This window comes from Eumetopias jubatus, unplaced genomic scaffold, assembly GCF_037043125.1.
Source record: "Eumetopias jubatus isolate StellerSeaLion01/CBP00866 unplaced genomic scaffold, mEumJub1_p1.0 scaffold_4, whole genome shotgun sequence".
Lineage (NCBI taxonomy): Eukaryota > Metazoa > Chordata > Mammalia > Carnivora > Otariidae > Eumetopias > Eumetopias jubatus.
Genome location: NW_028274810.1, coordinates 83,285,897 through 83,426,410, shown reverse-complemented (window position 1 = coordinate 83,426,410; position 140,514 = coordinate 83,285,897). Strand labels below are relative to the sequence as shown.

General features: G+C 51.0%; 4 protein-coding genes, 1 long non-coding RNA gene and 2 pseudogenes across 7 annotated transcripts in view; 5 read left to right on the top strand and 2 right to left on the bottom strand.

Annotated features, from left to right (window-relative positions):
- Positions 1-2,200, top strand: part of SERINC2 (serine incorporator 2) — an 18,667-nt gene extending 16,467 nt beyond the window's left edge. Inside the window, exons 9-11 of one of the 2 annotated variants that reach the window (XR_003610910.2) lie at positions 461-676; positions 783-982; positions 1,610-1,698. Coding sequence is in view for 1 of the 2 variants with exons in the window: in XM_028113917.1 (XP_027969718.1) it covers positions 461-676; positions 1,610-1,745 (352 nt within the window). In the remaining variant the exon portion in view is untranslated. Of the gene's footprint in view, positions 1-460; positions 677-782; positions 983-1,609 lie in introns of both variants that reach the window. The other variant, XM_028113917.1, reaches the window with a different exon arrangement.
- A 37,799-nt stretch (positions 2,201-39,999) lies between these two features.
- LOC114217070 (antizyme inhibitor 2-like) lies at positions 40,000-47,532 on the top strand (annotated as a pseudogene).
- A 21,871-nt stretch (positions 47,533-69,403) lies between these two features.
- Positions 69,404-78,098, top strand: TINAGL1 (tubulointerstitial nephritis antigen like 1). Its single transcript, XM_028113955.2, has 11 exons — positions 69,404-69,707; positions 70,694-70,757; positions 74,369-74,461; positions 74,660-74,774; positions 75,845-75,968; positions 76,055-76,205; positions 76,334-76,523; positions 76,634-76,679; positions 76,933-77,056; positions 77,825-77,870; positions 77,958-78,098. Exons 1-11 carry the CDS (start codon positions 69,404-69,406, stop codon positions 78,096-78,098), a joined length of 1,398 nt encoding a protein of 465 aa, XP_027969756.1.
- Positions 78,099-97,489: 19,391 nt separating this feature from the next.
- Positions 97,490-97,806, top strand: LOC114217202 (large ribosomal subunit protein eL27 pseudogene; annotated as a pseudogene).
- Positions 97,807-102,608: 4,802 nt separating this feature from the next.
- LOC114217178 (uncharacterized) lies at positions 102,609-105,791 on the bottom strand. The gene is made up of 3 exons (XR_003610917.2): positions 105,462-105,791; positions 104,578-105,070; positions 102,609-103,671 (listed from the first exon to the last, which is right to left on the bottom strand). It is a non-coding gene; the product is annotated as an uncharacterized LOC114217178 (long non-coding RNA).
- Positions 105,792-107,280: 1,489 nt separating this feature from the next.
- Positions 107,281-115,226, top strand: HCRTR1 (hypocretin receptor 1). Its single transcript, XM_028113986.2, has 7 exons — positions 107,281-107,500; positions 107,734-107,912; positions 109,089-109,332; positions 109,778-109,893; positions 111,369-111,595; positions 112,711-112,832; positions 114,548-115,226. The coding sequence occupies exons 1-7, from the start codon at positions 107,296-107,298 to the stop codon at positions 114,736-114,738; spliced, it is 1,284 nt and encodes a 427-aa protein (XP_027969787.1). The 5' UTR covers positions 107,281-107,295; the 3' UTR covers positions 114,739-115,226.
- Positions 107,695-134,992, bottom strand: PEF1 (penta-EF-hand domain containing 1). Of its 2 annotated transcripts, XR_015768008.1 has the most exons (9): positions 134,933-134,992; positions 125,335-125,650; positions 121,060-121,215; positions 120,422-120,565; positions 113,538-114,055; positions 111,663-111,733; positions 109,828-109,923; positions 109,036-109,684; positions 107,695-108,552 (listed from the first exon to the last, which is right to left on the bottom strand). XR_015768008.1 is itself a non-coding variant. In XM_028113864.1 (5 exons), exons 1-5 carry the CDS (start codon positions 134,954-134,956, stop codon positions 118,326-118,328), a joined length of 870 nt encoding a protein of 289 aa, XP_027969665.1. In that variant the 5' UTR covers positions 134,957-134,992; the 3' UTR covers positions 117,527-118,325. The 2 variants fall into 2 exon arrangements, 1 of the variants encoding a protein (XP_027969665.1); XM_028113864.1 differs by lacking the exons at positions 107,695-108,552; positions 109,036-109,684; positions 109,828-109,923; positions 111,663-111,733; positions 113,538-114,055 and adding an exon at positions 117,527-118,555.
- Positions 134,993-140,514: the final 5,522 nt, after the last annotated feature.

Genomic DNA, 140,514 nt, shown 5'->3' with positions numbered 1-140,514 from the left:
GAAAACAAACTCAATGGCAAGTGAGTATTCTTAATTATTAATATTATCAATGAATGCCGTCCCTGGTATGGTCCTTTGCGGTACTAGGTACTCAGTACATATTTATGGGATTGGCAGATGGACAACCTGAATAACAGCGCCTGTTTCTCTAGTTTATACTCTGTGCCAGGCACAGTGCTGGGGGCTTTACAGTATTAGTCCTCCTGGCAACTCCACAAGGGAGGTCCTGTAACCCCCAATTTTACAGAGGCTCAGAGAGGTTCAGTGTCTTGCCTAAGGCCACACAGGAGGTGGGGGTGGAGTTCGGAGTCAAAGCAGTGAGAGGGTGGGCCCAGAGCCTAACCACCAGGTCACCAGGCCCTGAGGTTCTGGAACCATGGTGCCCATCGTTATGACCAAAGGCATGGCTCGTGAGGCCCTCTGGAGCTTCCTGCCTGCCTCCGCCCTCCCTCCCCTACAGTCTGCGCTCCTCGGACCACCGGCAGGTGAACAGCCTGATGCAGACGGAGGAGTGTCCGTCCGCGCTGGAGGTCACGCAGCAGCGGCAGGTGGTGGAATGCAAGGGCCGGGCCTTTGACAACGAGCAGGACGGTGTCACCTACAGCTACTCTTTCTTCCACTTCTGCCTGGTGCTCGCATCCCTGCACATAATGATGACGCTTACCAACTGGTACAGGTGCGTGCAGCCTGGCCGGGCGTGGACCGAATCCGCTGTGCTGGGGTGTGGAGGCCGCCCATCTCCTTGCCCCTCCACCCCAGGTTTCTCCTGATGCCTGTTTCAGGCGTGACCATAGAGGAGCCTGTCCAGGACCCTCCATAGAGCCTGCGCATCCATGCCCCAGCTTCCGGGCCAGTGCCTTAGTCTGCCCTGTGGCTTGTACCTTCACTAAGTGCCTGAGAAGTGGGGGTCATAGGAGGTGATGCTGGGCCTTTGCAGGGCAGATGGGCCTTACAGATCAGGAGTGGTGATTTGCGTTACAAGGTCAGAGCTGGGATTCATGGCTGGAGGGTTAGGATTTGGGGTATGGGGTTAGAATCAGTCAGAGTCAAGAATAGGAGTCATGCGGTCAACGGTTGGGACTGGGGCCATATAAAGTCACAGATTTGGTTCTTTTGGTTAAAATTGGGGTTAGCAGGCCATCAAGCCAGGATTGAAGTTGCCAGGTCAAGGAACTAAGAACAGAGTAACAAGGTCAGGGGTCAGGACTGGTGTTAGAGGGTCAAGGGTCAGAATTAAGGTCAAAGATATCAGCTCAGTCCTAAGGTCAGGGGTCAGGGATGGAGTTACAAGATTGAGGGTCAGAGTCAAGGTTGAGGATCAAGACTAAGGTCGGGAGCTCCAGGGTCCCAAAGGCAGGGACCAGGAGTCAGGTTATAGTATTAGTCTAGGACTGGGGTCAGTGTTGAAATTGAGGTCAGGGTCAGGTCTGTGGTATTAGTCAAAAGCTACATCTAGGGTCAAAGACAGAGCCAAGGCCAAGGGTCAAAAATATCAGAGAGATGGGCGGCTAGAGTTACAGACTGAGAGCCAGAGTCGAAGTCAGGGGTCGCAACCGGGTGGTGAGGGCAGGACCAGACCTGAGGTCACTGGGGTGACGGTGTGTTCCAGACCCGGCGAGACCCAGAAGATGATCAGCACGTGGACCGCCGTGTGGGTGAAGATCTGTGCCAGCTGGGCGGGGCTGCTCCTTTACCTGTGGACCCTGGTGGCCCCGCTCCTCCTGCCAAACCGCGACTTCAGCTGAGGCAGCCCCTTGCAACCTGCCCACCTGGTGCTCGGGGCTCAGTGAGTCAGCCCGCTGAGCCCCTACCCCTACCCGCCTCCAGGACTTGCCCCTGAGCTGGGCCCCCTGTTCTTAGTGCCTTCAGGGAGGGGGAGCCTCAGGCCCAAGCCTGAGCCCTTCCTTCCTGCTGCCTCCAGACCACAGAGCTGCCTCTTCCTTACCCTTGGCCCCCATCCCCTGCACTCACCCTCTTGGGAAAGAAGGGCCCCTTATTCTTAGGCTCCCCGGGAGAAGGACCTGAAGGAGAGAAGCACTCAGAGCCACTCAGAGAGTGGGAGCACTCCCCAGGATGGAGTGCCCAGCACTGAGGCCCGGGTAGTGCCGACCACGTTCCCCAGGGCACGCCACCTCCTTCCTGGACTCCGTGCCTTACTGAGTCTCCACGACTTTGCTCAATAAACCAGCCAGTGTATGTACCTGCCCATGTTCTGTGCCCCCCACCCTGGGTGCGGCCCCCATGCGGTCTGGGGCCAGTGTGGGGGCGGAAACAAGGTCAGGGCAGAGGAGGCCAGACGAGGGACCTGGGCTCTGTTCTGGTAGGGCATGGAGAGCCTTGGAGCAGAGGCAGGGGAGGCTCCAGGGGAAGGAAGGGCTTTGGATAAAGGGAGTCTGGGGGCCAGGAAAGGCACTGAAGCGGTGTCCACACGAGGGACGGTGAGGCCCGAGTCAGGGTGGAGAGGAGAGTTTGTGCGGGGTGGCTGAGGGGGCCATCTCCTCCTTCCTGCCATAGCCATAGTCCTTGTCACATGCGGAGAAGAATCTGACCCATCCCCAGACTCAGGGCATGGTGGGGAAGAGCACGCGCTTGAGTCAGCCGAGCGGGCCTGGATCTGGTGAATCTTGGAAGCCGTGGGGCTTGGGTGGGGCTCCAGGCAAGTCCTTCCCCTCTGGGCCCTGGCTGCTCATCCATCAGCCGGGAGGATGCCCCCACCCCCCAAGCTGTTGTGAGGCATGGACAATGGGCTCTTGGCTGTGGTCCTTACAGGATGGTTGCCCAAAGGCCATGCACCACCTCCATTTGTGGGTGTGACAAATAGATAGGACGTGACTGGATTTGCTGGGTGCTGGGGGTGCAGTGGCCAGGGACACGGGCTACTTCCAGGGAGCTCGTGGGTCACAAGGGTTGTGGGGGTGCCCAGGCTGCACTGAGGGGGTGCCTGCCACAGGATGGACATCAGGACGAACATCCTGCAGGATGAATGGGAGCCATCCAGCTCAAGAGGAATGAAAATGCTCAAGGCAGAGGGGACAGCATGCGAACAAGAGAGAGAGTGGGGCGTTCCTGGACAGTGAGGAGTGCGGGGTTGCTGGGGTGCAGAGCGTGCGGGTCAGGAGTCGCTGCGATCTGGGAGAGGTGGGCTGGACCCCAATCACAGGCCATTGCAAAGAGACCAGATGTTATCCTCAGTGTAGAGGGGAGCCATGGAGGGTTTTGGAGCCAGGTGGAAGCAGTGAAGGTATGAGGTAATCATGGGGAAGTTCTGGAAGGCTTCAAGCAGAAGAGTGACAAGGTCAGGGTGTTATTTTAGAAGTATTTCCCTGGATGAAATGGAGGGTTGGTAGCTGGGACAGGTGCCGGGCCCGGGAATGAAGGGAGGGGGCGGGGTGTGGACTGGGGCAGGGGCAGAGAACGGCGTCTCTCAACCCTGGGACAGATCCCGGGGAAGCTCTTGGCCCTGGGTGACTTTCAGCCCAAGGAAACCCTCTCCACGGAGCAGCCCGAACTCCCCCAGCCACTGCCCCCCAAGATTTCATTTCTTTCCTCCTTTCACCTTTGGGAGAAAAAGCCCACTCCATGCTCCTGATAACCTTTTTTTAAATGAATTTGTAGAAGTGGACCATTTTGTCCTGCTTTTGTATCACGTTGTTCTACAGCTTTCAGATTATTCAGTCAACAAACACGCACTGAGCATGAGTTCTGGGCCAGGGTCTGGGCAGAGGAGGCAGAGGCCAGGCCGAAGAGTCTGAATGCCTGGCGAAGGAGTTTCAGGTCCCAACTTGGAGGTCACCACCTCTGAGAAGCCACCAAGGTTTCTCCCAGACAGGGCGAAGGGCCTCCCCGATGTTATTTCCCCAGTCCCCGTTCTGGCCTCCAGTAAGGCCATGGCCACACTCCCCCGGTGGGCCGTGTGGTGGAGGTGGGGGCGGATGTCAGCGCTGACGGCTGCCCACCCAGGGGTCTGGCTGCTGGATGCCCCTCGGCTCCTGCTGCCCAGCACCATGGCTTCCACATGTCCCCCCTCCCTTCCCCCTTCCCTCCCTTTCTCTCCTGCCCTCCATCCTCCACCCTCCAACCACCTCCCCGCCTCCTTTCTGAGCTCCCATCTCTTTTTCTTCATACCCTCTCCTCTGTTGCCTCTCTCCCCTCTCGCTCTCTTTTGTCACCTCCTGTCCTTCGTGGGTCTGTGGGACAGGCCCATAGGATGCCGCCCTTTTCGTGGGCCAGGCCCTGACAGGCAGGGCTGTGCCTGGGAAGGGCGCAACTCTGGACCCGGCTGTAGAAGGGCTCTGTGGGCAGATCGAGTGTGAAGCCCACAGATCGGTGTGGAGACTGGAAAGCTCTCGGGCTCAGCTCCGGTCCGGTCTGCCCCCCTCCCTCACCACGTGACCTTAGGCGACCCAGTCCTGTCTCTGAGCCTCCATGGCAGCTTCTGTAAAATGGCAACAGGGGCGGTTTTGTAAACCATAAAGCCTGGTGCTTGGCGGGCCGGACGGTATGGTTAACCAGCAGATATTCCCAATCCCCTTCTCCCTTTCTGGCCACCATCACGAAGGTGGGAAAAGTCAACAGGTCCCTTTGCAGCTTCCCTGAGAGCAGTGGGTACCTCACAACATCCGGGGCGGGGGGGAAGTCGAAGGAGCAATTCCAGGAAAGTTGCTGCTTTTCTTCTACAAGGGGCTGCTCATTCTCCCCTTTTCCTACCTTAACACGAATGAGATGCCTGGGGCTACAGCAGCTATTTTGGGACAGCGAGGCAACAAGCCCGCGGATGAGAAACCGACTAGGTGAGGACATAGTACAGAGAACTGAAAGAGCTCTGGGTCCTTGATGCACCCTGCTGTGCCGGTCCCCGCGCTTCTGTTACGTGAGGAAAACAAATGCCAATGTGTTTCAGCGCCTGGTAGTTGGGTATTAAGTTCCTTGCAGCTGAATGTATTTCTCATATGACATGTGAGACGATCATTAATTTCAGTGATAATAAAAATAATAAACAAGAGAAATTCATCTCTGTGACTCAGGACTATTGGGTGGCAAGAGTGTAGCACACATACTAAGTATCTATATATATTTATAAATAAATGTATACTATACGTATTTATATAACGTACATATATGTACATATAACATACATACTATATGTAGCAGGAGAAACTGACAAGATAGTTTTTTGAGATAGTAATTTTTCTCTCCTCTAGGAAACACACAGAAGAAAGTTCTAGATGTCCCTGCCTTGGGGGAGGTTTGAGGAAGTGTGGGAAGCAGGAGAGGGAGGTTACTTGCAAAATTACACTTCCCCTGCTAGCTTTGGTAACCAAAAGCCCAGTCTGTTGAGAAGCTTCTGGGCAGTGGGGGAGGGGCAGTGATGGGGCAGCTGAGGTGCCTCCTGGAGGGAGAGGAGAGAGGAAGAGCCCCTGCAGGAATGTTAGGAGAGATGGGGCTGTTTCTCCGAGACCCTAAAGAAGTTCTCTGTGATGGAAGAGGAGGCAGAAGGCTGTGGATTCCCTGAGCAAGGGTGGGCACCCCAGTTCCTGCTGAGCTGGGGGAGCTGGGCAGAGCCTAGGGCAGCTGCTCACACCTGGGGAGGGAGGTATTTGGGGGAATGGAAGTCCACTCTCCACCTGGCAACAGGTTTCTCCCACTCTGCCCACTGTCTCACGGCTATAAGTGGCCCCAGGACTTTTGCACTATCTGGGATCGGACCCCGAGTGTGCTGGGAGGACAGTGAAGAAGGGCTGAGGTTGAATTTCCCACCAGCCTGGCGGGATGGGGCTTTGGATAGAAAGAAAGATGATATAAAACAAATGAACAGGGGCGCCTGGGTGGCTCAGTCATTGAGGGTCTGCCTTCGGCTCAGGTCATGATCCTGGGGTCCTGGGATCGAGCCCCACATGGGGTTCCCTGCTCAGCGGGAAGACTGCTTTTCTTTCTCCCACTCCCCCTGCTGTGTTCGCTCTCTGTGTTTCTCTCTGTCAAATAAATAAATAAAATCTTTTTAAAAAATGAACAGAAGCTGTTTCTTGCACACATGTGAACTGAGCTTTGTACCCACTTCAAGATCATTTTAGCTACAAGGTATGTTGGTGGCAAACAGTATAAGAGTGTGAAAAGCATTCATCTGCCTCACTTTTTCAAGCAGCAGTGGAGAATCCTACTGAATGAATATTATCAGTTACTTCACTAATCCTCAGCTGATGGGCATTTACATTGTTTTGAGTGGATTTCTCTTTTCCGTTCTGTTTTATTTTGTCTTTGCTGCCGTCGGCCATTGTGTTTGTTCCAGCAGCTTTGCTGGGTTGCAGGAAGAACATGGACTCCAGAGCCAAGACCCTTTAGGTTCTTACCTTGGCTTTGCCCCTAGCTGCCGTGGCCTCTCTGGGTCTCAGTTTCCCCATCTGCAGAACGGGGGTTATAGTAGCCCCCACTCCGTGGGATGTTGCCACGGTCAGAGAAGGCATGTCTCTAAAGGGCCTGGCACCATTCTGGGCCCAGAGTGGGAGCCACAGGGACAATGGCTCCTTCGTTTCTCTGGCTGTCAGTCCTCAGGAAATGAGACAAAAGGCTAGGCCAACAGATGAGGTCACCTTAGCCTTCCTCTATCTCCAGGGACACCAGCCCTATGCCCTGCTCGAGGTGGGTGTGAAGATGGTGGCAGGAGGTGGAGAGGAAAACCGTAACAGGAGCCAAAGTGTGTTGAGCGGTTGGTTCTTGTGTATCCAGCCTGGAGCAAGGAGCTTTGATCCCTAAGCAAGCCCGTTAGTGCACAGAGCAAGAAATCTGTTAGGGAGGAGGAAGATGGGGGCCCTGACACCCCAGTCTCCCCTACCCCCCAGTCTAAATCAGCCTCCCCATCTTCCTTAGTGCACTCTGTTTCTCTGCACAGCCTTCGTTACCGGGTGTGATTCTGTGTCCTTTTGTGTGATTTTCACTGTCTTGTCTAACTCTTCCTAAGGTCGACGAGGGTGAGAACCTCACCCTCTTTGCTTATAGTATCCCAGGTGCCTAGAACAGGGCCCAATAAACAGAGAGTGCTCAATAAGAGCCACGTTAGTTGACTGACTGACCATCGCAAGGAATATTAGTTGATTCTGGAACAGCCATGGGAAAGCCCAGGGGCTGGAGGGTTTGTAGCCGAGTGGGAGGGAGAGATGCCCTGGGCTGCGTCAAGAGGCCTGACTTCTCTTACTGAGATGTGCAGGGACAGAAGAAAACTCCAAGGCATGGCTTTGAATCTGAGACCTACGGAAGGGGTGAAGCCTCCCAATGGCAGGGCATGGCAGAGGCTCTGCAGTAAGAGGGAGCCGAAGAGCTGCAGCCTCATGGTGAGGGGCGTAGGCAGAGGTGGAAAGGCCCAGGCTATGGTGTTCAGAGCTTGCAGACTGGAGACTTGCAAGTGCAGCTGATTTGGCCCTTGCTGCCTTTAAAACCAGCACCGTCGCAAGGATTGTGGTGTCTTGCTATGGCTCACAGCCTCCCTCAACCCATCCCTGCGGCGCCACCTCAGCAGCAGGGCACCTGCTCATGTGAGTGCCCTCGAACACCTCTGTTTGCAGCCCTGATACAGGGCCAGGGGACTGTGGCGGGGGCACTGGCGAGGCCTAGACCTGCTCTCCCTCTTCAATGCCTCAGGAGCGATGGGCTTTGGCCTCAGCCATTCTGGGTTCTGTTTTCCCCGAGGTCCCAGGCTGGCGAGGGTGGAAGGGCCCTCGGGAGGAGCAGGATCCTGAGTCTGGAGTCTGGCAGGCCTGGTTCCCGTTCTGGCCCCTGCACTGCCTCACCTCTCTGAGCCTTGGCTTCCTTGTCTGTACATGAGAGTCCCCACCCTGCAGGGTCCAGGGTGGTCTTGTTTCACGTCAGCTGGGAGCCATGCTGGACAACCTGCTCGCCATTCGACGCACCAAGGGGCAAGAGCTCAGCCAACTGGACGGAGTCCACAAGACCACCCCACTTCCAACACCCATTGCAAGTTCAGGGGTTTCCAAAACCTCCCTTAGCTTTGACTATTCACTAGGACTCATACAACTCCCTGAAAGCTATTATAGTCATGGTTACGGTTTATTATAGGAAAAGGGAAAGATGAAAATTAGCTGAAGGAAGATACTGTGAAAAGTAATCAAGGGAAACCTCACTAAAGTGGAGTCGGGAGGCCAGAAGGGGGAGCTCTCATGGGGTACCAGTCAATGTCCATCACAGGAAGAACCGTCAGTTTCAGACCCCAACAGAAGAATCAACAGGAAAGAATCATCAATTACAGACCCCAAAAGGAAAAGCTGTACATTTACTTTCCTACAAGAAATCGACTACCCCAGCAACTCAGCCAATGAGAAACCATCATGACCCTGAGTTCGTGCTTTTCTCCAGAGGACTTTTGTTCAAAACCATCTCTCCTGAGGCACCTGGGGGGCGCAGTTGGTTAAGCCTCTGACTATTGATTTTGGCTCAGGTCTCGGTCTCAGGTCGTGGTCTCAGGGTCATGAGACCGAGCGCTGCATTGGGCTTTGTGCTCAGCACGAAATCTGCTTAAGATTCTCTCTCCTTCTCCCTCTGCTGTCCCCCCTTTCTCTAAAAAACAAAAACAAACAAAATAAAACAAAAAAACCCCATCTCTCCTAACTTCCTCCTTGTCCATACAATAACTGTTCCTCTCTTTTGTTCGTTGGCCTAACCTATGGTCTGTGCCACAGCCTGCGTGTCCCGAATTGTAATTCCCTGAGACTCCCAATTAAGCCCATTTTTGCTGGGCGAATAACTATTTTATTTTTAAGGTCAACAACATGCAGTGCAGAATCTGAGGAAGCATCAGATGAGGAGCTTCCCTTGTCCTCTCCCCTTGAAATCAGGATACATTAATTTCCCAGCATCCACGAGCCACAATTTGCTTGGAACACTGCCAACGAACGAGGACAGCTCACCTGCACTTTGGCATTCAGAGTTTTGATTGGCTTCCATTATGCAGGCATGATTGATTGATTGATGATGGGTTGATTCCAGTCTCCAGGTCAGCTGATAATGTGTGACCCAAAGCCCCCCACCCTAAATCACGTGGTTGGTCTTTCTGGGGTGGGCCAGCCCCCACCCTAAATTGCACTGTTACTATCTGGCTAATCCAAAATGCCCCGGGAAGCAAAGATTCCTGGCCAGGAGCTGAGGGCAAAGCTCAGATCCTTTTTTGGCAAGGTTAAGGTCTATTTTTTTCAGCTTTTTTGAGATATAATTGACACATAACATTGTAGAAGTTTGAGGTGTACAATGTGTTGATTTGACACATTTATAAATTGCAGAATGATTACCACCATAGTACTAGCTACCATGTCCATCCCATCACATAGTTATCATTTCTTTTTTGTGGTGAGAATTTTTTATTTTTAAAATTTTTTTAAAGATTTTATTTATTTATTTGCCAGAGAGAGAGAGAGCAGAAGCAGGGGCAACAGCAGGCGGAGGGAGAAGCAGACTCCCTGCTGAGCAAGGAGCCCCGATGCGGGACTTGATCCCAGGACCCTGGGATCATGACCTGAGCCGAAGGCAGACACTTAACCGACTGAGCCCCCAGACGTCCTGTAGTGAGAACTTTTAAAACCTTAGCAGCATTCAAGTATATGATACAGTATTATTAGCTGTAATCACCAAGCTGTACATTAGATCCCCAAACTTGTTAATCTTTTGTACTAGAAGTTGTACCCTTTGACCAGTATCCCACTGGTCAAAGGGTACAACTCCCAATCCCTAATATCATTAAATTCTTTATTACTTACAAGGTCAGCCTGGAAAATGACATGACTTTTGGAACTTCGAAGATCCCAGAGGAGTCACCTTGCCTTTGCCCGCACTTACAGCCTGAGCAATCTAGGGCTGGTGGGTTGCAGACTTCCGAGGAAACCCAGCTAAGACTTAATGAGGATTTCCTACAGGCCAACACTGTCTCAAACTTTTCAATGCACTACATCATCTAACCCTCTTCCTTTCACCACGAGGAGGAAATATTCATGGCCTCATTTCGTATATGAGAAAACCAAGGCCGGGAGGGGTTTATAACTCACCCAAGGCACACAGCTAGTAAGGGGAGAGCCTAGATTTGGACACAGGTCTGAGTGACACCCAAATCCACCCTCCCTGCTGTCCTGCCTCCTATATTCTAAAACTATGCGTTTGGAGTCAAATGTATTAGATTCAAATTCTGGGCCCAGACACTTACAGGCTGTGTGACCTTGGCCAGGTCAAGGATTCTGAGTCTCAATTTCCTTACTGACAACATAGCTAATGGATGTCCCTTCGGTGTCCTCTCCCTCCTGCTGGTCTTCTGACCCCGTGAGATATTTACCCGATTTCCCCACGAGACCAGGAACTGCTGGAGGGGAGAAATTGCAACCTACCTATTCATTCACCTCATGCCCCCACCTGCAACACTGTTGGTTTGCTGTTACTGAAACACATCAGAGCGTGCCGTCAAAAGGCCAGCTACAATGTCAAGTTCCGCAAGTCCTGCTAAGCAGCCAGGGTGGGGCACCAGGCATCCTCAGGACTGGGTGCCCAGTGTGGAAGGAACCCGCAGGTAAAACCCTCCCTGGGAACCTAGTCACACCTCAAGTGGAAAACATGGACCTTACGCCCCGGGGGACCTGGCAGAGTTTAGCCAATGTTATGACTTGCAGTGTGACCTTGGGCAAAGGACATAACTCCTTTGGTTTTGCTTTTTTCCATTAGGAAAATATGCCAGGAGGACTAGACCATTGGACAGTTACAGCCTGTTTTCCTACCTTGGCTGAATGGCCCTCAGGAGCTCTGGTCCAGGTCCTCCCAAAGGGAACGCCTGTCATGGTCTTTTTGATTAGTACTTCCTTCTTTCTGGTCTCCTGGTCTCGATGGCCTGTTACTCCCCTAACAGCCCCCCATCACACAGATGCATGCATGCACAGGTGTGCATCCATGACCCATAAGCACAAACGCACATACAAACAGGTGCATAGTACATGTACATGCACTGTGTGTCTCGGGCACGTGTGCACACGCGTGCAGAAGGCACACACATGCATGCACACAGTGGACTGCTACTCAGTACCCATTCACCCCGCCTCTCTGGCCCTGCCCTGCGGTAGGAGCTAGAAAGCTGCAAACACATTTCCCAGAGCCCCTTTCAGTTAGAGCTTCGGTTCTGGGTGACTTAGTTTCAGCCAGTTGGAGACATACGACCTTTGGAAGGTGGAAATGAGTTTCTGCAGATAAGCATTGTCCGTGGGTGTTTGTTTAAAGGTGGAAATGAGTTTCTGCAGATAAGCATTGTCCGTGGGTGTTTGTTTTTTTCCATGGCCTTTTCCAGTATATGGGTCCAGGCGGGTGAGAGGTGGGACCAGGCAGCTGATCAATTAGTTGATGGTGGCAGGAGCAGGTGGTTCTGCGGTGGCAACAGCAGGGACTCCCTGATCCTGGTGGCTTTCGCAAGAGTGGTGAGGGTCCCTTGGCAGCTCGCTTCCATAGCGTGATTATGGGAGGGGCTCCTGAAAGCCCAATGTTAACTTTGTTTCTTTCAGGTCTGCTGACTATTTATAACATGTAACACTCTGTAATAAATGTCTTTCTATTTCTTTTTCTTTTACTTTTTTATTTATTTGACAGAGAGAGACACAGCCAGAGAGGGAACACAAGCAGGGGGAATGGGAGAGGGAGAAGCAGGCTTCCCGCCAAGCAGGGAGCCTGATGCGGGGCTCGATCCCAGGACCCTGGGATCATGACCTGAGCCGAAGGCAGACGCTCAACGACTGAGCCACCCAGATGCCCCCAAATGTCTTTCTATTTCAACTAGCTAGAGTACTATCTGTCCTCTGCACCTAAATCCTTTAGGTCGTGGCTCCAATGTCCTGAATCCCGAGCTAGACCGAGTCCTCCATATGTGCTTCCCATTCTCCAATTGCACCTGAGTTTTGACACTGACCAATGTTGTGTGGTGCCTGTGGGATGGCTCCTTTGTACAAACACACCCCGAATGCCCCTGATAATAGCACTATCTTAGGAATGTACAGATCTCATCTTCCCTCTATATTCTCATCAAACAAAATATGTAGAAAAACGTGTTGTTCAGCATACAAGACCGGGGGTTCCGGGAAGTGAACAACCTGAGGTGTCTCCTTAGTAATGAAGGATGTCTGGACGGCAGGCCCGATCTCCTTGGAAGGTTGGCTGTACGGGGAAGGGAAGGGCTACAGATGTTTGCTAGGCTGGTTGCTACGCTCTGAAGACTTGCTGCTTGCACATGAGAGTGGGTGCTTTGTCCAGTCTGCCGCTCCGGGGCTCCCTGTAGGTAAGTGCCCCCAGTAAAGCTATGGCTCAATCACTGCGTCCGGGCAGGGTCGTTTCTTCAGTCTTGCTGGGGCCTCACCTGCCCACAGCTTAGAGTCTTCCAGGGTGTAGCTACACAAATGTCCCTCCTCTCAGAGCCTGGACTATGTTCACATCCTCCCAGCAAACATTTAGTGGGCACATGTAGGCTCTGTTCTTGGTGCTGGAAATAACAGCCATTCACAAGATAGCCCAAAGCAGGGGCTTTGTAAATATTAAGGAAACACACACTAACACAGCAACAACAACAAAAACCCAGAAACACACACACACACCGAACAGGTCAACAAATTAATAAATAAGGTAATTGCAGATCACGAGAAGCATGATGAACCGAAGAGTTGGAACAATTTCATCTGAGCCAGGGTGGCTAGGGAAAGCCTCTTCGAGAGGGGATGACATCTGAGCTGAGACTAAGAAGGAGCCAGCCATGGGAGAGTCTCGGGAAGAGAATTCCAGGCAAGTGCAGAGGCCGCGAGGCAGAAGGAGCTTGGAGTGTTTGAGGAGCTGTGGACAGGACAGGGTGGCTGGGGCGGAATAAGGGGGAGAGGGCAGACACAGGCTGGGTCATACCTCGGAGGCCATGCTAAGAGTAAGATTTTATTCTAACTATAAGAGGCCATCAGAGGCCCTTAAGGAGGGACAGGATGTGACCGATTTATATTTTAAGAGACCAGTATGGTGCCAGGTGTAGGGGGGGATCAGACTGGAGGCAGAGTGGCCATCTGGGAGGTGACTAGTCCACCAGGAAGGAGTCTACTGGTAGCAGTGGAGATGGCGTGATGTGAGCAGAGCTGGGGAATGTCTTGGAGGCCAAACCAATAGAAATTGCTGGTGGGTTAGACACGAGGGTGTGAATGAAAGGGAAGAATCACGGATGACTCCTGGTTTGTGGCCTGAGCAACTGGGCGGATATCATTATCACAATGCAGAAGACGGGTTGGTTTCAGAGAGGTGATCAAATTTTCTGTTGAGATGCCTGTTAGAACATCCGAGGGGAGCTACTGAGCAAGAGCTCTGCAGCCAGACTAGTTGGGTCTAATAACTAATAACTGGGCAAGTTACTTTTATCTACTTTCAACGAACGCCTTAGTTTTACCATCTGTAAAATGAAAATAATAATTGGTAATGATTTCATAGGATGAATGAGGATAAGATGAGTTCATTTATGTACAGTGCATAGAACAGGGCTTGGTCCAAGTGAGTACTATATGCTTGATGATGATGATGGGTCAGGGCTGAAGGTGCTGACTCAGAAAGACACATGTACAGTTTCCAGATTGGATGAATTCTTCCTGGGAGAGAATACTGAAAGGCATGTGGGCATGTGTGTTGTCGAATTCACCACTGTGTCCTCAGTGCCTCACACAGTCTGTATACAGTAGCTGCTCAGTGAATGTGTGTTGAGTGGATGAATTTCCCTCAGCAGAAAACTCCCCTCTTGTGGCCAGATTGACCGTGTCTGACTGTGTTGGTCTCCCACATGGAGCTTCCATCTCCCCCGGACACAGCATGTAGACTCTGGAGGGGCTTTGGCCCACTCCTGCTGTGTTTGAAGGGCTCCACCCACAGCACATAGTAGGTCCTCAGTAAATATGAACAGGAGTGGAAAGAATGGAAGAATACCTACTCGTGTGCCTAACTCAGGGACGGTCACCAAGCAGGCCTGGCCTTGGAACCTGTGAATGATCTCGACCGCGGGCTCCTGGCCCCCAGTCGGCCCCCTTCTGGGTTCTCACTGTGTGTGGGGGTGGGGGTGGGGGCTGGAAGTTCTAGCTTACAGATAGAGCTCAGGGTGTCCTGAAGAAATGTGTTCACATGATATCTGGAAGGTGGAAGAGGGACAGAAGCCACTCTTCCTCCTTTGGCAGCAGTGAGAGATGTGTGGGCCTCTGCAGATGGGAGTTTTTGCAGTGAGTGGGTGACACCGTCCCACCGCCAGTCACCTGTCTTGGGACCTGCAGGGCAGTGTCAATGGCAACAGGGCCCATACTGTCCTGTGGTTTCTTGCTTCCAGGTGGCAGCAACATGCTCCGACTCTTCACACCTAGCTATAGGATGACCCTTGATTCTAGAAGCTGGTGCATCTCCTGATTTACTTCTCACTCCCTCTTTGCAAATACCAAATTCTCTGTGTTAAATTCCTCCCTGTTTGAAATTCCTGGAGTGGCCTTCGTTTTCTTGATGGGATGCTGGTTGGTAGAGCAGCCTTCAGAGAGTGACAAGGTTGTGTTGCAGAAACAGCGGGACTCTGGAGCCAGGCCAGCTTGAATTTTCAGGCAGCCTGTCTGGCTTTATTTTATTTTATTTTATTTTTTATTTTTTTAAAGGACTTTATTTATTTATTTGTCAGAGAGAGAGCACAAGCAAGGGGAGGGGCAGAGGGAGAAGCACACGCCCCACCGAGCAGGGAGCCAGATGTGGGGCTCAATCCCAGGACCCTGGAATCATGACCTGAGCCGAAGGCAGACGCTCAACCAGACTGAGCCACCCAGGCGCCCCCAGGCTTGTCCACTTTCTCAGCTGTGTAAGCTTGGGCAAGTCACCCCACTGTTCTTTGCCTCCATTTTTCCATGTAAAATGGGTATAGAACTAAGTCTTAAATAATAATAATAATAATAATAATAATAACTCCTAATGAGTGTATAATATGGAATAAACACTTCTCTAAATGCTTCAAATATATTAACTCCTTGACTATTCCATAACAATTCCATGGTCAGATTTTAGATATTGAAAACAAATTCTTAAAACTGAGGTAAAATTCACATAATGTGAAATTCACAATTTTAAGGTGTATAATTCAGTGGCATGTAATACATTCACAGTATTGCACAGCCATCACCTCTCTCTAGTTCCAGAACATTCTCCTTACCCCAAAGGAAGTCCCCTACCCATCATGCAGTCACTCCCTATTCCTCCCACCTCCTCAGTCCACGGCCAGCACTAATCTGCTCTTTCTGCGTCTATGGATTTACCTGTTCCGGACATTTCATGTAAACGAGATCATACAATATGTGACCTTTTGTGTCTGGCTTCTTTCACTTAGCCTCACATTTTTGGGGTTCATCCGTATCATAGCAGGCATCAGGACTTCACTCCGTTTTATGGATAATATTCCATTGTATGGACACACCACATTCCATTTAACCAGTTAACCAGTTGATGAATATTTGGGTTGTTTGCCCTTCAAAATTATTATGAATAATGCTGCCATGAACGTTCATGTACGAGGGTTTGTTTGAACACCTGCTTTCATTTCTCTCGGGGACACGCGTGCCTAGGGTCGGGTGCAACACTTGTGTGTTTGTGACCGTGTGGCTGTCCCACACCGATCGATAGGAGGCTGTATCATGCCCCTGGCTGCCCCGAGAGAGGCGAGGCAGGGTACCAGCACCCACTGCTCCCTGCCTCTCCTCTTCATGATCAGCCGGAGTATGTACTGTGTAGATCTCGGACATCGTAACTAGTGCCTGGAGCCAGACCAGCCTGAGCCTTGACCTTATCTTATTGGATACTTAGATTTTCACTTCGGATCACCTATCAGTCTGAGTAGGCTGCCTCTACCCAGCTAGGTGTCTTTTAAACATTTAGTAACCAAGGCAGGATGATTGATCCACCCCCCAGTAGGACATGAATCCTGAGGTGCAACAGGTGAAGAAGGTGACTTTGAGCGCATTTTTGAGCAGAGACTCCGTTTCCTCACCTATAAAACAGCAGTGATACCATCTTCATTTTTTCATCAGCCCTGTATTGTGCACCTGTCCTATGCCAGGCCTTGTTCTAGGCTGAGAACACGATGGTCAGAGCAGACCTGCCTGCCCTCATGAGGCTGACAGGCCGGGGAGGGAGATGGACATACTCCCAGTAGCCACACCACCACATGTGAAGATGCAAATGTGTCCACGATGGAAAGGTAGCCAGTGCTGTGAGCTTCAACCACAGGAAGATCCAGCCTGCCTGGATGGGAATGGAAGGCATCTCTGAGGAAGTGATCCTTGAGCTGAGGTCTGAAGCAGGAGTGTAGGGGTATCTCGTGATCTTCATTGACATTTTCCTGATGACCAGTGATGTCAGGTACTCCTTTATATGTTTATGGGACAATTGAACACTTGTGTGTGTGCGTGTGTGTGTGTGTCTATGTGTGTGTATGAAGTGCTTGTTTAACTCTATTTTTCCCCAGCTTTATGGAGGTATAATTTACAAATAAAAATACAATATATTTAAAGCCTACATTTGGTAACGTAACGGTTGATATGCACATAATGCATACATTTGCCAAGGTGACGATTGAATACACATAGACACGTAAAATGATTCCCACATTAAGTTAATGAACACATGCATCACCTCACATAGTTTCATTGTTTCTTTCTTTGATGGAAACGTGTAAGATCTACTCACTTAGCAAATTTCATATTACTAACCACAGTCACCATGCCACGCATTAGTGCACATTAGATCCTCAGAACTTATGCATCCTATAGCTGAAAGTTCATACTCTCTGACCAGCCTCTCCCTCGTTTCCCCATCCCCCAGGCCCTGGCAGCCATCGGTCCACTCTGTTTTTAGGGGTTTGACTTTCTTTTTTAGATTCCATGGGTAAGTAACACCCTACCAGACAGTGTCTCCCTTTGGCTTGTTCCACTTAGCATGACGCTTTCCAGCTTCATCCGTGTTCACAAATGCCAGGATTTCCTTCTTTTTTCTTTTTTAAAAAGATTTATTTATTATTTGAGAGAGAGAGAGAGAGGGCAGGATAAGCCAATGGTTCTTAACCTCTTCTGTGCTACAAGCCTCTGACAGTCTAGTGACACCTAAGGACCCTGTCTCAGAATGTTTTTAAATGCACAAAAATAAAATATGTAAGATTGCAAGGTAACCAATTATATTAAAATACAGTTATCAAAATAATAAATAACCTTATGATAGAATAATATGTCTTTTTTCATTAACATATAACATAATAAGATATTTTTAATATGGGCAAGTCAAAGTTTTAATTTTCTCTTAAAATGATACATCAAAGTGAGGGCAGATGTTGCCCCATTTTCCTAAGATCGTTGAAGGGTGAGGTGATGTTGGGCCCACCTCCCTTCGCTTAGTTATCAACAAATTATGTAGGTAGGGGGTCGTGGAAAGCAGGTCTATCTGGGTCACCACTGCGAGCACATGGGACATCGCTGTTAGGTGACAGAGTTGCCTGACATTGACCAGCAGTGCTGCGGGAGGTCAGATGAGACGATCTTGATCAAATGTGTTCAGCAGCAAGTTTAATAATTACCTTGACTTAGAAGTAATGACGAACACAGACGATATTTTGACATGTCTGCAACAACTGTAATGCGATATGAATAACCGATCGTCATCGGTGACCAAGACATGGGTGCAGTTCTTGTGACTGTGGTTTGCTACCTAAATGCCTTGTCGAGAAAATGATACTTTTAGTGGGAGGCTGGTGCAAAGAAAGATGCAGTTGCTTCCCTGTCTGAGTTCACAGACCCCTGGAATTCTGTCTGTGGCCCCCAGATCAAGGATGTAAGTTGTGTATTTCCTCCTCCCACAGAGGTAAGATCAATGTTATCCACATTCGAATGACTGGAAAATCTCTATGCTAGGGGGCAGGTGCTGGGGAGGCCACAAAGGAGGGTCCACTGCACCCCGCTTCTGTGGATCTTTCATGGACCTGGCAGGATCAGTCATAAATACTTCCCTGGTTTTAGCCCTGAAAGTCTCATGCCCCAGAATCCCCCCCAGACCTGGGCAAACCAGTTCAGCTAGTCATTCTGTTCAGCCAGACTTCTCTGTAATCTCTGGGCTTGTGTAAATTCAAAAATTTGGCTTCATCCACCTGAACTTCCACGTAGCCCTGCGGGCCATATCAGATGGCAGAGTGGGTTAGCATCCTGAAAACTGTCATCATGCTCAGGTTCAGTCCCTTTGGGTTTTATTCTCTGCTGTCTCAGGGACTTGCAATGTCATCTTCTCTTACCACGTGGGACTTGCAGCAGGTCATAAGAGAATAAGAAGGTCCTTTCTTCCTTTTAGAGTATAAAACCAGGGGCAGCTCTGGGCTGTCAGAGAGCAGGTGCAGATGCTTCCTTGCACACATCAGCATTAGCAGAGGACCTTTCCGTGCTGTGGCAAATCTGAGTCAAAAACCTCGGTTTCCTTATCTGAGAAATGGGATGATTGGAGAAGATCGGATGTTCTTAACCTGCAAAATTTTTTTGATGAGAGAAGGAAAAAAAAAAAAAGAACTTCCATTGGATTCTCAAAATGGTCTGTGATCAGGAAAGGTTCAGATCCCCTGGATTTGATGGTTTCTAAAAGCCCTCCTGGACATTTCCGTCATTACCATCAGTACCACTAAGGTGACCAGCTGTCCTGACTTGCCCAGCACTGAGGGATTTCCTGGGTTGCAGGATTTTCAGTACTAATGCCAGGGCAGTTCTGGGCAAACTGGGGGATGGTTGGTCACCCTAAGCGCCATCACTATCACTACCACCATCATTACCGTCATCATCAGCCCCCCACCCCCAATGTCACAATCACCGCCGTTACCACCACCCTGTCCTTGTCACCACCGAGACAGTCATACTCATCTATAATTTACTGGACTCCTACTGTGTACTAAATGCCTTACATGCATTATCTCATAACTTCATTATGATGCAATAAGGTCAGGACTCATTCTCAAGAACTCAGGCTTAGGAATGTGACAGTCCCGGGTTCAAATCCCACTTCTGTCACTTACCATTTGCAAACCATGGCCAGTCATTTGCCCTCTTGAGGCTTCTTCTTTTTCCAATCCTAACACCTTCTCCTCACTCCCTGTTGTACATCTCTGTTTCTAGCACTGGATTTCAGGACGCTTGAGAGAAAGCATTCACTTTGTTTATTTTCTTCTGTCCTCACACCTCACTCAAGAGCCTGATATATTATACTGGGGCACCTGGGTAGGTAGCTCAGTTGGTTAAGCATCTGCCTTCGGCTCGGGTCATGATCCCAGGGTCCTGGGATCGAGTCCCACATCAGGGTCCCTGCTCAGCATGGAGCCTGCTTCTCCCTCTGCCTTTACCTCTCCCCCCTGCTCGTGCTCTCTCTTTCTCTCTCTCAAATAAATAAATAAAATCTTTAAAAAAAGAGACTGCTATATATAGAAGCATCTATAAATAACAGTATAGTTGACCCTTGAACAACACAGTTTTGAACTGTGTGGATCCACTTACATGTGGATTTTTTCCAATAAATACATTACAGGACTGTAAATGTATTTTCCTTATGATTTGATAATAACATTGTCTTTTCTCTAGCTTACTTTATTGTAAGAATACAGTATATGATACACATAACATACAAATAAGTGTTAACTGATTTTCTTCTGTTATTGGTAAAGCTTCTGGTCAACAGCAGGCTACTAGTAGTTAAGTTTTGGAGGCGTCAAGAGTTATACATGGATTTTTAACTGTGTGGGGTGTCAGTACTCCTAACTGTGTTGCTTAAGGGTCAACTGTAATTGTTAGAATAATTGTTATATAATAGAATAGACTAGAGCACTTACTTTGTGCTATGCTTTTTCTAAGCACTTTGCATGTATCAAGTCATTTCACGTTTCATTTATTACATTATATATAAATAAAAAAGAACAAAGAGAAAGGGTGGACAACAAAATGCCAAATAGTATTCTGTATTTTATTGTACAGAAATGATATCTCAATAAAGTTAATATGAGAAACAAAAATAAAGATAGTAGAAACAAATGCATATTTGTCAGTCATCACAGTAGATGCAAATGGATAAAATTTACCAGTTTCTCAAAGAAGATTAAAAATGGAAGAAAATTGGGGCGCCTGGGTGACTCAGTCAGTTAAGTGTCTGACTCTTGATTTTGGCTCAGGTCAGGATCTCAGTGTCCTGAGATCGAGCCCTACGTGGGCCTCTGCACCGAGCTTGGAGTCTGCTTGAGCTTCTCTCTCCCTCTCCCTCTGCCCCTTTTCTTTTCTTTCTTTCTTTTTTTTTTTAGATTATTTATTTATTTATTTATTTATTTGTTTGACAGAGAGAGACACAGCGAGAGCAGGAACACAAGCAGGGGGAGTGGGAGAGGGAGAAGCAGGCTTCCCGCTGAGCAGGGAGCCCGATGTGGGACCCGATTCCAGGACCCCGGGATCATGACCTGAGCCGAAGGCAGAGGCTTAATGACTGAGCCACCCAGGCACCCCCCTCTGCCCCTTTTCCATCCCTGCTCATGTGCTCTCTCGCTCTCTCTCTCAAAAAAAGAAAAGATACATCTATATACCATTTTCAAGGATCACACCTAAAACACAATGATGCAAAAGAGGAAAGTAAATTGATGGAAAAAGATGCAATGGGCAGGGGCGCCTGGGTGGCTCAGTCATTAAGCGTCTGCCTTCGGCTCAGGTCATGATCCCAGGGTCCTGGGATCGAGCCCCACATCGGGCTCCTGGCTCAGCGGGGAGCCTGCTTCTCCCTCTCCCTCTGCCTCTCTCCCTGCTCATGCTCTCTCTCTCTTTCTCTGTATCTCTGTGTCTCAAATGAAATCTTTAAAAATAAAATCTTTAAAAAAAAAAGACGCAATCGGCAGATGTTAACCTAGAGAAAGCTGGTGTCTCAGTATTAATGCAAACAAAGTAGATTTATGGACAAAAGTCTTTATTAGGGGCCTAAGAGAGTCATCATTTAATGATTTCAAAAAATTTACTTGGAAATTATAATGAACCTAAACCCTTACAGATCCAACAATGTAGCCTTAAATTATATCAAGCAAAGATCGACAAGACATACAAGGAGAAATCTACAAATGTACAATTAGAATGCTATTTTTAGATACGTCTTGTACAGTAAATGGTATATCAAACAGACAATAAAAAAGTAAGAATACAAAAACTTGAATGGCATACACAACAACTGATGTAGATAGAGAGAGGTAGGGAAGTAGATTCCTTAAAAATTAGTCATGAAGGCAAATGGCATTTTATGTTGACAAAATGTGGAGAGCCAGAAGTCACACATCTGCGGGAGGCATACATCCTGGGGCCATCGCTTTGGGGAGAAATGAGGCAACACTGGGTTAGCTTAATGACGAACACGTCTATGATCCAGCAATTCTGTCGACAGAGGATTACCCTAGAGAATCCTCACTCACAGGCACGGGTGACATGTCCAAGGATGGCTTTCGAAGCTCTGTTCATAATAGTAAAAAGTTTGAAAAACGTAGCACACAGTTTAGGTTGGGTAAATAACCTGAGGTTTACTAAGATAAAGGACCACTCTATAGTATCAGAAATAGTTTCAGAAGAGCTGCGTGAACCAATAATGATACCCTAAGAACACACTAAAGATCGAAAAACATCAACTTGAAAAATGATACGGTGTGATACCATTTATGTTAAACATTTTTTTTTAATGCACAAAAATAACACTCTGTATTGTCTGTGGGATACATGCATAAATAGAAGTCCAAAAACATGCATGGTAATGATACCCACCAATTTAAAGATTTCCCTGTGGGGAAGAAGGGAGAAGGGGAGGGGTCCTGACCACACCTAGCTGCACCCTTAAATCAGGACTGGGTGCTGAGCATGTGGAGGGGCCCCTCCTCATTTCTGTTGGGTAGGAGTCAGACTCAAAGAGGACCCTTGTTCTGCTATCTGTCAGGCGTGAATTTGGGCTTGTATCTTGTACAAGTCCCAGGACCTCTTGGGACCTTGGTTTTCCCATCTGTGAAATAAACTAAAGGTGCGTGCCATAGAGAACAGAAGGCTCAGGCAGACTCAATCTTCACCTTCATGTTGTCAGAAGCTTGCACGGACAGGCGGGGGTTAGACTGAGCTGTATTGTGTTGCTTCAAAGAACAGAGCTGGAAGCAAGAAGTGGGCATTTGAACTAAACTGCTATTGGTCAAAGCTATCACTAAAGAACTGAAAGGGAATGAGCTCTCTGTCTTTGGGAGTGTGCAAGCAGAGGCAGCCTGATGGACACGTGGAAAGGACTTTGGAGAGGGAGTTCCTGTCCTGGGAGAAGTAGCTGATGTCCCAGGGACCCTCTACTGTCCTTGCTGACTCTGAAAGTCTGTGGGGAAGCTCCTGTGATTCTAAGTGTCTTTGATTGTAAGCACCTACCTAACTGCCGGTCACTTTTCTTTACCCTTATTCTGAAGATAAGGAAACTGAGAACACAAGTAACTGTCCCAGAGAAGCCCTTACATGTGACCTGAGATTCCCCTGTCACTGTCACCGTCAAGTGACAGTTTTCCCTCTGGGAGGGAAGCAGATGGAATTAGAAGATTGTGAGCCACTCCTGTGACCTACCCCACACAAGGGCTGCTGAACCCCTTCTGGGAAGATTCATGATGACGAAGGGCGTTATGTAGTCGTAAACGCCCGCTGTTGACAATATCTTCTTGCTGGATAATTACATGGTGTGTAGAGGACCTTCATCCATTCCCTTTGGTTAAGTCATCGGCTTGCTAAGTACTCTGTCAATTTCCACGCCTTTCAAGAAACTTGAACATCGGGGTCCCAGTTCAGGGAAGAGCAATCTGCCCTGTCACCGAAGGCCCTGAACTTCACCCATGAGGTGAAACAGTGAAAGGTGGGTGACCGTGTCCCCAAGCTCCCTAGTCTCCTGGTTGCTCCAACAGGGGTTTGGCTGTGGGCTTCTATTGTCAAGTGGGCTATACCAGCTCTGGGGAGCTGTGGGCTTCTATTGTCAAGTGGGCTATACCAGCTCTGGGGAGCTTTTGTGTGAGTAAAGACTGCCTCTTTCAGACAAGGAACAAGACAATGTGGGTCACAGTTCCCATTGTAATTAACAGGGTCTAAAGGGCTCCTAATATCTCACGATTTCTGGTTCATTGGAATCAAAAACAAAGTACGGTCTAGTATCAAGGTCGACTCTAAAACATTGGGAATTTCATTTGCTGGATCTGGGATCCCAATAGATCTTGCATCATGGGGGAGGGGTCCACCAAGCTCAGATTCCTTTTTTTTTTTTAAGATTTTATTTATTTTGAGAGAGAGAACATGCATGCACACACACGTGTAAGCTGGAGGATAGGCAGAAGGAGAGGGAGAGAGACTCTCCAGGAGACTCCATGCTCAGCGAGGAGCCAGACGTGCGGCCCAATCTCACCACTGTGAGATCATGACCTGAGCCGAAATCAAGAGTTGGGTGCTTAACCGACTGAGACACCCAGGTGGCCCCAAGCTCAGATCCTTGATGGCATTCTGGGCTTGATCAGTGGGGAATGGCGGTCCTTCTGCCCCTTTGGGTTGCCAGTAGTTGAAGCAGGTGATGGGGAGTAAGAGCCTAGGAGTCAGTCCGAGGCAGCGGGATAGAGGCAGCAAGTCTCCAGTTTATGAGAGGCAGCAAGTCTCCAGTCTCAATAAGCCTGGCAGCCCCAAATGGACCAGGGTTCTGTTCTTTAAAAAAAAAAAAAAAAAAAAAAAAGGTTGTGGTAAAATACGTATAACACGGAATCGACTATTTTAACCCCTTTTCAGTGGTATTAAGTACCTTCACATTGTCGCATAACTATCACCACTGTCCATCTTGGCAACTTTCCTGTCATCCCAAATTGAAACTCCGTACCCATTAATCAACAACTCCTCATTCTCCAGCCCTTCCACCCTGCTCCCTGCCCACCCCCAGTAACCACCTTTCTACTTTCGGTCTCTATGAATTTGGCTACTGTAGGCATTTCATATAAGTGGAATCATACAATATTTGTGTTTTTGTGTCTGGTTGATTTTACTGAACACAGTGTCTTCAGGGTTCATCATAGTATAGTATGTCTTGGTGCTTTGTTCCTTTTTATGGCTGAATACTATCCCACCATATGGATATGCCATATTTTGTTTATCCTGCTGAGATAAACTGATGATAAACATTTGGGTCATTTCTACTTTGGGCTGTTGTGAATATTACTGCTAAAAACATGGGGGTACAAATATCTGTGCAGGTCCCCGCTTTCCATTTTTTGGGGGGGAATATATATCCAGGAATTGCTGGATCATGTTTATTTGTTTATTTATTTTAGAAACTGCCATAATGCTTTCTACACTGGCTGTATCATTTCACATTCCCGCCAGCACACACGGAATTCCAGTTTGTCCTTGCCAACATTTGTTACTTTCTATTGCTTGGGTAGTAGCCGATCTAATGGGTGCAAAGTGGGACCTCACTGAGTAGGCTGGGTATTAAAACTGCTAACAGGTACTTCCCCTGAAAGTGCAGCAAACCCGGCTGGGACCAGAGGGCAGCTGTCAGGGGCACCCGGATGGGGAGTAAGGAGACTGGTGCAGCGAACCCCCTCTGGTTGCCGGATTGTGGGATCGACCGAGTCTCTTGGGGGACTCATGGGGCCGGGGCGATAGCTATTTCACAACCAGCAGAGGAGGGTTGGAAAACAGCCACATGCTGGTGAACATCTGCCTTGCCTGACAGTTTGCTGCAGGTGCTCCGGCCTGTATGTGTACAAGTATGTGTCCACATGCACACTCCTCAGCAGGGGGGCCCAGCCTCTGGAGTCCAGCACACTCCCTCCTTCCCAGTGGGGGATGCACAGGGCACCTTGGTCCAGTTCATTGATCTGACAAATATTTATAAAGCACGTACTGTGGGCCCAGAATTGTGTGGGCACTGAGGATGCAGCAGTGAACACATCAGAGTCTCCTCTTTTGAGAAGCTCACGTTCCATGGCTCGGTCACCTAGGGAAGGGGAGACCCCTCAAAGGCATCCTCAAGCACAGGTAACCGCAGGGCTTTTGCTTTGCCGAATGCAAGTGTGGGGAGGAGCTGAACTGTTGAGCACAGGAGAGAGACTTGTGGGGGACCCCTGAGAAGATGGGGAACAAGGGCTCCTGGTGTCTCAAATAGTCTCCACGTACCAGATACGCAGAGTGTAGTAACGAAAGGGAAGATATGGACCAAAACCTGCTTCAGAAGTTTTGTCTAAAACTTTCTTTCATTTAAAAATTTTTTATGGGCTAAAAACATGGCCCTACTGTTCTTTATCTCCATCCCACTATTTGAATCCATTTTTACAATTTTCCTTTTAATAATGACATTAGTCATCCCTTTGTCATCGATCACTTTTGTGGCGAAGATACACCACTGCTTACTAGCTCTCAACCTGGGATAGTCTAACTAACTTACTTGAGTCCTCATTTCCCTTTTGTAAAATAAAGATAAAACTAACTTTCCCCCATAGGGGCGTTAGGATTAAGATGAATGTCTCACTTAGGATCAGCTTTTTCTTAGGCCACCCTGTTCTTGCTAGCTCTCATCCTGGGGTCTAGGTGTCTCTGAGACCCCACCCCACATCCTGAACCTTTTCATAGAGTGTGGTAGGGTGTCCCTTCAGGCCAGCCCACCTCTTCTAGGCCAGAGTGGGTGCTGGCCGCTGGGGGACGTTGAGGCGGGTGTGGGCCCAGTCCTCAAGGATTGTCGAGATCACTAGAAAGATAAGGCCAGGTCCAGCAGGCTGCAGTGCACAGTGTAGAGCGTGGAATATTCTTCAGGGGCAAGTCAGGTGGAGCCACGGGCCACTGGGAGAATCAGAGGGCTTCTTGGAGGGAGAGCAATGGAACTTGAAAACAGAGCAGAGTGGGGGAGGGGAAAGCAGGCAGAAAGGGTGGTTCAGGTTGTAGAAAGAGCAGGGGTGAGGACAGAGAGGAATGGGAATAAGCATCTGCTCAGAGAAAGAGTAAGTGGTCAGGAACAGAGATGAGGAACAGAAGGAGCAGAGTCTGGGGACTCAGGGAGAACAACTTATCTGAGTTTACCTGGCACTTTCCTGCCATGAGTATTTCCTCCCTCACGTCATAAAGAGGGCCCCCTAATCAGTACAGCTTTAGAGCCCACAAAACCTCTCAGGGTTCCAGGGGACTCAGGAGGAAAATAAGGTCATTGTGGGCCTGCAGGTGAGCCGGTGAGGGCCTGGGGGCTTCCTGGGGGGTCAGGGCACTCGCCACAGCCAGGACCCACCAGCCACCATTAGCCTCTGACCCCGAAGGCCCCCACACTGAGGGCCCCCTCATCCTCCTAATGGTCTGTTGGCTCCGAACAAGCCATTTTCCCTGGAGCCTTGGTTTCCACTTCAAAGTAAAGCCCGAATGAAGGTATGAATGAGAAGGGGGGCCACCTCAGCTCCCTACAGCGTTCCACTCCTGGTTCTGTCTCTCCTGGGCTCTCGTTTTCCAGGAAAGCCCCTTTCAGTCAGTTAGTGTGAAGGTGGCTTTCTTGTAACCAGAGAACTAAGAACAAATGAAAGAAATGCAGAATCTTTTGGCAGATTGTTGCTGCCACAGAGTGTGCGGAATGGAGCCCTCGGGAGATCGGCGGCTGGGTGCTCAGGCATTGGTCATGCACGCCCACTGGTCAAGCGGGGGCTCTTAGGAAACCAGGAGGGGACTTGGAAGAAAGTTGAAATCCTGAAAGCATTTGCAAGCTTGGACTGACTTATTCCATTCTGATTTGGTTTGGAAACCAGTTTGACCTGGTTTTATCTGCTTGGACCCAACTGGCTATAGACTCAGCAGGCAGAGGCAGGTTTAGGCAGGTTTGGACCAATTTTCACTGTTTGAGCAGACTTAGGCTGGTTTGAGCTGGCCACTCACCCATCACATCAGCCAAAAATGCTTAAGTAAGAACCCCTTGGGGAGGGATGTTCAGGGTGAGAAGTGCAAGGGAGACTATGCCCATTTTTGGTGGCATCTGGTGGAACTGGGGATTGATATGATTTGGCAATATTTATTAGAATTCAAACCACATAGAGGCACCTGGGTGGCTCAGTGGGTTAAGCATCTGCCCTTGGCTCAGGTCATGATCCCAAGATCCTAAGATCAAGCCCCGCGTCTGTCCCGCTCCCTGCTCAGCACAGAGTCTGCTTCTCCCTCTCCCTCTGCCCCTCTCACCCGCTCATGCTCTATCTCAAGTAAATAAATAAAATATTTGTTTAAAAAAAAGAATTAGGGGCACCTGGGTGACTCAGTGGGTTAAGCATCTGCCTTTGGCTCAGGTCATGATCTCGGGGTCCTGGGATCAAGCCCCGCATCCGGCTCCCTGCTCAGCGGGAAGCCTGCTTCTCCCTCTCCCACTCCCCCTGCTTGTGTTCCCTCTCTCGCTGTCTCTCTCTCTCTGTCAAATAAATAAAATCTTAAAAAAAAAAGAAGAAGAAGAATTAAAACGTAGCAACCTCACTCCTGGGATCTGTATCACAGAAATAAGAACACTAACATGGAAGCATTTAAGGATGAAGATCTTCTGTTAGCAACATTGTTCATAATAACAACACTAGAAACAAGATGCATGCCCATCTAGAGAAAGAGTGGAAAGTTAAATAAGTTGTAGTGCCTCCTTACCACAGATTATTATGCAGGCATTACAAACAATAAATCAGAGACAGATCTGTTTATTTGGAGGGATTTTCACATTGCATTGTAAGAATTGCAAGACACAGAGAAATGTGTATTTTTAATACAATCTTATTTTTATTGAACAAAAGGCCAAGAATTAGACATTTTTCTTATGGAAGGATTTTTCTTATGAACGTTGGTTAAAGGAAGTTACATGGGGTGGTTGGGAGAGGGGGATGGGAAGAGGCGAGAGGAAAGATGGCGGGGACAACAATGAAAGGGTTTATTTAAAAAGGTGTTCATGATAATACAGAGTCCATACGGTTATGCCAGTGATTTTTAAACTCTATAAATAAGGTTTCCAAACATACAGAAAAGTAGAGGGTATAATAAACCTTCACAAACCCATCATCCATTTCAACAACCGTAACAGTTTGCCAAACTTTGTTCTATCTGTCCCTTCTCCCCACATACACTTTGCTTTCTTTTTTGCCAAAGCGTGTGAAAGTACACTAAAGATGTTATTTCCCCTTAAGTACTTTCAAGTGTATTTCAACGGACGATACTTTCTTACGTAACTGCCATAATATCCTCATACCCAACGTGATTGAAAATTGCTTGATATAATGTAACACCTAACACATATTAAAATGTCCTTGTCTAAGAAAATATCTTTTTTTTAAAGATTTTATTTATTTGACAGAGAGAGACACAGTGAGAGAGGGAACACAAACAGGGGGAGTGGGAGAGGGAGAAGCAGGCCTCCCACTGAGCAAAGATCCCCATTCGGGGCTCAATCCCAGGACCCTGGGATCATGACCTGAGCTGAAGGCAGACACTCAACCCACTGAGCCACCCAGGTGCCCCTCCCTCCTGTTGTCTTAGGGCAGAGTACAGCTTGCTTTTTTATTGCTCATCCTCCTGGAAGCTAGAAGCTAGAATTGATGAATACTTCCCAGGTGGGACCTCACACCGGGGCGGGGGTGGGGGGCACATGATGTCTGCCCCTCTCGCTATAAATGATGTGTGTCAGGTTCAGGCAGTGGCCACCTTACCCCTTTACTGAAAAGTTTTCTGCTAACCTTCCATTTAGTGGTTTAACCATTCATGGGAAACTCGTGCCCGAATCAGTTATGTCACTGGCGGTTGAAAAAAAAATGATGAATTTCTACTTCTATTTCCTTCTGCATTTAGTAGCTGGACTTCTTCTGTAGGGAAGACCTTTTCTTCGTTCATTTTGGTTCTTTCGTGATCATATGATGCAGTTCGGCATGGCAGACACTTCATGGCTTCTCTTTTTGATTATCAATTTTCAGAGAAATGAGTTGATGGTTTCACTTCCTCGGTGGCGGCCAATCAATGTCTCCTCTTTTGGGCTCTCCTCCTGTCCTCTCTTGCACCTGTTGGCTGGATGCAGAAGAGCCAGTGGAGGGCTCTGGTGACCTAGCAGATGGCAAGGCCCTGTGAAGGGAAGTTGTCTGGGGCCCTGAGCACCTGCATGGAGCAGATGCCTCCCTGTGAATCAGGAAAAACGGGGCTGTGTGCAAACAATAACATTGTGACAAGCCACTGAGATCGAGTGGTTTGTTATAGGTCAAACCTGTGGTGATGCATGCGGCTGTTCTGACAATTTAGTTTCTAAGAGCTCTTTCTTGTCCTCTGTTTCTTTTCCATAGCATCATGGTCTTGCTTTAATGCTTCCAAAATCTCTTATTCGTCTGATGTCATTTAACTTCTTATGGCCCATTCTTTGTGTTTTTTTTTTCTGTTTCTTCTGAGTTCCTTTTTGTCACTTGTTGGGTTTGCTCTCAATTTCAACTAAAACTCTAATTTAACATTTATTTGGAGGAGTGACTCAGCATTGCATGGAGGAATTTAGAAGAAAGGCTCCTGTTGACGGCCCTCGGCTTCTCCTTTCCTGTCCTGAACAATTTGGCTCTGACCCACGCTTGCATGCCCTAATTAAATACAAAGTGAAAGCCCAGGAATTACCCAGATTCAATCCCCCAGGAAGGCAACCTACCACCAGCCATTCTCATTGAGGCATGCCTCTTGGAGAACTCCTACCCTGAGCAGTTTATCAAATAGTGTTTCCAACATTCTCTCTCTCTTTGTTTTAATAAAAAAAAATTTTTTAAAGTAATCTCTACACCTAACATGGGGCTTGAACTCACAACCCTGAGACCAAGAGTTGCATGCTCTGCTGACTGAGCCAGCCAGGCGCCCCCAACATTTTCTTTACTTTCCCAGATTTTAGCCCCTCTTGTGATTTGCTATCTCAGAAGGTGAAAGACGAGAAGCATCATCCAGGCAAAGAGGGGAAGAAAACCTGACTTGGAAAGAGAGCGGGAAGAATGTGTACGAAGATAGTGAAATGAGAGGGAGCATGGGAAATACGCCTAGTGGGAAGAAGACTGGAGAGGAGATAATGAGAGAACCCGGACACACATTGAGGCAAGAAAGACGGTGACTGGACAAGATGAAGCAGGACCTCGTCAGCCACGTGGAGAATCCCAAATCGCTGGGCAGATTTTCAAAGGGGATGGACCATGATCGTATCTCCTCTTAGAAGAGGGCTCTCTGATTGCAGTGCAGAGCGGTTTGGAGGGCAGCCCCGAGGACAAACTACTGACCTAGATGACAAACACAGAGAGAAGTGCAAATATGGCAAGTATGGCCCTGCCTCAGGACAGATCGAGCTCCAACTTATTCTGCGCTCCCCCTGGGGCTGCCAGAGACCTGTATTACCGTGTCCAGGGAGGCCACGGAGGAAATAGGCATCTGCTCTCTTTTTTCCAGAAGGCAACCGGAGGTCTTTTCGCTTTCCAAGGGAAGGCAGCTGTTGAGTTGCAAGCTCCAGACCCCTGCTTTGGCATCTCTGCAGGAGAAGACCTATTCAAGCCAGAAAAGAGACCTGGAAAATATCAGCCAGAGCCCTCATTGCCCCATCTATGAAAACTGAAGGTGCTGGAGCACCTTAGGGGCTCTTTGTGTGCAAAACATTGTCTTGACACTTCCTTCCGAAAGGTCATTAGCTTTCATTAGCTGCGTTCGTTAGAGAACATAGCGCTGAGCGACATTTATGATTTTTTTTTAAACTTCCAGTTTTCAAGAATTTCAAACTCAAAGGAGCCTCAACAGGTCAAAGCTGGAGTCCTGCCGTGGAGCATCTTTCCAGACCTCACAGCTCTGACATCAGCACATCCCCATCACGAGGGAAAATGGGTGAGGCATTTATGATGTGCCAGCAACTGTGCCCAGGGTTCTGTGTGTTCACACCTCATTCGACCTTCACAATAGCCCAGGGAAACAGCGGCCACATGGCCCGCGTATTCAAACCCAGGTCCCTGTGCTTTACACCAGTGACCTAGGAACGCAGGCCCTGGGGTCAGGCCCGGGTCCAAATCTGTACTGTATCAGCACAATGTGTCTTGAGCAAGCCTTTTATGCTCTTTTAATTTCAATTTCCTCATCCACAAAGCGGGGACTTCCTTCTTCCCCATTGTCTGTGTTCTTCAAAGTACCTCTTTGTTAATACTGAATTAGGTAGGAACCTGCCCCAGAAACCCAGGACACAGGTTTTGCTTGGGGTGGGGCTGGGCAGGCAGGCTCTTCTCCCCTGGGGTGCCCTCAGGCAGGAGTGAGTGTGGGATGATCCCTCTGGAATGGCTTTCTCTCCAGCCTCCCTGCAGGGTCACCCCGTGGAACCGAGTCACACCCCAAGGGAACTCACAGTCCTGTTGGGTGTGCTGTTAAAGAAGCAGTGCGGGGGTGGGGGGCGCCGGGTGGCTCAGCGTCTGCCTTCGGCTCAGGTCATGATCCCAGGGTCCTGGAATCGAGCCCCACATCGGGCTCCCTGATCGGCGGGAAGCCTGCTTCTCCCTCTCCCACTCCCCACTGCTTGTGTTCCCTCTTTTGCTGTCTCACTGTCAAATAAATAAATAAAATCTTAAAAAAAAAAAAAAGAAGCAGTGGGGGGCAGTGTAGACTTTGGCTCTTGTTTTATAATCTTGGACAAATTTATAGCAGGGATCTTTAGACAGAAACAGCCTTATCAGTCCAGGAGAAGAGGGTTTGTTATGCTGACAAGGGAGGCGTGGTATATTCTGTGGGTTTGAGGTAGTCTGAGATATCTAAATCTTCCCATAGGTCTTTATTACAATTCTTAGGAGGCACTCTTTCCAAATCAATTCTTTGACTTTCAGGTAAGAGACCATGGTTATAAAATTTTTATCTTAAGTGTACAGCTGAATAAACGAATATATATATATATATATATACGTACTATGCATATATACACACAGAATACATACAAAAATATATATGCCTGTGTGCATGTAGGAAGATATGTACATATAAAAAAATGAACATACAGGTTTGTCTCGCTATCTGAAAGTAGGGAGCAGAGCGTTCCTATGAAAACTTTTGTAAGCTGAAATGGTGTAAATCAAAGAAGCAATTACTGTTCGTTTATATGGAAAACTTCTTGAGCATTCCCAGATCCAAAAAAATAACCTTTCTGAGGCTTTCCTGATACCTTAGGACACATCTTGCTGACAGATGCACGCACTGAATTGAGATCAAGCCCAGATGCTTCCAGACACAGCTCAGCTACAGAGGCGTGATGCTGAGATGCTGAGGGTAGCTCGGGGAAGGAGCTTGGCGGGGCTGCTCCAGGTGAGGTCTGCCTCTGTAACTAATGTCCGCTGCAAAACAAACACTGACAAAAAAAAAAATGCCTTCTTTCTCATAAAAGCAAAATCCCCTTCGGATTTATTTTGGTTAGCGAAAACAGCTACTAAGGCAGGTCTCCCACAAAAGCGAAGTGGTAGAAGGCAAACTCTCAAAAAGCAGGGGATATCTGTGTGGGGGTGGGGTGGGGTGGGGTGTGTGTGTGTGTGGGTGTGTGTGTGTGTGTGTGTGTTCTGTATTCCTATGGCCCAGAACAAGATCTAAGATAGAACATTTCCAGCACCCCAGAAGGCTCCCTCACACCCCCTCTCAGGTAATAGTCTCCTGCCCAGAAGTAATGATTCTCCTGACTATCAGCATTGATTAATTTTGCTTGTTTTTGAACTTCACATAAATGGACTCATAAAGTATGCATGTAGTATTATTTTGGGTCTGGCTTCTTTTGCTCAACATTACATCTGTGAGATTCAGTCACATTTCTATATTTAGCATTCATTTGCTCTTTTTCATTGCTGTGTAGTGTTCCACAGCATAGACATGAATTTGTTTATTATTTCTATGGTTGATGGACTTTTGGAATGTTCCCAGTTTGGGCCTATGGTAAAGAAACTTCTATGAATATTTTGTATTTTATTTTTATTTTTTTAAAGACTTCATTTATTTATTTGACAGAGAGATAGATAAGGAGAGAGGGAACACAAGCAGGGGGAGTGGGAGAGGGAGAAGCAGGCTTCCCGCTGAGCAGGGAGCCCGACACGGGGCTTGATCCCAGGACCCCGGGATCATGACCTGAACCGAAGGCAGACGCTTGACGACTGAGCCACCCAAGCGCCCTGTACATTTTTTAAAGTAAGCTCTGTGCCCAACATGGGGCTTGAACTCATGACCCCAAGATCAAGAGCCACATGCTCCACTGACTTAGCCAACCAAGCACGCCTTTGGTGGACATATTTCTGTTGGGTATTTCTTATTTCTGTGGGACACATGCTCAGAAGCGGAATTGCTGAGTCATAGGGTAGGTGTATGTTTAACTTTAGTAAATACTGCCAAATAGTTTTTCCAAGTGATTTTACCAGTTACACCCCCATCAGAAAGAATGGGAATTCCAGCTTTTCGACATCTTCAGAAACACTTGGCATTGCCAGCCTCTTTAATTTTAGCCACACTAGGGAGGAGGAGTAGAATCTCATGTGGTTTCAATTTTCATTTCTTTGGTAACTACTGGTGTTGAGCACTTTTCATATGCTTGTTGGTCATTCGGACACCTTTCACGTGTGTATGCGTGTGTGCATGCACGGGCGTGTGTGGGGTAAGGCTGTACATTTGACCCGCATTGTAATATAGCAACTTGTATGCTCAAACTTTTATTTTAAATATTGACTCCTTCATCTCTTTGGCTGCAAGAGATGAGAGATTCCTTATAGTTTAGTCATAGAAAGTTCTGACTCTCTGGCCATGTCTTGTGCCAACAAATTATGACTCTGAGCTTGCCATTTTATTTCTCTAAACTCTCTAGGACCGTTATTAGAAGTTACTCCACCCCTAATACTCGTGTTCCTCATGCCCTTTGTGCCATTCCATATTGGGGAACATTGGGTCCCTTACTTTCAAGGAACTTCATTCCAGTTGACAACAGGTAATAACTTAATTAACGACTGTCTCACCACTACACACCATGGCTACTGGAGTCACTTTTACAATATTAGTTAGTTCTTGTTGCCTTCAGATCGGCCTGATAGAGCCTGGGTCATACTCACATCCTGGCTGCAAGGGAGTCTGGGAAAGTCCATTTCTTGCTTTCACGTGACACAGGGGTTCGAAGATGCTGGGCATCCACCAGACATAACAAACATCCACTATAGGGCCCACATTTTAGTTTTTAAGACAAAAAGTTTTAGAATCCCTGGTTTAGATGATCTCTAAGGCCCTTATAATGCCAACATTATCATTATCATTAACTAGTTCAGTGAGTTCTTAACCAGCGTCATGAAGGCACTAGGCTGTGGGCTTTATATGCATTATCTCATTACTCTCCATGAGCCTATTAAGTAGACTCTATTACTATGCTGCCTCTCTGTGCCTTGGTTTCATTGCCTATAAAATGGGGATAATAACCATAACCACATCCATAAGGTTTTGTGAGTATTTGGTGGCTGCCCAGCAAGGGGCTTAGTCATGAGTAAGCACTTGATAAATAATGACATGATCTTCACCACCACCATTATCTCCATTTGGTACATTAAATTCTATGTGTGTAGTCATTGAGTTATGCTCCCTTTTATTTATTTATTTATTTATTTATTTATTTATTTATTTATTTATTTAGTGGTGGTGGGGAGCAGAGGGAGAAAGACAAGCAGACTCCACTGCTGAGTGCAGAGCCTGACCCGAGGCTTGATCTCACAACCCTGACATCATGACCTGAGGCAAAGCCAAGAGTCAGATGCTTAACTGACTGAGCCCCTCAGGCGCCCCTATGCTGCTTTGAATTCCTAGGAACAGAGGCTATGAGGTCAACAGAACTGGGTTCAAATTTCTGCTCTCTGTATGTTGGTCACTGTATGACCTTGGGTGAGTCTCTTCATCTCCTTGAGTCTCCTTAAACAGAATGGGAATACTAAGTCTTCCTCTGTGCTCTCTGGTCGTCTATATACCTATTGTTCTCACAACACCGGGGATTACTTGAGGAAAGAGAGCCTGTTTTACCCATCTTTCTGCTCTTCCAGGGACTATCATAATTGTCAGCTACTGGTGATTCATTCCAACCATTCTAACCTCAGAAGGACCCAGGATGCAAGCCCTACTGGGAGCAGGGGGTGGTGTTGGTGAGCTGTCCTTGGGGCTGGATGCTGTGTTTGTCATGATGTTTCTTTGATAAATCCTGCACTGATCCCTAGGCTAGGAGGCAAGACACAGAACTCAGAGCCCCAGTGAAGGCCCTGTGCTAACCCTGGGGATCCACATTCTGCTGTCTGTCAGAGGAGCTTGGGGTAGATATGTGCTGGGCCACTCACTCACCGTGTGTCCTCTAACTCACCGTGTTACATGTGGTGAATCTCTCTGGGCCTTTGTTTCTGCATTGGAAAAACCACAGTGTTCAACAAATGGAAGTCAGATGGAATGTTTGACCCAGGAAAGGACAGACTCAAGGACATATTAACACAAACTTCATGTCTGAAGTGGTTCTGTGGGGCCTGAAAGGTAGGACACAGGGCCTATAAGTGGCAGCCAAGAGGGACGGTTTAACTCTAAAGAAAGACCTTGACATCAGTCTGAGCTGACCAAGAATAGAGGTGGCTGTCTCGGGAAGGGGGATGAGCTCCCTGTCCCAGGGGATATGCAAGCAAGCCAATGGGACGTCCATCCCATTTCAGTTGAAAAGGGGATTTTTGCACTGGTTAACAGGGAGGTTGAACAACACATTCTTTCAGGTCTGAGATGCCTTTGTTGAAAGATTCTGGCAATCTAAGAGTCAGTGCCTTTAAGAATCTACCTTGTATGTACTTATTACCATACCCCTTCTGTGGGTGGGAATCCCAAGGCTTAGAGAAGATACATAACTTCCTAGGCTTCTGGATATGATTAAAACGCAGACCTGCAGGTGTCCAAGATCTGTGTTCTATCTGCTTTACTCGGGCTGGACTGAGACACATAGGCCCCCTCTGTAGGTAAGTGATATTTTGGTGTCTCTTTAAATGAATATTCTTTTATTTTTTTACTTATTTTTTTAAAAAGATTTATTTATTTATTTGAGAGGGAGAGAGAGGATGAGCAGGAAGGGCAGATGGAGAGGGAGAGAGAATCTTCAACAGATGCCAAGCTGAGCAGAGGGCCTGATGTGAGGCTCGATCCAAGGACCCTGAGATCATGACCTGAGCCAAAACCAAGAGCTGGGTGCTTAACCCACTGAGCCACCCAGGTGCCCCTAAATGAATATTCTTTTAAAAAACCTATTTTGAGATATAATTCACATACTATACATTTCACCCATTTAAAGTGTACAATTTGACTGTTTTTAGTATCTTCCCTGAGTGGTGCAACCATCACCACAATCAAAGGTATGAATGTTTTTGTCACTCATAAAGAAATCCTATACTCACTGAGTCATTCCCCATTTCATCTGGTGTCCTGTCTAAGAAACCTTGCCTAACCCAAGGTCATGAATATACTCTCACCTTGTCTCCTGAGAGTTTTATAGTTTTTGCTTTTATATTTATTAGATCTTTCATCCGTGTTGAGTTAACTTTTACATATGGTGTGAGGTATGGGTTCGCTTCATTCTTTTACGTGTGGCTGTCCAGTTGTTTCTGCTAAATATTCCTCAAATATTTGTTCAACATCCACTTAGAGCGGATTTTTATGGAGGGAGGGTAAGTGTGGGCCTTTTGGTGACAGCATCCCACCTCTCCTGTCCTAAGCAGTTCAGTTCCGCCCAGACTTGCAGCCTTTCTTCAGCAAAGCAAAAGCCCATGGTTTGGCAGACCCAGCCTCTTCTGAAGCCAGGCTGATCACAAGAAGTGACTACATGATTGTAACCTCACTCCAAATGATCTACCAAAGTGTGATTTCCAGTCTCATACTGAGGTTTGGTAAGACTCAGTTTTCTTCTCCGGCTTTCTTTCTCTCCTCTCATTTTCTGGTGTTGTGGTACCTCAGCAGCTGAGCTGGCTGGTCCACCCTTGAATCTGATCCTGACCAAAGGATTCCTGGAAGCAACAGGAAGCATGATTTCAACATCCTCCAGGGTGATAGAAGTGTGTTTCTGCCAAAGGGAGCACCTGTGCCCCGGAGAGCAAGTCGCTGCAGCTTTGGAGAGAGGGTCAGGGACAACCTGGGTGGTGTCTGTAGCTGGAGAGACAAGGAGACAGACAAGGAGCCTCCTTCAGGGTTGTGTACGTGGTAGGGAAAGGGAGGCTGCCAAAGGAACGGAATGGAATGACTTTCCCTCTCCAAGCGTCTAGCTGGGTCTAGGTCGGGTCTGGATTGGGTGATCGTCTTATTAGAGGGGCTCTTTGGGCTCTGGATGCCACACTCTGCCCCTCCATTTTCACGCCCGTAATAGCAGGCTAATACTTCACATGTATCAGCTTTGGAGCCCAGGGAAATTCCTATCTCTCTCCTTCCGTCGGCTGCACTTCTTTCTATCCCTCCAGGGGCCAGACTTGTTCCCCTCTCTGAGCCTTTGCACTAGGTGCCCCCTGTGCCTGGAATGTTCTTCTCTGGTACTTGGCCTGGCTGGCATCTACTCATCCTCGAGGGTTCAGTTAAATGTCTCTACCCCTCAGAAGCCTCTGACCCCCTGCGTTCACCCTGGGCCTCCTGGCCTCCAGACCCTTTCTCTGTCCCTCCCCCTCTCAGTTTTGTCTCCTAGGGGACTGGCTTCCAGCAGAGGTCAGCCACTGGGGGCCCTGGCAGGAGACTGGGAGGCCATGGGAAGATCCAGGGTATGTTTCCCCCCTCCCCTCTGTCCCAGGTAGCTTCCTAGGTAGCAGCTTCCTGTCTGCAGTTCCAGCTTCCACACAGTGACCCCAGGCCCTGGGTTGGAGGGCACCCCTTCTTCCTTCGGAGACAACTTCCTGCCAGGATCCGTTTGCGTCACTCTCCCCTGTCTGGCCCTCAGCTCCTTCTTCACCTGTGGAAACCATTCTCTGCGTTCAATTGTCTTGTAAATAGCTGAAGTGGTCTTTCTTTTCCTGGTTAGACCCTAACCGATATCTCTCCCAAGCGAAATTGTACCCCCCGAATTCTTGTTGAATTCAAGGGACACAGAGACTTTCTCCTCAAGCTGCCCCGCAGATGGAAGGACCGAGGGGTCCTTCTTCCCAGTTCTTTCTGGTTCTGATGGGCCTCTCATGGTCCCCCCATCAGCAGGAGTCTGAGCAGCACCTGTGGGGCCTGTTATTTTGAGCCGGCCTTGGTAGGTGAGTTACCCTGGCTGGTGGGACATAGGGGGGTATTCCTCGTTGGGCTCCCCTGTTTCATGGCAGTCTGGGAAGGTCAGCTCTCTCTGTATGGTTTTGCCTGGAGCCAACAAGCTGGGGTCAGGCAGGTGGCCCCGTAGCTCCTCGCGGCAGGGCAAGCTTTTCCTGCCCCAGGCTGACATCGGGCAGGTGACTACCGGAGCTTCTCGTCCATCTTAATCCAGGTACAGAGCTTGTCCTGGGGGTAAGGTTGCATTCCCTCAGGGATTGCCTGCCTGGGGTAGATTCCTATTGTCCCATGTCCCACAAGTATGTAGCTGGGGAGAAGCCGCCTCATGAGCTGTTATGAATCACCCACATAAAATATGTCACATAATTTATTTAGGGCTTAGTACTCTTGGCTGTTGCTGGGTTGTCCTCAGGATTCCTAGAATGTGCTGGCCCTTTGCTGAACTCTTTGCAGGTGTCCTCTCATTTCATCCTCATGCTCACGCTGTGACGCAGAGGTGGCTGTCACCCCCGTCTTGCAGATGATGAACCTGAGGTTCTAGAGGGGAGGCCACCTGCCCAGTCATAGAGCGTGTAAGAAGCTGAGCTGGAAGTTGGTTCTACCCCGAATCAGTCTGGGGCGGGAGTGGCCGGGGGTCTCTATAAAAGCCTTGGACTTTACCACCTTGTTTGGAATCACAGATCTCCCCCAACACCCACCATTTTACAGATGGAATTCACGAGGCCTCTAGAGGTTATGGGATTAGCTCCCCGACCTCCTCAAATCCAGGCTCTTCCTGTTGTCCCTTCCTAGATTCTTAAGCCCCCAGAGCCTGGGAGAGATGGGGTAAGGGTTGGGGCACTGGCTCCTGCTGGGAGGTGGGCAAGGGGGGAGGCCTCAAGCAACAAGAATGTGGGGCAGGGTGGGCAGAGAAGTTGGGCAGTAGTGGGCTCCCCGCTGGCCTTCCTTCTGGGAACAGGGAGGGGAGGCTCTGGGTCACAGCACGAAGGTGGGGTGTAAGCTGGAGGCAAGAGCTGACATCCCAGAGGTGGGGCAGCTCCAAGGTGGTGGCTTCAGCCTGGGAGGGTCAGCAGGGGACCTGGTGAGACCACAGAAGGCTACATAGAGAGGGAGGGTGGGGACAGGGTAGGGCAAAGGATGTGCCTGGACACCAAGTGATGCAGGTGGCCTCACCTTTCCATTCAGAGAAACTTCCAGTGAGACATTTAAATGTGTGGTGGAGAGCAGAGACGCAGCACTGGGAGAGACCAGCTCACGGTCTGAGGCAGTTGGAACTGGCTCCTGATTGAAGTCGGAGGTCCTGGTTTGCTCCCACTTCCCCTCCAGGTCTACTGAGTCATCTGAAAATCTTTGGGTCCCACGGTTTCCCATCTGTGAAGGGGGAATGGTGGATGACAGGGTTTGCAGAGTCCCTCTACTCTGATCCTCGCTGACCTCACCCTGCAGGCTGCCGTGTGGGTGACTTTAGGAGGGCTTGTTCTCCAGACCTGGGAGGCTGAGGTTGGGAGGGAGAGCCCCTGAGCTCCGCGCTGAACTCCGATCTTCCTGCAGGGATTTACCCGAAGTCTAGGACACCAGAGATCCCAGTCCCCTGCACTGTGCCTGAAGAAGCAGGTCGTGATGGATACCAGGTGAGTCCGGGTGTGGAGTGGGGACCATGGGTGCCGTCCTAACTGCTGAAACAGACAGACAGACTCTGGCTGCAGGCTTCCCTCACTTTGGTCTCAGGGGTGTGTGGCCAACAGTGGGTCCCGTGGCTGCTCTAGGGAGCTCAAGTGCAAGTCCTAGCCCGGCCACTGACCACTTGGTGACCTTGGGCAAGTCTCCTCCCTTCTCTGAGCCTCCTGTCCCTGTGTGTAAAATGGGGATGTTGGACTAGATCATGTCCTAGTCCCTGCCTCTAAGTCTCATAATCTGAAGATCTTGACCTCCTTGATTATCCTTTCCGTGTGTCTACTTTCTCACTTGTGAATGGGGACACGTGTGTGAAGGAGCCTAGAAAAGGATGCCAACCCTCTATTCCATATGCACAGTGTGTGCATCTTGCTTGGTCTCCCACCATGTCTCTGAAGCAGGCTGGACCAGGCCAGTGGCCCATCCTAGAGATGGGAAAACTCACTAGGGCTCCATGGAGCTCTCTGGGTGAATGGGAGAGCTGAGGGCTGGCAGGCCCCCAGAGAACTCTTGCCCCTGGGACTTGCAGGGAGCTGGGAGAAGGGAGGAGGCCAGATCCTTAGAGCAAAACCTTTCCAGGACACTGGAACCGTGCCTGCTGGAGGGATCTGTTGGAGTGTCGGGGATGAGCAACCCCCTTGGGAACCTGAAGGGGAATCAGGGCACCCTTGGAAGCATGTGCCCAGAGGAGCTCATCGCGCTGGGGCCTGGGGAATCTGCCTGGCACGTGGTCCTGAAGAAGATCAAGGAGCTCTGAATCAGTACGGAGGGAGAGGGAGGGAGGTTGGGGGTGGAAGGGAGTAGGGAGCAGAGAGGGTGAGTCTCAGTCCCTACTTTGGTGGACAAGAAATAAGACTTTCTGTTTTGTGGTTCTATAGCTCCGTTTACTAGGTCTTATTCCAAGGCTCAGTTCTGCGGGGGGTCATGGAATAGTTTCTCTGTCCCCTTCTCATACCTCCCATCACCCCATGGAATTGTAACTGCCCGGTGCCAGGCTGTGTGGTGGAGGGTTGGAGCCGCCTTGCCCCCACTTTGATCTACAAAGATCATTGTTGCCCTTACGTCTTCCTGTTTAAAGAGTTAGAAGATCTGGGGTCAGATCCTGTCTTTGCCATGTACTCGCTGTATGACCTTGAGCCAGTGACTTCCTATTTCTGAGCCCTTGTTGTCCCATCTATAAAATGGCACTAGCACTAGTACTGACTGCACAAGGTCATTGTGAAGACCAAGTGACGCACCCACCACCCAGCCTCCCCTCCCTCTTTCCCGGCCCTGGCAGGACCACCAAGACCCCTTCAGGGTCGCCAACTGGGCGTGCTGGCCCTCCGCCATCAGGCCTTCTGCCGCACCCTGCCGCAGGTCTCACCCCTCTGTGCCATGAAGTGCAACAACAGCACCTGGGGACTGCGCGTCCTGGCCACCCTGGGCGCCGGCTTCGACCGTGCCAGCCAGGTGAGCCTGTGCCCGCTGCCGGGGGCCTCATTTGAGGGCTTGACACTTCCTGGGGACAGGAGGTCAGCCGCCGGGGATCTCGGAGTGGGGCCTACGGCACCTAGGACAGTGGCCGAGACAGGAAATACTCACTTGATTTTGAAGGAAGAAATGAATGAACTATGGGGGGTTGACCTGCCGCTGGGCCACATGGCTGGGGCAGGCAATGGGAGCCAGTGAATGGAAGGGCACAGGCTTTGAGCCACAGGCCCCGTTCCTGTCCCCGCACAGTCATTTCACACACTGCAGGTTCTTCCTCTTATAAAATGGGGCCAACTGTGCTTTCCTGAGAGTCGTCTAGAAGCCTAAGTGGCACAGACATGCCCGGCGCAGTGCGAGGTGCAGAGGAGGGATTCAGCCAAGGGCAGCCCTTTGTGCTCATGCCCCGGGTTTCTGGCCCCAGAGGGCCAGGGTGGGGAGCCAGCCCCTGACGCAGTCGCCCCCATGCCAGGTGGAGCTGGAGCAGGTGCTGGGCCTGGGCGTCGCCCCCTTGTGCATCATGTATGCCAACCCCTGCAAGCCTGTCTCCCACATCCAGTACGCTGTCCTCCACGGGGTGCGGCTCCTGACCTTGGACAGTGAGGAGGAGCTGAGCAAGGTGGCCCAGCACCACCCCGAGGCCAGGTGAGACCAGCAGGGTGGGGCAGGCAGGTGCAAACAGATGGGCCGAGGGACAGCAAGCCTGGGGCCTCTGCCAGTAGAGTTGGGCCTCTGCAACCAGATGAAGGTGGTCCCATGGGGTGACCTGGGAGAGGTTCAAGTAGCAGAGTACAAGCCTTTGGGTCAGTGGGCCCAGTGCCTTCCCTGGTGCACATTGGTGCCAAAGAAATACTGTGAATATCTGCATAGACACTGGGCAGAACCTGGCATTAGGAGGCCTAGGGTCAGGCGACCTCACGGACAAAGCACTCACATTGGAGTCAGGTAGACCGGGGTTCGTGTTTCAGATTTGTGAGCACATGCTGTGTGGTCTTGGGAAAATTATTTAACATTGCTGATCCTGTAACCTGGAGGCCTACAAAAGGTGTATGTATAATTTTATCACTTTCCTGCTTTTTGTTGCCTGGGCAGAAGTCTCTAAGTGGTGAGTGTTTTCGTTTCTTGGGACTCAGCGGCTGGAGGAACTAGGCAGGGACAGGTGGGAAGGTGGAGAAACATTGGGGAGAGGGGCGGGTAAAGCATCCAGGCCTCGGGGCTCACGTGTCTAAAAACCCCTGGCATCTTTTGCACCCTCTCCCAGGCTGGTCCTCTGGCTGTGGACCCAGGACAGCGAGAGCATGTTCCCCCTGAGCGCCAAGTTCGGGGCCACCCTGGAGGTGTGTGAACATCTGCTCAAGTCGGCCAGGGCCCTGGGGTTGGCAGCGGTTGGAGCCAGGTGAGAGTGCTGGTTTTCCCTGCCTGGGAAGCACGGGTCCTGGCGTTTACCGCCAGTCTCCAGTCTTTGCCCTCTGGTCAGCCGTGGCCCCTCTGGGCCTCAAGATACTCCATTTGTCCTCAGCAAAGAAGCTGGCTGTTATCTGGGACTAGGGCAGGGCAAGCAAGCAAGGCACCCACCTTGGGTGAAAAATGTAAGGGGATGCCAAAAAACTTAGTACTCTAGACAAGTAACATCTTAATACAATATTTTAAAAACTCAAGATTAATGCAAAAAATCCATGATGAGGAAAATATTAAAATTTTAAATTAAGACAGGATTGGAATGCCTGACTTTTCCTTTTGCCCCAAAGTCCAATCACTGTTACCAATTTTGCCTTTATTTAAAATTTCTGTGTTTCATTCGTTGGGGATGTTTTTGCGTCAATTTTGCTTCTTAAAAATATTGCATTAAATGCTATTTATCTTGATGGCTCAGTATTCTGGCACCCCCTTAAATTTTGCATCTGAGCCAAGGGCCTCCCTCGCCTCCCACTGCCTGGCCCCGATTGGTTCCTCAGCCCTCCTACTTGCGGGAGTGTGTGTGTGGGGGGTGTCCTGGGGCTTGGGGTTCTGATCACACGCCCCCTAAGGAGGGGAAGGGGAACACTGCAACGGAGGCACTGGGAGGCGGCAGCCCAGAGAAGTGACTGCCGTACGACCGTGAGCACCCCAACTCAAGGCCAGTCACGGGCGATGTGTGCATCTCTGCAGACACCCACACGTATATCCAGGGGTGCATGTTTGTGTGGGCCGCCGTAGTCACGTGTGTCCTCGTATGTGTATCCGTACTGGTCTCCACATTTTACCCGTGTTGGCATTTCGGAATGTCCCCCTTCTTACTGACCCTTACGTTCCCATGTGTGTTTCTCTACGTGTCACGTGACCTGCGTCCAGCTTCCACATGGGCTTGAACTGCCAGATGGTGCACGCCTTCACCCAGGCCCTGGCTGACTGCCGGTGCATGTTCGAGATGGGCCTCCTGGACATCGGAGGGGGCTTCCCGGGAGAGGAGGGCTGCGAACCTAAATTTGAGGAGGTCGGAGAGGAGGACCAGAAAGAGCCTGGGCTGGGTTCGGGGGGCAGTGCGCACGTGCTTGCATGTAGGGGGAGCTCTTGTAACTAAGTCAGGTGCATGCATGTAGCTGGGAGGTGTCTTTGTCTTTGTCTGACTCAGTGCACATGGCCTGTGGGCACATGCGAGCATGTGTGAACGTCTGGCTCCATGTCTGTGTTTAGACATGTTACTTGCTGTCCCTGAGCTGCAGTCAAGTAGAAGTTCCCTGTGCCCCCCATCCAGGGACCATCCCATCTTTGCTGACCATGTATTGGTTTCAGTGGTTGGGAATTCAGACATCTCAGGGTGCTACAGCTTGTACACCTGCTTGTGTCCTTGGGCAAGTGACTTCCCCTCTCTGGGCCACAGTTTGTTTCCTCCCTAGTAAAGTAGGGATGATAACACCTCCCCACAGTGCTATTATGGGAACAAAGGGGGATGGTGCAGGTAAAGCCCCGACATAGGGACTGGTCATATGGGTCTGTCCCTGCAGAGAGCGAGGGTGATCAATGCTGCCCTGGCCCAGGACTACCCCGTGGGGAGCGGTGTAGAGATCATCGCGGAGCCCGGACGCTTCTACACGGCATCTGTCTACATGGCAGCTGTCAACCTCCATTGCCAAGAAGGCTGTGCTGGAATCTGGTGGGTGGGCCAGCACTGGGGGAGCGGGGGAGGGCACTGTGCAGACGTCCCCGGGCCCTGGAGAAGAGGATGGATGGAGGGTCTGGGCTCCTCCCCGCAGTGCCTAATTAGTGAGAGGCAAGCTGTGAATCGGGGAAAAAGAATGAACCTGTTAGTATCACTATTGTGTTGTTCTCAAGTTCACTGGGAGGTAGAGAGAGCCAAGACAAAGTCCTTACCCTTCCTCAGCCGCCCATGAATTTAGATCACATTTATGGAGGCAAAGTCACAGAATACAGCTCATGAGGCTACAGACACCGCTGTGCTCCTGACGTGCATTTGAAATCCTTCCGGAAAGTGCTTTCTAACAGGTGCAGATTCTTATAATGAAAAATACACTGAGTCAATACAAATTCTTACAAAAAATACAGGAAGGCAACATTGTCGTTGCTGTGGCCTGAAGGTTAAGGGTGACATCTAGAGGGTAACAGGAAACCTTTTGGCAATTGAGGTCGACCATCATGGGAGAGTTACTAGATTGTTATTTTTGCAGCAGGAGTGGGGTGGGGTGGCTGTTCTCACACAGTGAACTAACCAGAAACTCGGTTTCGTGATGAGATAGAGAGTACGAATAGGGTCTCGCCACTCTATTCTGTGGCTTCGTAATAACTGACATAAAAATATTTATAAATCCCGGTAATCTCCTCCCTTATCCTTGTGACACGTGCTGGCCCACACAACTTTTAATCCCAAAGGTGCTTGTGTCAACTAATTTCATTTCCCCACAAAGTGTGTGGTTAAAGAATATTGGGAAATGCGGCACAGGATTTTAGCCATCCGTTTCTCGGAATTCCGAGTTATAAGTATTTGGGGCTTATTATTTTTATTTCCACGATAATAAGAGCCGCTGATAATTAAGTATTCTGTGTGAAATACCTATTTTGTCTCATTTCTCTCAACAATCCTAGGAGGTAGTTTTGGGTCATTCCCATGTTACAGGTGGGAATACTGAGGCTCAGGGAGAGGAAGGAATTTGTCCACACAGCATGGCGAGTTAGGGGTGTAGTGGGGCCCCCCATCTGCCTGGCTGAAACGCTGGTCACTCGCTGAGGTCTCGTTCTTGAGGATGTCATGGCGAAGTGGCTTAGGACACCTGGGGCCGGGGTCCCTGGAGACAGGATCGGTAATGGCAGCTGGCGGGGAGGGGAGGAGGTGGGGTGACTGACACCAAGGAGAAGACAGTGAGGAGAAGACCCAGAGGGGGGATAAACAATATTCCAAAAGATGTGAGTATCTCAGTGGTAGCTGGAATGCCTGTGGATAACCCTGAGTTTAGATTCAAGAAAGCAATATTCTGCAGACTAAGTGGTTGTGAAGAAACCGGCTTGGTAGTAGGACGTGGGCACTGTCCCAAAGGGAGAAGTTTTTACTCACATTTCCCTAGAAACAGGGGACCTGGAGTGCCTCGTGGGGCCCAGGGAGAAGCACGCAGGTGGGGCAGGGGCAGAAGGATCGAGCAAAAGGCCAGGGTGAGAGACTCCAGTGTAGTTTTCGAGGGCAGGAAGGGGTGAGCTAGGTCAGCCGGCTGGGCAGAGGGAACAGCGGGAACCCAGATGACAGGCCCCAACCTGGTATGGGGTCGGGAAGACTCCTGGAGCAGAGAGCAGGAGTTCTCCGGCACTGGGCCACGGATCGGGGCCCCTCCCACACTTGCGCTTGGAGGGTGGGTGCTAAGACTGGCCACGCGCACCTCGGGGCTGCCCTCTCCCCGCTCCCAGGAGGCCACCGGAAGCTGGTATGCTAGCTCAGTGAGGGCCACTGCGGCATCTTCCGCATCTTCCTCAGGGAGGCTGTCCCCGGGATGCCCATTGTGGTGAAGGTAAGGGGGCCCCGTGTGGCTCAGGTACTCCTAGTCTCTGCGGCCACTGCCTACAGCCCCCAGTCCCGAGAGGCGGGGATCGCCGTGGCAGGTGGGGAGGTGAAGGAGCTCTGACTGTCGATGGCTTTGAAGATTGCCACACCACATGCGTGTTCAGGGACGCGCACATGGGTGCCTTGTGTACCTGCATGTGCACTTCTGTGTGTGGGGGCCGGCTGATGTACAGGTAGGTGGGTGTGCAGGTACGTGAGTCTGTAGGTGTGCGTGCACATCTATTCGGCCCTGTGTGTTTCCATGTGCATCTCTGCACACACGCGTTGTGTTTCCAGCATTCTTGAATGCTGGCGGTGCGGGAGACTTAGGAAGGAGAGATTCTCAAACTTGGCTCCACGTTAGATCACCTGGGGAGCATTAAGAGTCCCTAACACCCAGGCGATGCCCCAGACCGCTGAAATCGGAATCCCAAGTGGGTTGAAAGCCTGGCCTCAGGCCTTTGTGAAAACTCCCCAGGTGATCCCGATGGGCCGCCAAGGGTGAGGCCAGTATGTTGAGTGACAGTTGAATAAAATATTCCCATTGTGTAGGGGACACGGAGATCCTATCTGTGTCCACACTTGTGAATGGGCGGGGCGGGGCTATGTCACTAGACTGTCAACCCCATGAGGGCAGGGTTGAGAACAGTGCCTGGCGCATACAGACCGCTCGCTCCTTGGTCACCGTGGGTGGCTGATAAGTGTCCGTGTGGGAGCCTTTCCTGATGGGGCCCTGCGGGTGTGCCCTGCCGGCCCCGGGGAGTGGGCTGGGGGGACCCGCTGGGGCTCTTCCTTCTCTGAGACCCTGCTCTTTGCTCCCTGCAGGAGTTCGGCTCAGAGCCGTCCCTCCTCCCCTGTACCTGCTACGGTCCCACATGTGATGCCTTTGACAAGCTCTTCCTAGGGGAGTTGCGGGTGCCCGAGCTGGATGTGGGCGACTGGCTTGTCTTTCCCTCCATGGGCGCTTACACCTCCACCATGAGCTCCACCTTCAGTGGCTTCCTGCCCGCCTCCATCTGCTAGGTCATGGAGCCTGGGCTCAGGTGTCCACAGGGGGAGACAGGGGGCAGGGCATGGAGGGGATCGCAGCAGGATCTGAGTTTGGCAAGGAGAATGTGGCTAAGCTCTGCAGCCCCAGGCCCAAGAAATACCCTAATCCCCCCACCGGCCCCAGCAAAGCCCGAAGTGTCTGACCGACCTTTGACACTGGCCTCTGCCTTTGGTGCTGACCTTGCCATAGCTGCTCCCCGGGTAAGCCCAAGGTAGTCCCCCTGGGGGGCTCTGACAGCTCTGAGGTGTGCACACCTTTGAGGGCATAATCAGGCAACCCTGTGGCCCCGGCTGACCCTCAGCCCCTTGGCCAGGCCCCCACTCTGCTGTGTTTGCCACTGCTCCCCAGTTTCCTTCTCAGATGTCCCTTCCCTACCAGCTTCAGGGTCTCTCACAGGCTCGGCCCCAGGGTCCCCTCTCTGCCCAGCCTAGGGCTCTGTCCCCAAGGTGGGGAGGAGGCTCTAGAACTTTCCTTTAGTGGCACATCCTTTCCACAGGAGCCTGCTGGGGACAGCACCTTAGGTTGGGAGGCGACCGTGGAAGTGCTCCAAACACCTTGGTATGCCATGTGGGGAAACGCAGGGTGGGGGTGTGGGGGAGGCAGAGGTTTGAGTGCTTCTGAGTGTGATGAGGCAACTTCCAAGGTTCAAAACGTTTTCTCCCAAAGTGGGCCTGACTGAAGTCTAGGTTAGCTCCTCAGGCAGCTGCCCCCATGTTCCCTGCTCCTTACCCTCCAGACCCTGGTCGGGGAGGGCTGATAGCCTTGTGCCCAGACAGCAAGTGCCCCCTGAAGGCTATGTCCTAGACATGAGGTGGACTGCACGGACCAGTACCTTCCTTTCGTTCAGTTAGTGACCCCTGTGCTGATGTAGGAAGGTCTGCGTGAGCTACAGCGCCCACTCTTGTGGTGAGAATACTGGCTCAGACAGGCCAGGAGTGACTCCAGGCTCCCCCACACGCCCACAGGGGTGTCCGTGCCTCACTTTCCCCTCGGGTATTAGTATCGCCCTCACTGGGTTGTTGAGAGGAGTAAGTCCAATAATGCAAATCCTCAAGCAAGGTCAATTCACGTCCAGGGCCCTGCCTCCGGCTGCCCCTGGTCCCAGGCCTGGCCCACTCAGAGACCCCCCCCCACTGCCCCCAAGTTCTGGGGGTCCTCAGGGAGCAGGCGTAGCCTCTGGCCACACAGCTAATGGGCCAGCCCTGGGGGTGCGCCGACCTGGCCTCAGTCCTAGGAGCTTCCAGGCTGGGAGGTTGGAAGGACAAGGTGTGAAAACAGCCAAGTCCAAAATAGGATGGACACTCCTGTGTGTCCTCTGGGCACGCTAAAACTTTAAAAATAGTATTTGGGGAGCTCTGAGCTCGAAAAGAAAACAGTCCTACAGGGAAGGAAGTTGGCAGAGGCGAGGGCAGGGACCTGTCAGGATGACCACCCACATTCCTTCGGCTGGTGAGGGTCCAGAGGCCGAAGCCGCCCACCTCCTGTGTCCTTGTTAAGCTTCTCCATTCACTGACCCCCAGCCTCTGCGATGGTCCTCCCCGTCCGCCAGAGTCAGCCCTACCCATCTTGCTGCTGCCTCCTCAGCTCAGCTAACAGCGGAGGACTCTCCCAGCACCCCAGGACTAAGGAGAATTGTCCCCCAGATACGTGAGAAGGGTTGGGCTCTGGGGGCCACCCCAGAGGTCTCAGACAGCCTGCAGCCTGTTCCCAATTCACCTCTTCCCAGGGCCTGAAAATTGGGGGTGGAAACATCTACCCCAACCGCCCCACGCCCCAAAGTATCTGGAAGCACAAACATAAGTGGGCTTTAGGGAAGATATAAAGAGATGCTGGTGTGTTTTGTGTTCTGTGTTTTGCCCTCTGATGCTATAACTGTGGTTGTCCATCCATTCATCTATCCATACCTGCTGATCCATCCCTCCACCCATCCACCTCTCTATCCATTCACTCAGCAGAAATCTGAGGGCCGAGCGTGTGCCTGGCACTGTTCTAGGCCCAGGTAACACACAATGAAAATCCAGGCTTGTGGAGCTTACCTTCCAGTTGGCAAAAGAGACGGCTTAAACAAGCACATACATATATAACAAAGTACACGCTATGAGGAAAAATAAAGCAGAGCCAGAGGATAGTGAATAAAGGAAGATATGCTATTTTAGGCAGAAGGACCAAGGTCAGCTAGTCCGGGGGTGGGGGGAGCATAGGAGCAGAGAGTGAGAGGCCGTGTGGCCGCTAGATCAGAGTTCCAGGCATTGCAAACCGCAAGTCCGATGCCAGGGATGGAGACTGTTAAAAAAAAAAAAAGGCAAGGGGCTGCATGAAGGTGAGCAGAGTGAGTGAGGGGAGGAGGAGGCAGGGGTAGGGCTGGGGGGCCTCATGGTAAGGCAGGGCTTTGGGTAAGGCAGGGCTTTGACTTTGTTGTGAGCTGGAGGGGAGGCCGTGGAGGGTTTGAGCAGATCCCTGCGGCAGGAATGCAGAGAGAATCTGAGGGGGCTGCTGCCAGTTTGGGAAAATGATGGGCGGTCAGGGTGTTGGTGGTGAGGAGTGGCCAGTCCAGGACAGGGTGGACAGGTTGAGTCAAGAGGATCTGCTGAGGGACCAACTGGGGTACCTGGGGCGAGGAGAGGAGTCAAGGATGACCCCAGGGCATTCGGCCGGAGCGGCTGAAACATGAATGGGGACGCTGGGGAGGAGAAGCAGGGTAGGAGGGGTGAAAATCGAGAGCTCAGCTTTGACAAGTCAGGCTGGAGCAGTCTATCCAACCTCCAAATGGAGTCTCACACACACAAGCCCTGGGTTCAGGGCCAGGGCTCAGTACGGGGGATACGAACATGGGCAGTGTCGGCACCCCGAGGACTTGACATCCCTGGGGCCTCCCAGGCCAACCAGGAAGTGAGCATAGCCAGAGAAAACACAAGGCACAGAAACAAGAGAAGCATTTCTTTCTTTCTTTTTTTTTTTTTTTAAGATTTTATTTATTTATTTGACAGAGGGAGACAGAGCGAGAGAGGGAACACAAGCAGGGGGAGTGGGAGAGGGAGAAGCAGGCTTCCTACAGAGCAGGGAGCCCGATGCAGGGCTCGATCCCAGGACCCTGGGATCATGACCTGAGCCGAAGGCAGACGCTTAACGACTGAGCCACCCAGGCGCCCCGAGAAGCATTTCTAAGAGGAAATGCCCAACCGTCAAATACCGCTCAGAGGTGGGTGCGGTGGGGGTCAAAGGTGGGATCGGGAAGAGACGGTCACTGGTGATCTTAACCAGAGGCTTGGTGCAGGGAAGGAGGAGGTTGGTGAAAGTGGGGTCCAGAGAGTGTGGGTGTGGGCTGCCCCCCCTCCAGGAAGTTGTGCCAGAACCGGCAGCAGCGAGAAATGGGGGGTGGCTGGAAGAAGAGCAGGCCAGATCAGGAGGTTTATTTTAAGATGAGAGCTATTACAGTTTGTAGACTCCCGGGGAAGCTCGTTATTGGGGAAGATAATTAAGATGCAGAAGAGAGGAGACAGTTCCAAGAGCCGAGTGGGAGCTTGGACAGCACATCCCAGGGTGGGAGGCCGGGCACACCATGGGCACCGCAGGATCTTGGGAGAAAGTGGAGTTCTCTTCTTTTTTTTTTTTTATTCTTTTAAAGATTTTATTTATTTGTTTGACAGAGAGAGACACAGCGAAAGAGGGAACACAAGCAGGAGGAGTGGGAGGGGGAGAAGCCGGCTTCCTGCGGAGCAGGGAGCCCGATGCGGGGCTCGATCCCAGGACCCTGGGATCACGACCTGAGCCGAAGGCAGATGCTTAACGACTGTGCGACTCAGGTGCCCTGGGGTTCTCTTCCGACTGGTTCTCTTTTCTCAGTGAAAAAAGAAATAAGGTCAGGGCTGTGAGGGAGGGGGCAGAAGGGGGCCTTGGTGTTTTGAGGAGAGGGGCAGAGAGGAGGAAGTCCCAAAAGAGGGAGAGTGAATGGGCCAGTGAAATGGGATTCGATTGCCAGCACAGGGGACCACCCAAGGTTTGTGGCGGCCAGTCTAGAGTGAGGCGGGCCATCCGATGTGTCGGTCTTCAGCCATGTTCAGCTGCATGGGTGCAGGTGCGCCGTGGACATAGACGGGCTGGAGAATGAGGTTCTCATGGGAGTCTCTGCAGGTCCAGGCTCCAGCTGGCTACCCCAAAGCCCCTGCAGTCCTCAAAGCCCTTTCGTGACTCCACATACTGTCCTTCCACAGCCATATCAGCTGGAGACTCAGAACAACCGGGTGAGCTCACAATGACGCCCACTTTAGAGAAGTGAAGGAACCTGGGGCACCAGGGGGAAGGGGGAGAACTGGTATTTGAATTCACACGCCTGATCGGTGTTCTCCCTTCAGGGCAGCAGGGGCGTGCACGATTTAAGAAAGTCTTGCATCCCAGAGGGTGAAAATAAACAAGGTTGGCAGTTGGGGGATTAAACCTCAGGTGTTCCGTGCCTTGGGAGGCCCAGGTGTTGTCACGTTCAACTGTAGTGACTTGCTGCCACCCACTGGCCACTGGCGGTGTTGCACCCAGACCTACCGCGCAGGATTTGCTTAGCCGACCAGGGATTTACTGTCTGGGTCCAACAACGCCTTGTTCAAAGGATCAGGTAGGAGTTCTCACCCCGCCCCGCCCCGCCCCCCGCTTCCCCCCCTTCCCTGCCCCCCTGCTTTGACAAATGAGAAAACGGAAATCAAGAGAGGTGACTTTAAAATTCCATCTGCACTTGCGGACTCTATTCTGCTCAGGTGTTCATTCATTAAGTATTCATGGAAGACAGCGTTTTAGGCCCTGGGATTCAGCAGGACGTAAGGCAGGAGACAGCATTGCTCTGGTAGAGCAGCCGTTTTGGGGGGGGCAGTGCAGACACTAAAGAAGTAAACAAACCAAATGAGAAATGGTGATGGGTGCTGTGAACAAATTAAAAGAGAGAGTGGCTGGAGAGGATTTTCAGGAGATGACATTTGAGGAGAGACCTGATGGCTGAGAAGGTCAGTAAAGATCCTGCAGGAAGAGGGAACAGCACTGCAAAAGCCCTGAGGCTCTGCAAGATTTGGGCAGTTTCCAGATCCAGTGGAGCCCTGTGTCGCCCAGCCCATGAGAAGTGCAGCCGTCAGAGCTGAACGTTGTCAGGAGGGTCATGCCATTGACCTGCTCTCAGTGAGTCCACAGCCTCTCTCAGCCCCCCACCTTACTCATACAGCTGACCACTCCGTTCTTGGAGCTCCTCCTCTCTTGGCTTGTGTGACACCAACCTCCAGTGGCAGGAAAAGCTAGGATTATTCTCCTGTGACAATTAAGGCTTAACTTTCCACATCTAGAGGCTTCTGATTTGAAGGAACTCACTGGCCTGTCTAAAACTAGAGCAGGAAATACTGGCATGCGGAGTCAAAGGTCAAAATTGACATTTCCGGGACCTGGGATAGGAGCATGCAGGAGAGAGTTGGTGGAGGTGTATTCAGCCTTGTTTGTAGCTGCTGCCGAATTCTAAGTGTGTGTTTGTGACCCTGTCTGCAGCTAATGGTGAGCCACTCTTGTAAATGTATTAAATGGTTAAGTTTTTAGACTTGTTTAAAATGAATATTTACGGGCGCCTGGGTGGCTCAGTTGGTTAAGCGACTGCCTTCGGCTCAGGTCATGATCCCGGAGTCCTGGGATCGAATCCCACATCAGGCTCCCGGCTCAGCGGGGAGCCTGCTTCTCCCTCTGACCTTCTCCCCTCTCATGCTGTTTCTCTCTCTCTCTCTCTCAAATAAATAAATAAAATCTTTAAAATAAAATAAAATAAAATGAATATTTACAAGTTTGTATAGATAATATGAGCATGCATTCTTCAGATCCTATCAGTGGTGTTCCAAGAAATAATAAATTTTTGGAAGCAAAATAAGCAATTTCAATATGTTACTTAAACACTAACCCAATCATGTTCGCTGGCATTCTCCAGGGTTTGAATATTTGCCATCGGCTGCAGTTCTTTGTCAAGCAAAATATTCCATCATTAAAAGAAAGGAAAGTTGTATGAAGCAACGTGTACCCTAATGCCCAACTTGAAGCTGTGTTTGGACACACACTGAATTCAACCAGCATCAATGCAAAATGAAATAAGTGTCTCTACTTCTGAAATATTTATCATAAAAACAAAGCTCAAGGGCAACATGTGTTTTAAATTTTCATTTTAAGAGGCACTTTTAAAGAGTAAACATTCATGATATCATTCCATTTTAAAAATTATTTCTATTTGGCATTTGCTTTGAGTTAACGTTCCCCTTTTTGATGTGTTTATTGTCAAGTGTCTATATGAGGTAGAGATCGTTTTTACATGTTATTGAAATATAGCATCTTGTCATATTATATTGGCTCATTATAATAATAAACACATAGTTTAAACTGCTTTAAACACATCATTTTTAAACAACAAAACTCTGAAATGTTTGATATAGCTCTCTTACAGAAAAATGTTCACCGATTATTATTATGGTCAATCATTATTTTTCAAAACACATAAAGTGTTAGGAAAAATTGACATAATGTATGATTTAAGGAATTTCTGAAATTTTCCTGGGATTCTGATATCTCATACCCAAATCCCAAAGATTCATATCTGTTGGGAATTTGGAAAGGCTTTTCAATGTTCTAACATCTCTCGTCTCTGCACACCATCCCATCCCAAGGCCACTGCTCCAATGGCCCGACCTGTGTCGTCTCTCTGCCCTTATGAGTCAGCCCCCAGGCTCCTCTAACTCACCCTCCACGGTTCTTGGAAGGGTCTTTCCAAAGTGAAAAAGGCCTGTCCTTTCTCTGTAAAATCCTTCCCTGGCTCCCCAACACCGTCACCAGTGTTTCTTAAAATGCATCCGGGGATGACTATATAAAAACATCTGGGAGTTTCTTAAATGTGGCGGTTTGGGGAGCCTCGTTCAGGCACAATGAATCAGAATTTCTGGGAGATGAAGCCTAGGGATCTCTGCACATTTAACACATCAAGTTCAACTCTATTTACAGCCTTCTACCTGTTGTGTTATTGTATATTTCACTTCTACATATGTTATTAACCCGATAGGACATTTCTATTATTGTTTTATAGACAATTATTTTATTTCATTTTATTTTATTTTTTAAAGATTTTCTTTATTTGACAGAGAGAGAGACACAGTGAGAGAGGGAACACAAGCAGGGGAGTAGTAGAGGGAGAAGCAGGCTTCCCGCTGAGCAGAGAGCCCGATGTGTGGCTCGATCCCAGGACCCTGAGATCATGACCTGAGCCGAAGGCAGACGCTTAACGACTGAGCCACCCAGGAGCCCCTATAGACAATTATTTTAGATTTACCCACCTCTTTGTTTTTTTCCAATGCCCTTTATTACTCCTGAAGATCTGTGCTTTCATCTGAGATCATTGTACCCCAGTCTGAAGAATTTCCTTTAATATTTCTTGTAGTAGAGGTCTGCCAGCAATGCATTTTCCCAGCCTTTTCTGTGTACAAAAATACCTTTGTTTCATCTTAATTCTTAAAGAATTTCCCCCTACCCCGGCATAGAATTCTAGATTAGCAGGGTTTTTGTTTTTGTTTTTGTTTTTGTTTTTCTCCTGAGCTTTAAGAATGTCATGACATTATCTTCTGGAGTCATAGTTTCTGTTGAAATGTGCACCTCAATCTTATTGTTGTGTCTTCTTTTACCTAGCTTTTAAGATTTACTCTTTGCCTCCATTTTCAGCTGTAGACAATGATACGTCTAGGTGTGGTTTTCTTTGTCTTTATCCTACTCGGGTTTCACTAGGCTTCTTGAATTTGTGGATTGATATCTTTCAACATTTTTGGAAAATGATAAATTATATCAGTTCAAATATTGCTTCTGCCCCAGTTCTCTTTTCTCCCCTTCTAAGATTTCAGTTATGCAAATGTTAGACCTTTTGACTATGTCCTGCATATCTGCCTTTTCCCCCTGTGTTTCAGCATAGGTATTTTCTGTTGAACTGTCTTCAAGTTTGCTAATCCCATCCTTTATCTTGCTGTACTCTGTCTTCTGTTAAGCATATCCAATAAGTTCTTAATTTCAGGTGTTGTATTTCTCAGTTTTAGAATATTTGATTATTTTAAAAAATATCTTCCACTTCTTTATTGACAATCTCTATTTTTTATTTTTATTATTTATTTATTTACTTGACAGAGAGAGACACAGCAAGAGAGGGAACACAAGCAGGGGGAGTGGGAGAGGGAGAAGCAGGCTTCCCGCCGAGCAGGGAGCCCGATGCGGGGCTCGATCCCAGGACCCTGGGATCATGACCTGAGCCGAAGGCAGACGCTTAACGACTGAGCCACCCAGGCACCCCGACAATCTCTATTTTTTATCCACTTTGTCAATCTTTCCTTTTATGTTCTTTAACATAAAGTTCTTGTCTACTAACTCCAGTATGGGGGTCATGTGGTTCTGACACTATTGTCTATTTTTTCTCTTCATCGCCAGTCTTGTTTTCCTGCCTGTTTGTATGTCTAGTAATCTCCAATACATTGACATTGTTCAAACTGTAAATTATCCCAATATGATGAATGTGTAGTGAAATCTTATTGTGGTCTTAATTTGCATTTCTCTGATTGCCAGTGAGGTTGAGCACTTTTTCATATGTTTATTGGTCATTTGGTTTTCCTCTTTTGTAAAGTGCCTGTTTCAGTATTTTCACCATCATTTAATTAGGTTGTATTTTTCTTATTGATTTGTAGGTGTATATTAGTTGTTCCTGATGACTTGATTCATTTATCATTATACAGCTGTCCTCTCTACTCCCGACAGTTCATGTCTTAAATCCACTTTGTCTGATATTAATATATATGTGCATTTCATTAGTAGACCTCACCCAGAAGAGACTTCTTCCCTTACCTAATTTGGAAATTACACTATTTTTATTGTCTTGCTGGTTATCTTAGAAGTTATAAGCTTCACACTTCACCTATTCAAGGCTAGAGTTAATCAACACATTTACTCCAAGACAATACAAAAACCTTTAAAAATTTTAATTACATTTACCCACCTCCTGACTTATTTATCATTTTTGTCATGTATCTTAATTCTTTTTTTTTTTAAGATTTTATTTATTTGAGAGAGAGCATGTGCACAAGCGGGGTGAGGACAGAGGGAGAGAGAGAGGCAGACTCTTGCTGGGCAGGGAACCTGATGCTGGGCTCAATCCCAGGACTCATGACCTGAGTCGAGGGTGGACGCTTAACCGATTGAGCCACCCAGGCACCCCTCATGTATTTTAATTCTATAATGATTTCTGTTTTAAACACCACAAGACATTATCATTGTTTTATACAGTCATGGTTCGTTTAGATCTGCCTATTTGCAATTTCATTACTCTTCATTCTTTCTTGCATTTTTAATCTCTTCTCTGGGCTTTTTTTTCTACATAAGCCTGCTGGTGGCATAATTTCTCAGTTTCTCTTTGTCTGAAAAGGTCTTGATTTCATCGTCATTCATAAAATGGGTTTTCCCTGGGTATGGAATCCTAGGCTGTCTGCTGTTTTCTTCTAATATATTGAAGATGATCCTTCTACTGTCTTCTCTCTTCCACTGTTGATCTTGAGAAGTCAGCTCTCAGTCTCCCTTGGTCCTTTGAAGATAATCTATCTTTTTTTTCTCCTGGCAGCTTATTAGATTTTATCTTTATCTTTGGCATTCTGCTGTTTCACCATAATATGTTAGGTGTAAACATGTTTTTGAATTAATAGGTTTTTTATTTTATTTTTATTTTTTAAAAGATTTTATTTATTCATGAGAGACAGAGAGAGGGAGAGAGAGAGAGGCAGAGGGAGAAGCAGGCTCCCCAAGGAGCAGGGAGCCTGATGCGGGACTCGATCCCATGACCCCAGGATCATGACCTGAGTCGAAGGCACACGCTTAACCATCTGAGCCACCCAGGCGCCCCTGAATTAATAGATTTTTTTAAAGAGCAGTTTCAGGTTCATAGCAAAATTAAATGAAAGATACAGAGAATTCCCCACATGTCCCTTCCTTCTGCCACCATACACAGCCTCCTCCACCATTAACATCATGTAGTGCTTTTGTAACAATGAATCAACACTGACACATCATTACCGACCAAAGTCCATAGTTTACATTAGGGTTCACTCTGTATTATCCATTCTTTAGGTTTGGACAAATATATGATGACATGTATACAACATTATAATACCCTACAAAATCATTTCACTGCCCAAAAATTCCCCGTGCTCCACCTCAATCTCTTCCCTGCCCCCCAGCCCCCTAGCAGCCACTGATCGTTTTTGTGGTTTTGCCTTTGCAGAATATCTTAGAGTTGGACTCATGCACTATATGGCCTTTCTAGGTGTAAATTTTTTTTAAAAAAAATTTATCTTGCTTGGGATTTGCTGGGCTTTTTGAATCTTACACCAAGTCTGGTGCTCTCTACTCCCCGACAGCATACTTATTGAGACTTGGTTTCCCCGTACATAATGAAGAAGTCAGGCCACATGGCCTCTGAGGGCCTGTTGGACTCAGACATTCTCAGACTAGGATTTCATGGGTTTTCAAACCTCTGAGATGCCACTCAGCTTCCTCCCCACCTCCAGTTCCCAGATTCCCTCTGCCTCCACCTGACACCTGAGGCTAGTCATGGAGAATTCCCAGATCTGCCACAAGGGGGCAGTGGTATGCAAAGATTGCCCAGGTTCTGAGCTGAGGGCAAAGCCAAGGGCTTCTTGGAGGTCTTTGCTTCTCGCTGTTGGAGTAAAGGGAAAATGATTAAGCCTGGGATTCAAAGACCCGTGTCCCTTCTCCTTCATTTCATTTATCAAACTCTGGTTGATGCACGGAGATAAGTCATACCCTGTCCTTACCCTTGAGGACCTCATGGTTCACTAAATCCTTCTCTCTGGCCTACACTTCAGGTGGATTTTCCCATCTCCCTGTCTTTGCTCCTGCTGTGCCCCTCCCCCATCACCACCATTACATTTCCCCTCCTTAAGGCTCGAGTCAGAGGCCAACTCCTCCCTGGAGCATCCCAAATACCCCCATCAGAATCCCCCTCCTCCTCCCCTGTGCCCTTTGCCTCGTTCTGTAACTGGATTCTGTTCTGGCCACATGCTTGTCTCACTCTCCAGACTGGAAGCTCTCCAGGCAGGGCTGGGTCCCCCTTAACTCTGGGTCCCCTGTGCCAACCCGAGGACACAATGAGTGCTGGAAGAAGGGAAGTCGGAGGCTCTGGTGGCTGGGATTTCTGGCAGAGCTGACTGAGCCCAGCACTTAGAGGGTTCCACCAAGGCAGCTCCTTTCTCCACCCCAATCCGCAAACCCTTTGGCGTCCAGCTTTGTACTGGCTGCTGAGGAAATGACGAGAGAGAATCTGCCAGTTCCAAGAACCAATGGATCAAAAAATGAAACCACAAGAGCATCAGGAGAAAACATAGGAGGGTTTCTGATTGACTTTACAGTTAGAAAGACATTTCTAGGACTCAAAACTAGAAGCTATACTGAAAAAGAACTATCAATGGCTTTTAAGCTTTTGAAGAAATCCTCAGCCTTATTCATAAGAAGATAACTACAAATTTAGAATACATGTAGGTTCCATTTTTCACCTATCATATTGGCAGAAAGCCAAAAGTTGAATAACATCCTTTAGGTGACACTGGAAAAGAAGGTAAGCTCATCATCACTGGAGGTGGGGGGGAGCTCTCTCAGCACAATCCCTGTGGGGGACAAAAAGGCAATATCTATAAAAATTACAAATACATCTGTGTTAGGCAGAATTCTAAGGTGACTCTCATCGGCTTTCACCTCTGTGTGATCTCTTGCAACATGGGCGGAAGCTGTGAATATGAGAAAATGTGAACTCGAGAATTATGTTTCATTATATGGCAAAGAGATTTTTGCAGATGTAAGTAAGGTCCTCTATCTGTTGATCTTAAGGTAGAGATTACACTGAGTGGGCTGGACCTGATCAGGGGAGCCCTTTAAAGGCAGAGAATTTTCCCTGGCTGGTCTCAGAAGGAGAAGTCAGAGACTTGAAGCCTGAGAAGAATTCATCATGCTATTTGGGGGAAGCCACATGGCAAAGAACATAGGTGTCATCTAAGAGCTGAGGGAGGACCCCAGCTGATGGCCCCCAGAAACCCAGAGATCTTAGTTCTACAACCACCAGGAACCAAACTCTGCAAATGAGAGCAACGAGCTTGGAAACAGGTTTTCCCCCAGAGCCTCCAGACAAAAACTAAGGCTTGCCAACCCCTTGATTTTACCCTGAGCAGAGCACCTCACCACACTGGGCTGGACTTCTGACCAACAGACTGTGAGCTGATAAACAGGTGTTGTTTTAAGCTGCTGAGTTTGTGGTAATTTGCTAGGAAGCCATAGAAAACTAATACAATACCCACAGGCCAGCAATCCATTTTGGGAAATGTATTCTGCACCTATACAGGCATACATATGAAACAAAGTACCTATGTGATTATTACAGCATTGTTGTTATACCAAAAAAACAAACAAACAAAAACAAAAAACCCTAGAAACAACTCAAATGTCCATCAATAGGGAATTGGTGAAATGAATTGTTTCAGTCCCTACAGTAGCATCATGTGCAGTGTTATGAAAGAACGAGGGGACTATTTGCTAATAGAATTCTCCAAGATGTGTGACAAGTAAAAAAAAAAAAAAAAAAAAAAAATCCAGCACAGTGTATGTAGTTTGTTGCCTTTTTTGTAAAAAGGGCATTATAAACATATACTCATTTTTAGACTTGCAGAAAGAAACTCTGAAAGGTACGAGGTGCTAATGAAAAGTGGGGACCTACAGAGAGTGGGAGCGAGGAGTCAGAATAAGGCAAATGAGGCCCATGGGTCACGGTGCGACTTTTTACTCCATGCTTTTTAAATATATTTTTGAACCTTGAACATGCGTTAATGAATGAAAAAAATAAAAACTAATTGTTTTCAGATAAATCAATGTTGGGGCACCTGGGTGGCTCTAGCGTCTGACTCTTGGTTTCTGCTCAGGTCATGATCTCAGGGTCATGAGATCAAGCCCCATGTTGGGCTCTGCACTCAGTGGGGAGTCTGCTGAGATTTTCTCTCCCTCTCCTTCTGACCCTCCCCCCTCTAAAATAATAAATAAATCTTTTTTAAAAATCTAAAATGAGGGGCACCTGGATGGCTCAGTCGGTTAAGCATCTGCCTCCGGCTCAGGTCATGATCCTGGGCTCCTGGGATCGAGCTGAGCCACACGTCAGGCTCCTTGCTCAGCAGGGAGTCTGCTTCTCCCTCTTCCTGGGCCCCTCTCGCCCTCTCACGCTCTCTCTATCGCTCTCTCTCGAATAAATCAATAAAATCTTTAAAAATCTAAAATGAATCAATGGGGCACGGTCCCCCCAGCTTCTCTCTGGGCCTCATCCGGCTCCCTCGACTTGCCCCCACAAGTTGATTCAGGGGAATGTCCTCCATGGGACTCCTGACCTCTGGCATTTCCTCCTCATTCTCCCTTGTGCCTCAGGACAACTAGAGGCAAGAATTCATATAGCTGTGTCTGAGCAAGTCATCTCTCTGGAACTCAGTTTTCCCGTCTGTGAAATGGGGATGATAGCTCAGCGCCTTGGTGTGCGGTTCAGTGAGATCATTCAAATCCAGTGACCCACCAGCCCTTAGAGGGTGCCCAGCCCATGGCAAGTATTCATGGCATCCGCGCTGGCTGGAATGTAGGAAGGACCCCTCCCTGCAGAGGTAGTTTATCAAGCATACACTAGATGGAGAAGAAATGATAGCGCCCTTCACTTCCCACACGCTTGCTCTGTGACTGTGGCTGGATTCCTCCCCTTTGCTATGAGATGCCTCAGGATCCTGGAGCAAGAGATCTCGTTTCTTTCTTTCTTTCTTTTTTTTAAGATTTTATTTATTTATTTGACAGAGAGACAGCGAGACAGGGAACACAAGCAGGGGGAGTGGGAGAGTGAGAAGCAGGCTTCCCGCTGAGCAGGGAGCCCGATGCGGGGCTCGATCCCAGGACCCTGGGATCATGACCTGAGCCGAAGGCAGACGCTTAACGACTGAGCCACCCAGGCGCCCCAAGAGATCTCGTTTCTGCAGTTGCAAATGAGAGGCATGGACTTGAGGATGTTGCTGCCCTCCCTGCCCAGGGACAGAGGGGGGTCTTGGGTTCTGGCAACCTTCCAGATCCCCAGGGGCTTCTGCTGCACCTCTTGTCCCTGGGTTCCAGGAGATTCCCCAGGATCCTGGAACAAGATATCCGTCTCTTGTCTAATTAGTGTGAGATAGTTTCCTGATAGTTGAGCCCTGACCTGACGTAAGAAAGGTGTTCATTTTAGGAGATGTTGACTGCGTTCCTGGCTGGAGAGCCTGTCGTGGTCCGTCTCAGGTGTGGACTCACTTCCATGGCCCTCTGCCCGTATGTCATTTGCTCCTGGGAGGTGCATGGGGCCGTTTGTTCCTGTCCAGGCTGATGCACACGGAGAGCAGAGACCCGCTGTGTGAACAAGTGTGTGTGTGCGGGGTCCAGACCTGGTCTAGCCCCGTGAGACTGGTGTAATCTGGTGTTAGTACAGGTCTGCCCAAGATGTTTGAGCGGGTTTACGGTAGTGTCACCTAGTTTTAACTGATTTGACTCACTTTATGTCAGTTTAAGTGCATTTGTGTCTCCTTGGCTATTCTGAACTCCTTTACCGTTTAATAATAACAGACCCTGATCTTGCACCGGTGACATGTCAGCATTGTGGATTCCAAGTGCTTTACATACAGTAAGTCACACAATCCTCATACCGGCCCCACAGGTAGAGACTGTGTCCTCATTTTACACATGGAGAAACTGAGGCACAGACAGCTTAAGACACTGACCCCAGGTTTCATGGTTATGGAGGGGCAGAGGCAGGGTTTGAACCTCTTCCTTCTGGCTCCTGAATGAGCTCTGAACCTCGGTGTCAGGCTCTAGCACTACAGATGAGGATTTGAACCACTTCAAGAGGAGTCGATTTGATCTGAGCCAGTTGTTGTTGCTGCTATAAGCTGCTTTGTTCTGGCTCGATCTGCATCCAGTCCTGAATCTGGCACATTCCAGTGGACGCACAGATCTCAGGCCCCGTAGCTCCTTGAAATGGAAGACCACCATATTCGTTTTCTAGGGCTACTGTAACAAACTGCTACAGCTTTGAAAACAAGAGAAACTTATTTTCTGACAGTTCTGGAGATGTGGACAGGCACATTCTCCCTCTGTAGGCTGTTGGGAGAAGCTGCTTCTGGCCTCCTCCTGCTTGTGGTGGCCCCAGGTGTTCCTTGGTCAGATCGCTCCGATCTCTGCATCTGTGGTCACATGGCCTCCCTCCTCTTCTGTGTCCCCTGTGTGTCTCCCATAGGGACACTGGCCAGTGGATTTAGGGTCCACCCCATTATCAAGGGTGATCTCATTTCAAGATAATTACAACTGCAAGGACTCTTTTTCCAAATAAAGTAACATTCATCAGTCCCAGGGCAAGACATGGACATATCTTTCTCGGGGACTCATCCAACCCATCATGACCACTAAGGTCACATCGCAGTATTTCCCCTTAGGGACCCAGCTCTTAAAAATGACTCTTCCCACTGGATTGGAATTCACCCATCTGTAGGGGTTTTATCACTTTCTGCTCGGAGATGGAAAGGCCAAGTGTAAAATGTGCAGGCAGCCATGGGAGAGCCTCTTGTACTTTTCAAGACCCTTTTATTAACATTCCTAGGTGAGAAGATCGAGACTTCCCGGAAACATCAAGTGAAGTGTGGACATGTTTCTGTAAACAGGCATTCCAAGCTTGGACCAGCCTTCTGAGATGTTTGCTGGTGGTCTCACCAAGCTTCCTATGCCCGGGTGAGCCTTCTTCACTGAAAGTGATGCTGAACTGAAGGAGGATAGATGAGGGGGAGCTGTTAACCCCAAATCTCCCAGTACTCCTGGCTCGGGTTTGCAGGAAGCTGACAATTTAGATGTCGGTGAAGATGGCACAGTGGGTCATTACTCAGCGCACAGACTTTGCAAGGAAGCAGCATCCAGGGGCCTTTTATACCCAACTGGCCCCAACACCAGTGATGCAGAAATATTACACAAAAGGGAAAGCTGTGTTTCTCTGTTCGGCATTTTCCCACTTGCACTGACCACTGAAGCCCACAAACACTACCAGGTATGGGAGTCAACTTAGCCCTTGCACAAATTTGGCCTGGGCAGAGGCGTGTGTCCAGGCATTCAGGGCTTGGGCTTGAGGTTCTGTTCGGCCCCCAACAGCTCTGTGGGGGAGCCAGAAAGTCTTTCTGAGTCTTGACTTCCCCATCTGTAAATTGAGATAACTGGATTACCTGGGGGAAAGGCTTATGCTTGGCACCTGCCACATCTGACAGAGAACAGACTGGCGGGCCAGGGTCATCACAAGTTCATGGGCAGTAATTCTGAATGGTCGCTCTGCACGGCTGGAAATCCTACTGTTTCTCCTGGGGCCTTGGTTGTGAAAATGACTTCATGCCTAACCCTTGGTCCTGCATCCGGTCCTCTGTGCCAGTCTCGCTTTGGCAATGACTTGCTCCCACTCCACTGGAAAAATGGAAACCATCAGAGGAGCCTCCCTGGTCTTTGTATGGCGAAATCTACAAACCCATCTCCCCTTCTCTTCGGCCTCTAGGGTCATTGTCTGTCCCCGCGCCTCTCAAAGCAGCTTGTCTTTTGTGCTCTGGGTCCCCCTCCCTTACTTTATCAGGGACTTTGCTCCGGGGTAATCCCTTTGCTCTGTATCACCAGGTCCTGCCCTCCTAGCGGTCAGTATCCTCAGCACAGACTCAGTTTTGTAGCCTCCATAGTTGGACGAAACCTCCGCATGACCCTCGCATGCCCTTCCAACACTCCCGTTCTCCACTTCCTTTTGCACTAAAACTTTCTGAAAAGTTGCCTATGATCGTTCTCTCCAATTCACTGGCTCCCATTTGCTGTCCCACCCATTCCAGTCGAGCTTCCAGCCTCCCTCTTCCACCAAGACTGCTCTCAGCAAGGTCGCCCCAAGTCCCTGTTGCCAAATCTAGTGGATGTTTCTCTGTGCTCAGCTCATTCGACCATTGGGTGGAATTGCACCCAGGTCAACTCTCCTGTCTTGAAAGACTCTCTCTTATTGGCTGCCTGACCTCTCCTACCTGGCTTTCCTCTTCCCTCCCTGGCCACACCTGCTCAGTCTACTGTACCATTCCTCCCTCTCTGTCCAGCTTCTAATATGGGGGCGTCCCTGGCTCAGTCCCTTCCCTCTTATCCAGTTGGAGCTGGAAACAATATAAGTCACAAGGTAGCCTAGAGGTCCAAATGTCCCTGAGGCTGCCCAAACTCGGGGGAGGGGAACAGTCTCCGACTCTCAACGACTCTCAACATAGGAGCAGAGCATTTGTGGCCATCTTCAACGCCCCGGGCTAGAAACCCAGAGGTCCTGCTCGATTCCTCCTGTCTCCCACCCCTCCCATCTGCTGCTCCTTCAGTAAGTCCTGTCATCACCACCATCGCCCCCACCCCCGTCAGAACAGGTCTCAAATAGGTCCACTTCTCTTGTCTCCATGGCCACCAGCCTCGTTCAAGCCCCAGCGCCTCTCGCCTGGTCCCACCGTTGCCTCCTGCCTGGTCCCTCTGAACCACTTCCCTGACTCGCCGTCCTCTGTTCTCACTGGAGGGGCCCGAGTGGGCTTTGCTCGTGTGCATCACATTATTTCACTCCCACAGTGACATCTCTCTGGTGGTCAGAAGACAATGCAAGCTCTTCGCTCCAGCCTGGGGGCCCTCCCCGCCTCGGCTCACCCCCCCGCCACCGCCCTCCTCCGTCGCTGCCAGGCAGCCCCTCTGGGCTTCCTTCTGTGTCTCGAATAGACCCACCTGTGCCAGGCTTCAGGACTCTTGGCTTGCACTCTTCGGCTTCCTGGGACACCCCCCCCCCCGAAGCTCCTTCCTGTCCTTCAGGTCTCAGCTCACCTGTCGTCTCGTCCCCAAGGCCCTGGGGGCCACCACATGACTCCAGGGTCCTATGCCGTGTGTATATGTAGAAAGCGCTTCACTAGGAGATACTTGTTTGCTTGTTTATGTGTCCATCTTCATCCGTCAGATTGAAGACTTCGCCGCAGAAGGGCCTGTGTCTGTTCGGCTCCACCCTGAGCTTCCCACGCTGGCCCCAGAGTAAATGACCAGCACTAGTAAATGACCAAGAAACGCTCACTGAGTGAAGGAGAAAATCCGACGGGAAGGCATGGCATGGTGTGGTACCACACATTTCCACACGGCCCGGAACTTTCTCTGCCAGAGCTCCAGCATGCTGTGGCAGCACACCCTTCTGCCTGTCACACAGCCCCAGGGGCAGGGCTTTCCGTCACACAGTCCAAGGGGCCCCGGGAAGGCCAACGTGTCACGACATGGCCCGACATGCACAGCGCGAGGCTTCGCTTGGATCGCCCGGGTGTCACGACTCTCAGCTCTGGACACGTCAGGCTGACCCCAGCTGGCCACAAGGGACCCCCAGCCTTGACCGGAGTGTCATTTGGGACCCAAACAACTGAGCCCCAGGCCCCAAGTGGTGGGCCCTTGGCCGCAGACCTGGGTTCAGCGGAGAATAATGGGCCTTTGTCTTCCCAGAAGGCCCTGCTCAGCCTCCGGAGGAGAATGGCCCATTCTGAGCACCCGGAGCAGCTGTGTGGTGGTGGCAACGGTGAGGGGGATGGGTAAGCCCCGGACTGGGGAGAGGCGAGGAGGCCTGGGCCTCTGCTCTGCTGTGTGACCTTAGGCATGTCACTGTCCCTTTTCACTTGCACCTCCCTTTGTAGAAAGAGAAGAGCATGAAAGGGCCTCTAAGGAGCATCCCGGTACCAAGGCCCAGAGAGGAACAGTGTCTGCCCAAGGCCACAAGTGAGGGAGGACAGAATTGCCACCAAGCCCAGGTCACCTGCCTCCCAGAAGGCAGAAGGGCTCGGTGGGTCCTGTGTGACTCCTCACCTGTTGCTCTGCCCCCAGGCCCTTGCAGCAGAATAAGGCAGAGAATAAGGCACCAGGAAGGAGGGGGGCCATGGAAAAGGAAAGTGGGGCTATAGCACCCACCCAGCCCTGCCCTTTTCCTCTCCTCTTTGGCCAAGGCACCCAGTGAGTCATGAGATTCCACTGGGGTGGGCTTAGTGCCAAAATCAGTGATGACAAGGGACACCCGCCCCCGCCTCCCAGCCATGCTCTTGGCTCTGCAATCTTCCCCTGCTCTGTGTTCCTGCCTCCTGCGCACAGGCAGGCAAGAACGGGCGGAGAGCCCAAACCCCCAAACAGACACAAACAGACACCTACACACACGCAGACCGTTAGTGAGACAGACCCCGAGTAGATAGGCGGGCAGAGACAATGACAGTCACACAACTATTACGTGCGGACACACAAGTCACCAAGCACCCGCATACTGGCAAAGAACAAGCTGCCAACAAGTACCCAGATGCACGCACGACCCAGAGGCGACATGCAGACGGACACACAGGCACAGGGCACACACATAACAGAGAGACAAGCAGATGCAAGCAGACACACCCCACAAACACGATTCAGATACGCGCGCGCGCACGCACACACACACACACACACACACACACAACAAAGGCTCACACGGGTGGCCCACAGGGAGTGATCTGGGGCAAAGGACAAGCCAGATGTCCAGGGCCACACCCCAGCCCCCTGCCCCAGACCCCAACTGAAACTGACCCATGAAAGTGGGCGCTCTGAGTATGGGCTCTTCCGAGGGCAGCCTCCATCTCCCACCCTGAGGATGTGACATCGACCAATACCGAGGGGCCTGCCTTGCAGCCGGATGAATGGAGGTTAGACACAACCAGGGACTTCCCAGCTAGGAGTGTGTCGAGGCCTGTAGGGGGTGACTAAGGGTGGCTAAAGGGAAAGGAGCCAAGTGGTGGCAGGTAGGGAGCCTGCATTCTGGTTGGTGACGGGCAAAAAGTCTGTTCCCCTGAGCCGCAGGTTCCCACTAGTCTTGGTCCTCCCAGGTCCCTGCAGGGAGCAGATGGGCCAGCTCCTGGGGTGTCCCTACTAGTGCTGAGCCCCCCCAACCACCCCATGCCCTGCAGCAGGGTGACTCCCTGCCCAGGGTCCCTGGCAGGGGGTAACCCAGTCACAGATGCCCGTTGTCCTGGTCCCCTCCCCACCCCCAGGAGCTGGCCAGCTGAGGACATCCCTAGGCTGGGGGAGGGGTGTGGAGTGGTCAGAGAAAGGGCAAAGGGAATTCCCCATGCCTGACGCTTCCCCTCAGTGGGCGGATATGAGGTGCAGGCCTGGGGGTGGGGGAGTCTGTCCAGGTGTCATCTTTCATCCTCCCTGCCCTCAGAGTCCCAGAGCCACGACCAACCTGCCAGAAAAGGGGATTGCGCAACGGAAGAGGTAAAAGGTGAAGGCGGGACCGGGTGGGACAGAAGAGCCATTGTTTGGGGCCCAGGCCAGTCCGGGGAAAGGAAGGGTTTATGCCCCGGGCAGGAAGGGGGGCTCTGCGGGGGGCACCAGCTGCCAGGGCTCTTGCCCTTGGGCCCTGGAGGGGGACAGGTGCCAAGCAGGACGCCCTCGGGGTGGATAAAGGGGGCAGTGCTTGGCAGTGCTTGGCAAGGTGCCTGGGCAGGGCAGACCCAAAGAAGAGTTACGGGGCGGGGAGGTGGCCCCCACACCACACCCACCCCACCCCCTCGAAGGATGAGCCGCCAAGGCAGGGTCCTCCACTATCCTCCAGATTCCAGTCATTCCTGGGAACGGAGGCGGCTTGGGGCGGTCCCAAGCCTGGGGGGGTGGGTACTGTGACGGGGGATGGGGGTGGGCATGACTGTTTTTATTGCTGAGGGGTTGGAGAGGTTCTTAGAGATTTTTGCTGCCCACACCCTCCCCATCGGCTCCCAAACTTAACTCCAAAACTCGGAGCTCCGCCTCCCCCAATCTCCCCTTCTCCGCTGGAGCCCCTCAGCCCTGCGGTGAAGCCCACTGGGAAGTCCTCACCGGTGTCTGACCACAATCCTTTCAGCTTCGGTTGGAGTTCCGCCCCCTAAGGGAACGGCTGTCCGCAGAGACCCGGCGAGGACAACCCGTGCTCACTGTGCCTCTCACAGGTCCCAGCTCCTGAGTGACGGGGCCACTCCAGGTGTGAGCCAGCGGGCCCCTCCTCCCGCAGCCCGGCAGCCGGGGCGGCGCTGTGGGCAGGGCGGTGCAAAAGGCGGTCCCGCCCCGCACTCCTCGCTTGACTTTTGAGTGTCCCGTGGTCGCAGGAGCCGGGAGGCGGAGGCGCGCGCGCGGGCAGCCTGGGCACAGCCCGTCACCAGGTAGGGACGCTCCCCCGCGCAGAGGGGAGGGTGCGTATTCAGAAGGAAGGAACAGAGAGGAGGGGGCAGGCGGAGGGAGCAGGGAGGCCTGGCAGAGAGGGAAAGTGGAGGGGGAGCGGAGGGACACAGAGGAACACAGCGGGGGAGGGGGGACACCCGTGTCAGGAATGGAGGTTGAAAGAGGGGCAGAGGGACCCAGATAGAAGAGAAGACCTCAGTCCGAGTGTTGAGGGGTGTGGAGCCGGGGCACCAAGAACACCACAATCCCCACCTCCTGTCCTCGAAGGTCCCCAAGCTGGTCAGGGAGGGGCTCGGTTTCTCGCTCAATCCGCTTCCTGCCCCGGGAGGCAGGAATCAAGGTCTTGGACCCTGCTGAACCCTCACTGAACCCCCTTGGACTTGCAACCCCAGAGAGCTGGGAGATCAGTCCCCCCGGGGTGCCAGGGAGTGTCTGCTGCCTCTGACCACCTCTGACCCCTGACATCTGCGCTCCCTGGGCCCAGGAGGCGCCATGTGGCCCTGTCCACTGGGGCTGCTGCTGCTGCTGGCTGGCGAGTCGGCCCTGGGTGCCCGGCGGGGTCGTGGGCGCCGCGAGCTAGCGCCGGGCCTGCACCTGCGGGGCATCCGGGATGCGGGCGGCCGGTACTGCCAGGAGCAGGACCTGTGCTGCCGCGGCCGGGCCGACGACTGCGCCCTGCCCTACCTGGGTGCTACCTGTTACTGTGACCTCTTCTGCAACCGCACCGTCTCCGACTGCTGCCCTGACTTCTGGGACTTCTGCCTCGGCGTGCCACCCCCCTTCCCCCCCATCCAAGGTGGGCACCAGACGGCCAGGAGGGTGGGTCGCTTTGTCAGCCTCAGACCCAGCGGGGCTCAGGAGCAAGGCTGATGCACTGACATTTCCAGGGGAGGCTTTGTAGAATCTGGGAGAGACCCCGCCCCACGGTCTGTGCCTCTGGGAAGTCCCGCTCTGGTCTAACCTGAATCTTTCCAGCAAGACTGAAAAAGAGAAGATCCTTGATCAGTGGGATTCCCAGCTGGCCCAGGAGAAAGGCAGCCTCCTGCCCTTTCTCCCAGTCCTGTCTCCATGCCAGACCAGGAAGGCGCTGGCCCCTCCCGCTGACTCACCCCAGGCTGATACAGCCCTCAGGGGTTGGTCAGGCTCATCTCAGCCATTCCTCTGCCTTTGCTCACGATTCTCTTCTTACCGGAGGTGGCGCGTCACACCTGGGAGGTGGGGGCGAATCCATTTCTGCTTTCAGCCCGTGTCACCATCCTTTCCCTTTCCCCTGCCCTTGTCCCTGTCCCACACAGGAATCATTTGAATCCCTTCCCCCAGTTCTGTGGGCCTGTGGGTGAGAGACCGAAGGCCTTGGTTGTCATCCCAAAGTGCTGTGTTATCTTAGGGGAGTCACTTGCCTTCTCTGGGCCTCGGCTTCCCCATGCCCCTCCCACTCCCCCATCTCCAAGTTTCAAGTCATTTAAATAGCAAAGGCTCCAAGGAATGTTGTGGCTGGCATCCAAGTGAAACAAGAGGGATCCAAGCTGGGGTCACTGAAGAACTTCCCAGGTAGCAATTGGTATGTGACCCTGCAGGAGAGGTCTTAAGTAGTTATAGTTTGACTTCAGTTTCAGTGAGGGTTCGGCCGTGCTTGTGTGCACGTGTGCGTGTGCGTGTGCGTGTGCGTGTGTGTGTGTGTGTTTGGAGGATTCGGGACACCTGACTTCTGAGGACCTGGCCCTCTCAGCCCATCGTCTCTGGTCCTGGTTCCACTTCTCTTCTCTTCTTCCCTGCCCCCAGGATGTATGCATGGGAGTCGCATCTATCCGGTCTTGGGAACCTACTGGGACAACTGTAACCGTTGGTGAGTGTTTGCAGCTTGGAGGGGGGCTTACCTTGTGGACCCTGTGGACCACAGACTTGGTTCCAGTTCTATCCTTGTCACTTACTTGCTGAGCCTGTTTCCTTGTCTGTAACACGGGGATTTTTACCCTGCCCGTGTCAGCTAATGAAACAACACTTTAACAACATTCCCCAGGAGCGGTCAGCCACGGATGCCTGGTCCCACGTGTGGCCCCTGAGCTGGGAGAGGTTCCCTGTCCCTCCTGGCTCTGGCTGGGCTACTGCCCCTCCCAACCTTTCTCGGAGTCACAGGAGAATCGGAGAAGGGGGCGCCAGGAAGGAAAGCTCTGACTGCAGCATCCGCTGCCCTGGATGGGATGAGGGTCCGGGATGGCTGAGCTGGAGGCCAGCCAACCTGCAGCAGGGCCTTCCCTGGAATGTGGCCCCTTTCCCTCCCCTCCCCATCATTCCAGTGGGAGGATGAAGGGTCAGGGCGTGGGGGGGGCCTCCCTACTCTAGTCTGGGTCCTGAGATGGGAAGCAGAGAGGGGTTGGGTAGGAAGCCTTGAACGCCTGATCGAAATAATGGGGACCCTGTGGTTTTGAGGAGGCGGCCCTGCACCCACTCCACCCCATGGCCTCTTTGTCTGGGACTGAGAGGCCCCAGGGAGGAGGAAACTTTTTGGAATGTATTACACATAAGCTGTTTCCATTGCCTCACCCGTGTGAGGGGTGCTGGGTCACAGTGAGAGCGGGGACTCGTGAGGTTCGGCGTGCATCTGGCTGAGAGAATGCGTGTGTGTATGTGTGTGTGTGTGGTGTGAGTGTGTGTGAATCATGTGTGTGTGTTCAGAAAGACTGAGCTTGCCTACATGATCCTGCTGATCCTGATTAGGATGCCTCTGGGCATTGATGGGTTAACCTCTTTCCCACTCCTATCCCTGGGGCCTGGCCACCCTGGGCCCCTCTGGAATGTTGGAACCTGCTGCCACCAGCCCAGTCTAGACCTGCTTGGGCAGCCCTAGGGGCAAAGGGGGAGGTGGCAGGAAGGAGTGACCAGCCCACTGCCCACACTGGGTGGCCCGGTTCCCTGTGCTTGACACCTGAGTGAGGGTGTGGGGCAATGCCTGTGGGCCGTCCAGGATGTGTGAGACCTCGAGGAATGCTTCGAGAGAGTCAGAGAAGGAAGGGGAACATGAGGAGAGCCTCCCCTCCCACGCAATCTCCTCCAGCCCTTCTCCAGCCCTCCCTGAAAGTGCCCCCGCCCACTCCTGGGACTGAAGAGCCCAGCGTACTGGGTTTGTTCCCCTTGAGGCTCCTTAAAAGGCAACAAGGGAAGAAGGCAGTTTAGCATCTTCTCAGAGCAGAGTTATAAGCTTGTAAAAGCATCGTAGAATTCACAGAATTCCCTGTTTGTCGACACCTATTTGTTAAAGACCTACTATGTGCCAGGCACTGTGCTGGACCAGGTGGACTCAGCCAGATGGGGCAGACGGTTCTTGTCCTTGCAGTGGAGCTTCTGGTTTAATGACGAAGGAGCCCCCACGCAAATAAACATCTTACAACCTGTGAGAGATGTGATGGAAAGGGAATAATGGGGGATCCTGGTTTAGAGTGCAGTGGGGGCAAGGGAAGGCCACTCAGGAAGGGAGATGGTTATGCTGATACCAGGGAGGTGGCCAGACAAGAAGGGAGGGGGAGAAGCAGCTCGTGGGGAGGCTGGGAGGTGGGACAGATCTCATGGCAGCTGGAGCTGTGACCTGGGGACAGAAGCCCTGAGGAGGGGCAGACCCACAGGTCCGTGGGTCTCGTAAGCCGTGCTGGAGCCATGCAGAGGCAGACAATCTGATAGATGTCGTTGAGAGATCTCTCTGGGGATGGACTGCGGGGTATGCGGTGGGGTGTAGAGAGGCAGGGAGCATGGTAGGAAGCCATTGCCGTGGTCCAGGTGACAGGTGATAAGGGACTGGAGGAGGGTGATGGCTGTGGAGGGGCGAGAGGCAAGTGAATCCAGAACGTTTCATGGTGTGTCGTCCCAGGATCTGCTGATGGCGGGCGCGGGAATGGGGGTACGCCACATACCTGTTGTTTCTGGTTTGAACCCCCAGGGTGGATAAGGCGCTGTGTCCTGAGTTGTGGATGTTCGGGGAGGAGCAGCTTTGGCGGGGGGGGCGGGGGGGCGGGGGGGCAGTCTAGGCCATTTTAAGTTTGCAATACACCCAGTGGATAGGAGTCTGAAATTCAAGAGACGGGGAGTCCGGGGGTTCCTGGAATGGGAACACTAAGAGCAGACAACGATTCTCAACACCCAAGATGGGCCAGGCCCTGTGCTAATGGCTTTACAAAAGCCTGCCATTAAATCCCTGGAAGGGGGCGATGATTCGTGTCCTCATTTTACAGACAAGAACCTGGAGGGAGAGAGAGAGTTTGAATAGCTTACCTGACTCTCCTGCGAGGGTCAGAGCCCAGGAATTGAATTTCAGGATTTGTGCTCTTAGTCACTTCACGACACTGCCTCAGTCACTCATGCATCCAATGGATATTTCGTGGGTGCCTACTATGTGCTGGGTTTAGTTTTCTAGGCACTGAAGATACCAAGCAAACCCTGCCCACCGGGACCTTAGTGTCTATGAGGAAGCAGATATAAAGAGAGCAAATAGCTAAACATATAGTGTGTCAGGTAACAACGACATGCTAAGGAGAAAAGAAAACAGGAAAGCAGGAGAGGAAGGTGGCCAGGGCAGGCCCCTCCGAGAAGGTGACTTTTGAGTGAAGACTTGAACGAAGTGAGGGTGAGCCTCGGGGATGTGGGGAGAAGAGCAGCTCAAAGGTCCTGGGGCAGGAGCACAGCTGTTGTGAACAGTCAAGGGGAGCAGTCTGGCTGGGGCCTCAGGAGCCAGGACTTGGGGGAGGGGGTCACCAAGGGGACAGGAGAACAGATCGTGCAGGGACAATCTTGTTAGCAGGGCAGGGACTTTGGCTCTGAGTCTATGATGGGAAGCCAAGGGAGGGTTTTGGGCAAGGGGATGGCATGATATGACTTGGGTTGAACAGGGTCATCCAGCAGCTGTATTAAAAATATACTGAAGTGGGGGTGCAGGGCAGAAGCGGGGAGAACAATGGGGAAGCTGCCGCAGAATCCAGGGGAAAGGTGACTGGCCCATGATGCCTGCAGGACAAATGAGACGTGGTTTGGATTCTGAATGTGTTTTTAAGGCAAAGCCAACAGGATTTGCCCATGAAGCCAATCAGCACGTGAGGGAAGGAGTCAAGGGTGACTCCCAGGCTCTTGGCCTGAGCTTCAGGAAGGATGGGCATTTTCCACGGACTGTAGGGAGAGCAGGCGTGGGAGTGGGGGATCAGAAATTCGGTCCGGGATGTGCTGTTAGACACCCCAGTGGTGATACTGTATAGCGGCAAGATTCTTGGATCTGGAGAGATCTGGGCAGCAGATATAAACTTGAGAACTGTGAACTTGCAGTTGACATTGAGAGCCACCAGGCTGAACAGGACCATCAGGGGTTCGCCCATAATCGCTGGCACAGAATCGCAGGCCTGCGGTGACTTCTGAGGCCCCCTCCCTTCAGAGGATGCCCAGCCCCCCTCACCTCTTCCTTCCGTCCTGCTCTTCTAGCACCTGCCAGGAGCAGGGGCAGTGGGAGTGTGACCAGGAGCCATGCCTGGTGGACCAAGATATGATCAACGCCATCAACCAGGGCAACTACGGGTGAGAGGCCCTGGAAATGTCCCCGCTGGGCACAGACACACACACCTTCCCCCGAGATGCCTGTGCCGCCAGGCACACCCTCACTCAGACCTCATTCACGTGGGCACTTAGCCAGTATGCCTCTCTCCCGCCCATATGCACGTACCTCCAGGAGCCCCGGGCATGGAAGGGCTGTGACTTTCATCCCTTCTCTTTCAGATGGCGGGCTGGGAACCACAGTGCCTTCTGGGGCATGACCCTGGATGAAGGCATTCGATACCGCCTGGGTACCATCCGCCCTTCTTCCTCTGTCACCAATATGAATGAGATTCACGTAAGTCCATCCTTGCCCACAATCCTGCCATCTCCCCATCGCTTGGGACCCCAGGAACCCTGGCACGCAGGACCCTGCTCCTCCAAGGGCCTGAGCCTACCCCCCTCCAATACGCTGTGTGTTCCTGGACAAATCACTCTCCTTCTCTGGGTCTTAGGTTCCTGCCCATAACAAGATGTGCTGCGCAGGAAGAATTGATGCTCAGATTTTGAGTTTTGTGGTCCCAGCACGAGCCCCTTGGTGGCCTCCCCAGCCTGGGAAAAATGCTATTCCTTCCAGTACAGCTGGGTCAGGCCCCAAAGGGCCAGGAGGTCACCTTGGTATTTTGGGAAGGGAAGGACAGATAGTGCTCTGGCTAGTGAGCCAGAATTCTCGGAAACCGGCTCAGTGGAACCCTGAGGGAGGAGGGGGCTTCTCCTCTATGGGGAGAAAGGGAAACCAGACCTGGAACAGTCAGAGGGTGAGGAAGGGGAACCTCAGAGGGTCAGGGCGGGGGCACAGGCTGCAGGGTCTGTCCCTCAGTGCTGGGCAGGGAGGAGGCAGTCGGCCCGAGCAGCCCTCCCTGCAGAGGGACTTGGGCTCAAGGCTAGGATGACCAGACCCTGCCCCTGCCCTCACTCCCCTGGGCCTCTGCTATTTTCTGCCTCCTCTATTTGCCTTGGCCGCCTGCCCGGTCACAGGACCTTACTCCTTCTTCCCTCCCCTGCCCTTTAGGGCCTGAAGCCCAAGGTCCTGGTAGGAAGGAGGAAGCGTCAGATCAGAAGGCGCAGAGGAAGCATGAGGCAGGGGTTAAGAATGGAAAGTGGGTGACCCTGGCCTGGCCACTTCCCTGCAGGCTTCATCTGTACAACGGGACTAGTCACCCCCAGCTGACACAGGGGAGGCACTAAATGGTGCTTGGTCTTCCACCGAGTCAGTGTGGAGATTGCTGGAATCCCTCAGCAGCAGGAATACTCAAGAACAAACTGCAGAAGGCCCTGGACTCTTGGTGGCCCTTCAAAGGCAATGGGCCCCTGAGGGGTCGGCCAGGCCAGAGGCAGGAGACAGACGGAGTGACTCTTGCTTTGCAGACAGTGCTGCGCCCGGGGGAAGTGCTGCCCACAGCCTTCGAGGCCTCTGAGAAGTGGCCCAACCTGATCCATGAGCCTCTGGACCAGGGCAACTGTGCAGGCTCCTGGGCCTTCTCCACAGCAGGTATGGCCAAGGGCGGAGGCTGACGCAGCGGGAAAGGACAGCCAAGGCCTGAGCCCCCTGACGGCCCTTCTGCCTCCCCCCACCAGCCGTGGCGTCCGATCGCGTCTCAATCCATTCTCTGGGGCATCTGACTCCTGTCCTGTCACCCCAGAACCTGCTGTCTTGTGATACCCACAACCAGAGGGGCTGCCGCGGGGGGCGTCTCGACGGTGCCTGGTGGTTCCTGCGACGTCGAGGGTGAGCAGCAGAGGGTGTGGGCAGGGGAGGGGATGTGAAGCCGGGGCCTCAGGAAGGCAACCCGCAGGAAGGGCCTGGGCCGTGCTCATCAGGCTCATTGCCCTTGCTCCCTCCTGCTTCTCCTCCAGGGTCGTGTCTGACCACTGCTACCCGTTCGTGGGCCGTGAGCAGGACGAGGCTGGCCCGGCACCCCGCTGTATGATGCATAGCCGGGCCATGGGTCGGGGCAAGCGCCAGGCCACCGCCCGGTGCCCCAGTAGCCAGGCCCATGCCAATGACATCTACCAGGTCACTCCAGCCTACCGCCTCGGCTCCAATGTAAGTTTGTGCTTGGTTGAGGGGGCAGAGGCAGGGGAGCTGGGAGATTGGCCAGAGACTAGAGACTCACCCCTGATGGATACTCTCCTCCCCCCCTCCCAACCCTCCAGGAGAAGGAGATCATGAAGGAGCTGATGGAGAATGGCCCTGTCCAAGGTAAATGCCCCTCATCCTGCCCCCTGGTTCCAGAAGCTTGTGTCTGCTTGAGACTGGACACAGCACAGCAGCACAAGTGGTCTGTGGAGCACCGAGCAGCAAATCCACCGGGGCTGGGAGTCAGGGGGACCCGGTCCGCTCCCCGTGGGCAGCACCCTGTGGGGGCACTTAGAGTCTTGGTATGGGTCTGGGCGCGCATCTCCAGGCCTGTGCTGATGGGCTGAGCCGGCCCTACTCTGACCTCGGCCCACAGCTCTCATGGAGGTGCACGAGGACTTCTTCCTGTACCAGGGTGGCATCTACAGCCACACACCAGTGAGCCTTGGGAGGCCAGAGCGGTACCGCCGGCATGGGACCCACTCGGTCAAGATCACAGGGTGAGGGGCTGGGGCGGGGCAGAGGGGATGGGGGAGCAAGGCTCGCACTAGGGGCTCCGAGCCAGCCTGGAATCCCTACTATCTCTCTGCGAAGCCCCATTTCGCAGAGGAGGAAATCAAGACATAAAAGGAGGAGGGGCTTGCCCGTGTCACACATAGAGGTGGGGGCCTTTTAAGGTTTTCTAGGAACTGTTCCTTCCTTACACACGGGGATAAAATAACTCCCTTGAAAGACATGGATCCCAGGGGTGGCTCAGCCTCTCCCCATCTCAGCACCTACCCCAACTCTGCCTGACCCACGGACTCCCACCCCCAGTCTTCGGTTCCCCACCGGATATACCCAGAGATGTTCCAGTCACTGATTTCAGTGGTCCATTCCATGAAATGTCCTTTGCAGTGGGAGTGTGGGGCCTCCAAAGTACCCATGTTCTTGGAGTCTCTTCCTTGTGGTTCCTGGCACCCACCCCTCCCTGGCTCCCCAAGTGAGGAGGGAGGGCAGGCAGATGTGTTAGATCCCAGAGAACTGGTCCCCAGGATGTGGGGCCCTGCAGGGAGGCCCAAGTTCTCCCCCTTTCTGTTCACCCCCTTCAGTTATCCCTTTGGCACCCTCCCCCACATGGGTGTGAGTACACAGACTTCCAGAGGTGGAGACTGAGGGCGGTAGAGAGAGGGATCTGGTAGGGGAAGGCCCTTGGGGTTCCAGCCCCTGAAAGCGGGTGGAATCAGCTCCCTTCTCCCTCCATGGCTCTGCCCTCCCACCCCCGCCAGGTGGGGAGAGGAGACACTGCCGGATGGAAGGACGCTCAAATACTGGGTGAGTCCCTGCCGGGTGCCCTGCGGCCGCTGCCTCCTCCCCCTCCCCCACGCACGGCCCCCCCTCACCGCCCCTCCTCATTCCCAGACGGCGGCCAACTCCTGGGGTCCAGCCTGGGGCGAGAGGGGCCACTTTCGCATCCTGCGCGGCGCCAACGAGTGCGACATCGAGAGCTTCGTGCTGGGCGTCTGGGGCCGCGTGGGCATGGAGGACATGGGGCACCGCTGAGGCCCTGGCACCGAGCCGGGCCGGCCGGCGGAAGAGCCCCTGGGGGCGCCCGCCCCGCCCCTCCCGACGCAGCTCCGGGCCGCAGGCGGGCGCCTGGGGTCTAATCCCCGCGCGGGTTCCGCTGACGCAGGGCCCGGCCTGGGAGCCGCGGGCAGGCGAGGCTGGCGGAGCCCCCAGACCTCCCAGCGGGGATTGGGCAGGGCCTGGCCCGGGAGGAGCGGGCCTGAAGATCCCAGGCCCAGGCACCCCCCTCAAGACCACTAAAGCCAGGACACCCCCAAGTCTCCAGCCCCACCACCCTATCCCACCCCACCCCTGTACTTTTATTCTCCAAAGATATTTATTTTTCTTTTCACTGTTTTAAAAATAAAAAGAGTACTGATCACTGTGGTACCCTGGAACTTTGGGGAGTGGAAAGCCAGGCCGGAGATGGTGTGGCAGGTGGCTAGACAACAGAAAGGACTGCCCAAGGCCTTGCTGGTTGGCCGGGGTGGGTGGACTAGAAATCTTAGCCTCCATTCAGCCCTAATGGCCAGTGGCTCTGGGCGCTGACCCACTTGGAGGTGGGGCATGGGTGGCCTGTCCTCTGGCCCCCAGAGAGACATGGGCCCGTGGGAACCACCTTTCAGACGCTGAGTCAGCGCTGCCTGGTGGGGGAAGCCATACCCACCGATCAGCAGAACTGGCGCCGGTGCCCAGCAGGCAAGGGGGGCACAGCCCCACAGAGGCTGGAGCCTCTGTCTCTGCAGATCAGCCTCTCCAAACCACCCAGGCGAAGGCTGCCTCCCCACCCCCACCCCCCACCCTGAGCCGGCCTCTCTGAGCCCTCTCCCTACCCCACCTCCCTGGGCTCCCAGTGCCAACCCAGTCCTGGGCCCACCTTTCAAGGCCATCAGGACCCACTGCCCCAGCCTCCTCACCAGAGCTTCTTTCCCCAGTGGGCAGGCAAACCCGGTGTCCTCACCGCCCCCACATGTCCTGCAGACTGACAGGCATTTGCACATGCTGTTCTCCAGTCTAGATGCCCTTCCGTTCCATCTGCCACTTGTCCCACTATTTCGAAGCCAACTCCAGGGTTCTTTCATTCAGATAGTAGCCGAGGGGGCTGTTGAGGTGCCAGGGGTTTTGCAAGGGACCCATGCTTTCCCAAACCACGCCCCCGCCCCCCTGCATGGCCTCAGCACCTCCTCCCTGGACTCATCTGGCCCTGCCCTTTCACCCAGTATTTCCCTTATCTGAGAGCCTGCCTTCCTCCTCTCGGCTGGAAGTTCCTTGAGGGCAGGGACTGGGTCTGGTCCATCAGGGGTCTTGTCCATCCCGGTACCCACACCTGGTATAAGGTGGCATTACCGTTTGTGGAACGGGTGAGTGAATATGCCCTGTTCTTCCCCCTCCACTCGCCTCCCAAGACCCCCAGCCCAGCCCTCTGGGCGCTGATGTCCCCAGCCCCAGGGGACCGGAAGGCAGGGGGAGCCCGCGGGGTGGGGGGCAGCTGGAGGTCCTCCGCCAGGGCAGCAGCCCCTCAGGGCCAGCCGCCTCCCGGCATCACCTGAAAAGAATGCGGGGCTCCGGATAAGCGGCCGCCTTTGTCTTATTTCCTGTTTGCCAGGACGTCCCTGGCCGGCTCCCCTGGCCGGTCCGCCCGTCCCCAAAGAGCCAAGGCCGCACCCCCCCCCGCCCCGGGACGAGGGCGCGCGGGGAGTCCCGAGCAGGGGCGGTGGGGGCGCCCGTCCACCTCTCCCCCTGCGCCGCTTCCGCCGCGCGGGGGACGCGCCCGGCTGCTCCCACCCCGCTGGAAAAACCCCCGTCCAGCCTGGAATTTTCTACAAGGACCTTTGGCGGAAGCAATGCGGGGTGGGGAAGGGAGGGGACCAGGGGCGCGGTCGCGCCCCGAGGAGGCTCAGGCTCTGCCAACCTTGCTGGGAGGAGCGACCGGCGCAGGGTGGTCGGCCCAGCCTTTTCTCAGTTCTGCCCGAGGCCCACCGAGGAGCCCCAGGCCCGCCTGGCCACCCTGGAGCAGGGGAGGGTGCGGGGGAGGGCTGGGCCAGTGCCTCAGTACTCTCCATCAGCCACCCCGGCAGCTCTGCTGTTGGGAATGGGAAAGGGAAGCAAACTTTTAGGGCCCCCAACCCACACCTGCCCTTGGATGGTTCATGAAGAAATCCTGGCATCCTGGTCCCTTGCTCTGTGTCCTGAGAGTAGTCCCTTCCTCTCTCTGGGCCAAGGGCTTGGGTCTTTGGACAGACCTGGGTTTGAACCCCTGCTCTGTCGGTTACACTGGCCATGCGTCATCTTGCCATCCCAGAGCCTCTGTTTTTTCTCTTTAGTAGGGATGATAGTACTCATATCCTGGTGGTGTTAGGAGGATTACAGGAGGCAAAGGGTGCCAAGCACAGAGCACAATGCTTGGAACCTATTAAGGGCTCAATAAATGGCAACAGCTATAATCATTTTAAGGGCGTTGGACTTGATAATGCAAAGGCTTTTCGTAATGAGCTCAATAAATATTGAGTGCTTAACCACAGCCTTCTGCTAGCACATTGTTCTGAGTGCTTTACATATATGATCTCATTTAATCCTACAAACAGACAAACTCCTATTTCCTTATTTTGCAGATAAGGAACAGAAGCATAGCGGAGTCTGAATGTTGGTTGCTGCAGGATTCAAACCCAGGCGGTCTGAATCCTCACACTAATCCGTCTTGTATTAGTAGTGTGGGTGATTGGTAGTGATAGTCAGTGTCCCTTCCCAAGTCCTTTCCGTAGTTGGAAAACTCATTCGTCCTTTAAAATTCAGCTGAAATATTCCTCCTCTGAAAAGGCTCTCGTGGCCCCCATCTTCTGGCCCACCAGGGACTCCAACATATATCCTTGGCAGAGACAGAGTACCTGTTGACAACCTTTGTTCCCACAAAGGGATGAGGCAGGAAGGCCTTTTTTCTCTTAGCCCCATCCTTTCCTATCCACTAAATGTTCTGCCTGGGCATTCATTCTGGTCTCCTGTGGGGTTCTGTGGGGTCCCAGGGCACCTGACTTTCGTCTCCCTGGAGCTGCTGAGTTACATCGCTTCTCGAGCACTGATGCCTCACATCTTCCTGGTATCTTGCCAAAGCCCTGTCCTTGCCTGGTGCCCATTAAGGGAAAGGAATTCATGCTTACTGAGCCTGCAGTGGGCCAGGCCTTGGGCTGGGCGCTTCACAGCTTTAGGTCATCTGATGTTAGGCACACCGCTGTGAGAAAGTATATCTTTGGAAACCAATGCCAACCGAGGTGACTCTCCAAATCTAAGGGAGAGGCGAACTTCTAGATTGTGAGCAGAGCTAGTGGGCCCAAGCACTGCCAGAACCAGGGACCTGAATACTGCTAGGACAACTGATTGTCTCTCTCCTCAGCCTTTCTCTCTACAAACTAACTGCCATGAGGAAGGACATGGGGCCAGTGACAACTCCTGAACCTTTCGGCCCAGAGGCATTTTCTCAGTTCTGAGTCATAAAAAAAAAAAAAAAAAAAAAAAAAACAAACCAGAACAGACCAGGGAAGGCTTCTGATTGGCCTGGCTGGAGGAGGGTGTCCACCTGTGGGCCAATCACCTGTAGTTGGGGGACGGGATCATAGGAGCAAGGGACTGTCCTTGCTGAAACAGTATTTGGAGGAGGAGGAGATCCCCAAAAAAGGAGAGGGCTGCTGTACCAGGGGAAGGGAGCAAAGCCGAGCAGATGGCAGAATAATGTCCACCACAGCTAGGGACTACTGTTACTGCCATTTGATTGACAAGGAAGTTGAAGCTCAGGGAGGGGGGGTGACTGGTCAGGTCATGCAGTGGAGAAGTTGTTGAGCTGGATACAGACCACACTGCCTTCCAATGAATTTGTAGATCAAGCTAGAGAGATACCTTTGTAAGTCAAAGAGGGATTCCTACCCCCCGACACACACCCAGCTTCTCACTGCTGAGCCCTAGGAAATAACTTCTAGAATTCTACCCACTTCATGAAAATTCTGTGACACTAACCTGGGAGGCAGTCTCTTCCCAAAGTGAAGCAAGGCTGAGTCCTAGCAGCCCCTGGAGAGCGGAGTCCTGCTTCCTGTTCCAAGGGGCTCAGCGTGGCTCACATCTCACAGCAATGAGATGGTCAACAGAATATGTCACTTTATAGATCAGAGAGATGGGTGCCAAGTGAGCCATACTGGACATATGCGCTATAGGTAAGGACTGTTATTACCCCCATTTACGGGGAGGAAACCAAGGCTGGGGGAGAGGGTCAGAGGGAAAGTGAAGTGGCTCCCCCAAGGACACATTGCTAGGAAGTGGTAGAGAACTTCCGTCGTCAGACCCCCAAAGCCTGGGTTTTCCCTACGCTCTGTCCTTGTGCGCACGCAGCCCCTCTCCATCTCGTACCCAAGCAGCTCTGTGGCCTCCAGCTCCGGACACATGAAGTTTGGGGCTCACAGAAGCTACTGGTCAGGGGGCACTTGGAGGGAGGAGGAGTGAAGCGGCTCATGAACACTCAGGTCAGCTTGGCCTGGGGCTGCAGGGAGGTGTCAGGGTCTGCAGAGTGGGAGCCAAATCACTGCTCATCCTGGAAAGCCAAGTTCAAAAGCCTCCTCCTCTGAGAAGCCTTCCTGACTCTGTATCGTCATCGTCGGTGCTCTGAGCTCCCACCCCCACCCTACTTTCTCCAGCACAGTACCCCTTCCTGACTGTAGGCTTCTCTGTGCTCTCGGTATCACCCAACCACTACTGGGCACGGAAGAGACACAGGAGCTGTTGGTCAGGAGAGAGGAGGAATCAGTGAATGAATGGATGGGCCCTGGCAGGACCAGGGGGCCTGGTCGCCCTTGGCAGCAGGGCCCCCTAGTGGCCGAATCCACAGGTTGCCCTGCCACAGCCCAGAGAGAGAGTGAAGAGAAGGCAGCCAAGCGGAGTCACAGAACTGAGCAGCTGTTGTGTGTTGTGTATTTTACATACATTCCCTCCTAACTGCCCTGTGAGGACTGGAGACTGGCCCAAGGGGACAGAGAAGGAAGGGGCAGAACTGGGAATGGATCTCAGTCTTGTTGGCCTTCTGCACCTCTCCCCCAGATGTTGTGCCCCTGCCTGGCCAGGAGAGGCCTTGGCTCTGAGGTTTCCCTCACCTGTGGCACCATCCTCCCCTCCTGCCTCCACTCAGGCTGTCCTCTCTCCCCTCAGCAACACACATGCCCTTGGAAAGCCTCTAACTCAGAGCCAGACACACTCAGGCTCAAATTCCAGCTCCCCTGGACTCCCTGAAGTTCACTTTCCACTCTGAACCTCAGGTTGCCAGTCTGTAAAATGGGAACAGTGATCTGTGCTATCCCTGTGAGCCCTACACTGAGGCTTCCCCTAGGAATGAGGAAATGAGGGAAACAAGCTGGGCCCACTGAGGGTCAGACAGAAGAAATTGGTATGTTATGAATCAGAGCAGAGATGTCCAAAGTCACTTTAAAGGGCCAGGCTGACACGGTCCTGCCGCAGCTGACGGGCATTAGGTGAGAGTATTGATCCATCTAATGTAGTAAAGCATCCTCAGACAAAAGTGAGTCCCCATGACCCCAAGATACTGAGTGCGTCCAGGAAGAGGCAGCTCTGGCCATTGGACCGGTAGCCACGGTGAGCATGTGTTGAAATGGTCAAGGTGGGTGTTACCGATGGGCTTTGAGTGGTTCCTTTCCCCACGGCAGGACGATGCTCTGGACACCTGCATGTGGTGGCTCTCTTAACCTGGGGCCATTAACCCAGGGTCTCAGCCTCAGTCGTCTTTGAGAGTAGGCAGATCTAAGAGTGAGCCAAGAGGGGGAGAATAGGGAGAGGTGGGGCCTGTGGCCAGCACGTGTCAGGGAGTGCACACCTGCCTAAAGGTATTCCCAATCGATGACTTAAAAACACGATGCCAGCCTGCATCACTCAGGGCCCCAACAGGCAACAGATGGCATGCTCTAATTAGGGAAATCGGTGCAGAGCTTATTTCCAAAGGGACTAATGACAAAGCAGGGTGTAGGAGAGTCACAGGAGAGAGGGGAAGATCCTAGGGGAGCAGCAGCAGAGTTTTTAGCCCTAGACCTGCAGGGTCAGAGGTGACCAGGACTCAGATGGAAAGAGCTTCCAGAGCAGAGGTGCTCTCAGGGAGAGCTGGGGAATAAATACCTCAACCCCCTGCGCTCTTCCCTCTGTCTCACCCCCTGCTGGGGCCCCCATTTACCAAAACCCCACAGGACCCCCTGCCGTGGACTTTTAAATGAACAAAAATACACTTCTCTCTTGTTTAAAGCACCGTTTTCAGAGTCTTTGTAAGATCAGCCCAACCCTAACCATACGATCATAAAAGAAAACTTCTGCCAAGAAGATATAATAATCATGAATTTATGTGTCTCATGAACTTATATTTATTTTGGTGAAACCATATAGAGCAAATCTGGCAAAATTGTCAGGAGAAAGTCATGAGTCTATAAACAAAGTGGGAAGTGTTAATTAAACTTTCGTAAAACCAATGGCTCAAGTAGCAAAACATTAGTAAGGATAGGGAAGTTTGAACAATATAATTAAGGAGCTTCCTCTACTAGGTAAACATAAACTTCACAGCCCCCCACACAGAATACTCATTGTTTTCAGGCTCAAATGGAACATTTAAAGAAATACCAAGTAGGTGGCATAAAGAAAGTTGAAGATTTTTTCAAAGAATCAGTATCACTGCCCTGTTCTCTAATTCCAATGTCATAAAATCAGAAACCAACAATAAAAAGTTAGCCAAGGAAATCCAATATGTTTTGTAACTTAAATGCTCATTTCTATATAATTCATGAGATAAGGAGAACCTCATAATGGAAATTACAAGATATTTAAAACTGAATAACAATAAAGCTAAAGTGGAACTTGGAGGGAAAATTCTAGCCTGAAGTGTATTTATTAAAAACAGGAAGGACTGGGGAGCCTGGGGGGCTCAGTCATTAAGCGTCTGCCTTCGGCTCAGGTCATGACCTCGGGGTCCTGGGATTGAGCCCCGCATCGGGCTCCCTGCTCAGCGGGAAGCCTGCTTCTCCCTCTCCCACTCCCCCTGCTTGTGTTCCTGCTCTCGCTATCTCTCTCTGTCAAATAAATAAATAAAATCTTTTAAAAAAATAATAAAAACAGGAAGGATTGACAACAATGAAATAAGTGTCTAACTCGAGACTTTAGGAAAAGACCATCAGAAAACTCGAAGATAGCCGAAAAAAGGAAATAATAAAGCAGGAAAGACCGCTTTGGAAACCAACAAAAAGTTGAGCTCTTTTAAAAAAGGGTTAGTAAATTCTTTTCAAAGCCTCAATAAAATAAACAAATTATTAACACATACTACACAATATCGGGAACAAAAAGAAGGAGGGGACTGGAGATGCAAACAAGGTTTTTTTAAAAAATCACTTAGAAAACACCATGGGGATCTTTGGTTCTGGCAGGTTGTCAAATGAAGATAATAGGAAAAACCCAGGAAATGAACCCAGAAGGAAGAAGTAGCTTGCAAGAAGTGGAGAGCAAAAAAAAAAAAAGATTAAGCATGGGAAATTCAAATGAGCATATGAGCATAAGAACAATTTTACAGACTGATTTGAGGAATAAAATAAACAAGATAAGACTAAAAACTAGGGAACAATCAAATTATAGGCAGGAAGCTATGATCAGAGTTTAAAAATATTCTAAGGCCCTGATTCTTCTAGAGGAGGATATTGATTAACGTTAGACTGTGTTAAGTTGAAGTGTGCATGTTAAAAATCTGAGCATGACTAATGAAAGAACAGAAATAGAATGTATTCTAAACCCGCAGAGAGGAAACAAAGGGCATGAAGACAATCCAACCCGTCTACCTCCAGGCAGGAAGTGACAAATAGAAGAAGCAAAAGAAAAGTTTGGTGTGGCTGCCAGTTTCCAAGATGGTCTCAGCGACCCCTGCCTTCTGGGACCTATGCCCATGTGAAGTTTCCTCCCATAATGTGTGCGTGGGACTTAGTGACTTGTTCCTGTACCATAGAATATGGCAGAAGTGATGATATGTCACTTCCAAGCAGGGCTGGCTTTCTGGGAGTACAACCCATGCTTTCACAAAGGGCACTGTCCCCAGAAGGGCTCCATGCTTGGTTTAGTGCTCTGCTCTCACTGACTTGAAGTTCCTAATAATTTTTTATTTTATTTTATTTTTTTAAAAGATTTTATTTATTTATTTGACCGAGAGAGACACAGCATGAGAGGGAACACAAGTAGGGGAGAGGGAGAGGGAGAAGCAGACTCACTGCTGAGAAGGGAGCCCGATGCGGGGCTCGATCCCAGGACCCCGGGATCATGACCTGAGCCAAAGGCAGACACTTAACGACTGAGCCACCCAGGTGCTCCCCTAATAATTTTTTAATAAGGGACCCCACAAATTACGTAGCCAGTTTTACTTCCAAGTTCAGGTTCTAAATAGGGCTGCCAGATAAAATTCAGGAAGACCAGTTAAATTTAAATTTTGAATAAGCAATGAATAATTTTTTAGTATAAGTATAGCCTGTGAAAATATTGAAATATTATCTGAAATTTAAATTTAACTGGGCATCCTATATTTTTCTTGGCTAACTCTGGCAACCCTAATAGAAAAGACCCATGGCTTTCATTTTTGGTTGCTCTCTCTGTGTGTGTTATCTCTTGGATCACTCACTCAAGGGAAGCCATATCACAAGCCAAGTCACAAGCATGGAGAAGTTCAGGGGGTGAGGAACTGAAGCCTCCTGCCCCTAGCCATGGGAATGAACTTGGAAGCAGATCCTCAACAGACCCTTCAGATGGCTGTAGCCCAGCCGACAGCTTGACTGCACCCCCCTCCCAGACACCCTGAGCCAGAATCACCTGGCTACGTGGTTCCCAGATTCCTGATCCTAAGAAATGAGGTGAGATAATAAATGTTTGTTGTTTTGAAATGCTCAGTTTGGGGGTAATAATACACGTGGTAAATGGAAAACACAAAAGAGGCTTTAGAAATAAAATTTTAAAGGCCAATAATCACAACAAATGTAAATGGACTGGTTTCACCAGTTGCTAGATTATCAGAGGGAGAGAAAAGCCCATAATCGAGCTGTATGCTTGCTGTTCATGAGAGACATATCTAAAACAGAGCTATGGAAATACTGAAAGCAAAGATATGAAAAAAGACACCATCCATTGTCTGACCAACAATGTGCCTGAAACCTTTTGCACTTCGCTACTGAGGATGCCCAAGTTTTTTCAGGGACTAGGCAGAAATCTGTTGGTCCAGGAGGAGTGTCTGTCCCCCAGCCCCAGTTTATTTCTCGTGATGTCAAAGTACCAGCCGCAGAGGAGGAATCACGATTTAGTTGAAGCCAATTGTAGAACCTCTTTTCTCTCCATTTGGTGATTAGGGAAAGGATGCTCATGTGCCCCTGTCCTGGAAACTGGGATGTAAAGGGAAATCTGAGAAGTGCTTTTTTCCTTTCTCCTTCCTGGTGCCTGGACACAATGCCTCAACATGCAGCAGCCTTTTTGCAGTCTTGACATAACCGTGAGCACCAAGGCCCACAGGCTAATGCTGATGGAGAGGAGACACCAAGCAAGCCTGGGTACCTGATGGCATCATGAAGCAGCTAAGATAATGCCAACAATGGCCTGACTTCGGGATTTTTGTTACTTAAAGAAAACATAGCCCAATTTATTTCAGGCTCTGTAGTTGGGTTTTGTTACTTGCAGCTAAAAGCATTTCTAATAGACACAGCAGGCAAATACTAAGCCAAAGGGAGCTGGTGTAGCTTTATAAATATCAGACGAAATGGACTTTAAGTCAAAAGGCATCATTATGGATAAGAGGGGCATTACATAGTGATTATTAAGAAAAATGTTACCAGGGAGATATAATTCTGAACTTCTTTGAACATAACAGCCCAGCCCACAGATTACATAAAGCAGAGTCTGGGGGCGCCTAGGTGGCTCAGTCAGTTAAGCATCTGCCTTCAGCTCAGGTTATGATCTCAGAGTCCTGGGATCAAGCCCCACGTCAGGCTCTCTGCTCAGAAGGGAGTCTGCTTCTCCCTTTCCCTCTGTGCTCTCTCTCTCTCTCTCAAATAAGTAAAAAAAAAAAATCTAAATAAAATTAAAAAAATAATATAAAGCAGAGTCAGCAAACTTCTCCTATAAAAGGACAGATAGTAAATATTTTAGACATTGTAGGCCATCCAGCCTCTGTCTCAACTACTCAACTTTGCCATTGTAGTAAGAAAAAAGTCACAGAGAATGCATAAACAAATGAACATGGCTGCGTTCCAATAAAACTTTATTTACAAAAACAAGGAGTGGGCCAAATTTGGTTCGGACCACATAGTTTGATGACCCCTGATAGGAAGTGACAATTGAGGCAATTTCAAAGAGACATGGATGGATCCATAATCCTCCTGAGGATCTTATCTTTCCTTTCTCCATAGTTACTAAGTCAAGTGGCCATAAGATTAGTAAATATGTAGAATATTTGAATAACACAATTAAGAAGCTTGATCAAACAGAAAAATTAGCATTCTTTTCATCCAGTGTGAGAACGTTTACAGAAATTGTTCCCATACTAGGTCATGAAGCAAGTCTGCCAAGGAGTGAACTGATGTCACATAGACCATTTTCTACAACCACAATCCACCGAAATGAGAAAACGATAACAAAAAGGTAAACTTATGTTTGAAAGGCGCCTGCGTGGCTCAGTCAGGAAGGCTTCTCTTCCTGGAGAAGATCAACAATTTAAAGTTGTTTGTTAAGCGTCTGCCTTCGGCTCAGGTCATTGATCCCAGGGTCCTGGGATCAAGCCCTGTGTCGGGCTCCCTGCTCAGCGGGGAGCCTGCTTCTCCCTCTCCCTCTGCCTGCCACTCCCCCTGCTTGTGCTTTCTCTCTCTCTGTCAAATAAATAAATAAAAATCTTTTTAAAAAACTAAAAAATTAAAAAAACTAAAATCTCCAAATATTTAATGAGACAAAAAAAAATACAAAATATAAGAACTGACTGACAATGAAAGCATTACATTTTTGAAATTTCAGTGCAGCTAAAACAATCCTTGAGGGGATGTGCATCCTTTTAAATGCCTATATTCAAGACTGCGGCTTAATAAAGATTGCACATTAGTGACTTGAGCATTCAATTTAGGATGCCAGAGAAAGACAACACAATAATGCCGCCCCCCAGTAGCAGGAAATAATAAAGATAAGAGAAAAAAATCAATAAAACAGAAAACAAAGAACCAATACAGATGATCGATAAAGCAAATGACTAATAAAAAGATACATTTGTAGCAGGACTGATTAAGAAAAAAGAGAAAAGGCCCAAATAAATAATGAAAAGAGGGAGTTAGCTAGAGAAAGATTTTTTTCCACCATAAGAAAAACTTTGTACAAATAAATTGGAAAATGAAGATGCAGTGGGTAAATATCTACAAAATATAAGTGATCAAAACTGACTTAAGGAATGGAAATGAGAAATAAAACATGATACTAAAGAAACAGTTGTTCAGATTGTTCTTTTAAATCTCTCCTGGACCTGTAGTGATCATATCCTTTTCATTCTTAGTATTTACTTATTTGTGCCTTTCCTTTTATATATATATAAATCAGCCTTGGAGGTTTTACTATTTTATTAATCTTTTCAAAGAACTCGCTTTTGGCTTCATTAATCCTCTCAGTTGTATCTTTGTTTTCTGTTTTATTAAGTTTTGCTCTCATCTTCATCATTTCTTTGCCCTGCTTTCATCAGGTTTATTCTCTGGTTCTTTTTAATTTAAGGTATAGACTTTTTCAGCGTCCCTGTCAGTCATTACTCCCATTGTCCCAGAGAAAACCACTATTCTGACTTCTGTTGTTGTAGATTAATTTTGTTTGCTTTAAAAACATTTTTTTAAAAGATTTATTTATTTGAGAGAGAGAGAGAGAGAACAAGCGAGTGAAAGAGAGAGCATGAGCTGGGGGGAGAGGCAGAGGGAGAACCTCACTCCCCGCCGAGCAGGGAGCCCGATGCAGGGCTCGATCCCAGGACCCTGGGATCATGACCTGAGCTGAAGGCAGACGCTTGATGACTGAGCCACCCAGGCGCCCCAATTTTGTCTGCTTTTAAGTTTCATGCAAATAGAATTATAGAGTATTTACTCTTCCTGGCTTCTTTCACTCAACATTCTGTCTATGAGCTCCCTCCGTGTCATCGCCTGTTACAATGGCTGTGTGTCTCTGTGTATGATGTGTTTTGGTGTGTAGCATCCCATTGTATGAACAACGCTACAACTTATTCACGCACTCAACTGCTGATGAACATTTGGGTTGTCTCCAGAAGTGTGTTTTTAAATTTCCAAACATGTTGGAATAGTTTCTTGTTATCAATTCTTAAAAGCATTTTGGTCAGAGAAAATGGTGTGTGTGACTGGTGTGTAAGACTTGCTTTATGGCCTGGAATGTGGCTCAATGTTTGTTAAATGGTCCACGTGTGCTTGGGAAGAATGAGTGTTGGGTATTGGCTTCTCTTTATGTCAGTAAGTTGAGCTTGTTTACTGTGCTGTTCAAACCTTGCATGCCTTTCCTAATTTTTTTTCTGATTAGAAACAGCACTCAATAATGAAGAGAGGTGTTTTAAACTATCCCACTTAGAACTGTGTATTGTCGATTTATTATTACTATTAAAATATTTAGCTTGTATCTACCACATTACCTTTTACTTTCTGTTTGTCTCACTTTTGCTCTGCATTTCGTTCTCCTTCCTTACCTTTTTAAAAGTAGACTGTTTTTTATTATTTTATATAAATATATATTTATTTATTTACTGAGAGAGAGAGAGCATGAGCAGGGGGAGGGGCAGAAAGAGAGGGAGAAGCAGGCTCCCGGCTGAGCAGGGAGCCTGATGGGGGACTGGATCCCAGGACCCCGGGATCATGACCTGAGCCGAAGGCAGACGCTTAACCAACTGAGCCCCAAGTGTTTGTTTTCTTATTCCACTTTTTCTGTCTGCTGGCTTGGAAGTCATTGATCCTGTTCCTATTCTTCAAGTGGCTCTCTTAAAACTTTACCTTGTACCCTTAGCCCGGCTTATATTCAGTATCCCCACTGTCCTGCCAAACGGTACGAGCACCTCGGAACACTAACCCTGATGTCCGTCCCTTCCACCTGCCCCTTCCAACGTTCATTTCTGTCTGTCCTTTTCTCGGTCCACAAATTTGCTTTCACGCTCAAAATGCCGTATGTTTGTTTAGACTTCCCTACATAGTTATCACGGCTCTTTCTCAATACTCCTTCATCTCACATTTGTCTTCTTTGATCATTTTTCTGCTTTCCAAAGTGCATCTTTGGAAGTTCTTTTAATGTAGGTCTGTTGGAGTGATTTAAAAAAATTTTTTTTTTAATTTTGAGATTACTGTATCTAAGAGCTGCGGAGAGCGGCGGCCCTGAAACCATTTTAACTCCCTTGCAAGGTCCCTGTGCAAAGGAGGAATCTCGGTGGTTTCCCCATCCTGCTCTGGCCCCATCAGCTCCTAGTTGTGGTGCTGAACCCACCTGTACCTGAGGTAATGCCTGCTCGAAATGTGTACCCCTCCTAGCTCGGTGTTCAGCTCACGATTTTGTTTTTGTTTTTTGTTTGTTTTAAAGATTCTTTTTTTTTTTTTAAAGATTTTATTTATTTATTTGAGAGGGAGAGAGAATGAGAGATAGAAAGCACGAGAGGGAAGAGGGTCAGAGGGAGAAGCAGACTCCCTGCTGAGCAGGAAGCCCGATGCGGGACTCGATCCCGGGACTCCAGGATCATGACCTGAGCCGAAGGCAGTCGCTTAACCAACTGAGCCACCCAGGCGCCCTGTTTTAAAGATTCTATTTATTTATTTGACAGAGAGAAAGAGTTCACACAAGCTGGGGGAGCGGCAGGGAGACGGAGAAGCTGGCTCCCGCTGAGCAGGGAGCCCGACGCAGGGCTCGATCCCAGGCCCCTGGCATCATGACCTGAGCCCAAGGCAGACGCTTAACCGACTGAGCCACCCTGGTGCCCTCATGCAAGCTTTTATAACTTTGCTCCTTTTGTGCATATCCTTGAGCAGTCAGTAGTACTGTTTTGCCTGTTTTAAATCTTCATATGATGCATCAGATGCTGCACGCCTCTCTGCCTTTTCTGTACAATATCATGAGGTTCGTCCATGTTAACACACAGCACCTCTCTTAGACTCGGGCAGCTGGGACCCTGGACGCCCCCCGCCCCGGCCCTCCTCCATGGGTTAAGGAATCAAGACCCACCCACAGTCCTTCTCTCCTTCTTCTAAACCCTGAATCCTGGATTTCCTTGGCCCCCAGGGCCCAGAGCCTCTTTCCAAGGCCAGGGCAGTAATTTCCTTAGAGTTTTCTTCCTGAGGTGACCACGCAGCCAAACCCACCCTAATTCTAAGGGCTGGCCAAGGTGGCAGGGTAGGAGGGTGGGGTTTGTGGACAGAGTTCAGACAAATAGACTGAAGAGTCCACAAGCATGTGTGCGTGAGGTTCCTCACTGTGTGGGATGGAGCCAGAGTGGGAAGAGAATAGAAGAGGGTCCTCAGCCCCCAGATTACCCTTGCCCTGGGCCTCATAAATGTAAGGGGCAGCCTATCAATCAATATAGCTCTCTCCAGTGCATTCATCTTAACTGTCTACTTTGTAGCTCTAACAAGAGTGGCTTGTACATTATTCTGTTGTTTCCAATTTTCCACTCTACATGGTGTTGTAATGAACATTCTTGTACTTGTCAAGAGTTGGGATTTATTTCCAGAATTGAATTGCTAGGTTGGAGAGTACGCACATGCTGGACTTTACTAGATTTTGTCAGATTGCTTTTCAAAGTGGTTATAATTAAAACTCTCTTTAGCATTTACAAGAGGGCCCATTGTTTCACATATTCCTCAACACTTAATATAGTTGGACTGGAAATGTTGTTTGTGTTACCAACTTGAGGTCTGAAATTCTATCTCGTTGTTGTTTTAATTGGCACTCCAATAATAACAAGTAAGGTTAAACATCATTCACATATATTTGTATTGTTTACCTATTTATATCTTATACATGTTTTTCTGTTGAGCTGTTTGTAATCTTTTTATTGATCTGTAGAACTTCGTGATGAAGCCTGGATACTAATGATTTGTCTCTTGTCTTCATTATGTGTGTATCTTCTCCCAGCCTTGTGGCCTGGGTTTTGTTTATCATATTTCTGCTATACAATACTTTGGAATTTTAATGTAGTCAAATCTATAAGTATTTTCTTTATTGTTTATGCTTCTTAAACTTGGTTAAGAAATCTTCAATCATGAGGTCTAGAAAAGATTTTTATTTAAAAGTTTTCTTTTCCATATGTAGTATCCCTCTGCACTGACTTTGGTGATCAGAGAGATATAGGAGTGCAATTCTCTTTTTTCCACATGGAAAACCAATTTTTGCACCACCATTTGTTGGAAGGAACTGGTTTAACTTTTTTTTTTTTAAGTAATCTCTACACCCACTATGGGACTTGAACTCATGACCTTCAGATCAAGAGTTGTATGCTGTACCGACTGAGCCAGCCAGATGCCCCATAAAAGGAACTGGTTTAGGGGTGCCTGGGTGACTCAGTTAAGCATCCAACTCTTAATTTCAGCTCAGATCTTGATCTCAGGGCCATGAGTTTGAGCCCTGTGTTGGGCTCCATGCTGGATGTGGAGCCTACTTATAAAAAATAAAGATTAAAAAAAAAGGAACTGGTTTAAATGCCCTTTCTGAATTACGTTGAACCTCCAGTCTGCACACCTCTGTCTCTGAGCCCTCCATTCTGCCCCATTTATTTATTTGTACATCCCTCTGCCAATATCTCCCTGTCTCAATTACTTTAGTTGGATAATTCCTGACATCTGAAGGGTGATTCTCCTGTGTTCATTTTCTTCAAGGTTGCTTGGCTACCCTTGGCTGTTCCTTCATATGACTTTAGAATAATGTTTCCAAAAATATTAATTTAAAAAACACTTTATTTAACCTTTTTTTTTAAGATTTTATTTATTTGACAGAGAGAGATGCAGCGAGAGAGGGAACACAAGCAGGGGGAGTGGGAGAGGGAGAAGCAGGCTTCCTGCAGAGCAGGGAGCCGATGTGGGGCTCGATCCCAGGACCCTGGGATCATGACCTGAACCAAAGGCAGACGCTCAACGACCGAGCCACCAAGGCGCCCCTTTATTTAACCCTTTGACATTGAAATAAATTTATAGATTAATTTGGGGAGAATTCACGTCTTTACAGTCAAGTCCCTCCTTCTACAAGCAGGTTATACCTCTATTTCTCTGTGCCTCTTGAATGACCATCAATCAAGCCTTCTAATTTTCTCTATGAACATTTTGCACATCTCTTAAATTTTTGGGGGGGCACTTAAGGGTTTTTGTGCCTTTATTAGTGGTACCATTTATAAATAGCACTTGTCTGTCGTTTGGTATTTAGAAGTGAGATGGCTGAACCATCGAGGATGTAAAAGGTCTGGGATTTTACCCCAGTCAGACTCTTAGCTACCACAGTATCAGGGATGCTGCAGAAGCCATGAGACTTCTGGGTCAGAGACAAAGGACTTCATTGCTCATGGATGAGCAAGAAGCATGTGCCTCATGTTTGGGCCAGCGGCTCCTCTGGCTCCCCAGGTCCCACAGGGGTGCTGCACATGCAATCAACAGGTTTGCAATATTCACTGAAGAACCCTGAGCTCTTTGCTGCAGAGGAAGATATTATCTTCAATACACTGGACAATAAGCAAATCTGCCTTCTGCTCCGGAGGGAGATAATTACTCTATGTTCCAAAGATGGTTTATATAAACATCCTTGAAGAGATTAGCTCCATCCCACCCCAAAAAAGATAGTCCCAAACAAAAGGGCAGTTAGAGTCTCTGTTTGCAAAGCATCCAGAAATGCAACTGACCCATGGAAAATTGTCTCTCAGCATGAATCCTCTCAATAATTTTAACAGCTTGCCTATAGAGTCTCTTTGATTTTCTAGGTAGACAATCACATGATCTACAAATATATGATGACCATTTTGTTTCTTCCTTTCCAAAAGTTTGTACCATTTATTCCCTTTTGTTTCCCTTATTGCACAGGCTAAGGAATCCAGGGTAGCTTTGAACAGAAATAGAGATAGTGAATATCCTTTTTAGGTTTCTCACTTTAAAGTAAATTCTTTTAAGTTTTTATCATTAAGTGGTACTCCTACTGCAGGTTCTAGAAAGATACCCTTTACCAAAGTATCACATTAAGGAAGTTCCCTCCTAGTCCTAGTTTGCCAAGAATTTTTATAAACTGCTTAATTTTATCAAATGCACTTTCTCCATCTGTTTTATGTGATCATAGGATTTTTGTGTCTTTTAATCTGTTAATGTTGAGATTTAAAATAATAAGGGCGCCTGGGTGGCTCAGTTGGTTAAGCGACTGCCTTCGGCTCAGGTCATGATCCTGGAGTCCCGGCATCGAGTCCCTCATCGGGCTCCCTGCTGGGCAGGGAGTCTGCTTCTCCCTCTGACCCTCCCCCCTCTCACGCTCTCTCTCTCTCTCTCAAATAAATAAATAACATCTTTAAAAAAAAAAATAATAAGGGCACCTGGGTGGCTCAGTCCGTTAAACGTCCAACTGTTGGTTTCTGCTGGGGTCATGATCTCAGGGTCGGGGGATCAGCCCTGCATTGAGCCCCATGTCAGGCTCTGTGCTCAGCACAGAGTCTGCTTGAGATTCTCTGTCTCCCTCTTCTTCTGCGCCCCCTTGCTTTAGCTTTCTCTAAAATAAACAAATATTTTAAAATAATAATAATTTTCTTTTTTTAAAAAAGATTTTATTTATTTATTTATTTATTTATTTGAGAATGAGAGAGCATGTGTGAGAGGAGGGGAGGAACAGAGGGGGAGGAAGAGGGAGAGGGAGAAGGGGAAAGAATCTCAAGCAGACTCCACACTGAGTGCCCCACGCTGGGCTTGATCTCATCACCCTGAGATCATGACCTGAGCAGAAACCAAGAGTCTGACACTTAACTGACTGAGAGGCGCCGAGACTTTAAAATAATAATTTTCTAATGTTGAAATATTCTTGCATTTATGGAATAAATCCAACTTGGTCATTATGCATTTTTAAATATGTTGCTGTATTTAGTTTGGTAGCTTTCTATTTAGGATGTTTGAATCTATGTTCACAATTGAGATTGGCCTAAGATCTTCTTCTTTTTTTTTTTTTAAAGATTTTATTTATTTATTTGACAGAGAGAGAGAGAGCACGAGCACAAGCAGGGGGAACAGCAGACAAAGGGAGAGGGAGAAACAGACTCCCCACTGAGCAGGGAGCCCAATGCAGGACTCGATCCCAGGACCCTGGGATCATGACCTGAGCCGAAGAAAGACACTTAACCGACTGAGCCACCCAGGTGTCCCTGACCTAAGATCTTGTCTCAAACTTCCTTGTCTAAATTGAATATTAAGGTTCTACTAGCCGCAGAAAATGCAATGGGTAGTTGTCCCTTTTTTTCTACTTTTTGGAGCAATTTGGATAAGATATGGACGGCTTGCTCTCTGAATACGTACCTGAGCCCAAGGTACTTGATTGTTGTTTTTTTTTTAAAGATTTTATTTATTCATTCGAGACACAGAGATACAGAGAGAGAGAACATGAGCAGGGGGAGAGGCAGAGGGAGAGGGAGAAGCAGGCTCCCCGCTGAGCAAAGAGCTGGACGTGGGGCTCGATTCCAGGACCCTGGGATCATGACCCGAGCCGAAGGCAGACGCTTAACCATCTGAGCCACCCAGACACCCCAAGGTACTTGATTGTTATAGCTACGTGCCACCCCGAGTGGATGGGAGAGGCAGGACTGAGACTGTGAGCCGCTCCCTGTGGGAGGAGGGCCCGACCATCTGCTCCTGCAGGCGGTGAGGGAGATTCAATTAGAAGGTCTCGCAGCTCCCACCCTAAGCCAAGGCCTTTGCAGTCATCACTTTACATCATCAATAATAATGACTCTTTTACTTTATTCCCAGCATATCAGAATCACGCCAAGGAGGAGAGGGACTATCGAAAGGAGACCTCCTTGGAAGCCCAAAGTGGCAGAAAGCTCAGGCAATTGATTGGCCAGTAATCAACACAGTAATTAACTAGAGAAATATTTTGCAAAGTGTGGCACAATCACCATTGCTGTGGATGCTATTTGGTGGCAAATAAATAAGCCTCTGTTATCTTAAGAACGATGTATATAGATTAGAAAATATAACTATATAATTACAAACAAGAGATACAACTATAACAACAAACTGGCAGTTTGCTAGCTATGGTGTAGGACTAGCATAGTCAATTTAAATAAAAATAATACCGTAAGTAAATATTCTTTCTGCTGTAGGCTTGAGGTAGGCAAGTTCATGAAACCCGGGAAGGTGGTGCTGATCCTGGCCAGACCCTACTCCTGGTCATCGTGAAGAACATGGATGATAGCACCTCAGACCATCCCTACAGCCATGCTCTGGTGGCTGGAATTGACCGCTGTCCCCACAAAGGGACAGCTGCCATGGGCAAGAAGAAAACCATCAGGAGGTCAAAGATCAAGTCTTTTGTGAAAGTTTATAACCATAGTCACTTCATGCCCACAAGGTACTCTGTGGACATCCCCTCGGACAAAACTGTCATCAATAAGGATGTCTTCAGAGACCCTGTTCTTAAAGGCAAGGCCTGACAAGAGGCCAAGGTTAAGTTCAAGGAGAGGTACCAACTGGTGAGAACAAATGATTCTTCCAGAAGCTGCGGTTTTAGATCTATTTTGTTTCAGTCATTAAAAATACAAAAAAAAAAAAAAGTAAATATTAACAAAGATAGTAAGAAGATACGGCAAAAATTGAGATGGTGGTATGAGGACTAACCGAAGTTAGGAAATAATTCAAGGAAAGGCCTGTTTAATGAATAACAAGCCAGCATTGGCCACTAACAATCCCCTGCAAAAAAAAATCCACTACACATTAGGAACATACGGAGAAGGAAGAGAGTAAAAAGTGAGAGGGGGCGCCTGGGTGGCTCAGTAGGTTAAACATCTGACTCATGATTTTGGCTCAGGTCACGATCTCAAAGTCATGATCTCAAGGTTGTGAGATTGAGGCCGACGTCTTGCTCTGTGCTGGGCATGGAGCCTGCTTGGGATTCTCTCTCTCTCCCTTTCCCTCTGCCCCTCCCCCTTCTCTAATTAAAAAAAAAGTAAGAGAGACCACTTTCTAAAGAAATTGAGTGATCTTTTTCAAAAGGACCAGAATTCCTACTCAGAGCGTTGGTGTCTAGAGTAAATCTCTCCTTGTGTTGGCCCAGGATGGGAACCTGGGTTCCCTCTGCCTATTTGCCCCCTTTCTGCATGCCCTAAAATGAAGCCTGCGGATTGATCTTCCCACTCAGGAAGAGTAAGGACAAATTAAAAACATTTTCAGACATGCATAGATTTGGAAGGCTTTCCTTCCATTGCACCCACCCCCTTTAAAAATGTTATTTGAAGATATACTCCAGGAAAACAGAGACAAAACCCAAGAAAGAGAGACCAGATTCACCCAGCAGAACTGACCCACAAGTGTAATGAATAGAAATACCAGAGGTTCATAAAGCCATCAGTCAAAATTAGAACAGGAAGTCAGAGGGTTTGGAGAAAAGTGTCTTCAAGAAGAAAATGGGCTTCATTCAACAAATAATGTAATTAAGAAGCTGGGAGACTTTAATGACCTGATTAAAAGGGCATATGTTTCTTTTCTCAAGAAGAAAAGAGAAAAGCAATCAGAAACTCCAGGAGAACAAAAACTCATAAGAAAGTCATGGTCCAAATATGAAGGGAATTAAAATATAGCATGACTTTGAATATTGAGGGAGCGTGGGAAAATACATTTGAACTTGAAGCCTGGAGCATTTCCCTTCAGGCAGCATTTAAATCATAAGTCTATAGTTCCTTCTCTACGGGTCCCTGGATGCTAGTTAGCTCTTCAGAGACTAATGTTTACATAATCATAATATTTTTAACAAACACTTTATTGATTTTCAATTTTTTTGAAATTCAGAGGTGGACAACACACAAAACCAGAACACTTTCACTCTGGATACAGAACTAGATTCAAATGTAGTGGTTTAGCAAGAAGATTTAGGAGGAGGGAGGGCAAGTGTGATAAAGGATGTCTCATCTTGCACAGCAGGAGTCAAAATTAAATAGCACAAGAAGGAAGAGCTGAAAATGGGTATCTAACCAAACTCTGGAGGCAAGGTACCTTTGCCAAACTTCTCATCTTTCATAGTTGGGCATGGTACCAGACATTGTTAGCTCAGTACCCACCCGCCCTCCTTCCCTTATTCCTAGAACCCTTGCATTTCACTGGGCACGTGGCTACCCGGAGAAACAGTCTATTCCCCAGGCTCCCTCGCAGCCACATGGGATCAGGTGACCCCATTCAAGCCAACTGGATGCAAACAGAACGGGTGTGCCTCTCCACGAGCTGGAATACGGGCATGCTTGGCCATCTCTGACCCAGGCCAAGAGTTCTACCATAAACAATAATAGCTAACACTTACATATATATGTTAACTCTGTGTCGGGCAGTTCTCTAAGTGCTTTGCATATATGAGCTCCTTTAACCTAACAAGGATGTGTATTCGTTTCCTCTGGCAGCTATGACAAAACACCAGAAACTCGGTGTCTCGGAAGGACACAAATGTATTCTCTTACAGTTCTGGAGCTCAGAAGTTTAAAATCAATGTGTCGGCTAGACTGTTTCTTTCTGGAGACTCAGGGGAGAATTTATGTCCTTGTCTTTTCGGCTTCCACTAGCACTTGCATTCTTGGGCTCATGGTCCCTTTCTCATGTCACTACAGTCTCTCACTTCCATCATCACATCTCTGATTACTATTTTGAGTTCCTGTCTCCTTTTTTTTAGAGATTTTATTTATTTATTTATTTATTTATTTAATTTATTTACAGAACACGTGAGCAGGGGGAGGGGCAGATGGAGAGGGAGAGACAGAAAATCTCAAGCAGGCTCTGCACTGAGCAAGGAGCCCAATGCCAGGCTCAGTCTCAGGACCCTGAGTTCATGACCTGAGCCGAAACCAAGAATCAGACGCTTAATCGCTTAATCGACTGAGCCCCCGGGCGCCCCTCCTGCTTCCTTCTAAGGACCTTTGTGATTACATCAGGCCTACTGGAGCAGTCCAGGATAATATCCCCCTCTCAAGAATCTTCACTGAATCACTTCTGCAAAGTCTTCTTTGCCATATGAGGTAACAGTCACAATTTCTAGGGATTAGGGCACGCACATCTTTGGGGGAACATTATGCTCCTTCCCTTGGGTGCTGTATTATCCCCCATTTTACAGATGGTGAAACTCAAGCACGAAGAAATTAAGTAGCGTGCTCAGGGTCACACAGCTGCTCATAAGTGGCAGACCCATAATTTAAACCTGGGCGGTCTGGCACTAGGACCTGTGCTCCTGACTGTGATACTCTCCTACCCGGGCAGAATTCTGGCTTCCTGATGATTACAGAGCCACCTGGCCAGGCCTGGACGGCCTGCAAAGAAAACAAAACTTGCATCTTTCTAAGGCATTGTCATTTGGGAGTCTTTGTCACAGTGGCTGTATTCGAATACCGAAGTCAATAGCTACTCTACATAATTTAAAATAATGATTTTACTCTATTTTATTCTGAGTGGTTTGTATCTATTACAAGAAAAATATACTTTTTATTCATTTACAGTGTGTTTAATTTGGAGGGCGGGGGTGCCAATCAGTCCATATCACAACCTTGCTTAAACCCTTCAGGGACCCCACTGCCTTTGGGATGGAGTCCAAGCTCCTCAGGCTAGATTCAGGCCAGCCTGTCACCCACCTTTCTATTTCTGAACAGACCTTCGGCCATGTCTACCCCTCACTTTTACTCATGTTATCCCCTCTCCCTGGAATCCGAACCCTTCTTTCTCTCCCACTCCTGCCCAACATGTCCCACTCAAAGCCCATCTGTGAACTCCTATTCATCCCTCATAGGCCCAGCCCAAGTTGTCTCTGGAACGTTTTTCTGTTTATCTTGGTCTTTCTCTGTCCCGTTAAAGACTTTCCTCAAATGTCTGGTGCCTCAGATCGTAGTTAAACAAAACAAAACTACCCAGTCTACACACACACACACCCCTCCTAGAAAGATCAGGTTTCTCCTTCTTTTCCTTCCCCTGTGTGTTCCTCTATCAAAATAATCACACCAGCACACATTTACCATGATCATTGTTTATAACTAATATTATTTATAGTTTTAGGATTTAAGTTCATTAACAGCCTCCTGCACCAATATGTGACTCAAAATAGAAACAATCCCAAACAACAAGACAAGCATAAGGACGTCTGACTGACAAAGCTCCGATTTTTCCCATGATGGCCACTCTGATTTTTTGAAATATTACAACAGTTTTAAGTACGGGTGTGTATGAATGTGAGTCTCCGTCTTGCTGGCGCCTGCTGCACCCGCCCGCGGTGATCCTGACACAACGCTGCAGGCCAAAGGATCCTGTTGGTCGCGTCTTATAACCAGTGAAATGAGGCTCAGAGAGGTTGTGTTAGTTTCTTGTGGATGCTGTACAGATTACTGCGAACTTAGGGCCTGAAAACTACACAAGTTTTTCTCTTGCCACGTTTCTGGAGGTTAGAAGTCCAACATGAGTTCAGTGGACTAACATCAAGGAATCAGTGGGGTGAGTTCCTCCTGGAGGCTCCAGGGGAGAGTCTGTTCTTTGCTGGCTTCCAGAGCCTGCCCACCTTCCTGGCATCACTCCCCCCTCTGCTCTACCACCACACCTGCTCTTTCTGCCCCTCCTGTCCCCTTATTACAAGGCCCCTCGTGATTCTGTCGGGCCCACCTGGATAACGCAGGGTAATTTCCCCATCTCAAGAGCCTGAATTTAGCCCCATCTGCAAAGTCCCTTTCCCCAGGAAGCATGTCACCGGTTCCCGGGATTAGAATGCGGACCTCCTTGGGGGGCCACTACCCAGCCTATCACAGAAGTGAAGTGCCTAGTCCCAGATCACACAGCAGCATGCAGCAGGGCTGGGAGTCTGACCCAGGTCTTTCTGGCCCCAAAGCCTGTGCTTCTAACCACATTTCAACACAAGGCTCAACAGACTGGGAGGGGGGCAGTTATCTCTGGGCTCACATGCACTATCACTGTTGACCCCGGTCCTATCCCGTCCCCCACCCCCAACGCCATGAGCTCCCACTCTAATGCATATGATACCCAACCCCGCCCATCTGTTCACCTGGGGGGTCTCCCCAGACTAAGGAGCAGGGCCCCCCTCTTGACAGCTTACTCGCGTGTTTGTTGAGTGAATATATGAGTGAGTGAGCAGAGACTGCTGTCTCCAGCCCCTGCCCTCTGTCCTCTGCCCCAGCTTGAAGATGCTCAGTAGCTTGTGAGGCCACCAAGGATGCCTGGCTCTGGGCCCTGCCCCCCACCCCCCACCCCCCACCCCACCCCCCGCTCTCTCAGTGGACATCCATCATTTTCAAGCCACCCATACCCTGAAGGAAGACCAGCCGTTCCTGAGGAGAAGAGGGACAAAGACTGAGCACCTGGCCTGGAAACAGAGGACATGTGGTCCCCGGGTCTCTCCCGTGGGTGTGACACTTTGCTAGGAGTTCCCAGAGGCCAGTGTTGTTAGGCCCGGGGACCAAACACCATAGCCTCCTCAGTGGCCTGCCAGACTAGGCCCTCAGAGTCCCCCATTCCGGGCCCACAACACAGCCCCTGCTGGCCTGCCCCGCACCCCTCTGCACACCTCTGCTTGTTTTCTGATTTCTGTTCTTCTAAAAGGCACCTCTGCCCTGCTCAGAGTGTTCCCATGCACAACCCAGGCCTGTGGCAGCATTAGCTAGTTGAAAACCCAATTATATTTTGATTATTCTAGTCCTAGCCTGACAGAGTTTACTGTAAGTCACACTGGAATTGGGAGGGACGGGGGGGGGCAGCACCTGGGGCCAGTGCCAGGGGATCGCACTTAAAGATGGATGTGACAGGGACCTGGGGCTCAGAGGTTCAGGATTAGATCAACAAGGCCGGGGCTGGCTGGTTCCAGGAAAGAGGTCATGTGTCACCAGTTGACGGACAGCTCAGGCAAAGCAAAGGCTTCAGGCCAGGTCTCCCTGGGCCGAGGAGGTGCCAGGGCTGAGTGCCCAGTCTGGAGATGGATGACAGGAGGTGCCTGGACTCCTCTCCTGGGCCCTGGTGCTTTGCCAGGAGCTCTCAGAGACCGGTGCTGTTGGGCTCAGGGACCCAACCACCGCAGCCCCTGTGGGTCTTCCAGAGCATCACCGGCCCCTCTTGGGATCCCGGAGTTTTCTCTGAGCGTCTACCCAGTCCAAACAACTGGCCTCTCTTACCCTTAGGCCATGAATGAGGGAGCCAGACTTAGGACCAGAGGGACCTGAGGACCCAGAGCCTCCTCCCTGGTGAGGGTCTGATAGGAAGAAGTATCTGTTGCCTCAGGGTAGAAGGAACCACTCTGAAGGAACCTTCATCCTGGAGAGCAGCCATCTCTGGGGCACCTAAGGACAAAGGGGGAGTTGGTCACTGGGATCCCTCTTAAGGGGAGATGGGACTGGCTCCGTGAAACTGCATTCTCAGCCATGACTCGTGCACCCCACATATAATGGTTTGGGGGCCTGGGGAGCCCCTTGCTCCCTGCAACCCAGGATGTCTGGGAGGCCCTGGCTTATGGCACCCCAAACTCTGGGCTGGGCTCCGCTGACGCCCACTGTCCACGCAGACACACATGGGGCTGTAACCTGTCGCTTTAGCAGCCGCACCTCATTCACACCGCTGTCACTTGAATGTCCCCCACGGTCTGCCCGCCATCCCACCCTGTGCTGCAGCCCCCTCCCCAGCCCTGACATGGCACACAGTCACAGCTCTAGCTGGAGGGGGCGAGTGTGGAAGATTAGATGAGTCATCACTGTGGGGGCAGACATACCCTGTCCCACATACGCACAGTTGCAGAGCCGGCGATGCAAAGGTGTGCCCACACTCACATTTCCACGCTCACAGGGGTACACGCCAGGGGAGCCGACACTAGTCAAAGCCCAAACCACACATTCAGACACACAGAGAGACAGACACCCCTACACACACACACACACACACACACACACACACACACACTCGCCACGTACACAAACACCAATACACACAGAGTAAGCCCCATACAGACACAGCCCACTCAGGGTGACCCTCAGCCATTGACCCGGAACCTGTCCTCTGCTCACGTGTACACTCAGACACACACACACACACAGTCACACATTAGATTCTCTAGACACACCCTCACAGCCCTTACTCCTAAATACAGAAACACGTGCAAGTGCAGTCACACACACACACGCATGTGCACGCGCACACACGTGTGCACGCACACCAGGCGTTCCTCTCTCGAGTCCCCCCATCCATTCCCCTACCTTCGCCAGCACCCCAGGCAGGCAGGACGGAGCACTGGAATTGCAGGGATGCTGTGACCCATCACCCATCCTGCTCAGGGACAGAGTTGTGCCTTAGGATCAGCTTCCATTCTCCCTCCCGTTCTGGAGAGGCAGGGCAGGTCACTGTGTTTCCTCCACCTGGAATTCTCTGGGGCTACCACAATCCCCCTTGCAAGGCTACCTTCTCATGTTTCAGGTCCCCATGTTCCTGCTCTAGGAAGTCTGTCCTGAGGCCCTGGCTGAGTCAATCTGTCCTTCTGGGCCACTTCCCAGCTCTCTTCGTGCCATGGTGCACTTGCTGGGCTGCGAGCCTCCTGCCTCCCCCCAGCCTGGGCGTGTCTGGAGGACCGGGTGCCTCTGTCTGGCAAGGAGGTGGGTAAACCTGGAGAGCATCACAGGCCTGAATCCCAGCTCTGTGTCTGCTGTGTGGCCTTGGGCAAGTTACTGGACCATGTGAGCCCCGTGTCCTCATCTGGAAAATAGGGGCAATAGCAACTACCTCCCTGGACTGGCGGGAAGATTGCGATCACGCTGGCGGCGGGGGGGGGGGGGGGGGGGGGGGGGCGGGGGGGTGCTATACAAAAGGCAGCCCTATTATTCTATCTCATTGCCTGGCACACAGCTTAGTGAATGTTTGTTGAATTTGCCCCTCAGGTTCCCCTCTTCCTGCCCCCACTTACCAACCATCTTGGGAGGGGGAAAGCAGGTATGAAGGAAAAGGATTAGGGGCAGAGAGAACGGTGGGGAGGGGGCTGGGAGATGGGCGAGCCGGGCCTCTGGCCTCACTGGGAGCCAGATGCACCAGCAGCAGCAGGGGCCTGGCCCGAGGCGGTGCAGGCACCCGCTCTCACCCCTGGACCCACCTGTGCCATCATCCTCGTCAGCTAGGTGAGGCCGCGAGGAGAGGTGGAGCTGGGATCCCCCTCCGCGCTGTGGCCCTCCGGAGCTGCCCAGGGCCCGCCAGCACACAGTAGGTGCGCTCTGAACGCCGAGCGACCGGACGCATAAACGCCGGGTGAACGCGAACGTATGAATGAACGGATGGACGCATGAATGGAGGTGGGATGGAAGCATGAAGTGACAGGAGAGGAGGAATGAGCGTCTCCCCCGCCCTCCCGGTCTGGGGCTGGGCGACACGAAGCGGAGACCGGCTGGGGGCTCCCCTTCCCGCCGGCACCTCCCGCTCGGCCCCCACCCCTCCCCGCGGCGCGCAGCCCGGCGGAGCCCGCGCCCAGCCACAGCCCGCATTGGAGCCGCTGCTCGCGCCCAGCCGAGCGAGCCCAGGCAGCGCAGCCTTGGGAGGGGGCTGCCCCGGACCCCTCCCCCGGCCCGGGCCACTGGAGTCCGGCCTTCGGGGCAGGGAGGCGGAGTCCCCGGTGCAAGGTCCGGGGACCAGCAGCCGAGGACGCCGGGATCCCGGAGCCAACAGGTGCGGGGCTTGGGGGACCCACCCCCCCAGGCCCGGGGTGGAGGTTCCAAAGGACCCTCGGCGGGAGCCAAGGGTCTCGGGGCATAACCTGGGTGCTGGAAGGCAGGGTCCCCAGGAGGCTCTGCCCTCCTCCCGGCAGGCTTCTGCAGAACCCCTAGCACCCTCGTTCCTCCACCTTTTCCCCGCAGCCCCCTACAGCCCCCGAGGTGCAGGGAGGTCCCGCTGAGGGATTGGGTCCGTCGGCACTTGGAGGAGGTATGAAGGAGCCCCCTCGCTCTCCCGCAGTGGTCTCCAGGGACCGGCAACCGTCCTACACACGTCCGGGGTCGTCTGTGCCCAGCCGCGGGAAGGAGGGGTCTGAGCGAGCGAGGAGGGGCGGGGAGCGAGGCCCAATTTATGAATGGAGAAAGCGGCCTGCGCGCCGGCCCAGCGACCCCTGGCGGCCGTCGGGGCGCATCGCGGCCGCGGGGATTCAAGTGGGGGCGATCCGGGGGTCTGAGGGGCCTGGCTGCTGGGCCTGGGGCTCTCCTCTCTTGCAGGGAGGTCGTCAGTTCCTTCCTGCACCCCTGCCTCCACTGTGTGTCCTACCGGGGAGGGTCCAGGTCTGGCGGGCGGGGCCTGGGTCTCTAACGCCTCCCTTGACCGTTTTTTCAACCAAAAATTCAGGTCTGTGAACTGACTCAGGAGAGAACATTTGCAATCGGGATGGCTTCCCCTCGCAAATCTATGGTGTTTCGGGGATTCAGACAGACCTGGCATAGTAACATTGTGACCTTAAGCAAGGGGCTCAACCTCTCTGAGCTTCTGCAAAACAGGGTTCTCTAATGGTAACCGGAGTCGGCCCTGAAGCCGGGTCCCCTTGCCAGGGCCTGGGTAAAGCACTTGGCTCACATTAGAGCTCATTATGCCTCACCGCGGCCCTGTGAGGTAGGTACAGTTATTACTCCTTTGGAGAGATGGGGAAACCGAGGCTGAAAGGGGAGATGTAAGGTATCCAAGAGCAACTTGCATGGAAGTGAGATGCAAGCCGCATCTTTCTCCATCGACTTCAGGCTCACTGTAACCCACAGCACTCTGAGAATTGAGGGAGCTTATGTGCAAATTGCCTGACACACTCCTAATGTTCTGTCTTCCTTCCTCCCCTCCTTCCTTCAGGAGGTTTGGGGTCCCAGAGACCTGCGTGCAAGGAAGTGGGCTGAGGCCTGGCCTGGGCTCCCCTCCCCACACCAGGCCCAGGATGCCCCTCGGCATCAGCAGCTCCTGAGCTCATGGAGCCCTCAGCCAACCCAGGTGCCCAGACTGGGACCCCCACTGGTGGCGGAGAACTGTCACCGTCACAGGTGCCTCCCGACTATGAAGACGAGTTCCTGAGCTATCTGTGGCGCGATTATCTGTACCCGAAGCAGTATGAGTGGGTCCTCATCGCTGCCTATGTGGCTGTGTTCCTTGTGGCCCTGGTGGGCAACACGCTGGGTAGGTGTTTAGATCCCTGTGGTGCTGCGGACTTGCCCTGGGGACTGGAAGGTGTCCTGGGCCTGGCTTCTCTTTCTCCCCCTCCCCTACCACCCTTTGGCTGGGGAGTGTGGGGGATGGGGGCCGTGGGGGATGGGGGCCATGGGGGAAGAGACTCACTTGTGAGGACGGGCATGGCTCTGTCCCTGGCTTCACCTCCTCCTCCTCTTCCCACCTCCCCCACTGCTCTGCAGTCTGCCTGGCCGTGTGGAGGAACCACCACATGAGGACGGTCACCAACTACTTCATCGTCAACCTGTCCCTGGCTGACGTGCTGGTGACAACCATCTGCCTTCCAGCCAGCCTGCTGGTGGACATCACTGAGTCCTGGCTCTTTGGTCATGCCCTCTGCAAGGTCATCCCCTATCTACAGGTGAGCTCCACCCAGGCGCCGTCCATCACCCCTCTGTCACCCCAAGGACAAAAAACCATGGCCTTGCATAGACCTCAGTGACCCTCAGACTTACCTTTCAGACAGGACGCGGTGGCTCAGTTCCTCTGCCGTGTCATCCTCTACTGTTAGCAAGGCCAGGCCGTGGGGCCTGACACTTGAGGACACATACCCGGCCCCACACACTCATACAGAGATCCCCTCGTGGTCACACCCGCAGACCCACACGCACACAGCCCTTGGACACACGGACAGTCACCTCCAGGCACCTGGGCGCACTGCAGAGGAGAGAGCACAAGCAGATGGTGACAGACACAAATGCATGCTGAGCCTGCTCCCTGGTTCCAAGGGGGCAGGTGTGAGGAGACCAACCCTGGCCAGGGCCTGCCCTCCCCCAGCAGTGGGAATCAGGATGTCCAGATGGGGCTGGGGGGGTGGGTGGAAAGAGGGCCGGCCAGAGGCCAGAATGGCCCCTCAGCTGCATTCCTCGTCCCTCTTCCTGGACCCCAGAAGGCAGGGTTCACTCCCGAAGGCAGCATCCACATCCACCTCTGTTCCTCGGCTCATGTCTGCCTCCCTGCGGAAGGCTCTTTCCTCACAGCCCAGGGAAGGGATGGCATCCCTAGGCAGAAAGAAATGCCTCTTGGATTTCCATTGTTGTAAGATTTTCCACTCAACAGATTAACCCTGGGAACGCTGGGAATAAAGACAGGGTGGGGAGGAAATGCATCTTAGGCAAATTGTTTAACCTTTCTGTGCCTCAGTGTCCTCATCTGTAACATGGGGTAAGAGTATGCACCATGGGGTTGTTGTGAGGATAATGAGAACAGTGCCTGGCATGTAGTAGGTCCCATAAGTGAAAGTTATTCTTCATAGCAGGGAAGCCCCCACTATGTACCAGGTTTCAACCTGGACATTTCCCACCTGTGATTTCATTGATTCTCACAAGAATCCCACCAGGTGGAGGACATATTCCCATTCTGCAGATGAGGCTCAGAGAAGGTGAGTGATGTGCCCGAAGCTACACAGCTCGTAAGCGGTGCGGTCAGCATTTTCCCCACACCTGGCCGCCTGGCATTTCAGGACTCTGAGCTCCTTCACTCACCCCATGTCTGGGGCGGGCCCCAAGAGGCCTGATGCTGTGTCCCCATGGGGCAGGCCGTGTCCGTGTCAGTGGCAGTGCTGACTCTCAGCTTCATCGCCCTGGACCGTTGGTATGCCATCTGCCGCCCACTGTTGTTCAAGAGCACCGCCCGGCGCGCCCGGGGCTCCGTCCTGGGGATCTGGGCTGTGTCGCTGGCCGTCACGGTGCCCCAGGCTGCCGTCATGGAATGCAGTAGCGTGCTGCCTGAGCTAGCTAACCGCACCCGGCTCTTCTCCGTCTGTGATGAACACTGGCCAGGTAATGGTGGGGGCCTGGAGCAGGCATCCCTGAGGTGGGCACCTCTGGGACACGTACCCCTAGCACAGGCGCCTGTCAGTGCACTTCTGGGGTGGGCACTCCCGGGATGGCCATCTCCCAAAAGGACACCCTTGGAGCAGGCTTCTATGGGGTGTGCTCCCAGGGTGGGTAACCCCTTGCCAGATGCCACAGAACAGGCATCTAGCAAGGGTACCTCCAGGGTGGGTACCTCCTCCAGTCTAGACATCTGCTAGGGCTCCTTCCAGAATGGACACCTCCGGGCTGGGCAACTCCAGGCTCTCTCTGCCACGGTGCCTATGTGAGGCCCAGCTGCTTGTTTGGCTCTATGGCTCTAGATGGGGCAGGGTGGCATTGCTAAGCAGAACAGGCTGGAGGCTCCCAGAAGGGGGGAATCTCTGGCCCTTGTATGTCTTGACCCCTACAGATGACCTCTATCCCAAGATCTACCACAGTTGCTTCTTCATTGTCACCTACCTGGCCCCACTGGGCCTCATGGCCATGGCCTATTTCCAGATCTTCCGCAAGCTCTGGGGCCACCAGGTGAGGCCCACTCTGGTGTCACTGTCTGGGCTGGGAGGGGAAAGGGGTACTGGTCTAAGGAGACAGACAGAACCTGCCATCCTGGCTGCCACCAGAGAGAGGCAAGGCCCAGGGACATGTCGAGGTCAAGGCCAAAGCCCTGGTGCCTACCCTGGAATCGAATAGCAACTAATATCGGTTTCAGTATCTAAAATCTAATCATCGTTCTGACACCAGTAGCTGCCATTTATTGTACCATGTACTTCCAGCTAGTCTTGCCTCCTCCCAACCATCATATATTATCCCCAACTTAATGTATGAGAAAACGGAGACCCAGAGAGGCAAAGCAACTTCTCTCGAATCCCTCAGCCAGCCAGGGGAAGAGCTGTGACATTCTAGTGCTCAGGTCAGCACCACAATAACAGCACCTCTGTGTTTTTGCCAAATTCGGCACTTTGCTCGCAACTAAATGAAGAAGCAGTAGTACCCCCTTTGCAAATGCTGAGGAAGGGCAGCCAACTTGCCACAGCCGACGAGTGGCAGAGCCTTTCTGGTTCCGGGGCTGCCCGCTCGTCTCCGTTACAGACCCACTGACATCAGGTTCGGGGGATGGGTATTGGGGGGGTGAGGGGAATGCTCAGAGGTTCTGGGCACTAGGGGGACTAAGTTCTGGGTCCTGTGCCTGGGCAAGGAGAGGATGCAGACCAGAACGTGGCCACCCTGCAGTCCACCAACACCTGTCATCTGCCCCTGACAGCCCCCCAGTCAAGATGGCAAGAGTCCCTATCCTCCTCTAATAGACGAGAAGACCAAGGCTCAGAGAAGGAAAGTGAGTTGAACGAGCTCACATGGCTCATGAGTGGCTGAGCTGGCCCTAGACCCTAATTTCCCTCAACTCTAGCCCCATACCCCTCTTTTGGGGGGTGATTCAGGTGTCCAGTGGTGTGAGAGGCTTCAAGGATATCTATGGCTTCTCCAGAAGCCTGGAACCATCCTAGGTTTCTGGGCAGTGACCTAGGCAGGGACTGTGCTCTGAGGCCCAGGCCATTCCATGCTGCTCACCTGCTCACCTGCTCGCTCCTTGCCCAGGCCTCCCCCGTGTCAGGCACAGGCCGGGGTGGGGGGGCGCACAGCTCACCCTGCACCCCTGCCCCCACAATAGGAAGTGATGGCCTGAGGAGGATGGATGGGTAGCTTGGGAGGATGTTCAAGAGTCTCCTGTCTCTGTGAGGTTCGGTTCCTTCATCTGTAACTAAGGGCCAGTAACACCTTCCCTGAAGACGTGCCACGGGGGGCTCACAATGAGCTCGTGGAAGATGAAAGTACACTGTTCACCCTCCATTCCAGAGGGTCGGTCTTCATCATGAATATTAGGTTCCTTCCCTTGGCCCACCTCCACTGCGCCCCGGGGTTCACCCGGAGCAGGACCCAGCAAAGGAGAATGGCCCTCCTGAGGAGCTCCACCCACCACTGCCCTCTCTGTGTGTGCCGGACAGATCCCTGGCACCACGTTGGCCCTCGTGAGGAACTGGAAGCGCCCCTCAGACCAGTCGGATGACCAGGGGCCGGGCCTGAGCGCAGAGCCCCCGCCCCGGGCCCGGGCCTTCCTGGCTGAGGTGAAGCAGATGCGCGCGCGGAGGAAGACGGCCAAGATGCTGATGGTGGTGCTGCTGGTCTTTGCCCTCTGCTACCTGCCCATCAGTGTCCTAAACGTCCTCAAGAGGTGAGAGCATGAGGGGAGAGGCGGTAGCCTCTCTCTGTTTTGGGGAAAGACGGGCTCTAGGACTCACCCACTGTGTGGTCTTGGGGGCAGGTCACCTCTCTTCTCTGAGCCTCCCAGCTTCAGTTTCTCACCTGTAAACTGTGAAGAATGCCAGTTGTAGCCTGCGGGGCTATTATGACAATTTCTCCATCTGTTCACTCAACCATCAGCTCGTGAGGGCTGGGAGCACAGTGACCACGCTCACAGGACGGAGTCTCCACCTTCATGGAGGCTACATCTAGTGGGACAGAGAAATAAGTCTCCACCGTACTGGCAGGCAGGGATACCACTATGGAGACACATAAAATAGGGAAAGAGCACGGAGAGTGATGGTGACAGGAGTTAGTGGGTTTTGTGTGTTTTGTGTGGGGTTTTTTTTTTTAATCTTTTTTTAGATACAAGGGTTAAAAAAAAAAAAAGGCTCATCCAAGGAAATGGCATTGGGCAGGGACTTGAAAGAAGGGAGGGACCCAGAGAGCAGGCCCGCAGGTATCTGGAGGAATAGCACCAGAAGCGGAGGGAACAAGGGGCTCAGTGCATGGAGGGGCCACAGGGCGCCGGGACAGAGCAGCGGGCTGTTTGTCATGAGACAATCTCGGGGTGAGTTTGTGCTTGGCCACTTCCTGGATCATTTCCTGTGATCTCGGGCATGTCACGTCACTTCTCTGCCCCTCCCTAACTGAACAATGGATGATGTCTTGCTTGACTCATCATGTTGCTGTGAGGATGGATGAGGAAGTGGATGGGGGCTCCCAGGGGATCTCATAGCTGGTGACTGAGCGGATGAACCCCGGTCCCTGTCCGGACACCCACCCTGGTCAGACTTTCTGTGCTCAAGACCTCAGACCTAAAGGCCCAGGAAAGGGCCACATGGTGGGACAGAAGGGGCAGTGGGAACTCTTGCACTTGATAACCACTCGTGAGCTGTGTGACCTTGGTCAACTCACTTTCCCTTTCTGAGCCTTGGCTTTCCTGTCTTTTAGAGAAGGATAGTGACTCCCGCCCAACACAAACAGGAACACACACACACACACACACATCTACCCTGTTTCTGACTGTCCTCCCCCTGGTCCTAGGGTGTTCGGGATGTTCCACCAAGCCAGCGACCGAGAAGCCGTCTATGCCTGCTTCACCTTCTCCCACTGGCTGGTGTATGCCAACAGCGCCGTCAACCCCATCATCTACAACTTCCTCAGTGGTGAGTGGGCTGGGAGGCAGGGCCACTGAGGGGGCGGCAGTCCCGCCCCCAAGCCAGGCTGAATAAAGGGAGGGCCCCAGAGGACGTCCCGGCTCCCGCCTGGGGATCTTGAGCTGGCTCTGCAAACTCCCATTCGGGGAAGACTCGGCCCTGCCCAGGAGCCCTGGTCTGAGTGGGAGACAGGCCACGCACTCCCCAGAGTTGCCAAAACCAGCTGACCAGCACCCAGGATCCAGTTGTGCAGATCACGCAGACCAGTGAGTGGGTGGGAAAGGAAGGGGCTAGGCCATCTCCCCTCCACCTCCCCCCTGTGCCTGCCCAGCGGGACCTCCAGTTGGCCCTGGCTGACCACCACGGGCTCCAGGGAAGCCTGGCCTATGGGAAGAGGGCCCAGGGCTGAGAGGATGACTGCGTAGCCAAGTCATCCAGATAAGGGAGGGTCACCAGCGGAGGCAGCCCAGGGCCGGGGAAGGGCTTCCCCATGCCCAGCTAGACATGGACTGGCAGAGTGGCCAGAATGTGGGGGGCTGTCCCTGGATCCACCTGCCTCCAATACCAGCCTTCTTGCTCCCCTCTCTGGAAGTCCAGGCATCCCCCGTCCCCTCGGCCCACCCCAGGCCTCTCCCCTCCGCTGTCCCACTGTCTGCACCTCCTCCCCCCAACCTCCCAGGCTCGCGGCGGTAATACCTCCACCCTTGGACCCACCTGGGCTCAGCAGAAGTATGGCTCACTAGGCCTCTGGCTCCAGAACTAGGCCTAACGAACTGGTCCAGATGCCTGTTCAAGCCTGGGAATGATAATCTTTGGGAAAAGGCTGAAGAAGGAGGGGCCGGGGGTCCATATCACAACCCTCATTGAGACTAAAGAATTACTCTCCGAAGGCTAGCCGGCAGTCTCCAGCTCAGGGGGGAGAACAGAAGAGCTAAGGGCTGCAGCAGAGGCGGGTATTCCTGTCTCGTCTCCATCTACTGAGCACCTACTGTGTGCCTGGCCCTCCGCTGGGGCCCCGGAGAGGCTTGCTGGCGAATGAAGCGCGGTCAAGACGTTTTCTGCTCCAGACACAATCTGTTTCCTTGGTGTCCTTTGGCCGATGGAGCTGGCTGTGGTAGTCCCTTCTTCCCTACTCTGTCCTCCCCTTCAAGAGAGGGGCTCCGGAACGAGAAGCGGGCCTGACTTCTGGCTGGGTGACTTTGGGCAAGTCGCTGCACCTCTGTGCGTCTCACCTGCGCAGTGAGGATAAAGGATGCCAGCCTCTCAGGGCGCTGGGACCAGCAGGGGAGGGGTGGGGGGTGGGGGGAGGGCAGGCAGAGGTGCCGAGCACAGTGCCTCCTGCAGGCTGCTGCTGTCCTTCCCGTCACTAGGGAAAGCCTAGCCATAGCTGGTGAGTCCGAGCCCCTCCACCCACCCACCAAGGAGGGCAGAGGTGGCCCCAGGCCCCTGAGCCAGACACCACGTTTCGAGCCGGGCTCAGAGCCAGAGAGCAGTCAAGGAATCAGATGAAAATTGCATTTCTCCTTGGGAACTGCTCCGGGGCCTCTGTCCTCACTCTCCCTGGCAATGCCAAGGCCGCCTTGGGGCTTTCTCCTTCCCAGCTCTACTCTGCCCTCCCACCCCCTCACAGGCAGCTGGGCTGGAGCTGCGTGGGTGTCCCTGGGCCCAAGGCCCTTCCTGCTTCATCCATCTCCTTATGGCTTTGTCTTCTGTCTCCAACCAAGGCAAATTCCGGGAGCAGTTTAAGGCCGCCTTCTCCTGCTGCCTGCCTGGCCTGGGTCCCTGCAGCTCTCCGAAAGCCCCCAGCCCCCGCTCCTCTGCCAGCCACAAGTCCTGGTCCTTGCACAGCCGGTGCTCCGTCTCCAAAGTCCCTGAGCACGTGGTGCTCACCACTGTCACCACGGTGCTGCCCTGAGCAAGGGCCTCACCTCCTCATGGAGACTGCTGGATGCAGTGGGAGGCCAGGGCTCCAGACCTGGTTTCCTGCCTGTTTAACTCCGGGCAAGTGACTTCCCTTCTCTGCGCCCAATCTCCTAAACAGGATTGATGGGAGGATTAAGCACGCTGGAGAAAGCGGAAAGCTCTTTGTAGATTGTGAAGTGTTGTGGACGGGATTATCACATTCCTCTCTCGGCTGTGCCCCCCAGTATCACCCATCCCATCATACTTCCGCAGCTTGGCCTTCCTCCCAAAGATCCCCCTCCCACCCAATTACAGGCCTTCCCTGGAATCTGCTGTAAGGGTCCCGGCGGGCAGTTCCATCTGGCCCAGCGACTCCAGCGAAAGCCCAGCTGCTCTGAGGCCCACGTGAACTAATCTGGGTTCAGCCTTTCCCTGGTCAGAACACAGCCCCAGCCTCACCAGGTGCCGGGTGCACCACAGACTGGACCCTGTTGGCTTTCTGGTGTGATAGAATCCTCTCCATGTGGCCATTTGGCATGGAGGCCAGCAGCCTGAAGCAACTGTAATTAAAAGCCTGGCACTGAATGTTCCTTTTCCTTGTCATTGCACAAAATCTGTGCTGCTTAGGTGAGGAGAGAGAAGGTGGGGAAGCTTGGGGGGAGGGGAGAAGACCAGGCAGCACTGGAATGCTGTTAGCTGCTGACCACCTCCCACCCGCCCCACCCCCAACACACTGGATCCCAGATGGGCTCCGAGCCAGGATTCAGAGCACCCGCGGTGCTGCCTCCTCAGGCGGTACCAATCCTCTGATGGCCAGGACCTGGATCCTTGACACATCTGTCTGCTTATGGGCCCAGTGGCCTACGGGAGGTAAGGGAGATGTGGGGCCAGACACTGGGGTTAACAGACTGATTTACTGTTATCGTCACCTTCTTGGAAATCAGGCTTGCATTTATTTTCTATGAACTCACAGGATAAAAAGAGAAAGCCACAGACGTGCTCCGTCTGCCACCAAGATGATTAGAGGGCTGCCAGAGCCCCTGCTCCTCGTTGCCAGAGCAGGAAGTGGAGTGTAGTCTCAAGTACAGCTCCGCTGAGGGGCGGGAGACATCTGGCAGGGGCCATCTCGGCCGTGTACACCACCAGCTCTGCTTAACTTGATTAATGGAGCTCCGAGCTCCCTCTGACCTCCCCCATCAAAAAACAGGACAAAACCAGGGTCCTGCCAGGGGCCCAGCCCAGGAATGCTTAAGCACACCTCGTCTTAGGCATCACACTTTTCCCAGAGCAGGTGGAAGTTATGGCCTAAGTATGTCATCCACTCTCTGGATGACTCACCAACCCAGCGCTTGTGGCCATTTCCACAGATGTGCGGTTGCTGCCAGGTGGGATGGGCTGCCCTGCTCCTTCCTCACTCCCGCTGGCCTTGCGATCCAAAGCTGTTTGCGAAGTTTCATGTAGCCAGGCTGGGAGGTGCAAGTGTGCAGAATGATGTTGTGAGGGCTGGCTCCCAAGCTCGGAACCAACCATATCCACAAGGACCAACCCAGGTCCGGGGCTAAGGAGCCCTGGCTGAGCAGAAGGCTGAAACTGTGATTGGTACCATTCTAGAGACAGGTTTCAGTAGACACTTGGCTGAGTAGGAGCAAACAACAGAAGCTTCCCCAATGGCCTCCATTCTACTCTACTCTGCTGGCTGAATCCAGTCCAACAGTGGGCCCGAGGCCTCCACCCTGGGAGGTTCAGATGAACTGGAGAAAATTCAGAGGACCTGGATGCCGAGGTGAGCGATGCTTAGGAAAGAGCTGCGGAAGAACCCAGGACTACCCAGCCCAGGGAAGGGAGGCCTCAGGGAAACGTGGTGGCAGGTTCCAGGTATCTAGAGGTGTGGCATGCAGAAAGGGGTGATAGATGGAGCTTCTGGGGGGCCCAACAGAGAAAACCACAGTCCATGGATGGTTTTCAAGGTGGCAGGATTTGGAATCTCAGCAGGAAGAAGTGTCTGCTGCTAGTCAGAGGAAGCCTGCTTCCTGGAAGGGCACTGAGCTGTCAGTGGAGGCTGGCGGGCAGCGGCAGGACTCAACAAGAGAGGATTCTAGCCCTGGGTGGAGGTTGGCCTCGGGACTGGTGCTAGCATTCTAGCATGACAGCAGCCCAGAGGACAAAGGGCTGAACAGGCTGAGCCCGACATACCTGCAAGGCCTCACTGAGCTGCTTCCAACCACCCCATGCAGGGACCAGAGCTTTCTTATCTTCATCCCCAAGAGCAAAAGGATTATCACACCAATGCCCGTGATAAGCGCCTCCCCCCCAAACCAGAATGTCTGGTGTCTTGGCTTTTGATTGATATTCTGTCAGATCACCATAGACATTTGATGTAGACTGGTTATCACGCTGATCTCAAGATCCACCTAGCAAGGACAGATGTCTGTGCTTAATAAAAATGGGGGGAAAGTTATGACTTAATAAATGCAGTTTGGAAGATAAAACTAGGGCTTGAGATAATAAAAAGGCCATGCTATGAAGTCTGGGGTGGTGCCTGTAGCCCAGAGCGCCAGTCCTAAAACAGTGATAAAACACAAGAACCTGGCCAGCCCCTACACTTCAGCTCCACCCTGATAAATGGGACCAGCCCCATGCGGGCCATGTCCCCCTAACACGCTTCTTCCTGCACAGTGTGGTGTACAGTATGTACTTAACTATTTGTTGAACGAAGAAGAAATGAGTGGCTGAAGGGATGCGCACACGTGAATAGCGCAGATGAACCAGCAGCTAGGAAGGTGGGATGGGACACAGGAGACTCAGAGTTTTGTCCTTTTATTGAAGCTTACAGTTTCACTGAACTTTTGGCCGCGAAAGAAAAAAACAAACAAACACACAAATAAAAAAAGAGCATTGGCAGTGGGAGGTGGCAACTGTCCCCTGGGGATTAAAGCCAAGCAGAGAATGGCAGGCAAGGGAGGGGTCCAAGCTGCAGAGGGGGAGCCTAGCCAAGGATGCCCAGAGAGCAGCCTGTCCGAGCTCCCTGAGCAGGGACGGCACCCAGGCAGCAAGAAGTCAACGCACGCAGATTTGGGGCATGGGGCTGGTGGAACCCAAGCCACTTGGTCCTGAGGACAAACCTCTCTCATGCTTGGTTAGCTTCCACTTTGGAGAAACTGGGTTCATCGGACAAGACGGTATGGGTGAGGGGGCTCAGGTGCTAATAGCAAGAGGCTGATGAACACTCACCACTGGTGTCAGGGCGAAGAAGGGAGAGCCAGAGGCTGGAGCCCAGCTGACTGACGCTACTCACTCCACGGCAGTGACTGACATCTCCCGCTCCTGGCGCAAGGCTGGGCCAGTCAAATGCTCAGGGCTCTAAGGACATTCAACTTCCAGGCCTCTCTTAGGTCAGGCCACCACCTGTGTGGCCTCAGCCCAGGTCCCCATGATTTGGTGACGGGGAGACTCCCAGCCCTCTTCGGAAACAGCGCTGCATCAGGCAAGGGAGAATCTTTTTCTAGGAGGGGCAGGAGAAAAGGAGAGGCCCACAGGCCTCTCCCACTCTCAGGAGCCAGGAAAGGTCCCTGGTACACTCCGTTCTCCAGAGGGACTGGCTCAGAGCATGCGAGAAGCCGTCATGGTGACGAAGTCCTCGAAGCTGAGTCGAATGTTGCCCTGCACAGCTGTGTCCTTCTCCCGGAAGGCCTCAGTCAGCACCTGTAGCTGGGTGCACACCTGGATGAAGCGGTCTAGCTGCATGGCGGGGTTGGCGGAGCGCGGGCAATAGCGGGAGACCAGGAGCTGGGTGAACTGGGGGCTCAGGTTGTAGCCCATCTGGGACAGAGCTGCAGAGGAGGGGCACAGATAACAGACACAAAGCCCTGCTGTGAGCACCACCGTCAACCAGCTCTGTGGAGCCCAGCGGTGCAGGGGACTGTGAGAGGACAAAGGACAGAAGTCCCTAGGGTGTGCCCAAGATGGCGGGAGCCCAAAAGGGGCTCTGGATGATCCCCTTAGCTGGAGGGCCCCAATCCCTTTCTCCAAAGCTCCATTACTCTCTGTGCAATCAGACCCATAGGGTCCCAGAATGTCACGGGGCTAGCCATGCTCATCTGTGACTCACCTGCATTATAGAAGGAAGCCTGAGCCCCCCGGGGTCCCCCTGCCCAGGGTGGACATCAGAAGCAGTGTGGCAGAGAGGGAAACATGACAAAGGCCTGTTCTGGAGTCAAGATAGCCCCTCGGCAAGTTGTTTAACCTTGCTAAGCCTCTGTCCTATCATCTCTAAAATGGGGATAATACTCACCTTGTAGGTTCTAGTAAGGACTAAGAGAGGGGATCCTGTAGAGCACTTGGCACAGTGCCTGACACATAAGCCCTCAGTGTTATTTGTTAAGAATAATAAAATCATCATCACCTCCCCAGGCAAGGCTATTGCTGGGCGGTTCCAAGGTCACGGCCTATGTGCTACCCTGTCCCCCAACCTAGGAGGCTGCCTTTCTTCCTCTCCGCGTATCTACCAGGCCAGGCTAAAAGTTCCCCTTTTGCTATGTGGCCCTTAGGCAAGTTGCTTAAACTCAGCCTTGGTTTTCTCATCTGCAAAAGGGCAATAATAAGAGATCCCTCAGGTAAGACAGGGGAATAACAGACACTAACTCTCACATGGGGAGAGTGAATGACGTAACACAGAAGTACTTATTCCAGTGCCTGGCCCACAGCAAGAAGTCAATAAATACACGTTCGGCTGTGACAGTACCACCCTTACCAGTACCCATGACAGGGCCGGGCAAAAGAGGAGGTGATCAGTCCAGGCCATGTCCTCTCCCTTCAACCAGGGCGCAGATGCAGTGAGCTCACCCCCACCACAGAGCTCCTTAGTCTTACTGAAATCCATGGCCAGGGCAAGGGGCCGGGTTCTCTGGGGAGCCCTTTCTCCCTCCCAGGTGGCAAAGCTCCCTGTCAAATTCTTTTCACCCCATTAACCACCCATCTTCTAAAGTCAGAATCGGAACTGGACCTGGAGCTATGGCCTCAGGTCATCTTGAGCCAACTGTCACTTTTTTATTTTTTAAACTTTTTATTTATTTATTCATGAGAGACACAGAGAGAGAGAGAGAGGCAGAGGGAGAAGCAGGATGTGGGACTTGATCCCAGGACCCTGGGATCATGACCTGAGCCAAAGGAAGGCTTAACCATCTGAGCCACCCAGGCACCCCCAACTGTCACTTTTAGCATGGTCTGGGTCCCAGAGTTGGGAAGGAAACTGCCTTCAAGCAGAGCTGGCAACAGAAACCACCTTTCTGAGTCCCTGTACAGGGCTCTTTCCATTCAGCATGTTAGAAACCAGAGAGGAAAGAGCCACAAAAGCCACATGTCCTGGTCTCGGGGTGCCCTGGGCTGCTGAGTTCCCATCCCCGAGGCTCCCGCTGGCTGGGTCTACTTCACCCAGCACAGCCAGGAGTGCAGTCCCGAGGGGGGGGAGGGTCCAGCCCTCATCCCGGAACCAGGTGTTCCCTTGCCCTGGATCTTGGCTCAGTGCCCCAGCCAGATCACAGACGGAACAGAGAGTGGGCCTGTGCCGAGAGCAGCATTTTACAGTGCACATGGGCATTTGGCAGTCAGAGGCTAGAGAACACCGGCTTCCCTGTCATAGGGAATAAAGAGAAAAGTGGGGCTGGGCCTGTGCACTGAGCCCCTCCCATGGCCCTCACCTTGCTGCAGCTCCGTGTAGCTGATGGAGCCAGAGCGGTCCCGGTCATACTGCTGGAAGAGGTTCTTCCACTGCTGGATGAACTTCCACAGGGCTGAGAAACCATAGACGTCGATGCGGCCTGACTTCGTCTTGTCAAACATGTCTTGGGAGGGGAGGGAAGAAAAGCTTCAAGACTGAGGGCCAAGGTCCTCGGGTAGCACCCAGGCCAGAGTACGAGACTCCACAGAACCACAGGCCTGAGGCCCAGATGCCTGCATCTGAGACATACTCTCATCAAGTGTGGACCAGCCCTCGCCCCTGACCACCCTCAGCCCTGGCCCTTCCAGAACCGCATTTTCTCTGCACACCCGGCCGGCAGCTGACCCCACTCTGTGCCATCTGCTACCGGTGCAGGGAGTCCCATTCTGCAGAATGGAAAACCGCAGAGCCTGTGACTCAGCAGGGTCTGGAACTTGAGAACAGATCTGGGGGAAAGAGCTCTCAGTCTAGAGGATCTCACCTTGAACCCAACTTCCTGCCTGAAATCCTCCCTGGCTGAAAGATCTCTCCTCCGAATGGTTGTGCACCCGCTGTCAGGCGTCAGGTGGCTCTGCCCCACCTCGAGCCCACAGCCCATGGGGAAGGGCTAGAACTCACTTATCATCATGAGACATGTCTCGTCATTGAAAGAGGACCAGTTGGAGTTGACCAGAGCCTGCTTCAGCTCCTTGATGGAGATGTAGCCACTGTGATCGGCATCCACTGACTGGAACCAGGAGTAAGCCTCAGGATCCACATTGGGAGGAACGCCACCTGCGGGAAGGGGTGCAAACCAGAGGAGTCAGAGGCCGGTCTCAAAGCCAGTCCAAAGACATGCTGGGGAGGGCCAGCCTCGGTGCCTCCTTGGGGACAGGTTTTCCTTACCCACAAAGCCTCACAAGCCCACCTACCCCGTCTTCCAGCAAGCCAACAGCCTTACTTTGATGGAAGGCTCCGAGCAGAGTCTCTGAGCGTAGACTCAACAAGTATCTCTAGCTGGCTTCTACTCCGTCAATCTGCTGGGCTTTGCCTACAGTGTTCAGTCAGTTCTCTCTTTGATCTTAAGTTTCTAGGGAATGGGGACTTTCCAGCTGACTATGAACGCTCTGAAAAGAAGGATTCTCTCTTCCCCACAGACTGGGAATCCAAAAATGTTTGCTGAGCAGTTCACACACACAGCCCAGAAACAGGTATTTTGAGAGTCACAGCAGCAGGGGGCTCTCTGGTGTGGGAACCAGGTCTGACCCCTGTCTGACTTCTCCGACACAGTGGCAATAGACATATTCTACCGGGAGCCACCAGAGTGAACATGGCCACGGAACTCCACCTCTTCTCGTTCCCCATCAGCTCCAACGCATGACCCCATCCCCAACCTCCCTGGAGACATCTCTGACACCTCCTCACCCCCACACACCCACAGAGCTGCCCAGTTCTGTACCTCCTCCCAGTTCCTATGCACCTCCCCTGGTTCAGACACCTCTCACGTGGATTGCTGTAACAAACCAAAAGGCCTAACCGAATCATCCTTACAGCTACTCTCTGCCCCTCTTCACTTGCTACCGAGTAATCTCTAAAATCCACGTCAGTTCTAACCCCTTTCCCCCCTGCCTCAACTCAAAACTCTTTCAAGGTTCCACTGCCTACAAAATTGTCCAGCATCCTTAATCCAGCATTCCAGGTCCCCCCGCAACGTGGTCCACTCTTGCCTACCTCTCCCACTCTGTCCCCCTCACAGCTCTGTTCCAGCCCAGATGAAGTATTTGACTCACTTAGCCATTCCTGTTTATGCCCACCAGAGGCTTTACTCATTGTTCCCTGCCATGGACCCCTTCTCCCTCACCTCTCTGCATCATTTCCTGTCCCCCTGCAAAACCCAAATAAAATGCTGTTCCTTCCACAGAGCGTTTCCTATTCTTCCATCTCTGGACAGGCTTCCTTCCCCTCTCCTTTGCACTCCTTCTCGCTTATGACCCTGATCTCCTGTGTACATGTTTTCTTCTACCCCCTTCCAGGTTAGAGTTGGAGCAAGCTGTGGGCAAGCTCCCTAATTCCTTTCTGAGTCCCCAAGGGCTAGCACGGGGCCAGACCCAGACAGGAAAGGTGCTCCATTCATGCCAGAGCTGGCCTCGTGGTTCTAGTTCCAGCTCCCCCATTTGCGGCCTTGGTATTTAAATAAAATACTCTATTTCAGTTTTCTTATCTGTAAAGTGAGGACAGGAGCATCTACTTCACAAGGTTACTATGAAGACTAACACATGAAAAGCCTGAAGCATCTGGTACAATCTAAGTACTATCTATCTGCTGATTACTGGTGCTGTTGTTGTGGTTCAAATAGCTTTGGGTGTCTGTCAGAAGGTGGAGGAAAGGATCATTCACTTGGAAAGACATGCAGCGTGAAGGGGTGGGAGATGAAAAGTGGAGAAGCACACAGGCCTATCTTAGAAAAAAGCCAGACTTACGTAGTACTGGAAAGCCGACTGAGTGAACTGGCCACCAAACGGGCTCCTTCCCCCCAGGCAGACATCAGAGGCAGCCACGGGCCCTGGTGGAGCACAGAAGCCACCACCTAGTCCCCAAGATGAGGCCCGAAGAAAAAGGTCTGCTTGACTCAGGGCCTAGGCTGACCTCCGTGGATGGGAAACCCAGGCAGGTCCCACAGTCCCTTTCTGAAACAGCAGCTGGGCCACAGGGAGTGAGGGCCATGGCCCCGGGAGAGAGAGTCTCTGGGACACATGGTCTAGGTGGTTTGCACGAAAGAGCCCAGGCTCTGGAAGCGACGAGCTCTGGTCCTCACTAGCTCGTGTGACTTCAGACAAATGACTGAGTTTTCTGAGTACTGATGGCCCCATTCCAAAAAAGGACCTACTTCCCAGGGCTGTGTGATGAGCAAGTGAGGTCACAGCAAAATAAAGCTTCGGCAAAGGGCCTGACAACATGTGCGGGTACATCTTCCCAGAGGAAGGACTGTCTGGAAGGAGGAGAAAAGAGTTGCGAAGGGAAGAAGGAAAGCAGGCGGCAGGGGCAGAGGGTGTTCAGAGAACTCAGCGGGACTCAGGTGGACGGCAGCGAGGGTCCACGGCAGGTGTGGAGGCTGGAAAGGCCCGTTAGGTCTCGAGCACCTGTAGGATCTTTCCTGAGGGCAGTGGAACACCTTCGATGGGCAAAACTGTCTTGCAGAGCAGTGGTGCTCGCACCTTAGATCCTGGATTCATCCAGTGGGGCTGAGGTGGGGCCTCCCAGGTAACTCCCCTGCAGCTGAGCTCCAGGGAGACATGAGCTGCGCTGGAGAAGAGGAATGGAAGCCACATGAGAGGAAGCTGCAGAAGATGGGGAGGAGCTAAGAGTCGGAGGCACATCTCTCCTCTCTCTGCAGCCCCAGACATGATCTCTGGCCTCTGGCCCTAAAGCGATGAGCCTCACAGAGAGGGGCTCCTTTACGTGCAGTGACCTCACGTGGGCTCACAGGCAAGAGTTTAGAAGGCTGAGGAACTCCACCACGAAGCTGCTGAGCTGAAAGCAAACAGCCAGGAGCTCAGGGCTCTGACAAGATAAATGCTGCTGATTCAGTGTTTGGAGCCCCCAAGGTGTGAGCTCTCCCTCAGGGCCACCTGCCTGGGAACGTGTGCTAAGATGCGGCCGCTTCCCTGCGGGGCCGTTCCCGGGAGCCCTGCAGGTGCACCAGAGTGGTTCCAGGCTGCATGCTGCTGGCTTTGTCTCCTGGGAATAAGCATTCTGTGAAGAGGCCGACTGAGTGAGTCCCGGAGGGAACAGCGATCTAGGCACTCACCCTCCCTGCCCCTGTCTGAGGTCACTTGGTCATTTGCAGGGAGCCTGAAGCCCCCCGCCAGGGTTCTCCAAGCTCTCCTCCCCTACCTTGTCCAATGCCTCACCTTCAGCATCTCTGCTCCTTACCCTCCCTGCATCCCGTCATTCTCCTACCTGCCTCAGCATCTCCCAGGGGTGAGGCCCTCACCACAAATGCTATCACATTCATGAGTAATACCTCTTTGCTAAGAACATCCCAGAGTGAGTCCTCTCATAGAATATTGTATATTAAGCCCTTCCCACCATACCCAGCATTTACCTGCACCTTCTCATCAAGTACTTATTAATAATCTTGTCGGGTAGCGGCATTCACCCATTTTATGCAAGTGGACATTGAGGCGTAAAGAGGTGAAGTAATTCGGTCAGGTCAGTAGGTGGCCTGATCTCAAAAGCCAGGCTTTCAATAACTACACTATCTTGCCTTTCTATATAGAGTGGCCAGTCTCCCTCACGTAGAAACGGGTTCTCCCCGTGGCACACTCTTCTAGTTGTTTGCTAATCTTACCCTCTCCCTCCCCTGTAAGAGCACCGGACATCCTCTCTACTGCCTGGTGGCTTGCAGAGCCCCTGCAGGACAGCAATATTCACTCCCACCCTACTGATGTCAGGCTTGACCAGGGGATGTGGTTTGGCCAATAGAACGTGAGTGGAAAAGATGTAAAGTACTTCAACACAGAAGCTTTTAAGAGGCACTGTGCATTCCTGCTAGCCCTCCCGATCTGTCGAGCCACAAGAACAGCCTATCCCAATTAAGGGCTGCTCCTTCCACCTGGATCTGGAAGGAAAAGACACACGGCACAGAACCTCCGCAGCCAGACTCACAGCTGCTGGCACGTAAGCAACAGAAATAAATGCCGTGGTCGTAAGCCCAAGTGAGTCTGGAGTTACTGTTACCACAGCAAAGCTAACTGACAGACTTCATGTTCTGCTGATGTAAGCTGGAGCTACAGGCAAGATGCTACGGTGCCAGAGACCAGGCTGCCTGCACACCCACGGGAAGGGCAAGGGTGGGCCCTGGAGAACTCAGGACAAAGTCAAAGGCGCCTGGAGTCCAAGATCCCTACTTACCTGGAGGAGGTCCCTGTCCATAAGGCCCAGGATGCTGGGCGCTGTAGGAATTTGGAGGTGGCTGACCATAGGGGCCTCCTGGGGCCGCTCCACCATATAGTCCTCCTGGAGTTCCAGAGGGGAGTCCCCCAGGGTTGGGGTGTCCATAGGGTCCCCCACCAGCTGGTGGTCCATAAGGCCCTCCGGGGGCAGGACCCCCTCCATAACCGCCACCGGGGGGTACCCCACTGCCATACTGCCCTCCACCATGGGGGGGTCCAGGGTAGTAGCTGCCCGGAGGGGCTCCAGGCGCTTGTCCTCCAGCTCCTGGGCAGCCCTGCAAGAAGAACAAACTATCAGTCAGAATGGTAAGGCCAGAAAACAGCCCAGTATGGCACTGTACCTTTATGAAGCCCAGCCACTGCCACTCTTTCAACTGATCCTATAGGCAGGGCTGGAATTATGACCTCATTGCTCAGATGGTCAACCTGAGGCTTCTAGAGAAGAGAAAACCTACCCAAGATCATACCACCAAGGACATGTGGAGTCAGGGCTGGAATCTTGCCCTCCTGGCTCCCCTTTCCACCACACCAAGGGCTCCGTGACGGCTTGGGATCATGTCTAGTTTGCCACTTTCTTCCTAGCCCCCACTGTTGAATGCATGCTCAGTAAATAATTATTGAACAAATGAGGAGGCAAATGAGTCAAAATCCCAACCCCTCACCCTGTGCTACCTCCATCTCTCTCCATCTCTACCTGGAGGACTCACAGTGCAAATGCGGTCTCCACCCCACAACCCGACGCTCTTCAATCACGACAATATATCCATAGCATGGGCTCATCTGTGGCATGTCTTCCTCAGCCAAGAATAGCTCGAGATACAAAAGCATGTCCCCTTCTCACTCGTGACTCTGGAGACAGGCAGGGGAGACCCTGCTCCTCAGGCACTGGAGTACAATCGGTAAGAGTCAAAAAGACCAGTTTGAGTTCAGGTTCTGCCACTTACTCACTGGACTAATGACTTCCCTTCTCTAAGCCTCAATATCCTTTGTTCTAAAGGGGAATAAAACAGTGCCTACCTCCCAGGTTGGAATGTGAATGAAATGAGACCAGGTGTGTGAAGTGCTTTGACACAGGAGGAAACCCCAATCCAGAAAAATCACACATAGACTGCGTGGAGGGGCCGGGACCCAGGACATCTGTCCCTTAGCGCAGCCAAGGGGGTGTCCCCTCTCTTGTCCACGTCCCCACTAGCCAGGGATCCCCAAACTCAGTGTTCAGCTGCAACCGCCTACACGGCAGAGCGCAGCCCCAACACAGCTGCAGACAGGCTGGGCACAAAGGCACAGGGAGCAGCTGGGCCCAGCTCTGAGACACGCTGTAGATAAACCTCAGCAGGCACACTAGTGGCCTAGCCTCGGAGAGCCTGGACTGGCTCTTTTTACTGTGTTTGATAGCTTCTGAGACACTTGCCCTCAAGGCTGAGGTCAAACTCACACTTCATCTAAAGGAGGTCTGCGGCTCAAGGCCCCTCCTAGGGGGGCTTCTTGAGGAGGGCAGGAAGCAGGCCCTTCCACCTTCCCCATTCAGCAAGGTGGGAGCTCTGCTGCCCTGGAAGCCTCCAGAGCAGGCAGCAAGGCTTCTCTGCGGTGAAGTCATGGGCCATTCTCAATCCGAAACTCTGCACTCACCAGTTGAGTTCTCACTGTGGGCCCCTGGCTTCATCTCTCTGAGCCTGCTCCTTCGCAAGCAAAATACGATAATCTCTCCCTCACTGGGTCACTATGCTGATTACAAGACATAAATGCAGCAGAATTTTGTCAGTCTAACTTTTAGCTAAAGACTCTTTTGATAAAATAAAATTTTAAAAACTGATAAAAGAAAGTGGCTTTTGGTTGAATCCCGGTGGGGATTCCAGAGCCCCGACCATGCAGGGTCCCCTCCTTTGTTAGATCCTGAGAGAGCTCTGCAGATGCCACATAGTGACTCAAAAGACAGTCTAAAAACCACTGATATAAGAAAACAAGTTCTTACAACAGTGCCTGGCATAAAGCAAATAATCTATAAATCTTGGCTACTGTTATATTACTCATTGTCAGCAAAGCCCTAGGCCAGGTAAATTCTTGGGGAGGGGGTGTATTAAAGGTGAGAACCGGTCTGAAGGAGCTCCCAGTTAACTGCAGAGGCACGGAAATGCCCTCCGTAACATCCAACAAAACTGCCAAAGGAACTGGGTGTTTCAAGTGGACACACAAGTCGTGAAAGGAAAGAGGGTGAAGTCAAGGGAGTTTCCATGAGAAAGCAGTGTTTGAGCTGGGATGAAAAGAATGAAAAAGGGGCGCCTGGGTGGCTCAGTCAGTTAAGTGTCTGCCTTTGGCTCAGGTCATGATCTCAGGGGCCTGGGATAGAGTCCCGCTCAGCAGGGAGCCTGCTTCTCCCTCTCCCTCTGCCTGCCGCTCCCCCTGCTTGTGCTCCCTGTGTGTCAAATAAATAAATAAAATCTTTAAAAAAAAAAAAAAAGAAAGAAAGGAATGAAAAAGATTCCAAGGGAGTTGGGAGCAGTGTGATGGGAGGGATGCGAGGGAGGTGGTCATCTAACCCCTTCAGTTTCCGGATGGGGAAACTAAGAAGAGGGAAAGGGACTTGGGGAGAAACTAAGAAGAGGGAAAGGGACTTGCTCAAACCCCACGGAGCTGGAGGCAGAGGTGGACCTCTGCCAGGTCCAGACCACCTCCCACCACACCCGGGCCCAGTAACTCCTGCTGCCTGTACTACAGTGTTCTTTCCTTAAGCAATAGGGCACAGGAGGCCCTGCAGAGTCTGGGCACACCCAAAGAACAGGCCCAACACCAAGCCAAGAAGTAGCTGCTCCATAAGCAGCCTGGTGGGCAAAGCCATAAACCCTGGCCTAGGGCACCTGAGGCCCAGGCCCTCCCCCCTGGGAGATGCCCCCCGACCAACAAAGCAGGTACTGCCAGGCAGGTCTTCTGGCCCTCCCACTGTCACATTCCAGGGGCCTGCCGGGTCTGGTGCAGTTTGGCAACTAAACCCTCTCCTCTCTGCCCTGGGTTAGAGCCCTCACCTGCACAGTTCACAAACACACAAATGCTACCGGCAGAAACCTGCCAACAGTCCTCAAACAGAAAAAAGGAAGCTATCTGACAAACACACAAATGCTACTGGCAGAATCCTGCCAACAGTCCTCAAACAGATAAAAGGAAGCTATTTAGAAGGTTGCTTTTCAGATGAAGAAACTGAGGTATGCAACCGCAATGACTTCATCCAGCAAGCATTATAGAGTGTACCGTACTAGGCATGGGGTGCAAAACTAAACAGGGCCTGTCCCTGAGGGTCCCATCGGTGATTCGGATACAGTTTGATCGGTGCCATCAGAAAAGCCTACTTAAATGCTATCAAGGAGGCACAAAGAGAAGAATTTATTCCGTTTGTTGAATGATGGATGAGCAATCAACTGAAGCAATGCAAGGGGCGCCTGACTGGCTCAGTCAGCTAAGTGGCTGCCTTCAGCTCAGGTCATGATCCCAGGGTCCTGGGATCGAGTTCTGCATCACGCTCCTTGCTCAGCGGGGAGCCTGCTTCTCCCTCCGCCTGCTGCTCCCCCTACTTATGCTCTGACAAAAAAGTAAAATCTTAAAACAACAACAACAACAACAAATGAAGCAATGCATGAAGTGGGTCAAGGAAAGCTTCCTGGAGGAGGCAGGAGTGATACTAGAGCTGGCCTTGAAGGATGCCTAGGCATTCCCCAAAAGGAAAACAGGAAAGGATATTCTGGACAGGAGGGAGAAGACAGGCACAGGCCTGTGAGTGAGCACCAAGAGGTGGGGGGATGGCTAGAAAGCAGGGGCGGGGGCAAGGACGCAAGGTGAACTCAGAAAGGCAGGCTCTTTACACTTTCCTTGACCAGGCTCCCAGCCTGCTGCATTTCAGTTAGCGGGTGAGTTACTGGTGTTTTAACGTACTTTCTGTCTGTCTGTGTCTCCTCCACGCAACAGTGGGCGCCCCAAGGCCAGACACTGGGCCTCATTCATCAGGGTACCCAGGGTCCAGCACAGTGCCTGGCACCTGCAAGCCTCCATAAATATTTGAACAGATGAATACCGCTCTGAAGAGTTTGGGCTTTATGCCTGAGGAAACAGAGCACCATAGAAGGGTTTCCAATAGAGGAGGAATGTGATCAGAGCCTTGTTTAGAGAATTAACCAGCAGCGGGGTGGAGGCAGCAGCCCAGGTGCTAGGCAGGCAGGGCTTGAACCAGACAGCGGACTTAGACATGGAGAGAACAGGATGGATTCTGAAGCTATTTCAGAGATAGGCTAGACATGACTTGACGACTAATTTAATTAGGGAGGAGATGGGAGGGTGAAGGAAAGGGAAGTGTTTAGAATGACTCAGGTACCCAGCATGTACAGATGAAGTGCAGCGAGCAACTGAGGCAAACCCAGGCCGGGGACGATGGTTCCCAGGGTCACTGAGTTGTTAGTGAAGGTCTGAACCAGACATGAAAACTCGAGTCCCTGACTCCCTGTTGTTTTATGCTACTCCACACTGCCAACCCTTTTGAGACTTTTTCCAAGAGCATTTCATGTTGATCAACACAAGATTGTGGGTGGAAGGAAGGAAGGAAGGAAGGAAGGAAGGAAGGAAGGAAGGAAGGAAGGGTTCAGCAACCACAGTTTCTGAAGCATCACAGAAAACTATCCATAGGTCTTCCCCCTCCACAAGATTTTAAGTAATCTCCACACACCCAACATGCGTCTCAAACTCAACCCCATGATCAAGAGTCGTAAGCTCCACATGCCCCGCTGACTGAGCCAGCCAGGCGCCCCTCCCTAGGTCTTTACTGATGGCACACAAACTACATTTGATATACTGGGGTGTGGGAGGGGGGCATTTAGATTTTCCTGAGGCTCTGCTAGGTGCTTCCAGTGCAGCTGGCTCCCACTGATCCTCAGTCCTGTGAGGGAAGTGCTGTCACCCCCATGTTACAGATGAGAAAATTAAGGTACAGAGTCACTAGCGTGCCTGTGATGACACAGCCAGAACAGGTGAGCTGGGGTTCACGACAGGGGCTCTACACTACTACTACCCTCTGCTGTGTTCACTCAACTGTGACCGAACAGGGGCTGTCCTCCGTATAACTCTCAGACATGATGGATTTCTACAGTGGACAGGGCTGAAGGGGGAAGGGCTGCATTAGGTGATCTTTCAGAGGCTTCAAGCCCAGAAATCAGAGAGACTCAGAAGAATCTTACTCTTTTTTCACCTCTACACCTAGAGCCGATCTGAGAGGCACAGTACTGTAAGAGATCCCAAAGAGCCTCCAGTCCGACCTCTCAGGAGAGGATGGAATCTCTGCAGCACCATCTTGAATCTGTTTGCATTCCTGCAAGTGATGGGCAGCTCACCTCCTCCTAAATAACCCACTCAGGAGGTTCAATATCTTCTTTTGGTTCGAGGGTTCATTCTTCTACCCCCAACACCCCCGTGAAGTTCAGAGATATCAAAGGTTGGTCCATGCGGAGTCCTGATGGGGAAGGGAGTAGGCTGCCTTGCAAAGAGGCCTGTGCTCTGAAGCCGCCCCTCAAGTGTCGGCTGGAGGAGGCTAACGCACATTCTAAGGGGTTAAACAATCAAGAAGACAGCAGTGGTTTGGACATTCACCAGCAGAGCCTCCTAAAATATTTAAAGGCAAGAAACCTGCAGCCAATAAACTGTGGGCCAAGAAATGTCCCAAGACTTCAATTACCGTCTGTGTGCTGACACTCCAAAATCCTTCTGTCCAGCTTCATCTCTCCTGAGCTGCTGACCCACGTACCCAACAACCTCCTGGACCTTCCCTCCAAATCTATTCCTCCCTCTGTGTCCCCATCTCAGTGAATGGTACCTCCCACCCAGTCCCCCAAATCTGAAGCCTTAGTGCCCTCTTGGGCACCTCCTCTTTCCTCCCCTCCATTACCCCAATTAGGCACCAAGTTTTCTCAATTCTACCTCCCAAATGTTTCTTAAATCCATTTTCACCAGGCCCCCGTTCTCTCTAATCAAGGATACTTCATCAGCTTTGAGACTGGTCTCCCTGCCTCCAGTGTCTCCTGCACTGGTCCATTCTCACAGTGCCCCACGGTACCAGGTCCAAAGCACAAATGAAACAAGACTCTTCTACGGCTCCCTCATTAGTCAGGATGAAGTCCACACTCCCCCAAAAGGTATACAAAGTCCTTGAGGATCTGGCCCTTGCTTACCTTTCTGGTCTCATTTCTCAGCCCTTTCCCCTTCTTCACTCGGTACTGATCTCCTGAAATTCCTCCAAAACACTGGGCTCTTGTCTGCTGACCTTTGTGCGTGCTATTCCCTCTACTTTCTTCACTCAGCTAACGCCTACTGGTGATTCAGCTTTTGGCTTCAATGTCACCTCCTTCAAGAAGTCTTCTTCCCCCACACACTTAGTTAGGCATCCCTCCTGTGCTGTCCTAGTACCTTACACTTACTCCCATTTAGCATTTATCACACTGATTCCACAATTTAACTATCTGTATCACTCTTTCCTTGGAGTATTTACTATATGCCAAACAACACACCAAGCACTTTATATGGATTAGCTCCTTTAATCTTTACAGTAACTCTAGAGGCAGGTGCTCTTATGACCCCATTTTAAAGAAGGGGAAACTGAGCCTTGGGCTTTGGCAAGAAATTTCTGTGAGGAAATGGCAAAGCAGAGATGTGCAGCCAAATTTCTCAGTCTCAGAGACCAAGTTCTCAATCACTGAAACCCATCAAACTGGCTCCCCGACCCAGGACCCAAGGGCACTTGAGTTTCACTACTCCAACACCCAGACTATGCTTGAGGACCCCGGGGCTGGCGGCAGTGGAAAATTAAAGAGTTTTGACTCCTAACAATTGGTTGGAATCCTGTAGGGCTACGTTCTGGGTAGAGGGGAGGTGGCACTAAGCCTTTGGATGCTTTGAAACAACCAGGTATTTTCTTAGAATACCCTGGACCAGAGCTGCACAGGCGGACAGGGTATGATGGCGGGAATAAAAGTATTTCTTCTATTCTGGACGCATTTCTCTCCATGCTCCTTTTCAGTATTTCACTCTGAGCAGAAGCCCAGGCCATGTGGCATAACAGCAATCACAGCAGCAAGAACCTCCATCAGGGGCACCTAGGTGGCTCAGTCGTTAGGCGTCTGCCTTCGGCTCAGGTCATGGTCCCAGGGCCCTGGCATTGAGGCCGCACCGGGCTCCCTGCTCAGCGGGGAACCTGCTTCTCCCTCTCCCACTCCCCCTGCTTGTGTTCCCTCTCTCGCTGTCTCTGTCAAATAAATAAACAAAATCTTAAAAAAAAAAAAAAGAACCTCCACCAGGCACTGGCACACACTTGGTATCAACAATGTGCCAAGCTCACTGCCAAGTTTTAGCAGTTTGTCTTCATTTCAGCCCTATGAAGTATTATTCCTCCCTTTTTAAAGGTGAGGAAACTAAGGCTCAGAGCCCACAGATGGTTTGTCCAAGGGTATATAACTATTAAGTGCTAGAATTAGGATTCTAGCACAATTGTATCCAACCTGGAAGTGCAGGCTCTTAATTTCTATGTCACTGCCTCTAAGATGCACACAAAATACCTCCAGAAGCTTATTAAGATGTAGATTCCTGGGCCCTTCCTGGGCACAGAATAAGTCTGAGATGGAACCCAAAAGTGTGCACTTTTTAAGATTTATTTATTTATTTATTTGAGAGACAGAAGGAGAGAGTGCAACAAGCAGGGACAGAGGCAGAGGGAGAGAGAATCCTAAGCAGACTGGGCAGAGCCCAGAGCCCAACACAGGGCTTGATCTCACAACCCTGAGATCATGACCTGTGCCAAAACCAAGTCAGATGCTCAACGGACTGTGCCACTGGTGCCCCCAAAAGTGTGCTTTTTTAAAACAAGCTCCTAGGTGATTCTGATACAGACCATCCACGGAGAAACAATGCACCACGGCAATGTTTTCCCAACCTGTGTTCCTCAAGAATACTAGTGTTATCAAAAAATGACCAGAAATTTTAGAAAAAGGGGGTTGGGTATGGGAGGGAGTTCCCATGGTTAAAAAGTTTAAGAAATACTGCATATTCTATCCCTCTCTGGCAAATTTACAAAGCATATTAACAAATTAAGAATTCTGAGATGCTTCATGTTGAACAAATTTATTCAGCTGTATTTCACGGAGTGTTTCCCAAATTTATTTAACCACAGAATCCTCCTCTATTTGCAATACCTATTAACATTTCATAAGACCCAACAGACAGAATGGAGCTTCAGAAGCCCTGCTAGGTTATACTTCCTCCTAACCTCAGCCCATGCTAGCTTTTTTTCTACCTCTAAGTAAGCAATGAAAGGAGTTCTACATTCCAGCCCTGGCCTCACTCCCTCACTTGCTATATGTGACCTTGGGCAAGCCATTTCACCTCTTTGGGGTCCTTCCTCAGCTATAAACTGGGGATAATAATCTCTACTAGCATGCTTACAGGGCCTCCATCACTGAGATTAAAAAGGTCCAAATACTGTGTACAAAAGCCAAACAGGGCTGCTCTTCCTCACCATCCTTTTGGCATGTGACTATACTCAGTTGAGTGCTTTCTAATATCCCATGTAATTCTGTTTTCCTACTTTCCCTGCATGGGTTTTATCTCCTAAATTAGCATGATCTTGGAGTCTAGAAAAATATCCAAATACTAAAATACAGTTACACTCTTAGAAGTATCAAATGCTTTACAAGCATGACTTCATTACTACTCATGACAGCTCTCTGAAGTAGACCCTATTATTGGGCCCAATTTTACAGAGGGGGAAACAGGCTCCAAAGGCTTAATGGCTCCTAACTATTTAAGTGATGGAGCCAAGGTGTGAACCTTCTTCTGCCTTCAAGCTGAACTTAACCACTCTACCTATCTGTCATCCAACAAAGGATTCTGGCCACAGAATCACCTTGCTGTGGTGTTCTTGGCTGGATCAAAATGGGCTGGGGAGTGGGGAAGAGGCATTTGCTGACAGCTTCCGGGTTCTGCTGCCTGCCAGGGGACTGCAGGTTAAGTTCTGCGTCTTCTCTGGGTTTCACTTTTCCTATGCGTGAAATGGAGGTGTCAGACTAAGTAAATAAGGGCATTCGAGGAACCCGCGGAAACCACAGATTCTCCTGATGATTCGCATGCAGTGTATCAGGGGTGTATTTTTATCAGACGCCCCGAACGATGCCGACGAAGCCAGTGCTTTAAATGCTGTGTTGGCGTTGGTGAGCCCTCCGGGAACCCCCGCGGGAGTCCTGAGAAGGTGTGAGGCCCCAGCAGAGCCCAGCCTGATTACGCGGGGTCCAAGGTCCCCAAATCCTCCCGGGCGCGACGTCAGAGGGGGCGCGACGCGACCTCCCAGACCTGTAGTCCTGCGTGACGTGAGACAGGCGCGACCGACCAGCTCTTTCGCCTTCTTTGCCGCGCGAGACCTCGCTGAAGCCAACCTCAGCGTAGGAAGGGCGCGGAGAATGCCAGGAGAAAGCAAAGCGGGGCCCGGGCCCGTACTCCGCGAGACCCCTACTTGGAATCGCCCGCCCTCGCCAAACACTCACCTGCCCGTACGGGTAGCTGGCCATGGCGCCTCGACGTCACACGCTGGCGAGGGGCGGGGCTTCCCGGTGCTAAGCCTGCCCCCCCTGGGCCTGGGGTGTGGCCGCTTCTGATTGGGTGTTCTCTACTGTCAATCCCGGGCGCATGGGTCGACGGAAGTGACGTTCTAGGGCGGTGGTCGGGTGCTTCAGGGAGAGTCCGGGGGTGCTAAGGATCGTGTGAATGTTTTCGGAAATCTCGTTCGCTTACTGGCGGGGCTGTTCCTCCCTTTCCTGCCCTAGCGTAGGCCCCAGGGATGCTCAGGCCCGGGTATTTAGTGAGAAGCTTGGGCCGGTTGTTCTAGCGGTGGCCATGTTTTAACCTGGCAAATGGGACGCCTGATAGTGGGTAGTTGCAGTCGTCACTGTAAGTTTCCGCCCGCCGGAGGAGGGCCCAGGCGGTTGCCGTGACAACCGGAACAGATTTAGGCCTCCTGGACAGGATGGAGGCGACAGCGGAAGTACCTCGCTCTAATGTCATGACATCAGTTAGTAGCTTCAGAGTGAGATTTGTGGTCTTTGGAGAGGAAAATGCCAAGTCCTCAGAGTGGGAGGAAAATTAAAATCATCTGGGGTCTCTTCTTTCATAAAACGGGGATACCGTGGTCCAGAGAAGCAGTGACTTGCCCTAGTTCACAGTAGGTTGGGGGCAGAGGTGGCCTAGAACTGGCGTCACTGGATGCCCAGTTCTCAGCAGGGAAGTCTTGACTAGTCCCCAAAGTAGGTCCAATTCTGGTGACCGAGTGACCACATATAGTCATGTACTTATTGTTCTTGGTGGTTCAGGCTCTGCACTTGTTTGCATGCTTATTTGACTAATTTGTTAAGTTCTTCCGTGTGGGCATAGATTGTATGTGTTGTTTTTTGTTTTGTTTTTTATTTATTTGACAGAGACACAGTGAGAAAGGGAACACAAGCAGGGGCAATGGGAGAGGGAGAAGCAGGCCTCCCGCTGAGCAGGGAGCCGATGCAGGGCTCAATCCCAGGGTCCTGGGATCATGACCTGAGCCGAAGGCAGCCGCTTAACGACTGAGCCGCCCAGGTGCCCCAGATTATATGTGGTTTTGCTTGTCATATCCGCTGTACATAGTACAGTGCCTGGCACTGTATTTAAACACACACGCACACACACACACACACACACACACACACTAAATGAGTAGTGTTACGAGGTGTTATCCATTCCAGATCATCTATCTAACCCTCTGGCCAGGCACTTTCCAAAATCACTGTGCCCATCATGCTACTTGCCCACTGGACAGTGGCTACAATGGCTCCTCTTCATCTGCACCTACAAAAAAAGGCCCAACCTCTTCATTCTGGCACTCCTCAGGCTCTTCACAATATGATCCAACTTCACCTTGGCATTTGGTACTGTTGCTGTGCTATATTCCAGCCTGCCTCATATAAGAGTTCTCTTTGATATTTTCCCCAAAACTTATTCCCCTGTTTCATCTCAGAAAATTCACCCAGTCTCTCAGGCAGAACCTAGGATTGTTCTAGTGTGGCCTCTGTTTCTCCAAATGTTTTCCCACCTCCATTTGCTCTACTTCAAAAGTAGACCCACTGGGGCACCTGGGTGGCTCAGTCGTTAAGTGTCTGCCTTCAGCTCAGGTCATGATCCCAGGATCCTGGGATCGAGCCCCACATCGGGCTCCCTGCTCTGCAGGAAGCCTGCTTCTCCCTCTCCCACTCCTGCTTGTGTCCCCTCTCTTGCTGTCTCTCTCTCTCTCTTTTTGTCAAATAAATAAACAAAATCTTAAAAAAAAAAAAAAGTAAACCCACATCTGCTCTTTTCTCCCTGTTTGCACTATCACCCTAGTCCGAGATTCCATCATCTATGGCCTGGATCATTGCGGTAGCCTCCTGATCAGTGTCCCTGCTTTCACTCTTTTCCCACACTCTATTCTTCATGGAGCAGCATTAAAAAAAAAATCTTTTTTTTAAGATTTTATTTATTTATTTGACAGAGACAGAGAGGGAACACAAGCAGGGGGAGTGGGAGAAGGAGAAGCAGGCTTCCCGCCAAGCAGGGAGCCCAATGTGGGGCTTGATCCCAGGACCCTGGGATCATGACCTGAGCCAAAGGCAGACCCTTAACGACTGAGCCACCCAGGTGTCCCTTGTCTTAAATGTGCTTTGTCTTAAATGTAAATTTAAGTGCTTGTCTTAAATGTAAATTAGATCATGTTGTTCCTGGGCTTACTTTCCTTCCCATAACTCTTACAATAAAAATCTAAACTCAGCCTTACGATCTTCATGGCCCCATGTGACCAAGACCTTGCCTGCATCTCCAGCCTCACTTCCTGTGCCTGCTGTCTCCCTCAGTTCACTCCAGCCGTGCTGGCCTGGTCTCCACCCGTGGAACTGAGCACATTCTCACTTCCAGATTTTTGGGTGAGTTCTTCCCTCTTCCTGGAATGCTCTTCCCTTGGGTCTTCCCTGGCTGGCTCCTCTTTGCCATTCAGATTTCGATTCAAATATCACCTCGGGGCGGGGGGCATTCCTTGACACCACATCTAAAGTAGCATTGCCCCCCCCCACATTCTAGTCATCTATCATGTTACAATGTTTCATTTTATCATAGTACTTGTCAGTACTTGAATTGTCCTCTTTAAAGTTTAATGTATATTGTAGCATTGTCCTCTTCTTATTCACTCCTATATCCCCAGTGCCTAGAATAATATCTGGCATGAATTTAATAAATGTTATTAGATATCATCATTGTCATCATTGTTGTCGTCGTCGTCCTGTATTGAATTCTTACTAGGTGCCCGATGTTGTACTAAGTACAATGCGTTGTTTCATTTCCATCGCAGTGCTTTGAGATAGGTATTACTACTCGTTTATAATGAGGAGCTGAGGCTGACAGAGGCTAAGTGACTTCCCTACCAGCAAAAAGATAAATGGAGAGGTCAGGACTTGAACCCAGGTCCACATCTTTTAACTACTCAATAGTTTAACTACTAAGTAGTCTTGTCTTTACCTTTGTAACCCCCTACCCAGTCCCCCCCCCCAAAAAAAGTAGGTAGAATTGCACTGCAAAATCTCAGAGAGGAAGAAGTCTTATAGTCTGGGCTGAAGGTCAAGGGGTATCTGCTGGGAGAGAAAATAGGTGAGCCCCAGACTACAAACTGGGGTCATGTGATGCACATTTTATTCCACAAATATATTAAACCTATTGAGTTCCCACCCCCTTAACAGGCTCTATTCTAAGTGCTGAGGATTACATTTCTATGAAAATCTCACCCCCCTAACCCCCTCTGCCCAGCAAAGGGCTCCTAGGAGAACGTTCTGTTGGATATCTGTGCACCCTGGAAGCAAGAGCATGTAAGTCATCTCTCAGGCACTGAAACTAGCCAAAGCCAACATCCAGGGATGTGCTTCTGAGGACCTGGGGCAGGCCCAGGTGTGTTTATTTTGGAGCAGGCTGGATAACAGGGAGATCAGGAATTCCAAAGACTGAAAAACAGTCAACTCATTTCCAAAACCTCAACTACCTGAGGCAGACAGAGGTGGGTGGGAAATTCCTGTTATTGTTTCAGCTTTAGCCAAAGGGGAAAACTTGGATTCCGGCCCTTTTTAGAGCACAGAGCGCTTTCCTGAGTTCATGGAAGCCATTAGAGGTGAGGCAGAGCTTGGTAATGGAAGGTCCATCTGCTGGAAAATATCACCTCCCCTAGGGACACATCATTCCTCCCAGGCATCCTGGATCAGCTCCAAGCTCCAGTATTGCTTACTGAGAAGGAATAGCAACAGCCACCTAATTATTGTGGAATTAATTCTCTTTGATTCCAACTAGATCCAGTTCTGAAGTTTAAATTGCAGTTGGATGCTGTGGATGAGAGGTTGATTTGCAGCTTTCCATAGAACCAACAGAAAAATGAGAACAGCAGACGTGGCACTTTGGCCACACTCCCCTTCCATCATGGGATCATACAGAGAGTACATTGATATATTCTATTCCCATAAATTATTCAGGACCACACCAGAAGATCTAGTCTTATAAGGGGTTAACAAGGCACATGTGAAGAAAGCGGCTAGATTTTGTTGAATTCTGGTGACAGGGGAAACTCTTATGACAAATGGGAAGATTTAAATTCCAGAAGGCATCAGATTTGGGATTTTTCTCTGCAGAATAAATCTGCAGCAGCCTTTTCTTCCTCTTACAGAGCAGAGGGTTTCTCAAATTAAGGATCCTCCAATCCACTTTTTTCACTTTGCTGTCAGTGAGCAGGCAAACCTGACCAACACCCCCTTGCAGAAGACCCTTGCCTCCCACTGCCTGCCCTGCTCACACTCTGTATTCCAGCCACAAACGACACTGACCCCTGCACTGTGCCCCTGTCACTCAGCATGCTGCGCTTAACCACCTCTGGACCTTGGCACATGGTGTTCCCTCTGCCTCCATCGATCTGTGTCTAGACGAGGTTAGGTCCCTCAGCCCTGCGCTCCCCTGACGCCTGGTACTGCCCAACCATCCCACTTTATTGTAATTGCTTGTTTAACTCCCTGCTCTTGCTGTAGACACCGTGGGGGTGGGGGCCAGATCCGTCTTGTTTGCCTCTGACTCCCCAGAGCCTATTACAGTTCCTGGCACAAAGCAGTGAGAGGAAAACGGACTCGTCAGGTTAGATTTTGCCGATCTGAATGATCTGTATGCTGCCTTTACAGCCTGGAATATACTAAGAAATGAAGACCAAAGAATAACATGGCAGGAATGTGAGAAAGCTGCCTGAAGCTTGCGCCCCTCCTTCCTTTCTCTTCAGCTTACCCAGCTCCTGAACTTATGAGCAAAATCCGTGGATTTTTTTGCTGACCACAGTAACAGAAGAGACTATAAAATTCAGCTTTCCATCTGGTTCTTCATGGTCCAAGAAAATACAACCGTTCCAAACTCCAGAGAGACAAGCACTCAAATCATGAAAGCTTAAACCAGCCTGTTGACTCCCCCAAGAGCTGCATGAATGTGACTCAGGAAGAAAAGTGAAGAAAGCGTCATTTACTGTGTAAGGATCGATTCCCTGGTGGCCCTCGAAGGGTAGGAGTTTGATGTTTACCCATAGTGATAGTCCCCTCTGGCCTTCAAAGCCAACCCACTCGATCCAACCGCTGGTCCTTGCTTCCTTCTCTACTCATGCCCATGTGCTCTTTATCACGACGCCAATCGTCAGCACTTCGCAGACTGGGGCTGGAAGTGGGAGCTGGCCTTCCAATAGGAATGCTTTAACATCTGTCTCACCCACCGTCCAAAGCTGGCTGCTACTTCAATGCAAAGATGATGCATTTGCTTTTTAATGTTGGATGTTAGAACCAGAGTTAACTGAGAATGGCTGATGAGGGACAAAATAAGAAGCAACGCCCCGTTGATCTAAAAGCATCACATGAGATACTCGGGCATGCTTGGGAGTCTGCCCGATGTCATTCCCCTGGCCACTGGCACACCTCTGCTCCTGGCAGGAAGAAAATAGGGCAAAGGTTCTGAAAAGCCATGAGTAGGCTGGTCTGGTATCCGGGGCGCAACTGGAGAAGGGAATTTTCAGAAC

Coding starts and splice junctions, on each gene's coding strand:
- TINAGL1 (XM_028113955.2), top strand. CDS start 69,404: ATGTGGCCCTGTCCACTGGGGCTGCTGCTGCTGCTGGCTGGCGAGTCG. Junction 76,680..76,932: donor GGAGAATGGCCCTGTCCAAG/GTAAATGCCCCT, acceptor CTCGGCCCACAG/CTCTCATGGAGGTGCACGAG. Junction 77,057..77,824: donor CACTCGGTCAAGATCACAGG/GTGAGGGGCTGG, acceptor CACCCCCGCCAG/GTGGGGAGAGGAGACACTGC.
- HCRTR1 (XM_028113986.2), top strand. CDS start 107,296: ATGGAGCCCTCAGCCAACCCAGGTGCCCAGACTGGGACCCCCACTGGT. Junction 109,894..111,368: donor GCAAGCTCTGGGGCCACCAG/GTGAGGCCCACT, acceptor TGTGCCGGACAG/ATCCCTGGCACCACGTTGGC. Junction 111,596..112,710: donor GTCCTAAACGTCCTCAAGAG/GTGAGAGCATGA, acceptor CCCTGGTCCTAG/GGTGTTCGGGATGTTCCACC.
- PEF1 (XM_028113864.1), bottom strand. CDS start 134,956: ATGGCCAGCTACCCGTACGGGCAG. Junction 121,216..125,334: donor TGGACAGGGACCTCCTCCAG/GTAAGTAGGGAT, acceptor CCCTTCCCGCAG/GTGGCGTTCCTCCCAATGTG. Junction 120,566..121,059: donor GACATGTCTCATGATGATAA/GTGAGTTCTAGC, acceptor TCCCCTCCCAAG/ACATGTTTGACAAGACGAAG.